Here is a 144,179-nt window from a genome sequence, read left to right on the forward strand (position 1 = left end):
ATTTCATTTCCATATAACTTCGAGCAGCAACAACAACAAGAACACACAAAAATTGAACTTTCCTTTTGGAGCACCACCACACACAGCAACACCACGGGGCTACCGGCTCAAACAACACTTCCTTCTCTCTTTCGCTCGCTAGCTCGCCCCATCCATCTATTCATTGCCCAAAAAACTTGTTATCATCGACGTCATTGGATATTTGCCAAAAAGGAGACAACCAAACCACCACCACCATCATTTTCCATAAAAGGAAACCAAAAAACAACGACACACCAAAAAGCATTAAAACAAGTTTCACTGGTAAAAAGCAACAACAACAACGAAAATATATCCCAGCATCATCTTTGTCCAAACTTTGGTCATTAACAAACCATTGCAGCAGAGTTGTCCTGTTGGTACTTTTTTTTGTTTTTTGTTTGCGGTCACGACCGGCAACGACTTTTAACACTTTACACGAACGTGTTACGAACGACCCCTTCCCTAGTATTAGTTAAATCGCAACACACAAAATATGTCTACCTCAATATTAGCCGCCTTATCATCATCTAATGGCAACAATGGTGGAAATACCACCACCACAAACAATGCCGATAATCCTCATTCGTCCTCATCGGCGGCGGCATCGCTTGGCAGTAGTAATCGTGAATTTGTTGAAGGTTGGACATTGGCCCAGACATTGGGTGAAGGTGCCTATGGAGAGTAAGTAAAAAAAATCGTAAATATTATTTGATAAGAATGTGAATTATATAGAAGAGCTTTCATAGATCTTCTATAAGTAGGAGATTCAATGGATGGAAGATATCTCCCAATTGTCTATATATAGTACAGTTGATATCGGATATAAGAACATCTCATATAAGAAAGATTATCAAAAGCACCGAGCCTTTTTAAAGAAATCCATTATTTTATATGAAATATAGGACTTTTTTAACATGCTTCGGAATGTCCGATGTGGGTCAAATATGCACCATTTTGTTGTATTATTTGTTGCCATTTTAAAGGTAACTTCATAATCCCTCTCTTATAGAAGTCCTGCTCTCTACGATATTTGCAAAAAAAAAAACTCTAGTAGTTGTTTTTCACAGTCCTCCCTAGATACCATTTTTTATCATAAAATTGCAATGCAAGAAAAAGATGACAATCGCTTGCTGCCACGTTCTGACTGTATGGCGTATGCATTAAAAGTTCTCAACCAAGCCCCCGTGTCACTGTAGATGTGTGAGTGGCCTAGCGTTGTCCTGGTGGAACACGACACCTCGATGAATGGCCAATTATGGTCGTTTCTGGTCAATTGCTATCTTCAAACGGTTCAGTTGTTGTCTATAGAGATCAGAATTTAGCGTTTGGTCATATGAAAGCAATTCATAATAAGTAATCCTCTTTCAGTCCCACTAAATGCATAGCAGAACCTTCCTGACCGTTAGCCCTGGTTTGGCCACCGTTTGAGGTGCTTCACCCGCTCTTTGACCTCGATCGTTTTCGCACAGGGTTATCGAATGTGATCCATTTCTCATCTCCAGTCATCATCCGTTTAAGAAATGGGTCTATCTCATTCCGTTTGGCCAAGAATTCTTAGATGGAAATTTGATCCATTATATTTTTACTGTTAATTGGTGTGGAACCCAAACAACGAACTTCTTTTTGAATCCAGCTTTGTGTAAATGGTTTAAAACTGTTTTATGGTCGACTTTCGGTCAACATCGATCATTTCCCCAATTTTTTCGACATTTTCGATGTTCGGCCTAATGGATTTCTTTTTCCCCAACCTAATATATAGATAGACGTATTAAAGAAAGCTTTTAAAGGTCTAGGTCAAAGGTCAATTTAGGGTGCAACAGAAATCTAACTATATATTAAATTTAGTAATATTTATTGGCCTTTGTATTCTTGTAATACTTAGGTTCACCTAAGCCCAAATTTAGTACCAGTTAGTCTACATCAATATAAATGTCCATAACTATATACCTTAACAATCATAATTACGAATTTCCAAAACCTCCCATATACCCCAATCTTAATTCCGATTATTAGGATTCCAGCTCTATCAGTTCATCTAAATCCAAATTGTATCAAATTTAGTACCATTTAGTACATAAAAGTACAAATTTAGTAGATATTTCCAAAACTTCCTGCATACCCCAATCCAACACCCCAACAGTGATACTTACTCCAAATTTTAGGATTCTATTCTATTCTTCGGCTCACTTTACTTTCAAATAGTACCAATTTTAGTACACGTATTTCAAATTTTCAAAACTACACACATACCATTGGATACTACACACTCCAAAAGTAATCTTAATTACAAATGTTGGTTCACCTAAATCCAAATTGTATCAAATTTATTACATTTAGTACCCATAAGTAGAAATTTCCAAAACTGTACCCATACCCCAATCCTACCCTTGAACAGTAATTTTAATTCCAAATTTCAGGATTCCAGCTCGATCGGATTACATAAATCAAAATTGTATCAAATTTAGTACCATTTAGTGCACATAAGTATACATTTCCATTACCACCACATAATACAATCCGATATAAATCTTATTTCCCAATTTCAGGATTCCAGACCTAACGGTTTACCTTAAATCCAAATTGTACCAAATTTAGTACAATTTAGTACACATAAGTACGAATTTCCAAAATGATTTACATACCTCAATTCCACACTCCAACAGTAATATTAATTTCAAATATTTAATATTTCAGCTCTATCGGTTCACTCTAAATCCAAATTGTATCAAATTTAGTACTTTTTGTACACATATGTACAAATTTCCAAAACTACCTACACTCCCAATCCTACACCCTAACAAGAATCCTAACTCTAAATTTCAAGATTCTATTTCTATGGGTTCTCTCAATATACAAATTATACCAAATTTAGTAACAATTATTATTCAATTCTTCACTCCAACAAATTTTTACTATTCCAGCCCTAAATCTAAACTGTATCGAATTTGGTACCCATAAGTATAAATTTCCAAAACTACATCCATATCCCCAATCCCGCACTCCACCAACAATTTTATTTCCAAATTTTATTCTTCCAATACAATATAGAGGATATGATAGAGATCTATACCTAAATCGTAATTGTACCAAATTTAGTACCATTTAGTAAACATTTGTAGGAATTTCGATAACTTCCCCAACAGTGATCCTAACTCCGAATTTCAGCATTCCAGATCTATTTGGTTTACCTAAAATTCAAATTGTAACAAAATTAGTACACATTTCCAAAACTACCAAAAGACCTCAATTACACAATGCAGTTTCTAAATTTCACTGTTCCAACTCTATCGGTTCATCCAATTCCAAACTGTATCAAATATAGTACAATTTAGTACTTTTCGTACTTATAAGTACAAATATCCAAAACTACCTACATATCCCAATCCTATACTCCGACGGTAATATTAATTTCAAATTTCAGGGTTTAAGCTCCATCCGTTTCTCCAAATTCAAATTGTACGAAACTACTTTTCGTATACATAAAAAAACACATCCAAAACCACTTCCTAATTTTCAACCAAATTTTTTTAGCTCTACGAAATTGTAACAAATTTAGTGCATTTTAGTACTTTTCGAATACAGTTCAAATTTCAAAAACCCTTTGGTACATCTATCCCACACTTCATCAATGGCCCTCAATTCAAATTTCAGAGTTCTAGCTGCACCGGTTCGCCAAATACAAATGGTACCACATTTGGTACTTTTCGTGCCGTTCTAGTACGAATTTCGAAAAAATCAGCCTTATCTGACGCCTTTAGACTAAGAGTGACCCTCACCTAAAATTTCAAAATTCTAACTTGACGAAATTCGTACCAAAAGGTACTAAAAACTGTTTTACGCCAGAACAGTTCGAAGTAGAATTCTGAAATTGGGCTTTTATTTTTCAGAAAGAGTGTTCCTTATCTCCCGAATGTAAGGATGTAGCGAAGTCAAATTTTGTCCATATCCTATTTAGGATAATTGTATTAAATCTGCGTACGGAAAATTGTTCTATGATTACGGAAACAATTCGGGGCTCAAAGGGTTAAATTCCTGACCTAAACTCCTTTGAGCATCTCTGAAGAATCATAAACAATAGTACAGACCACAACCTTGGACCAATCTTCACGAAATTTTGCACGAAGGTTCTGATCGAGCCAATGAAACCCGCTATTGCTTTTTGGTAATGACCGTTTAATATTTAGGGGCAATGGACCAAAATGTTTACCCCAGAAGGACATATATCAGATAAGCTGACAGTATATCCAAGAGGAGTGGTTGGCCTTTAAATTGATACCAATTATATTGTTGTATGTACTCGGATTTGGGATAGGTAAATCTTTAAGCGGGTGCACATATTCGGTTATATTTTAGTATTACTTTTACCACAGTATAGGACGGATATGTCCGCAATTTTAAATGATGTTCCTGTTATGGTCAAGGACGCGTCTATAATATTCGTCGACGATTGGATGAATGGACCAACATATTAATTTTTGGCTGGTTGTTAATTCGCCCTATAGATTACAATTATTAGACGAACATCCCAAATTTTACACGGAGAAGGGGTTCTGGCGAACTAATTAGATTGACTGCTTTCATAATGATTGGTCAAAATTCAGTTTGTCAAATCTACCAAGACTACTTTTGTGAAGAATGATAAAATGTGTATTTTAGGGCATAACAGGGTAAGAAATATTGCCCAGGCTCGATATATAGATCCACAGAAAGTTACATTTCCGTGGTTGTTGGGAGTCATATGGTCGACCTCGTCCGACTATACTGCTCCGCTTACAGGTTTTATTTTCGATATATATAAAGCCCGATCATAAATATCCGCAAGAAGAAAAAAACGAGACTGAATTCTCCGATCTTTAATAGTTTTATGTTAGATTTTCGGCCGCAAATTTTTAAATATGCAGTGATGGTAACTTTTAGTCCGAAGCTGTCAGAAAAGGCTGAGGTTTTGGAGACACGAAAAGTACTAAATATTATGACATTTGTATTTGCAGAACCGGTAGAGATATAACTCTTAAATTTAGAATGAGAGTCCCGTAAAGGATCAGCATTTTGGAATCTAATAGATTTTAGCGATGAATTTTAGTTCAATTTAATTTTAGGAATGATGGTACAAATATTGCCCTGCGCCCTCCACTGCAGGAATTAAAACTGTTAAGCATGGGGGCTTATCAGTAATAGTATGGTGAGGTTTTACGACATCCGGCGTTTTAACAATTGTCCAAATATATGGAAAATGGCAATCAGAAAATTCGTACTAAACGTATTTTCAGATGATTTACGGATACCATGGCTGTATATTTACCGATAATCCTAAATATTGTGCCATTTGTATTTGTAGAACCGGTATAGATATAACTCTTAAATTCAGAATGAAGGTCACTGAGGAGTGTAGGATAGTTCTACAAAAGGTTTTTTTTTTGAAATTCGCGCTATAAGTATTCGAAAAGTACTAAAATGTACTTAATTTCAAATTCGAAATTTCTAGGATTGGGCTATGTAGGTATTTTTGTACTTATGGGTACTAACTGGAACTAAATTTGGTACAATTTGAGATGAATTTTGGGTGAACCGATGGAGCTGGAATTCTAAAATTTGCAGTTGGTATCACTTTTGGGGTTTAGGATTGGAGTATGCAGGAAGTTTTGGAATTTTCTATTAATGTGCACTAATTTTGGTACAATTTGGATTTAGAGTGAACCGATAGGAGTATAATTATGAAATTGCGAAATACGATTTCTATTGGATTGCATGATGTAGGAAGTAATGGAAATTTGTACTTATGTGTACTAAATTTAGGTCATCCGATAGAGCTGGAATCCTTAAATTTGGGATTAAGAATGTATACTAAATCGTACAAAATTTTGTACAAATTGCATTTGGATGAACAGATTGGGCTGGAATCCTGGAATTCCTGGTCTGGAATTCAATTGAATTGTTGTTGTGGATACTTATGGAAATTCTAAATGGAACTAAATTTGGTACAATTTGAGGTTAATTTTGGGTGAACCGATGGATCTGGAATCCTAAAATTTGGAGTTAATATCACTTTTGGGATTTAGGATTGGGGTATCCAGGAAGTTTTGGAAATTTCTACTAATTTTGGTACAATTTGGATTTAGAGTGAACCGATAGGAGTATAATTCTCAAATTGGCAAATACAATTTGGATTGCATGATGTAGGCAGTAATGGAAAATTGTATTTATTTGAACTAAATGGTACGTAATTTGTTACAATTTGGATTTAGGTCATCCTGAAATTTGGGATTAAGAATGTATACTAAATCGTACCAAATTTTGTACAAATTGCATTTGGATGAACCGATCGGGCTGGAATCCCTGGTCTGGAATTCAATTGAATTGTTGTTGTGGATACTTATGGAAATTCATAAAAAAGTGGTAAAATAAATTTGGTAAATATTATTTTTTGGCATTCACATTTTAAATTTTCATTTGTAATGTAGCTTGCATTTCATTTAACTAAAACCCGTGAATAGAAAACTATGAATGCAAAACTAAAAAAAACTAAACGAATGCACACAATTGAAAAACAAATGAAAAGTGGGAAAATGCAAAAATATACACACTCTCATACACACACACAAAGCAAGTCAATAAACCGGAAACCTATGAACAACTTCCTTCCGGCATTTTAGCTATTTTTTTGCGTTTGTCAGTTCATCTTTTGTCCACCGTCAGACGGACAAACAAATGATGGTTAGATGGTTAGGATATAGTTGTGGGAGGTTTATCTCAGTGAGCGAATTGAGAGCTCTCATAAACAAACAAAAAATTGTATTTCTCTATCATAGAATAAAAATGCGCAGGTCAGTAGTTTAGTTTGAAGTTGCGATAAAAATACCGGGAGAGAAGAGAGTTACATTAAATTTTTAACAATGAAACCTTAGAGGTGTTTTGGCTTCTGTTGTCGTTGTTTGTTGTTATTTCGGAGAGTACTTGAGAGCAGTAATATTTGGTTGTATTGAACTCTCATCTCCAATGTGTATTGATGATTTGGAGTACAGGGTTACCAAATTTTCCAAATTATGAGGATAAAAATGTGGAACATTTTTAGTAAAATTTTAGTGCCTTGGATTACCTTTCAGGGTTGGCATAGTAACCCTTTCCCGAATATCCTACAGTGTGTTCTTCTTAAAAATATCTCCTCTTTTTTAGGGTCTTTAAAAAATCCACTATTTGAGACGGCCGTGGAAAATATGTTTTAAAAATCCACTCCCTGAGATGGAATTAAAAAAATATGTTTTAAAAAAATAACTGCTTGAGAGGGTCTTAAAAAAAATGTTTCTGAAAATCCAGGAATAGTGCTGTGGACTTGGAAAAAATATTTTTAAAAATTCCCCTCATTAGATAGGGTCCTGGAATTTTTTAAATCCCCATGTTGGAAAAATATGAAATCTCTTTTTAAAAATCTACTCATTGAGAAGGTTTTTTAAAATATGTTTCAGAAAATCCACGACTGAGGACTTAAAACCAAAAAAAATATAATAAAGAATAAATTCCTAGCAGTGAAAAGGGACTTGGGAAAATAAATTTAAAAAAAATTAACCTTTTCAAAAACATTCTTTAAAAATATATATTTTTTAAAAACATATTCTTGAAAGGGCTTCGGAAAAATATTTTTTAAAACTGACCAATTTGAGATGGTCTTGAAAAAATTTGTTTTAAAAATCCCCTCATTGACAGGGCCTTGAAAAAATAATTTTTAATAGTTCCCAACATGAGAGGGTCTTGGAAAAATATATTTAAAAAATTCACTCGTTGACAGGGTATTGTTTTTTGTTTAATCCTCAAGTTGAAAAAAACCCTTTTCAAAAATATTCTTGAAAACAAAACCACGCCTTGTCTGCGGGCTTTTTCAAAAATATTCTTGAAAAAACACCACGCCTTGTCTGCGGGCCTTTTCAAAAATATTCTTGAAAAAAAAACACGCCTTGTCTGCGGCCTTTTCAAAAATATTCTTTACAAATCCACGCCTTGTCTAAGGCCTTTTCAAAAATATTCTTGAAAAAAAACACGCCTTGTCTGGGGCCTTTTCAAAAATATTCTTGAAAAAAAACACGCCTTGTCTGCGGCCTTTTCAAAAATATTCTTTACAAATCCACGCCTTGTCTAAGGCCTTTTCTAAAATATTCTTTAAAAAAAGCCCCGCCTTGTCTAAGGCGGCCTTTTCAAAAATATTCTTTAAAAAAACCACGCCTTGTCTAAGGCGGCCTTTTCAAAAATATTCTTTAAAAAATCCACGCCTTGCCTAAGGCCTTTTTTAAAAATATTCTTTAAAAAATCCACGCCTTGCCTAAGGCCTTTTCAAAAATATTTTTAAACAAAATCCACGCCTTGCCTAAGGCGGCCTTTTCAAAAATATTCTTTAAAAAATCCACGCTTTGTCTGCGGGCCTTTTCAGAAATATTCTTTAAAAAAATCCACGCCTTGTCTAAGGCCTTTTCAAAAATATTCTTTAAAAAATCCACGCCTTGTCTAAGGCGGCCTTTTCAAAAATATTCTTTAAAAAATCCACGCCTTGTCTAAGGCGGCCTTTTCAAAAATATTCTTTAAAAAATCCACGCCTTGTCTAAGGTGCCCTCTTCAAAAGTATTTTTAAAAAAATCGCCTTGAAATATATTATTTTAAAAATCCACATTTGATTTTTTTTTAAATCCACATTTATAGTGGGCTATTTGGCAACTCTGGTTCCTTAAGGATACATCACAACGTGTTTTAGTTTGAGAACGTTTATCTGAACGCCCACGTTTTGTTGAATTGAATTAAATAACCGCCAGAGTTGTAATAATTTGCCGGAGAGAGAAAGACTTTTGTAATATTTTACCTCTCCCAACACTTTGTATCACAAGTTGCGGAACTCTCATTTAAATGTTTTCCTCTCTCTTTCTCATTACAGAGTAAAATTGTTGATTAATCGTCAAACCGGTGAAGCTGTTGCTATGAAAATGGTCGATTTGAAAAAACATTCGGATGCCATCATGTCGGTGCGTAAAGAAATTTGCATACAGAAAATGTTACAGGACCAGCATATCCTTAGATTTTTCGGTAATCGTTCACATGGTCACATTGAATACATATTTTTGGAATATGCAGCCGGTGGAGAGCTATTCGATCGAATAGGTAAGTAAATTTAAATTGAAGATTATTTTGAGTGTGGAAATTTCGGAAAAACTAAAAAGTGGCCGGAAATGTGTTGATTTTATAAAAAAAAAAAATAAAAAATGAGTTCTCTCTAATCGTCATAATTTAAAACCGGTATTTAATAAAAATTTCGTGAGTGTGTGTATATCATTTCTGAAAACCCTTGAAACACAGTCCTATGCTCAATTAGTCCTGACAAACAATTACAATACAAAACCCCAGCATCACACATCCTTCTATCCGTCCTTCCTTCCTCTTCCGCGGCTGTCATGTATCCTGCAATCCGCTAACTAACTCTGAGAGGTATTGATTTCAATTGTTTATTTGTTTGGATTGGATTGATTGATATATTCAGCATTCAACGTCCTCATCATCATCGTCACCGTCATCAATAGCAATCGGCATCATTATAAAAACCCAACTTCAGCCCCCCTCTCTCTCCTTTATATCAGGGGGTTTCAATTGTTTGTTGTATCCCCTCTAAATTCTCCTCTCTCCTCTTCCCAGTCGATGATGATACTCTTAATGATAAATCCACCATCACACAAAGTGGAAATCATTGGAAAATTCATTTGATTTTTCTTTTTTTCTGTCTGTGTGTGTGCGTTTTTTTTTGTGTAATGAGTTTTGTGGTTCATTATCGTATCATCGACGACCCGGCTATTCATTATTATTCCAATTGTTATTGCTGTGAAGTGTAGTTTTTGTTGTTGTAGTTCTGTTGATTTTATAGAATATCAATCGAAATCGCATTAAAAGTTTTTACCATAATTATCTCTAAACACACAAAAACTATGAAAAGTTCGGAAACAAAGAACTTTTTGAAATACATACCGGAAATGTGCATTTGGGGGAAGAGTATAGTTGGAGGGGGATTTTATTGATAATTGAAATGATTTTGTTAAACATATGAACCAGATGGATAATTGATGGCATGGGGAACGTGTAAGGTTAATGAGGAAAAAAGGTCAGCCAGAAGTACCTTCTGGGAATTAATTACTCAAATTAAAAATCCAAGCTTATGGGCTTTTTTAAGTACAATTGTGACTTTGGCAGTCCTTAAAACAATATTTGAAAATTCTCCTGGATCTGATATTCCCTGAGAAAAACCACGTAGAAACTACACATCCACGTTTATATGTCTGATAGTCCTTGATAAAAAAATAAACAAGTAAAAAAAATGTCAATCGAGGGTATATATGTCAAATGAGGGTATAAATCGCGTTGCCGACAGATATGTACCCTTACCCTATGGTTTGCGGAGAAGGTCTTCAGAGTTATACACAGGTTTTATTATTCGTTTTATATAATGAATATGTTTTTATCAAAGATGTTTCAGATTTAATGTTGATCAATTCGGATATTCAAATAAAATTTACAAGATTATATAATACTGACCCTTTTTGGGGGACATACCAGAGGAGAGGGTAGACGGGTCCCAACTTCGGGCTTGACCTAGGCTTTGTAAAAATAATATGTTGTGCAAAGTTTGGTTCAAGTCGGATATTCCATTCGCCTGATATTGGATTTTTAAACATTGAAAATTTTGACCCTTCGTGGGGGAGGTACCAGAAGGAGTGGACCAATGGGTCTCATCTTATAACTTGATCTAGGCTTGGTAAAGATAATAGGTTGTACAAAGTTTAGTTCAAATCGTACATCCATTCGCTTGATATTGTATTCATTAATATTGAAATTTTTGACCCTTCGTGGGGGAGGTACAAGAAGGAGTGGACCAATGGTTCCCATTTTCGGATTTGATCTAGGCTTGGTAAAACAAATAGCTTTTACAGAGTTTAGTTCAAAACGGATAGTCCATTTCCATGATAGTAGAAAATCAATTTTCAGCGAAATTTTGACCATTTTAGGGGGGAGGCATCAAAAAGAGTGGACCGATATTCCCCTTCTTCAACCTTGATTTATGTTTGGATGAAATATGACAATGTGTGAAGATTGGAATAAAATCGGTTACTCTTTTCTTCAGTTCAAAAACGGATTTGGTTCAAAGAAATATGGCTTATTAACGTGTATGATTAGCCATAAGGGTGAGGGTATAACCACGGTTGGAGTCCCCATAAAATATTTTAATATTCACTATGGAAGTTCCATAATAATATATAAAATTCACTCCAATCGCTTCTACTAATCCTTTGAAAAAAATTTTACTTTCGGCTCGGATAATTATGGGAATATTGAAAAATTCCATTTTTCCGACTATGATGGTCCCTGGGTAACACATTTCAAAAAGTCAGATCTTATGACTAGAAAAAAATCAAGCTTCTGTGTCGGATATTTCTTAAAATATTTCATCTGCTCGATTAGGTTTTGCTAACTTCCAGTTGGTGAAGGCGGCGGGCGACCAGTTTAATTTGAGTTCATAGTGAAGATGGTATATGTTAACCATCAATTCGCGTCCAATACCACACTGTTTAATTACTTTTTTAATATATAGGTTATATTTTGTACCACTGGACGTCTCTTTATATCTCTATATCGTGTAGATCCTTCTTGGAATTCATGGCTGCTTCTGTAACACGAAAGTAGATATTGTATCGACATATTGTTGTATTGAACTGTAGAAAAGATATCCGATAAACTTTTGACATGAAGCCTCGGAGTTTCATAGTGGGCCTTGGAAAATATTGGATTTCTAAGGGTATTTTTCAAGGCCCACTAAAAACGTGGATTTTAAAAAAATACATATAACTATAAGCGGCCCGCATATAGCGGGCCTTGAATAATATTCTTTTAAAAATTCACGTTTATAGTTGGCCTTGAAAAATACTCTTCAAAATCCACCCTTATAGTGGGCCTTAAAAATATTCTTTTAAAAATTCAGGGTCCGTCCTCCATATAAGGCGTGGATTTTTTAAAGAATATTTTTTCAGGGTCCTCCATATATGGCGTGAATTTTTTAAAGAATATTTTTTCAGGGTCCTCCATATAAGGCGTGAATTTTTTAAAGAATATATTTTCATGGTCCTCCATATAAGGCGTGAATTTTTTAAAGAATATATTTTCAGGGTCCTCCATATAAGGCGTGAATATTTTAAAGAATATTTTTTCAGGGTCCTCCATATAGGGTGTGAATTTTTTAATGAATATTTTTTAAAAATTCAAATTCAATATAAGGCGTGAATTTTTTAAAGAATATTTTTTCAGGGTCCTCCATATAGGGCGTGAATTTTTTAAAGAATATTTTTTCAGGGTCCTCCATATAAGGCGTGGATTTTTTAAAGAATATTTTTTCAGGGTCCTTCATATAAGGCGTGGATTTTTTAAAGAATATTTTTTCAGGGTCCTTCATATAAGGTGTGGATTTTTTAAAGTATATTTTTTCAGGGTCTTCCATATAAGGCGTGAATATTTTAAAGAATATTTTTTCAGGGTCCCTCCATATAAGGCGCGATTTTTTTAAAGAATATTTTTTCAGGGTCCTCCATATAAGGTGTGAATTTTTTTAAGAATATTTTTTCAGGGTCCTCCGCATAAAGTGGGCTTAAAAATTTCTTTTAAAAATCCACTCTTAAAGTGGGCTATAAAAAACATTCTTTTAAAAATCCACTCTAAAAGTGGGATTTACAAAACATTATTTTAAAAATCCACGCTTAAAGTGGAATTAAAAAATATTCTTTTAAAAATCCACGCTTATGGTGGGTCATGAAAAAATGCACGATTATAGTGAGCCTTGAAAAAATATATTTTTAAAATCCATTGTTGGAACAAAGTGGAGGCGATAGCTTGCCACATACTAGTCTATCCCTTTACAGGTTGTCAATCAGATACCCGCGTATTGTCTGCTAGTGACTTGAGAACTTTGTTCTTTGTCCTGGCTCTATCTCAAATGTGTGCTCCTCATCTTATCTCAGATGGAATGTGACTCCGAGGCAAATTGGGGTCGAAATTATGGACCCACCTACCTGCAAATTTATACGAAAACGCATCTCCGCTATCCACGTAAACTTATATTTTGTAATGGTCCTTTGCAAAGGAATCGGCATGTTTTTGCGTTGTGAAAGGGAAAATTATATTTATTTATTTTCTATTTCCAATAACTTATCTTTTTATATAATCACTGCTTCTAGAAATATTTTGCTATACATGCATTATATCTCTCAAAGTGATATGATTTTTAAGAAGTTTCAAAAAGGTTTTTGGAGGTCTCTGCATAATCCGTCGTCGAAATACCCTAAGCCCTTTTTAGGATCTTCTATATTATCAACGACTTGTAGAAGTATACCTTCTAGATACCATAAAAGCCTAAAGCTAGAATTATTTTCAGATACATTTTCTAAAAAATAGATGAAATTATAGATAGAGTTGCCGTACTTTTTTCTAGTAGCAGTACTTTTTCATCTGTAGACCTTCTTCAATGTATAAGTTATTTTTTTCGACAGAAAACACTATAGAAGCGCGTAATAGCTATTCTATGTTATATAGTTCTGTAAATCACTTATGGTATATTTTTTAGAAATATAAGATTTTTACATGCAATCTGAATATAAGTCTCTTGGATGTACTTTGTACTAACTGAAAAAAGACGTATTTCTAGAATTGTTAAATTTTTCATAAATCGATACTTTGGTCGGAATCCATTTAGATCTCTTTAGACAAAAATATATTTTATTTTTATGTTTTTAAAGACACCTTTGAAACTTAATAAGACCTCAAAACATAACCATATGTAATTCGGCATAAACTCAACAGGGCGCCTTGAACATGGAGCGCGTTTGAACATTATGCAGTTGCGCTAAAAGCCATACTGAATTCTCACATATTTACTTTGAATGACCATGCATATTGGAATTACTTTTTGTGTGGTGTTTGTTTTTGTTTTCTCCTTTCGAAAAGTCCTAAGTATTTAAAACAAATCTGTAAACTTTACACATATTGTTTTGAAAGTTATATTCCGACAACAAACAACATCTAACAGATGTCACATACACCGAAAATATAATATTTCCATTTGCTTATTAACCCATTGTCGACTACGTTGAATAAATTTCGTTAAACGGTCATAATCCAGTCTTGTCTCAATTCAGCCTCTTCGTCCTGGCACAATTTTTATACTTTGGACTAGTCAATGCAGAACTTCGAAATATTTATTCAATGTGTTAACATAGAAACCATAAAAAGGGTCCCGCAACATTTTTGATATATTAAAGACTCTTACGTGTATTCATGTCGAAATGTTTGTAATTAGAGATTTAATTTTCTTAGATTATAAACACCTGCTGACCGAAAATTTCCAATGTGAGTCCATGTTTTAAGATAATAACCCTAATTTAAGTATCATGATCGATGTTAGATACGTTGACAACGCCTGTTGCTGCAATTTGGCATTTTGAGCCTGTGTATTTTGTAGCATAGTTCCAAATTTAGATATGGATAATGCGGGTATATAAACTTCGATACGGCAAAAATATTCCTAATAGAAATATATACAAATAATTTGTTTTTTTATACCCTACACAACTATGTTGTCAGGGTATTATAGCTTTGTGCAGCCCCAAGAGTTTGTAACGCCGCGAAATATTGGTCCTATACCCACCTTTAAGTATACCGATCGTCATATCTCGACTAGCTGAGTCGATCTAGACATGTGTGTCCGTCCGTCTGTCCATTATAATTTGTAAACACGATACAGGCCACAGTTATGGACCAATCTTCACGAAATTTGGCATGTGGATGGGTTCTGACCAATGAAGACCGCTGTTGTTTTTGGTAAAGATCAGTTATATTTAGGGGGTGAAATGGACCAAAAACTTTATTTTTGTCGGTTTTTCTGGTCGCTCCAGAGGCCACAATTATGGCCCAAAGAATTTTTACATGGAGAAGGGAATCGGGCCAAAGAATAGGCATGCCTGCTTTGATAAAGATGGGCCAATATTTAGCGGGTCAAATGGACCCTGACTTTTGTGTGAAAAATTACAAAATTAGCATTTTATAGCGTATAGATTTACCCCTGAAAGACATAGACCCGTGAAGTTTATAGTATATCCAAGAGGAGTGGTTGACCTTTAAATTGGTACCAATTATATTGTCGTATGTACTCGGATGTGGGAGTAACACTTAAATATTTATTAACCAATTACCACACTTGAGGGCGGAAATATAGCGTTGATCGCTTTGAAATTTTCCATGAGGTTCCAGTTATCGTCAAGGACCACGCCTATAATTTTCGGTGATGAGCAGATACAAATTTTGGAATAAAGTGGACCGAAAGCTTAATTTTTTGTGTTTTTTTTTCGAGTCTATCTATAGGCTACAATTAAAAGCCGAACATCACAAAACAACCCACGGTGAAGGGAATCTGGAATCGCGAAATATTGCCCAAGCTCAGGATATAGAACCACAAAAAGGTTGATTTTCGTGGAAGTTGTGTAGGGTATCATATGGTCGGCCCCGTACAACTATACTGCTCCGCTCACTGGTTTCCTATTACAATGTAATGAGAAAATCTGACACAGGGTGTACAGGTTAAAAACCTCACAATTTTTTATTTCAATACAATCTATAAGGAGTGTTTAGACTATGCCTTCAAAATCTACTCAATTTAGTAATCGAGGTACCAAATAGCTTTTATAGACTAGCATTAAAATTATATAATGTTGATTTGTCAGCTGTAATTTGTTTATGCAACTATTTTTAATTGTAACGTGTTTTGTAGCATACTTTAAGAAGAAATCATTATTTTTGGCGCAAAAACAGGGTTGTATTTGTAATTATCTCGATATAGCATAGGATTTCGAACAAATCGCATGTGATTTAATTTTGATAAATCGAGGTAATTTGATCTCGATGTAGCAATGCACTTTTTCACGATAAAAACGCGTCTTTACTTTCGTTCGGTTTTATGCATCATCTTGTTATGTGGTTAAGATCTCCGCTAACATTTTTATAGGTGCAGGGTTTATAGTACACTGAAGATGTCGTTGCTGAATTATACATTATATGTTGTGTGTATTAAAATGGAAAAGGAGATACAAACAGAATGAGGACGATTATCATTAAAATGAGAAATAATAAATTATTACTTCAAAATTTTGAAAATTTGTTAATCCAGAATCAGAATGTCCCATTTAATCCAAATCCAAGCAAATCGTATTTCTTATACCAAACCAAGATCAATTCCGAAAATAGCACACTTTTGATGCCACCACCACAAAGAGTAACCATTTAAAAAAATAAACTTAATTTGAAGCGAATTGAATAACCGATGATTTGTAGGACAACCTCTTCTGGTATCTCCCGGCAGATGGCCAACTCTTTAATAAAAACACACACATTATATAAAGCGAATAATAACTCATGTGTGTGATTTCGCAGAACTCAAGAAACCATATACTAAGGGTATTTAAACCCTCAACATGAAATTCCAACGACGCTATTCGAGGCTCTAGGGTGTACAGTGGTCCCCTTTTTATGGTAACCCATTTTTATCGTAGCTCCAATATAACGGTAGTAGCCGATTTTGCTTATTTTGATTCCTGATGAAGATATCTTATTCAATTTTTAATATCTTTTAACAATCACCTTACGCTCCACAATGGGTTAATGTTACAAATGAAAACACACCATATACAACTTTTACTGTTTACAAAAACGTCAGGATAAAACACCGCTAGGTTTTTTTTATTTATTTTCTACTCCTTTTTCTTTCTTTTAATGCTGACAACTTAAAAGAATAAAACCACGGGGTAAAAATAGAATAAAAACAAAATTAGTCACAACATAAAATACAAAAAGTGCAGATAAGGAGAATCATAGCAAAGACTCCTACTGCTGCTGTGCTGTGGTTCAAAAAGGTGTACACAACCTAATAAGTGGCACACAGCAATCAAGTGATATTTATGAGCCAAACGACGGCGATGACTTTTGATGCACAGCTGTTGTGACTCCAACTACCTCCTCCTCCTCCTCACTTACAGCAGCAACAGGAATAAAGTCACAAGAATGCCACTTTTCTCAATGTTATCGCCGTTGATGATGTTGTTGTTTTGGTTTTTGTGAAATATTATAGCTCTTAACTTTGATAAACCACATTTTTAAGTACACCATGGGGGAGAGAGAGTACTTCATCTTCTACTACTCCAACTTCTATTATGTGTGTGTATGCTTGCTTTACTACATTAAATCCTTTTGGAAAATTAACAAACAACAAGAAGAAAAAATGAAAAAATATGTGTTTACCTTTAAATAAAGCTGGGAGTAGTGAAGGGGTGGGTGTTGTGACTTCTCTAGAAACCACCCGCAACTTGCACCTGTACCTTTTACCCAACCATACCAGCAACAAATGTTTTATGTCATAATGTTACTCATATCTGTCGTGAAGCCCCTCTCTTATCCTTTCTTCTTCTCCTCGCTTTTTTTCTTAACAGGAAATGCATTTCTTTTTGTAGAAAGCCATGATTCATCAACTTTTTCATTGCATATCCCACATCCTAGCATTATTTTTCTCAGGTGTCTTTTTTTGTATCCCTCTCTCTCTCTCTCGTCATTGAGTTGAAGTGGTACTGTGATGGAACAAAAAATGTATATATTTAATGGACATTTTAGTTTCATTTAAAGTTGTCTTTTTTGTCGTCAAGGTGTTGAAAAGGAAGTATCATCAAATTACATTATCATAATGAAATTTCCAAAAAAAAAAAAAGGAAAAATAATAATGGAACTGAGTCAAAGAACTTTATATTTAATTTAAATTTATAAAATGAAATTGGAACAGGGCGTAGCGAAGCAGATAATGAATAAATTAAATGAATACAAACTCAATAATAAAAATCTATGCATTACCAGTAAGATAAGAAATACTGAATTGAGAACCAAGGTTAGATTAAGGGGACCCCCCCCCCCCCCCATTCTCGGGGTCAAAAATTTTGTTGATATAATTCGAATCTACACTAATTATAGAATGTGCCTACAAAATTTCAAATGAAAATCTCAAGAACTCTTGAAGATATAGCCGATTTATTGTGTCAGCATCAAGTGGCGGCTAAAGGGCTTCTCAAACTTTAAACGCGTTTTTCTCTAAACATTTTTTTGCGAATGGCGGGCACGATAACACAAAAACTAATAACCCAATCGATTTCAAATTTTTACACGTTTCTCTGTGAGTGTATAGCTATCGTATGAACTAGGATAAAGCCAATCGGTGAAGATCTTCCTTATTTTTTAACTTGGTTTTTGGTAAAAAATCGGCCATTTTCCAAAAATATAAGGTCCGCCATTTTGTTAATTTTAGAGCGAAGTCAATAATCCTAGTTCATACGAGAGCCAGACATGTACTCTTTCTAACACCGTTGGAAGATTCCGATGTTCCAGTGAGGAATCGTGCCCGCCATCAAAAATAAGGACTTTTCTTTAATTACAAAAAACAACAACAAAACAACAACAAAAATTTTTTGTAAATTATTTTTCTTCAATTTTAAATCTTCAATTATATATGTGTAAAGTTACAAACCTTAACAAGCATTGGTATTGATTTACCAGCTCATTGAAAATCTTGAAAAATTAAAATCGAGAATGGGGGGGTTCCCTTAAGATAAATACAGTAAGTAGCATAAGTCATGGTACCCCATACAAATCAAAAAATATTCAGTAATTCCTCAATATATCATGTATTCAATCCTAATACTACAGCAAATTAAATTAATATTTAATTTATTTATTAAAACAATATATAAAACAAAATCGGCATAGTGCCAAGTCCATATTTTTGCACAGCATATGTCTTGGTACCCCTGGAGAAAAATAATGAATTATTTAATATTACTTAATTTTTACAATTAAATTGACTTACCTAATATTTGGTAGGATATCCTTTGATTTTTAAAACTTCATTCAATCGTTCGGATTGAGTATACAAGTTTTTTAGTGTAGTCCGACGATATTTTATCCCATTCTGTCAGAAGTATTTCTTTGAGTTGGGCCTTATTGGAAATTGTATGATTTCGGATTCGTTTATCTACATGATCTCCCATAGGTGCTCAATCGGATTTAAATCGGGGCTTTGTGGAGGTGTTATCAGCATGTGTGGTGTATTGTATACGATCCAATTTTTAACGTCAATAGCAGTGTGTTTTGGATCATTGTCCTGTTGGAAGTAACAATTATCACGAATGTTGAGTTTTACAGCACTTTGATTCAAATTTTGTTGCAAAATATTCATGTAAACTGTTTTATTCATTATTTTCTCAATGAATACCAAATTGCCAACACCAGTTGGTGACATGCATCCCCATACCATTACTCCACCCCCTCCGTGCTTTACTGTTTTCCGAGTATTCTTTGATTGAGCTCTTCGCCTTTTTCCGCCACACCAAAGAGTGTCCATCCGACCCAAATATGTTAAATTTCGATTCGTCCGAGAAAATTACTTTTTTCCAGAACTCATTTGTCTTGTTTTTATAATCATTTACAAAATCACCACGCTTCTTTCTGTATTTTTGTTTGTTTATTATTTTGCCAATTTCGGAATAGGATTTTCCCATTTCATGGTTACTAATTATTATTTTTCGCTCTTCACACAGGGTGTACATGTCCTACAAAAATTACCATGTCGTTGGGATAAGGTCGAAATTCTCACTAAATGCTTGGTAGTGGTAGGATCTTCTCCTTCTTTTTCTAGTGTTATCACCTTGAAATTTGATGTATGGTTAAGATCTTCGCTAAGATTTTGCACTGAAGATGGCGTTGCCTAAATCGTCCTTACATCTAGTATTTAAGAAAGGTTCATATGTATTAGAATAGAAAAGGTGATGCAAGAGGAGTTTTAGAGATAGACCACGTGACACAGTATTTGTTGGGAATAATTCCATGAAAAACTTACTGAAAAGTTATTACCAACCAGAATAGATTAATAGAGAAATAGCCATATTTTTACCCAAAGATCTTTAGGATACAATAACAGACGTTTCTACAGAAGATTTTGAAATCTTCTACGATCAATAGAAGATCCCGATACTTTCTACTGTATTTAGAAAAAATTCTGAGGACTAGAGAAGAAAATAGAAGATATTTGTCTAACAAATCCTGATATCATCCTGATTACCTACGTATAACCTGGAAATGTTATATTGTCGTCTATTGGCGTTGCCTAATCTTCCTTACATGTAGTGTTTAAGAAAGGTTCATATTACAATAGAAAATGTGATGCAAGGGGAGTGTTAGAGATAGATCATGATACAGTATTTGTTGGAAATCATTCAATGAAAAACTAACCGAAAAGTTATTACCAACCATAATAGATTAATAGAAATTCATTTCTTTGATCAAAAATCTATAACCATCCAACTTCAAGCTCCAAGCTTTTTTAAATTAAAAATATGAGATATAATTAAATATTGCTTCAAAACATACAAATAATTCATTTTCTTCATTACAAAGTAATGACAAAATATAGTACAGGGTGTGCAGTCCTATAAAAAACTTCATATCCAGGAGATAACGTTGAAAACTTCATTATCTTATTTGTATTAATAGGGTCTTCACTTCTTTTTTCTGTTGTGATCATCTTGCAATTTCATGTGCTTGTTCTGTGGTTAAGATCTTTGTTACATTTACTGGTACTGAAGACGTCGTTGCTTGGGAGAATTTTACATTAGAGTGAGATATCAGAAATAAGAATAGTGGGTATAAGCCACGCGACATGGCATTTATGAGGAAGCAAAACACGAAAACCCAATTAAAAACTAAAGCCTTTATCAAAACATTATCAAAAATCTATAACCATCCAAAATATCGTCAAGTAGCTTCTTTTGAATTATAAAGTAATGAGAAAAAGGGTGTGTATGACTTTGGAATAAGAATGGAATCTTCGCTATTTTTTTGTGTTGGTAGAGGGTCTTAATTTCCTTGTAGCAGTTTCCTGTGCTTGTTCTCTGGTTAAGATCTTCGCTAAAAATGCTAAGTTTCGTTGCTCGTTCTGAAGATGTCGTTGCTTGGGAAAAAATTATATTACAATCAAAAGTAATACAGAAACATAATTAAAAACTAACATCAGTAAATAAATTTTTTGATCAAAACTCTATATACACTATATTGTCTCGATGATCAGTGAAATGAGAAATAATAAATGATTCATTGATAGGTTGTTTACATAATTTTTCTAGAGGTATTACCTTACAACTTGTTAAGATCTTGGCTAGAATAGTTTTAGGGATTTTACTATACTGAAGATGTCGTTGCTTAGGAAAAATTTATAGTACAATCAAATATAATAAACAAGTAGATAGGTTAATAATACAAAGGTAAATAAATAGGTTAGGTTAATAAATTCATTTCTTTAATGAATTATTCCTTAAAAAATACAAATAATTTATTTACACAGGGTGTACATGTACTACAAAAACCACATGTCCTTTGAATAATGTTGAAATCCTTACTTCCCTTCTTTTTTATTTGTAGGATCATTACTTCCTTTTTGAGTTATCAACTTGAAATTTCATACATGTGCTAATTATGGGGTTAAAATCTTTGTTGTTTTTTTTAGTTTTAGGTGTTTACAATACTGAAAATTAGTATACAAAATTATTTGTACATTTTAAAAAGGATTTCCTTAAGATAAGGTTGAAACCTTCACTGACATTTTTGTATTGGTAAGGTATTTACTTCCTTTTTCACCCTGCAATTTCATGCACCTGCTTGTTATGTGTTTAAAATCTTCGCTAACTAGAAATAGTTTTAGGGTTTATATTATAACCAAAAGGGAGATTCAGGAAGCTGAACTATTGCGTTATGAATTTTTTTGGTGATCATATAGTTCCTGAAGAATGCGATTTATATATTTGCCTCTATAGTAGGTTATTTTTGAGATGACATGTCTTCAATCAAATCGAATGGGGAATATTTTTGTAAAACATATCCTTGTGCGTATTTTTCGCAGTTATATTCTTGAACCGTAAATTAAATACTAGAAGGCTAGATTTGTTGACCTAATATTCTGCAAAACTGTCACTCATAAAATTTTTGATAGGTTCATTATTTTCATCGTTCTATTTCCAATTTTACGAGATCCCTGTACAGAAAACCTTATATATACGAAAACTAATACATTTCGTATAATTTTTAGATTACTTTCGGAATCGTTTGTAATATTGACCACAATTAGATATTAAAGACGTTAATAATAGTTATTTGAGGGACACAGATCTTAATTCCCAAATTTCAGATATAACCGATTTCTGTACCGGATGTAATCAACCGATTAAACTTTTATGAGCTTTTTCCATCCACCAACATCTTGTTGCATATGGAGTGTAACAAGTTATTTGTGTGATTAACTTCAAATTAGAAATTCTCAGGTTCTGTTCGAACAAGACAAATCGACTTCAATTGCTCTCCTATAATAAAATGTCTTGATATGAAACGAAATGCCGTTAGGATTTGGTTGAGAGCCTTAGTACTTATTGTATGTAGTCGTATAAGATATTTTCTCTTTTTTTCTTGCGGTGTCCATTACCCATTGTTTGCGTGTCTCCGTGATGTGGTTAGTGTCTTTACTAATTATTTATTGAGGTTTCTACTCCCTCTAGATGACGTTGCATATTCTATAAAGTATTTGCGATCGTAATATATAATAAATTTTAAGAAATTAAAATTTTTTTAGGAATTGATGTTCCCTCTAATAGTAATTTAAAATACGGAGTTAAAACAATATTTTTCAAAAATCAATGATAGTACTTTAACAAAAATAATATTTTAATAATATTTAATATTAGAATAAGTTTTTTGCAAGTCGATTGAAGTGTGATATTTCAAGAGTTCTGCAGTAGTCAACTGAATACCTTCCAAGTGGCGATAGAATATCCCAAGGACCTCATTTCTCTACAGAAGATAATGTAAGTCATATTAAACCCAGGGATATTTAGGATAGAATAACAGACTTTTCTATAGACGACTTTAAAATCTTCTGCAATCAATACAAGATCCCGATACTTTCTACTGTATATAGAAAAAATCCGGAGGACTTGAGAAGACAACAGAAGATTTTTGTCTAGCAACTCTTGATATCATCCTAATTATGTATGGATGACCTGGAAATGTTCTATTGTCTATAGAAGGCTTGAAAGTGTGAAGTTAAGAAAGGGATAGAAGTCTTCTATTGCACACAGAAGACCCTGAGGCCTTCTACTTTTTATATAAGTTCCTGAGCACCTCTATCGTCGTCGTTGTTTTATAGAGATAGAATCATGAGGACTTGAGAAGACAACAGAAGATGTCTGTGTAGATCTCATATGTTATCTAAGGAAGGTAATGTTCTATTGCCTACAAAAGACCCAGAGATCTGCTACTTCCACTAAAGACCCTGAGGCCATCCATTTTCTGTAGAAGATCCTGATATTTTCTATTGTCTACAAAAGGCAATAAAAGTCGTTTTATAGGAGACATAGAAATTTAATATAGTATAGAGAAGACTCTGTGATCATTTACGGTCTATAGAGTAACCTGATGTCTTCTTATTACTATAGACGATAGTAGAAGATCATGACTTATTCTATTGTCTATAGACGTCCTGGATTTCGTCTGTCTGTTGCCATTAAATGACCCATATATATCCTATTTCTACGGAAGCCATCGAGGGTAGGGATACGTAGTCGAGTACAAAAGTCGACTTTTAGACTTTTCGATTTTTGCCTCTGACCAAAAAGTCGACCTTTAGACTTTTCGATTTTTGCCTTTGACTAAAAAGTCGACTTTTCGATTTTGTCAAAACTGTTCAAAATCGATTTTCGACTTTTACTGACTTCTGCAAAATCGACTAAAAAATTTGACTTTCTATATCAATTATTTTGAACAGATAATGTAAAGTTCCGGAAAGTGAATTTTTTGGTCAAATTGAGCTATGTGATAAAAAAACTAATATTTTTGAAGAAAATCGGAAGTCGATCTTGAAAAGACGATTTTCTCATAGACCACAAGTCGACTTCGACTTTTCAGTGCAAAAAGTCGATTAATCGATTAGTCGAAAGTCGATTTACTTATCCCTAATCGAGGGTTTTTATCTTTATAGATGACTTTGAGGTCTAGAATTGTCTATAGAAGACCCACTGGTATTTGTAGGAGAACTTTTATTGTTTGTAGAGTATCTGTTATTGAGTTTTCATATTTTGTTGTTGGAAATATTCTCTAAAAAGTGAAGTTTTTTATAATTGTTTACCCAATTCGATTTTACGCAAGTATTTCGAATTCAAATAAGTCAAATATCGTTATCATATATTTTTTGTTCTAGATTTGCTATGAAGTCGGTTTGATTTTGTAACAATCAACCAATTTCCACGGGTTCATTATGTACCATTTAATAAAAATAAGTGCTTGTGATTTTCCTCCGAAATCGATCACATTTTGTATTGTAACAATTACCAAAAACAAATCGACTATACTAATCTCACATGTAGTTTTTCCCTCCCAAAATATTTACACTTAAGTCATCCTGTAATAACTGGAAAAATCCATTAAAATTACAGGTAGTAGGGAATCCTGAAAATAAATACAATTAAAAAACACCAACATCTTGTACAATAAAGACCATAAAACTAACAGCTCTCCCCATGACCAAGAAGATAACCTTAAAATATTGTTTTTTTTTTGCATAGTCACCAAGATAACCTGCAAGAACAAAAACAACAAAAAATCTCTTGTCATGCCAGACCTTTTTTTGGTGGCCTTTACACGAATTATATTTTTAATATCCCACATGGTTTGTTTACGGCTTCAGATTTTTTAGGAGGTTAGGTGCAACTGCTACCTACCTGAATGCGTATGTTACACGCTCACGCAAATGTTACCCCTTACTACCATTCGCCCTCCTGTCAGAATTAGTCACTAATGAAAATTAACAATGACGTAGAAGAAAATACGATTACTAAAATTTGGTTTTATGTAGTAGTTGGTGTTGTTGCTCAATTTGCCGCCTCTCTTATGTGGTCCATGGACAAACAGAATCATCATTTAGCACCACCAAACAGCTAGGCAGCCACTTGTTTGTGTATAATAATATAAATAATTTATTACTGCACCTTTTTAGCCGAATTTTTTCCGTTAATGACTTTCCTGAAAACCAAATGCACAGATTCTTCTCTACACTATCGAATGGGCCTTCAAATGTTATATTTAATACGGAAATTTCCGAAGTATATAATGGACAGAAAAAGGGCCAAATTTCTTATATTGAATAAGAAAGCCTTTTAGATTTCTATTGTTTATGTATGTCTACAGAGGATTTGCATTATCTATAGAAGACCATGAGGTCTTCAGAAAATTCTGAGGCCGATATTGAATACTGAAGATCCTCCAATTTTCTATAGAAGACCCTGAAGAGCTCTATTATCTACAGAAGATAATATAAGTAGTTTTAGAGAAGACACTGAGGTCTATACAATACAGACTTTGGGATCTTCTATGATCTAAACGATCCTGTTAGAAGTTCCTGACGGTTTGAGAAAACAATGGGAGAATCCTCATTTTATATGTTATCTTAGGAAGGCCAGGATAGCCTTTTATTATCCGAGATATATAATACAATAACAGAAGTTTCTATAAACAACATTGAGATCTTCTATTGTCCTGAGTTCTTCTACAGTCTATAGAAGATCATAAGGAATTAAGAAGACAATCGAAGACGTTTGTGTAGAAAATCCTGACTCTTATATTTAAATAAAATTCATCGAGTTTTTACTGGCTCTAGAAGTCACAGGAACGTACATATTTCACATATTGTCCTCTGAAGACCTTCAAATTTTCTATAAAATATCCTGTCTACAAATGATAATAGAAATCTATATTTTCTACAGTCTATACAAAAATCCTAAGGCCTTGAGAGGGTGTTTGTGCAGCAACTCCTGATCTCATATATTATATATGAAAGACCTGGATGTGTTCTATTGTCCTCTATTTTGTATAAAAGAAAACATATATTGTTTACGAATATAATAGAAGTCATTTTTTAGAATACCCTGAGGTCTATAGAATACAATAAGAGACGTTTCAATAAAGAACTTTGAGATCTTTAGAATATCATGAGTTCCAAAGTCTATCGAATATCCTGAGGTCTTGAGGAGGCAGTTGAAGATGTTTGTGTGGAAGATAAAGAGCTCATATATGTTAATGGAAGACCTAGAGAGCACAGAGGCCTTCTGTATTTTATAGAATACCTAAATGTCTAGGAGGCGTTAATTTATTCGATTACCTATAAAATCACCATACTCGTGTATTGAAGCCCCAGAAATTGAAGCAAATAGAAAACCTAGATTCTGATGTCTATATGATTAATAGGAGGACTTCTATTGGATTATAAGATGTACAGGTCATCAATGCTTAATAGGAGATCTAGAGGTAATCTATTATTAGTAGAGGACCAAGAGGACTTCTGCGGATCTATAGTCTATCGAATACCCTGAGATCTTGAGAAGGCAGTTGAAGATGTTTGTGTAGAAGACACAGAGCTTCTTTATTGTATTAGATCTACAGGTCTTCTCTATGGTTAATAGAAGGCCTAGAGTTAGACCAGTAGGTGCTGTATTGCTTTTAAAGTTCCTGGAGATCTTCAATGGTTTATAAAAATACCAGAGGGTTTATAGAAGACCTCGAGATTTTATATTGCTTCTAAACCTAGAAGTTTGCATTTTTTATACAATACCATAGATTCCTACTATGATTAATAGAAGATCTAGACGTCTTCCATGATTAATATAAGATTTAGGAGTCTTCACCGTTTAATAGGTGAAATATTCTATAATAAATTCTGATGTTGTTATTAGCGGATCTACGGTTCGATGTCTATAAAAGTCTTAGAGGTCTTCTATTGTCTGTAGATGGCCTTAACGTTTTCTACGGAGGATATTGCGGGGTTTTACTGGTTGTTGTTTCTACGGATACCCTAGAGGTCTTCTATGGTTATTAGAAGACCTATATGTCTTCTGCGATTAAAAGGTAAATAAAATATCTCATGGTCTTCTATTTTTAATAAATACCCAAGAGGTCCTATACGGCTAAAAAATACCTAGAGGCCTTCTGTTGTCTATTGAAGCCCCTGAAGTTTTCTATTGTTAAGAGGATACGTATAGGTCATCCTAGTCTTCAATTGATTATAGAGGTATTTCGTTGTTTATATAAGTCTTGGAGTTCTTCTAAAGGAGAACTAAATGTCGTTGTGATGTAAATACGACCTGGAAATCATCTGGGGTCTATGGAGTCCTACGCCTTGTATGTTCTCTATACCAGTCGAAAAAGTCCTATGTTGTCTATATAAGACCTAGAGGTCTTTTGTGGTCTATAGAAGACTCAGAGGTCATAGGCGATCTTTTAAAGATCTACCAGACTTCTATCAATTACATAAAGCCCCGAGGTCATCTATTGCACATATTACATCTATAGGCCTACATTGTTTGTAGAAGACCTCTAGGTCTAGAATACTAAACCAAAAGAAATTCTAGTAATTATTGAAAACCTATACGCCCTGTATTTTCTATATAAAACCTATAAATTTGCCATTATCTGTAGAAGACCTGGGTTCTCTATTATCCGCTGAAGACCTAGAGGCATTTTAGTTTTTTAATAATAAAGATTATTTTCTTCCAAAATATAGGCAGATCAAAAAATAATTTTAATACTTTCTAAAGAAAATTTTACAATTTTTCCCGCTCTTAGACTTGTGTTTGATGGCAATTTCCCAAAATACCAATACACATTCAGGTTGCTACTACAACTACAACCAACATACCATTATTATAATTAAGAACATGTTTTCGACATTTGAAAAGAAGATGGACAATTTACCTCAATCTGTCTGCTATCAGCTGGCCCATCTAACTATGTAGGTTGCTGTTGTGTGCATGGGTCTCTCTGAGAATATAACATTGTAGTTGTTGTTGTATTCTATATTATTATTTCTGCTGGTCCATTTTAACCTGTCCAACAATAAACCAAAAAAGAAAAAACACTAAAATATTTTCTTTTAATTTACTGTGAAACAGGTTTTTCAGATTTTGTGTATTTATCCAGGCACACAGGATATCCATAAGATTGTGTGTCCGTGTAGTAGTTGTAGTGTTCGGTGGTGCGGTAGTTGTAGGGGTAGTTGTTCATTGTATAATCATTCTAAATCATCCTTTCATAAGCCGGTTTTTTTCGTTCGTCCTCCTGCTCTTCGTCTTACTTACCTGTTTTATGATCCTTTTTACGACAATGACCTTGTATTCGGTCCTCTTCTTGTTGTTGTTGTTCTTTTTTTGGTTGGTCTGTTCTCCCTTTGGAATTTCGGTCCTCTTCATTTAAGTATTTGAATCACAGCAGCCGATTTAGTTGATTTTCAACGTTCATCTTAAACGGGTTCCTACAGCAGCCAACCAACCATCCAGCCAATTCGTATTTTGTTTAGTGTTGCGGAAATAAATTTAAATTTTAAACAAAAAATAAATAAAATCGAAGAAAGGAATAAAGTGTTAACCTCTTTACAAATAATTTAAATAATTTGTGTTGATAGTTGTGCAAGTTTTAACAGCCGGAAGTTTATTTGTTAACCTTTTTTGACAAATTCTTGGTGTAACATCCTGGGCTATAAAATTGCTGACACTTTTCTGTTGCTGACTTTTTTATTTGATTTATTTAAATAAAAATTAATAAATCTGGAAAGAGAAAACGGGGTTTTGAATTATTTAACAAAACCAGCCTCTCAACATGTTTTTGGTCCTTGCTGGTTCGGTTTTATTTGACATTGTCGTTGATGTTCGACCGACCACCACTCGGTTCTCTGCATGTGACGTACATAATGGCGTTAATAAATTATCCATAAAATGGTTTGTATTTTTTAATTTCAAAATTTTGTTCCTTTTTTATTGCCATTTCAGTTTGTAGTGCCTTCTGTTTGTGATTAGTTGATGAAGGTGGACAGTGAAACCCTTTGCAAGTAGATAATTTTCGAAGAACATAAAAATACACAGGCCTATTTTGGTATATAAAGAAGATGTACTGGGTCTCCAACTGCCTATAAAAGACAACATCTATGTGTATTCTGTTGTCTACAGAAACAATAGAGGTCTTGCATTGCCTATAGAAGGTTCTACAGGTGTTCTAAAGACTAGAAACACCTAGAGGTATTTTTCTGGCCAACAGAACCCATGGAGGTCTACTGAACATTTAGATGCTTTCTACAAGCCACAGAAGACCTAGAGGTAATATTTTGCCTATAAAATGTCTATATGTCTATAGTAGAGGTCTTATTTTGTGTAAAGGCTAACGATAGCTTGTATACTTTACAAAACACCTAGAGGTATTTTCTGGCCATTAAAACCCATGGATGGTTTTGAAGGCCTTGAGGTATTATTTTACCAACACCGCACTTAGATGTCTTCTACTATATAAAACGAACAGAAGGCATAAAGATCTTATATTGCCTAGAGGTGTTATTGCCTAAAAACCTTGTGGTCCATATAAAATCTACAAGTCAACACATTTATTGTCATATTTTGACTATAGCAGACCTAGATATCCATAGTTAGGATATACATATAATCGTTTGTGGTCACCAGACCCATAGACCTCTGGGTATTATAATCTACATAAAATTGAGAGGTCTTATCAAGTCAACAGAACACATGGGCGTCTTCTATATTCTACAGAATACATATAGGTCATATTTTGATTATAGCAGACCTAGATATCCATAGTTAGAGATAGCTTACATAGTCTACAGATATCCTGGAGATCGTTTGTGGTCACCAGACCCATAGACCTCTTGGTATTATAATCTACATAAAATTGAGAGGTTTTTTCAGGACAACAGACTACATGGGCGTCTTCTATATTCTACAGAATACATATAGGTCATATTTTGACTATAGCAGACCTAGATATCCATAGTTAGAGACAGCTTGTCAACACTAGACCAAGAACTCTACTGTCTAAGACGAACTGAAGACCTAGAGATGTTATATTGTCAAGAAGTCTTTTATTGGTCTAGAAAAGTTAGAGGTTTTAATGTCTTAAGACCCAATCCTCTATAATAATATAGGTATTATTTAATATATAAGAACCTAAGGATCTAATATTTCCTATATAAAATCTAGCGGTATATTAAAATATCCACCTAGAGGATGAAGTCTTCAGAAGACCAGGAGTCTTACATTGTCTATAGAATACCAGATACCTTCAGTTATTTCTATTAATTTGTTTCTCTATAGAAGAGAAGATCAGTTAAAATTCAGTTAAAAATTTCTGCAGTTAGCATACCAGTAGTAGTGGCGATTTGGATTTGTATTCTATATTTTGGGGATTTCAGATGTGATTCGTAGTAAAGTTGCACCACCAACCTTGATAGATCGAAATTTAATTGCTTTAGACGTCCTAGAATTCTTCTATTGTGTATTGATGCCCCACATTGCTTACAGAAAACATGAAGATATTTATTGTCAGTCATCTATTTGCTATAAAAGAAATCTGAAGGTCTTGAGGTTTTTTACTCTCTATAGAAGACTTGAAGGTCCTCCACTGTCTATACAGGTATGATAACCTTTGAGGTTTCGAAATTTTTTAATAAGGTCAACCATATTCTTTATTCTTTTTATTAGAGATTTTGGGGATGTCAGATGTGATTCGGAATATAGATCGAAATATAATTGTTTTAGAGCCTAATTTAACATGTTTTGCGTTTTTGATACCAATCATCGGAGAAGACCTAGAACTCTTCTATTGAGTATTGAAAACCTACGTAGGGCCTACGTTGTCTATAGAAAACTTGTCGTCATTTTTTGCTATAGAAGAAATCTGAAGACCTAGAAGCCCTACATTACCTATAGAAATCTTGCAAGTATTTATTGTTGGTCATCTATTGGCTTTATAAAAAATCTCTATAGAAGACTTGAATATCCCCTATTGTCCATAGATGTGTTAAAAAATCGTCCAGTGGTACCAGAAACGTTAGGGTTTCGAAATATCGGAAGTTCCGATGATCAGTATACAATTCTATTTCGATTGAAATCATGATAGAGCTCACAATATTTATAATAGAGATAGATATTTGAAATTATACATAAACATTTCTACTTGTCCTAGGATGTTTGCAATTGGAAATTGGCCCATTTTTTGCTGTAGCCCCCATTTGACAATACCGTTCTATTTTCGGTATTATGATGGCGATAGTCGCATTTTCCTACCGAATTTGGCTGTAATTTGGCATTCCGAGTTTTTGGAAGCTGACATATCACTATGCAGAAAATATTAATTGTCTAAAGAGGACCTATCTATTGTTTTGACATATATAGGAACCGCTAACAAACATATATACAGAAAATTATCAATATAAGTCCATGTTTTGATATAGCCCCCACATAAGGGTTCAAACCCATTTTCGGTATTTTAAATATTTTAGTCACACTTTAATGTAGGTCCGTGTTTTGACATATTGCTCATATATAAGTTCCCGCTTTTTCGAAGGTTTTATAATTTTGGAATTCCAGAATTTTTGGATAATGAAAGGCATAATTGGAGGGGATTATCGATGTAGATTCATGTTTTTAAATATCCCCATATTAAAAAGTACCCGTCTCTTTTTCGATATTTCGAAGTTTTTAATCGCATTTCTTCACCGAAATATCTGTAATGTGGCAATCAGGGTTCATGGAGGATGAAACACATATGTGCAGAAAATGTTCGATATAGGTCCATGATTCGAACATTTGAAGATCTTAGCTGCATTTTCCAACCAAATAGATTGTAATTCGATATTCTAGGTTCCGGGACAAACATTCCTGACAAACATCTATGCATAAAATTGTCTAAATTGTTGGAAGATCCTAGACGTTTTCTTGTCTTTATAAAAGACCTAACGAGCTTTAATTGTCTATAGAAGGCCTAGAGGTCTTCTATACCTTTTTCTATACTAAATATTGAATTCTGCCATTATTTTTATTAGCTATAGAGCTATTTGCTATAGATGACGTATACATAGGCGTCTTATATTCTCTATATTTTATTGACCATCAATGCATTTGATGTCCTCCAAATTGCATCCCATTTATTACCTTTGTGTGCAAAAATTGTGAAATTTGAGACCATTCACCGAATTATTTCAATCTCTGTTCTGTTTTACGTTCTGCTATTTTTAAATTGCTTAATAACGATAAAATAATACCATTTGTTGTTTTCAAAAATAATTAAAAATAACTATTTTTCTCTCTTCTGCCCATGCAAAAAATAAAAAAACACACACATACACACATCTGCTAAAAATGTTATTAGTTAGTTGTTCAGTTTCAGCCATGACCTTCCACATTCGACAAAAATTCTATTTTGTAATAACACGCAGCCAAACAACAAATTAAAAATTATATTAAATTTCGGCAAATTTCATGATGAGTTGGAGGTGGTAGATGCTGGTGGCATCATGTATGTGAATGGATGGTAGGATAGTTTGTTAATATGACTCCATTAGAGATGGCGATTTGGATTTTTATTAGAGATTTTGGGGACTTCAGATGTGATTCAGAAAATATAGTTGTACCACCTTGATAAATCGAAAAGTAATTTAATTGAAGGGCCTTCAGATCTACCCCAAAACATTAGTTTTAAATAGAGTCTCTCTAAGTACCAGAAAATTTTACCCAAAATTGCCCATTTGGAATTTAGAGCAATTTCTACACCTTTTCTGGACTTTTGTATACCGTTGTTAAAACCAATAAGTCGTTATAAAAGGCATATATCTACTGTGTGTTTTAAATTATAACACATGCCCTTCTATTTTAATTTTACGTAATGGTCATCACAAATTTTCGCTTAACCTAACACCATTGTAAGCGTATAATGTGAGACCACACATACCTAGTTCGATGTTATGTTACACAAAGTATGTAGTTTGAAAAACTGTTGGCTATTTGCAGAAAATTACGATTACCACCACCACCAACCGGTTCCCCATGTCGGCGTCCTAGTTGTTATTGCATGGCTTTTATTATTGGCATACAAAAAATTATCCTTTGTTCAAATATGACAACACGCAGGAAAGTAATAAACGTTTTATTGTAGTATTTCACACACACACACTCATACAAAAATTTGATAGTTTTCAATATCCTTTCACTTGTTTGACAATTTTTAAAAATGTGTTCAACACTTAAACCATTTTTAAATTATAATTAAACTGGACAATAATTCGTTTATGAGAAAAGTAAAAAATATCGGCAGAGCATTCAAAATTCCTTTATTAGTTCGGGAGCATTATATGAGGACTAGGACATTATAAATTGTCTGCTAGTAGATTATTATTTATGCTTTGAGAAAATAAAATTCCAAATTACAGACACTCATGTTAGAAAACTGAACAACATACCGGCAATGTTGTTCAAGTTACTATCAACGACCTTCCATTGTGTATTGAAGGCCTAGAGGAGGCCCTACATTGTCTAAAAAAAAAACTTGCAGGTATTTACTGTCGATCATTTTTTTTGCTATAGAAGAAATCTGAAACTCTTGAGATATTCTACTCTCTATAGAAGATTTGGAGTCCTCTACGGTCTATAGATGGGTTAAAAATCTTCTAAAGCTGGAAAGATGTTTGGCAACCTCGAAGAATCTGAAATACAGCTAGAACCTTTCTTGAAAACATATCGAAAATTTAGAGGGACTGATGTATGGTGGCTATTTAAAAATAGAAAATGAGGTCAAAAATGGACCTATGTTCCACAGAGATATTTATCACCCTCTGAAATTTTAGCCCGAAATTTTATATTACAATTTCTTCGATGGTAAAATGCAGCTAAAACCTTAAAAATATGGGATCGATGTTAAAATAACCAATTCGAATTCCCCTGAATGCCAAATTAGGAAGTTTTTCTACCCAATGAGATCCCAAAGTACCAAATTACAGCCAATTCGATGACCAAAATAACGAACATTGGGGTGTGCTGTTATATGGAGGCTATAACAAAACATGGACGGATATATCCCATTCTCAATACCAAATATCCTAGGAATGGTAGCAATTTTGTTCCAAATAACTTTTTTCCTGAAAATTGCGAGTTTAATCGTGCTTCCAAGAGATGAACAGGAACCCATCTATATATAGATTTTATTCAGATTGGAACAATTTTGATAGTTTTTAGTAGGAAGTTTTTCTACCCAATGAGATACCAATGTACCAAATTACAGCCAATTCGCTGACCAAAATAACGAACATTGGGGTGTGCTGTTATGTATATGGACTATAACCAAACATGGACCGATATATCCCATTCCCAATACCACATATCCTAGAAGTAGTAGCAATGTCTGTGCAAAAAAGCATTTTTTCCTGAATATTGCGTGTTTCATCATGATTTCAAACGACGGACAGGACTAAATCTATATCGTTTCCACGACAGAGGGGATTATGATCCGAAACGACCCGAGTCTTAATCGGTCATCGTCTGTCATCTCAGTCCGTTGTGTAAAAGCAATAGGGCTGCTACAACAACAACAACTAAATCTATATAGATTTTATTAAGATCAAGAATATACTTAATGGGGCCTCCGATTAATATTGCCATGAAAGTTTTAATTTGGAGGGTGCAAAAACTATTTTCTTTAATTGTTGATTTTTTACTCATTATTAACATTTTTTTAATATTTTTATTTTCCAATTTTTTGTAAATTTTCAAAAATTAATTTAATCCTTTTTATGTTTCTTTGCAGAACCTGATGTCGGTATGCCACAGCATGAGGCTCAACGCTATTTTACCCAACTCTTATCCGGGGTGCAGTATTTACATCAGCGAGGCATTACACATCGTGATTTGAAACCAGAAAATCTACTACTAGACGAACATGACAATATCAAAATATCCGATTTTGGAATGGCGACCATGTTTAGGTATTTAGGTACACTACAATTTATAACATAAGTGATGAAACGAACATTTCAAAACAAAATCATAATAACAAATAAAGTATATTAAATAAAATTATTGTCGAAAGAAATTGTCGATTACAGTAGAATTAAAATTAATATTGTCACAGGTTGTTGATTCATAATTAAAAATGTTCAATATTTAAAAAAATATATATGATGATTTATTCTGAGAAGTAATTGTACTGAAAAGATGTGGATCGCCTAATTGATAACCAACATAGTCGGTCGCACCATACTTAGTCCTTTTCTTACTGCATTCAGTATCAATGTTCAATATTTTTCCAAAACTAGTCAAAACTATATTTTTTTTAATATCCAATACTTTAATTTAATTGCTGTAATCGATTATTCTTCTTCTTCTAAACACTTAATATTTGAACAAATTTAATCTAATTCCCTCTTCTTCATTTCAGATGCAAAGGCAAAGAACGTCTGTTAGATAAACGATGCGGCACGCTGCCCTATGTGGCCCCTGAGGTCCTGCTAAAACCATATCATGCACAACCCGCAGATATTTGGTCATGTGGTATTATTTTGGTAACAATGTTGGCTGGCGGTATGTGTCTGTCCTTCTTGACATTATCCTCATCAACATCTTCTACGTTAGCTGCTTGCGGCTCATTTTCTGCAACTTAACTTTTCCGTTTTTCATTCATTAACTAACTTCATGTTTTTCTTATACTACTACTTGCACTTCCATCACTTCTCTCCACTCTACACCGATGTTGATTGTTTGGTTGGATGTGGTGGGCATAATATATATAGTTGATTGGTTGCCGTGGCTGTAAGGCTCACTCCTTCCTCCTTCTTGGCTAAACCATCACACCACACCAACTTCAACAATTAACTTTTCTTCAGCATGACATCCTAAAGAAATAATGTGTGTGCGCGTCGTATCATTATCATCATCATCACTACACAGTGCATCGTTCGGTTGTTACTTCATTCAAGAGAGAATATTCAAGTGTTATGTTGTTGTTTTTGATTTATTTTGTTGTTGTTTGAATTTCTCTATATAAAAGTGTTAAATTTTAAAGGAATTTGTATCAATTTTTTTGTTTGTTTTGTTTTTAGTTTTGTAAGAAATAGTTAAAAACATTTTGAGGTTAGAAGTTGTTTCTCAAGTTTTAATTAAATCGCCAATAGAAACCAAAAAAAACATTTTGAAGGAGACTACTTGTTTTTTAGTTTTTATGGCTTAAAATTTCCATAAAAACTAAATAACAAGTATTCTCCTTCAAAATGTTTTTTTTGGTTTCTATTGGCGAAGAAGAAATTATTTAGTTATAGGAACCATTGTGCTTTAACAATAATTAATCTCATACTTTATTATCGAGAATTGTAAATGAATACCCTACACAACTATGTTGTCAGGGTATTATAGCTTTGTGCAGGCCCAAAAGTTGTAACGCCGCGAAATATTGGTCCTAGACCCACCTTTAAGTATACCGATCGTCATATCTCGACTAGCTGAGTCGATCTAGACATGTGTGTGTCCGTCCGTCTGTCCATTATAATTTGTAAACACGATACAGGCCACATTTATGGACCAATCTTCACGAAATGTTGCATGTAGGACGGGTTCTGGCCAATGAAGACCCCTATTGTTTGTGGTAAAGATCGGTTAATATTTAGGGGATGAAATGGACCAAATACTAAATTTTTGTCGAAATTTCTGGTCGCTCCGGAGGCCGCAATTATGATCCAAACATCGTGAAATTTTAAATGGAGAAGGGGATCGGGCCAAAGAATAAGCATGCAGGTTTTGATAAAGATCTGTCAATATTTGGAGGGTCAAATGGACCCTGACTTTTGTATGAAAAATTACAATTTTTTTTATTCTGGGGCGTTTATACTTGCTCCTGAAGGACATATGCCCGAGAAGTTGATAGTATATCCAAGAGGAGTAGTTGACCTTTAAATTGATACCAATTATATTGTCGTATGTACTCGGATGTGGAAGTTACACTTAAATATTTACAGGTGCTTACGTATATCATTTAGAAACACATTGTCACTCTAGAGGGGGGAAATGTAGCGCTGATCGCGTTGAAATTTTCCATGAGGATCCGGGTATGGTTAAGGACAACGACTATACTTTTCGGTGATGATCAGATAACAATTTCGGGATGAAGTGGACCGAAAACTTATTTTTGTTGCGTTTTTTTTTTCGATTCAATCTATAGGCCAAAATTATAAGCCGAACATCACAACACAACCCACGGTGAAGGGAATATGGGCAAGTAATTAGAAGGGCTGTATTGAATATTCGGAAAATAAGTCCGAGTAAGGAAGAGGTGCTGTTGACCTCTAAACGGCAAGAAGGTGAAACTATAACGAAATATTACCAAGGCTCGTAATAAAAATCCGCAGAAAGAAAGAATTCCGTGGTAGTTGCGTAGGGTATCGTATGGTCGGCCCCGTCCGACCATACTGCTCCGCTCACTGGTTTTGTTATATTTTTTATACAAGATTATTAGAAATTAAATTTAATATTTTATAAGACAATTTAGGGCAAATTAAAAATACCAAATTTAAATTATAATAATCTAATTTGAAATTTGTAATAATAATATTCAAGAAACCAAGAAACTGTAGAATACGTATTTCCTACAGAGAAAATTAAAATCTGGCATCACAATGATTTGCATCGTATTACATCGTATCGTATCGTATTACATTTTATAAACGATAACTTTTCATTGGAATAATTCGTTTTTTCTATGAATTCTTTTAAATTAATTAATCTCACATTTTAATATATCGTCTATTAACGATAATTCTAAATATCTCTGTATGAAATTAACATGAATAATGTACAGCTATTTCCATTAGCTTCTAAAGAATTTTTATTATATATTTTATGTACGATTATTAGAAAATAATTTTAATATTTTGTAAGGCATATTAAAAAAAATTATTTAGAAAATATCAAATTCAAATTATAATAACCTTACTTAAAATATATAATGAAAATGATCTAGAAGCCAATAAAAATAGTTCTACTTATTTCTTATAGAGACATTATCCCTCAGATATTTTCCTTTCGATCATTTTTAGGCTATGTTAATCTTCAGCCTAATTTTCGTACTATTTCATGCATTTATTACAATTTCACTTTAATATATCACTTCTTACATCTCAATATTTTCTTTGAAATAATAAACTATTTTTTAAATATAATTTATTTTCAATAATGTTTATTACCAAAGCACCTGCATGTCACGATTTATGTTTAGAATAAAAATATCTCACATAAATGTGTTAAATCAAAAAATGGATAATTAAAAATTTGCACAAAATGTCTTATGAATTAAAATTAAAAAATAATCAATACACCGATTATGTTTTGTCATGCAATCAACAACTTCCTCCGTCTGTCTTGGTGTCTGAAGTCCTATTTGAGTGTTGATATTTAATTTTTGTTTTTTTTTAATATATACGGAAGCCTTGTAAAAACATGGATCTATGTTGAGTATTTTCTTAGAAAAGGGTTTCATGGAGCAGAAGTTTGGAATAAAAATTTACAGCCTCGACAAACTTAAATGGCGAATATAGGGGGGTCTTTCTTTATACATAGGAAACATTGCAACTGATGCTAAATCGTAATTCTTCTGCAAAGATGTTTTGAACCTACGTGAACTCGGAATGCCAAATTACAACCACTTCAGTTGAAAAATGCTGTTAAGACTCCTAAAAAATTCGAAAATTGTGCGGGTCTTTTTATGCCAAAAGGTGGATAATTTTCGGCATAACGTTTCAGAACCCGGAATGCCAAATTAAAGCCACCACTTTGAAAATGCGGCTAAGGCGTACAAAATACCGAAATTGGAACGGAGCCTTCTTATGAGAAAGCTATATCATAACATGGGCTTATTTTGAAAATTTTCTGCATTTTTGTTCAGCCACTTCGGTTGGAAATGCGGCTAAGACCTTTAAAATACCGAAAATGGGTTATGACCTTTATGCGGGAGTTAAATCAAAACATGCTCCTTTATCGAAAATTTTTTGAAGAAAATCCTTTCACAAACCCCTAAAATACCGAGCTATGTCAAAGCATTGACTTATTTCACCATTGAAGAACCCGGAATGCCGAATTACAGAAATTTTGGTTGAAATACTCCAAACACCAAATAATGGGGGGTTATCGTTATATGAAAATCAAATTAGAGCCATTTTGGTTAAAAAACTTGCCCTCAAAATACCAAAGTTTGGGAGGTAACGGTTATGTGGAAGCTTTTAGTAAAAAAATTGTTTACCCAATGATAATCCAAACCAGTGAGCGGAGCAGTATAGTCGGACGGGGCCGACCATATGATACCCTACACAACTACCACGGAACTCTAACTTGTGCGTATGTTTATTTCGAGCCTGATCAATATTTCGTGATATTTGCACACAGCACATCTTCCTTACACTGACATATTTTCGAATATCCCAATATTCTGTACAGCCCTTCTAATTACTTGTCCAGATTCACTTCACGGTGTGTTGTGTTGTGATTTTCGGCTTGTGGCCTATAGATTGACTCGAAAAAATACAAAAAATTTAGTTTTGAGTCCACTTCATCCCAAAACTTTATCTGATCATCACAGGAAATTATAGGCGTTGTCCTTGACCATACCAGGATCCTCAAGGAAAATTTCAAAGCGATGAGCGCTATATTTCCCCCCTTTATTGTGGTAATATGTTACTAAATAATATATGAATACGTAAGCTCCTGAAAATATTTACGTGTAACTCCCACATCCGAGTACATATGACCATATAATTGGTATCAATTTAAAGGTGAACCACTCCTCTTGGATATACTATCAACTTCTTGGGTCTATGTCCTTCAGGAGTAAATATATACGCTATAGTATACAAATTTTGTCATTTTTCACACAAAAGACAGGGTCCATTTGACGCGCTAAATATTGACCGATCTTTATCCAAACAGGCATGCTTATTCTTTGGCCCGATCCCCTTCTCCATGCAAAAATTCGCTATGTTTGGGCCATGATTGCGGCCTCTGGAGCGACCAGAAAAACCGACAAAAATTAAGTATTTGGTCCATTTCATCCCCTAAATATTAACCGATCTTTTCCAAAAAACAATAGGGGTCTTCATTGGGCAGAACCCATCCTACATGCAAAATTTCGTAAAGATTGGTCCATAACTGTGGCCTGTATCGTGTTTACAAATTATAATGGACAGACGGACGGACACACATGTCTAGATCGACTCAGCTAGTCGAGATATGACGATCGGTATACTTAAAGGTGGGTCTAGGACTAATATTTCTTGGGGCTGCAAAAAGCTATAATACCCTGACAACATAGTTGTGGAGGGTATAAATATAAAACCTGCTCAAAGCCCTAAAAATATTAAAATTTGGGAGGTACCGTAATGTGAGTGTGGTAGAAAGTGATAATTTTTTATTGGTAGATTTTATACCCAATGAGAAACCTGCCCAAATTACCGAAATATAAAAGGTTTTATTATATGGGGACTAACCTAAAAATTGGTCAACATGGTGAACATTTTTTATATGAAGATTTGTTTTCCAATTAGACCCCAAAATACAGTCAATTTGTTTAGACAAGTGCCCAAAATACTGAATAATGGGGGTACAGCTATATCTGGCGATTGAAACAAAATTTTATCAAAAGCTCTATGGGGTCTCCAACGACTTTCCGAGGTGTTGAACATTTAGTGACACATTTAATATATCCTCCACAAAATGGTGACTGATAAAAAACCATTATTCAGTTTAAATTTATTTATTTTGTTTTTCAATTGAATCCAAACTCTGCACAAACTGTAATATATTTCTATAGAAAACCTTCTCCAGGACCATCTGAAGATTTTTGTTTCTATCTTCGATAAATATATCCCATTGATAAATGTTTTTAAAAAGGCAATCCCCTGGAGATCTTGAATATTTTAGAGTGGTTCTATATCTTTACATAAGGACTATATCTTATTATAAGGACTACTGGCTAAATTATTCCTAGGAATGATAATCAATTTATCTAATTACATTTATGTTAATAATACCCAAAGATATGCGGCATTTTTATCTAAGAAGATTTATTAAATGTTTGATAAATATTCCAAAAAATCAGAATAAGTCCTAAGGATTCGATTGCTTTTTATAAAAACAGGCGAAGAGGCCTCATGGATTTTTTATAGAATCTTTCGTATAGAAAATTAACTCTTTCATAAAAAATATTAAAAAATCAACAGCGGTGCTTAAGTTTGAATTTTCGTTTGGATTTTTTTTTTTTTTTGGGTCATTTAAAAAAATTAAATCTTTTTATTGAAAAGTTTTAAAAATATAACCAAACTAAGTTTTAGAACAAAAAAATCAATTTAACATTCCCAGAAACTGGACATCATAAAGGATATCTAGCCTTTCCTTTTTTAGTGTCCGATTATTTAAATATATCATTATATCATATATAAGTGTTTATAATTTTCTTTAGTATTAAAAACTTATTTAAACTTGTGTTATTATTTATAAATATTTTCATTATTTTATATATTATCATTGTGTGTGTGTCACTACTGTCATTGTTATTATCACCAATATATGGAATCGCCAGCCAAATCACAAAATAAATAAAATATAAGCAATACAATATAAAACAAAATATAAATTTAAATTAAAGCAAATCACCACCATTACAATTTATGTCTATTTATTATTTTTTTGGTTTTTTTACATTTCAAATTCATTTTTGCTGTTTCTTTGGTATTCTAGCTGTAGATTTTCTTGTTTGGAAAATAATTTTTAAATATCATCTAAAGCTTTTATACCAAAGCTCCAGCTTAAATTGCTTGCCGCCACCACCCAAAAATAAAAAAACTGCACCATTAAAATGAAGCAAAAAAATAACATTATAAATTATAACCACCATGGACGTCATCACCGCCCTGCAATTGCCACATATATAGAATATCGAAACCATTAAAATAATCAATGTTGAGGCTTTTTGTATACATTATTAATATTTTGTTTCCTTTTTCAATTTAGAATTACCCTGGGATGAACCTTCGGTGCAATGCCAAGAATTCATCAATTGGAAGGATAATGATCGTTGGTCCACCCAAACACCCTGGAGTAAATTGGATACATTGGCTATTTCCCTATTGCGCAAAGTGCTGGCCACTAATCCTAGCCATCGTTTGACATTGGAGAAAATTATGGCCCACAAATGGTGTCACATGGAATTTGCTGATAATGGTAAGCAATGGAGATTTTTTTTTTAATTTTTTTATTTAGTGGATTCGAGTGAAAATATCAATGATTGTAATCAGTGGTGATCAATTATCAGTGATTGTGGTTGTTATTTTGCTAAAGCTATTAAACTGAGTTTCGTTACCGTTGTTGTGGGAAAACTTTTGTTCAGGTACTTAGTGACTCTCAATGTTATTTTAAAATATTCTGGGATTCACTTTGTACCTGGCCTAACGTTTTCACAGATTCCGATTTAATTTTGTAGAAAAAAATGTGAATTACTTTTTAATTACTAATCAACAGATATTTGTTTTTAAAAGAAATGCGCATCTTATCATAGCTTTGGCGCTTTAGCTGTATGATAGATTTGATACCTTCATAAAGCTAGATTACCAAAGCATTGAAAATGCGCCAAATCTGCGAAAAAAAAGAAATAAAAATACGATTTTGTGAAAAGTTGTCGGAACATCATTTAATTTAATTCTTATAAATAAAAGATCCAAAAAACCAGTCAGAATAAGAATGAAATTCAATTGTCAGCCATAGACGAAGGATTGTTTTTTACAGAGCTACTTGAATCCTCTTTTTATAGAAAAATTATTCCATTAAAATTCAATTTAAATAAAATATTTTAAAATTTTCAGAAGACAAACTATTTCTATGTTATAAATGTAAGCCTCATAACAAAAAGGCTCAGGATTATTTGAGAATGTTTTAATATAAAATCAATTCACACGGCGAAACGGAAAAAATATTCTGTATAGAAAGAAATTCTTAGAGTCCCTTAAGATTCAATCAACTCTCAAAGACCCTAAGATTTGAGGAATAATTTTGTTATAAAAAAACAAGAATAATCCCGAAGATCACATGTTTAAAAAATCCTTGCATGAACATTTTCATATTGAACAGAAGAAGTCCTCAGAATACTTTGGGTTTATTTTCTTTAAAAAAATTATCCAGATAAATCTACACTTTTTTCTGTGAGGAAAATTAGATCTCAGAAAACTCGGAAGTATTTTTTTTCTCAGGAAAGCCTTTTCAAAAAAATTAATCGCCAAATTTTTTAGGTTATTCTATCAGACCTCAAAAAATGAGGAGATATATTTTTTAATGGAAGATTAGACCTTTGTTTATATTAAAAAATCAATTCGCAGGACCACTAGACGAATTTTTAAATCCTTAGGTTGTTCTATCAGACCTCGGAAAAAGTTGAGTTTTTTTAATAGGAGGTTAGTCGTTGGGAAATCGTTTCTAAAAAATCAATCGCTAAGTTCACCCGGATATTTTTTTTTTTGTTTTGTATAAAAAATCAATCCACAGACTTCATCTATCCTTAGATTGTCCTATAAGAAAAATCGGAGGTATTTTTAATAATTTTAGTCCTCGTTTCTATAAAAATCAATCGCCAAGTTCACTATAGTATTTTTTTCTATAAGAAATTAATCCCCAGTACTGCTGGACGAATTTATCAATATTTAGGTAGTCCTGTCAGTTCACAGGTTTCGATAAAAATCTATCCTTAGACAGACATTGGAAATGTTCAGACCTAAGGACCCTAGAAGAATTTGTGAAACTGTTTATGAAGACCTTCGGAGAATTTTTCTTTAAAAAAAAAAAAAACAATTTTGTCAAAAAATAGTCCTTCAATTCTAAAAAGTATACCCTCAGAACTAACTGATATGTTTTTTTTAACGAGCAGTCCTAATAACCCATGACAGTATTTTTTATAAAAAGGACATTTTTCTTCGAGGAGACATTTTTTTCCTCATCCTCATATCCTCAGAATATGTTTTTCTGTGAATAAGAAATGTGGTATATAGTCCTCACGACCTACGGAAGGATTTTACTTTCTATACAAAATTGATTTTGTTAAAAAATAGTCCTCAGGATCTCCTAGAGATTTTTTTCCATTGAAGACTTTAATTATAAAAAGTGTATCCTCACAACTAACTGATAGGTTTTTTTTAAACGGACAGTCCTCAGAATCCATGACAGTATTTTTTTATAAAACGGACATTAAGGGGACATTTTTCTCCGAGGTCAGTCATAGAAGGCCCCTCGGGGACATATTTTTTCTCAGGATATTTTATTCTGTGAACAGTGAAAACTTGTTTATAGTACTTCAGAAGATTATTCTTTTTATAAAAAATAAATTTGTAAGAAAACATTTACCCTGAGGAAAATTTGTTCTGGAGGATTTTTACTATTGGAAATTTAAATTCTAAAGAATGTATCATCAGCACTAACTGATATGCTTCTTTTAAAAAGAGCAGTCCTCAGAATCCATGACAGTACTTTTTATACATTTTTTATAAAAAGAACATTTTTCTCGGAGGTTTGTTACAAATTTGTAACAAAAAATAGTCCTCAAGGTGATGGAGGATTCTTTTCTATTGGAAAATTAAATTAAAAAATGTATCTTCGGGACGAAATGATACGTTTATTTACAAACGAACAGTCCTCAGAACCCATAACAGTATTTGTTTATAAAAAGGACATTTAGAGGACTTTTTTCACAGAAGTCAGTCATAGGCACCCTCGAAGACACTTTCTTTTTCAATAAAAATTAATTTTGTAAAAAATAGTCCTCTGGATCCTAGAGATTTGTTCTATTGAAAACTTTAATTCTAAAAAGTGTATCCTCAGGACTAACTGATTGCTTATTTTAAACGACGCCTTGAGTGTCGGATTAATAAACGACATTTTTAATGACCTGAAAGTTGCCCCTGTGGACAATCTGCTACCATTATAAAGGATCTGATATATAATATATAAAAAAACACAAAAATCGTCGAACTACTAACCAGAAAGTCGTGTTATAAGCTAATATAATTTTTTTGTTAAAAAATTTGTATTTTAAAGTTCTAATTTAAACTTTAGTTTTTAATTTTGTGTTAAATATGATTTTTATTTTTAATTTTGCTTTTGTGTATGTGTTTATGTGCTTTTATACATTTTGAGTTTGCATATTATTTGATCTTTGGTGATTTTAGCTGTATGGTTGTTTTCGAAAAACTTTAGATTCCATAGAGCTTTATTACCAAAAACCAAATGATTTTTGCGTTTTATGTTCATCATTTTTTATTTAATTTAATTGCCAATTGTGATATTTTGTATTTCAAAAAAAAAAAAATAAATAAATAATCAATAAAAATTCAAAAACAATTTCTAATATTTCTTTTCTCTCCTACAGATCGTGCCCGTGACCTGGTCGATTCCGCCGCTGCCTTAGAGATACGTTCACCGAAAGCCAAACGACCCCGCCAAATGTCCAGCAATCATAGTGGCAGTAACAATCTCGACGACTCAATATCACGCAATTATTGTTCACAACCACTGCCAGTATTCCGTAATGATTTCGAGGCTCCTGCCAATCCACAAGAAGCTGATAATTTACCAGCAGCAGCACGAGAACATCGTCTCGGTTTCTGTTTCTCACAACCGGCAATGTTGGACGATTTGCTGCTGTGTACACAAATGAATCAAACACAATCGGCATCACAGAATCTCTTCCAACGTTTAGTGAGACGTATGACAAGATTCTTTGTGTCCACGCGACATGATGACACCCTAAAGCGACTAGTGGCCACAATCGAAAAACTCGGATATACTTATAAAATATGTGAAGATAATTTGGTAGTTACCATCAGTACGATTGATAAGTCGAAACTGAATTTAGTATTTAAGGCACATCTCATTGAAATGGATGGTAAAATTTTGTTAGATTTCCGTTTGTCGAAAGGTTGTGGTTTAGAATTTAAACGGCGTTTTATACGAATCAAACAGTTGATGGAGGATATTGTGCAAAAGGGACCGGTAACATGGCCCATTGCAATTGCCACTAATTGTGTACCCTAAGAATGGGGAAGATGTTTTTTTTTTTATTTCTGTGTTTAATAATAAGAAGATACTTTTTGATGAAAATGTGTTTTTTTTGTATTTTGTTTTTTCATTTCCTATTTATTTTTAAGATTTTTTTTTTGTCTATTCTTATTCTGTTCCTATGTGAATTGTTAATTTTTTCCCGAAATTTGTTTGATTTATTAGATGTTTCTACAATAAAAATTTAAATTGCAAATAAAATCATAAAAAAAACAAAGATAAAAATGTGGAGCTACTGAAAGGGAATATATGTATGTATTGTCTCTATAGAAGGTTTTAAAGACAAAACCATTATCGATCAGAACGGTGTTGTTTAGCCTCTCAACTTTGTAGATGTCCAGTGGGTTTTGGAACCGATCTTGGCCTTGTGGCTAGGTTCCCATTCGTGAAAAAATAAATTAAAATATACATCATATCCCTGATGATAAAGATTATTTATAGATGACCAGAAATTTAAATGCCACACCAGGGAAGTTGAAGGAAATAAGACGGCATTTTCCTATTAAACCCTCAAAGTCATATTTCTTAGCCTTTAATATCTTTATAAAATAAATACCAAAAATGTTGTATTTTATAGACAAAAAGGAAGATATATCAGTAGTTATAGAAAGAACAAGGTTGTAGTTCTCACAAATGATCACAAGAAACTTAAAAGTCGATCAGACTTTCGCCCATAAAGTATTCCAAAACATCGTCTCCCCATATAATCATAATCGTGGAACTTTAATGGTCCAAAATCCCAATTTATTAACATAATTAAAAGTCGTGAAAATCAAACTAAAATCGTCCTTAATTCATCAAAAAATCAACTCTAACATAACTTTATACATTGTCTGGAATCCGGTTCATTATACTTCGAATCAATTCAGTCGTCATTTTCTTTATATGTGAAATAACTTTGCAAGCTTAAATTTGATTCGTAAATATGCCTACCGCATTTCCTTTTTCAAACTTTTGTTTTCTTTACGATTTCAAATTCCTATTTATCATTACACTGTTCCTACACCACAGTTTTTTCAGCTTTCTTTATAAATATAATTATTATCTTGTATTATGTTTTTAAATACTTTTAAATATTGTCACAAATTTTGTTCTAGTTGTAACTCTTTTAAAATTAAATTTCTATTTTTTTCTTCTTTAAATCCCTTTAGTGTTTATTTCTATTGCTTAAAACGTATAATAAAATTACATTAGGCAATTTTACTTGGGGCAATTGCCAGTTTGTTGGCGAGAGAGGTTAAAGGTTGACATTCTCCTCAACTCTCTCACCTTTAAACTTCGGAATTGAGACATTTAATATTGCCTAATGTAAATGAGGACTTATCTAAACTACAAAAATTGCCTTAAATGTAGACTTGTTGTTTTTTTCTAGTACGAATAAACTGTGAACAAATAAAATTATATATTTTTTATAAATAAAATGAAATCAATTATATATTTAAATTTTCAACGATCTGGCAATTACGATAGGTAAGTAGACTCGAGATAAATATCATGAGTTATTTAAGTATTTGAATATTGTAATATTTTGATCAATATAAAACATAACAAAATCCATCAGCCGCTGATTAGATGAGGTTTTTCTATACTCTTAGCCTCCAAACATTTCGAAGAATGCAATGTGATATTGTTCTATAGCATACGGAAAAAAAGGAAGCCTCAGTTTATTAATCTTACGATGATGATTTTATAAAATAATCTTCCTTAGAAAAATTCTCATAATCCTCATCTTATGAGAATTTTTCTTTTTTATAAACAAATTTCATCGCCATATACTTCATAAAAAGCGAAATAAAATTTTCTATAATTCCATAGACCATAGGCTGAGGATATATATATATATATATATATATATATCAGGCGGCAGCAAAAAAATTTAGCTATTTTTAGTGGGAGATACCAGAAGGAGTGGACTGATATTCCCCATTATCGAGCCTGTTTTAAGTTTGAAAGAAATATTACGATGTGCACAGCTTTGTTGAAATCGGTTACTCCCTTCGTGAATTATCGTGAGCACCAGCCAGACAGATACATAGAAGGGCAGACATTTTTAAATGGACTCCATATTATCTCAGTCGAATTTGATCCAAAGCAACATTGGGTCTAAAACAATATTTCGAGAGCAGCCAGACACACAGGAGGATGGACAAAGGAACGCACATTTAAAAATCTACTCCAAATTATCTGAATCGGATTTGATACAAAGCAACATTGGGTCTAAAACAATATTTCGTTGAGGCACATTTTTGCCATAGCAAGTGTATAGGTATAACCTCATTAGCCATAAGGCTCAGGGTATAAAAACATGGCCGATCAAGAACAAGATACGTCATTCTAAACTCAATTCAATACGCTGTAGAAAATTTCGTGTAAATCAAACCAAGATAGGTTAGAGTCAACTTCGTTAACATTAAAAAAATAGTCGATATTTAAATTATATTAGATTAATGGCATCTTCTATCCCATCTTAAAATTCCTTTGAACCATTTCTGCAAAATTTATGAAAATCTGTTGAGTAGTCCCTGAGTTATTAGCATTTGAATTCAATGCTGCTCCGAAACACCCCCTACTAATCGGTGCTGTGCGCCTGTTACCTGAAAATGAAAAATCACACAAAAATCGGTCAACGAAAAAGGCAGTCGACTGAAACTTTTTTACTTGCTAGATATAAAAAAATATTTTAGATATTGTCACATAAAAATCCAGACTTTTATGTTCGCCTAATACATTAAATTACTGCAGCATCATTATTATTTAAATTAAATGATTTTTTTTAATTGACCAATGATGTTAAAAACTACTATTTTGGCATTTTGACTCCATTACCAGGAAATCGGAAAATGTAACCGTTAGCTTTCTTCTTTTTTTATTTATGTAATAAAATAAAATCATGTTACTAAAACTTACATTGGTATATCGATTCAACAATCTTGCCAACATTTCAAAATCAGCTGAAAAAAATCACAGAATTTGATGTGAAGACCTTTTTCTCTACACCTGATACTTCGTATATTGGGGAAGATGATGAAAGTTATTTGTATAAATGAAACTAGAAGAATAATTGATTAGGCGAACAGAATTATGGGATATATGTTTTCCAAAATGCAAGCGACAAATGTCATTGGAACCAATTTTTATATTTCTGTGTGCCTGTTGCAAAGTACAGTCAAAGGGCAGTCGACTGAAACTTTTTTACTTGTTTTATTTTTGATATTGTCACATAAAAACACAGACTTTATAATTTTTGTTCGCCTAATACAGCTGCATCATTATTGAAACTTCTTAAACTTAGCAGCATGATTTTTTTAAATTAACCGACCCCAATCTCAATTACTAGATTGGTTAATATCAGTTTTCATTACCAGGCAATCAGAAAATGTAACCGATAGTTTTTTTTTTTTGATTTATGTAAAATAACATGTCACTTAAACTTGCATAGGTATATGTGGGTGTTCAATTTCAACAATGTTGCCAACATTTCAAAATCGGCTGAAAAAATCGCAGAATTTGATGTGAGGATTAAAATGCGTGTTTTGTTCGCTGTTTTTCTTTGCACCTGATACCTCTATATAATGGGGATGATCAAAGTGGTTAAAATCTATATCTATCAATGAAACCAGAAGAAGAATTCATTAGGCGAACAGAATTAAGGGACATCTATCCTCCCAAATGCAGGCGACAATTGAATTTAATTTTTCTGTGTGCCTGGTACAAAGTACAAACAGCTGAGATTTTATCCTTCAATTTTTTTTATTTCCAATTTTACCTACATATTGTCATTGACATTTTTGTATATGAAGTACAAGGCGAACAGTAATGATAAGTAGTATGTATATTTCTCTCAGTATCAAAATCATCATCGGCATAGGATTATTATCATCTGATCCCTGATACACTTCTTAAGTAGTTTTTTTGTTTCCCTCATTTCCTTTCTAACCAAGTATTGAAAATAAAAAAATTAAATTGAGGCCTCCCTCCCTGGTAGCAGCCATATCATATATTTTTTAATTGTACCACTGTAATAGGCGCTCAAAACTATTAGATGATATGATTACATGTAAAATAAGATGTTACTAAAATTGCATTGTGGTATATGTAAGTATTCGATATCAACAATGTTGCCAACTTGTAATGTTTCAAAATCAGCTGGCTGTAGTAATCGCAGAATTTGTGCAGGAAAATAGTAGACTTTTTTTATACTTTTTTCTGTGCACCTGATACATGGTATATTGGGAAAGATGAAAGTGATTTTTGTTTTGTTTTAGGCGCTCAGAATTAAGGAAAAATCTATTTCCCAAAGTGCAAGCAACAAATGTTTTTTTCCATTTCTGTGTGGCTGTTACTAACAGCTGAGTCCGTCGGTCAAATGATTTGTTTTGTCCTTCAAGATTTTTTTATTTCCAATTTTGACCACCCCCTGTCTGTATTTAATAGGAAGATCATGGACGACCTTATATACACTTACATCATTCGATCACATCATGTGCCCCTGATACAATTTTTTAGAAAGTTTTTGGATTATTGATATCCCCCGAATTTCCTTGCCAAGTAAGGATGTTTGTTATGTATGCGAAGAGGAATAATATCAGGTACTCATAAAAATAACGGTTTAATAAAAACATAAAAATATTCTGAAAGTAAAACTTAGGGAGTGGAGGGAGGAATTGAATTGCAAAGATAAGCCACAATTGTTTTTCCATTACCAGGCATTCAGAAAATGTAAACCGTAGCTTTTTTGTGATGTTACATGTAAAATAAAAACATGTTATCAAAAATTACATTGGTATATGTGGGTGGTTCGGTTTAAACAATGTTGTCAATATTTGATACTTCAAAATCAGCGAAAAGAATTGTAAATTATAAACTCGTTGCCAGTCTCGGTTTCCAAACATCGATTTTAATTTAATTTGAACCTCTAAGTACTCAAGAATGTCCTTCAAAATTTTAAAAATGTTTGAAAATATAGCCGAACTTTAAAAAAGACTTGCGGGCACGATTACTTACTTACTTGGCTGGCTTGTGACAGAACAGCCAAACTTAAAAAAGATTTCCAAGCGCATCGGTCTTGTGCGCATCTAATCCAATTTGATAGACAATTTTCGGAGATAATCTTTAATATTTTGATCGGCCTCCAGTCTCGGCTTCCAAACATCGATTTTAATTTAATTTGAACCTCTAAGTACTCAAGAATGTCCTTCAACATTTTAAAAATGTTTGAAAATATAGCCAAACTTTAAAAAAGACTTGCGGGCACGATTACTTACTTACTTTACTGGCTTGTGACAGAACAGCCGAACTTAAAAAAGATCTGCAAGCGCGTCGGTCTTGTGCGCATCTAATCCAATTTGATAGACAATTTTCGGAGATAATCTTTTGATCGGCCTCCTGCGTAAGCTAACACTTGGCTCGCTTTTATATGCCTTTTGAGCTGTGGCATCTTCGTTTATTCTCACAACATGGCCTAGCCAACGTAGTCGCTGCAGCTCGTCGATGTCTATGTCGATGTCCGAGAATAGATAATACAATTCATGGTTCATTCGACGGCGATATTCAACGTCGACGTAGATCGGCTCATAGATCTTTCGGAGAATTTTTCTCTGAAACACTCGAGAGCTGCCTCATCTGCTTGCGCAAGTTTGGTCTGGCTAGAGGTGGCCCCTTGCTTTTGAGTATGCTTATTTAGACCATAGTAGTATCTGTTGACCAACACTATTCTCCTCCGGATTTCAAAGTTGATGTTGTAAGTATTGTTTATGGCGGTAACGAGGTATATAAAATCTTCCACTACCTCGAAGCTGCAGTTCTCAAGTTCCACAGTTGATCCGAGTCTTCTGGACATCTTGCGCATTGATACCATCAGCTTGGTCTTCTCGCCATTTACTGCCAATCCCACTTTGGCAGACTCCTTCTCAATTCGTTCAAAGGTGACTGTTACCGCACACAATGTTCGACGATTACTCAAAATCGAATTATTCAATTGGTTCCAAATTTTAACACCTTACTCTCGAGTCTAGGCGTACATAATACTTATATAAAATAGTATAAATGGAATCCAATCTGAGGGAAATTTCGATTTTCAGTAAAAACTCAGGGAAAAAATCTGAATGAACTATATCTGAACTACTTAATAAATGTTGGAATATATATCCTACACTATTAAAATTATCTACAAAAATACAGTCACGCAAAAATAAATAATTTCTGGGTCGGACCGCAATAAAGAAATTATTTGAAATTGTTATGATGTGAAGAATAGAGCTCCTGGACGTCCCGAATTCTTTGAATAAAAAAATCATTTTTAAATATTTTTTCATTGTTTTATTGTTTTTTATATTCTTTCAACGTTTCAGTTATTATTTCAAATGTTCAAATATATATGTATATGCATTTATGTATGTTTAAGACTTTGTTTTATATACGAGATTGTTTATCCATTTGTTTGTTTTTTTTTTTAATATTTAAGTAATGCAGTTTATATATACGTATGTTTTTTATGTATGTATGTATGTTGGTATAGTTTGTAATAACAACTATTTGCTAAATTTCATTGTTTAATTCTTAATATTTAGGCTATATAATTCATTTACACAGTAGATTTGTATATAATAATATAATAGTAATAATGGGTTTTACATATGCATATTCCTATTCATTTTCTTTATAGATTTATACTACAGTGTCTATATGCTGAGATATATAAATAACATTCTTCAGATTTTAGGCAACATAAAAAAACATATTTATAAATATAAATAGTTTTAATGTATAACAAGTTTGAAATAAATTTTTTTAAGCTAAATACTATTGTCCCATGATTTACAAGAAAATATACATAAAAAATATTTATTGAAACTCATATATAACAAAAATTTCAAATGGAATTAAACATATTGATGTAATAAATCAACAACTAGATATTTTTAAAGAAACTTTTATAAAAAATGTCTCGAAGATAAGAATTTGCTAATTATGAACATTAGTGACATTGAGAAAAGGGTGAATATCGTCATGGACGCCACTCAAGTCAAAAATTGGACCTTTTGTGCACCCTAGTGACTTTCCACAAAAACATGACCAATTGTGAAAGCGTACTACTTGGCAACTATTGCACTTCATATAAATTCCCATGGACACATTCTCCATCTCAAGGACTATTTCAATAATTAAACTATGCCAGTACGGGGTGATAATGTTTAATGCAATCCAGTAGATTGAAAACTTGTCTTGAAAGGAGGAATTTTTCGTGGCTCCAAGAAAAGGTACAAAAGATATGATAGACCATCATCTAATATTATACATGATTTATGACTTGCATGTTGTAAGAAACCACACAGAATTTTCTACACAAATATATTGCGAATAAGATTCTTAAGATTTATATCAAGATACAGGTCGCAGCCTTCCATAACTTGGAGTTAGAAGCAGAACTAGATTAAGGAGAGTATGAAGAAATACACAACAGTAAAAGCTGTTACAAACAGCAACAACTGTTTGGTAAATACGATATTGATACTCTAACAGTCTTCTCTAGAATAGATCCCATTAAAATAAATGGCTCTGTCAACAATCTGTCATGGTTTGGCCACAATATCTAATCTCATCTTCTACACTTTGGTTTTTTACTCTCTTCTATCTACTTCATAGAAATACTCAGGATGAAGTGAAAGCTGTTGCTGACTGATTTGTGACTAAAAATCCCATAAATAGGATAACTATAGGCCCATTTTGGTTTCGTCTGCATGTTACAAACATATAACATTGTATTTGGTGGTGTATAAAGAGAATACTACAAAATACATGGACGCTGAAAAAATCTCTTATCGAACAGGTCTTACAAACAACTTATCTACTTTTAGACGGAGTCTATGAAACTTAAAGGGTATATTTGTTTGAAATCTAAAATTGTCAAATGTCTCATTCAGACAGACCACTATTGATTAATCTCCATTAAATATGTCAACCTCGTTACATACGAATAAAAATGGAAATTTCTTATGGGCAGTTATCGAAGACTTCCATAAAATTATAAAAGACTTCTACAGTTACTCAAAGGATCTTCCTACATGAGTTTTCAGAAGTAAAATTATGGAACATTTCTACAGGTTTTCTTATATACAGTTCTTTAAAGGATCTTTTTACAGAAGTCCTCAGAATGAAACTTATTATTAGAAGTGCTTAAACAGTTGTCAGTTTGCAATCGAACAATGTTGATTGTGAATTCACAAAAAATACATAAAAATGTATTTTATACATTTTTATGTATTTTTATTATATCAAAAAAAATAAATAAATAAATATTTTTTTTTTATAAATCATGGACAATAAGTATATTAGAAGTCAGACTAAAATATTGTCACATGAAAACAAACTAGGTTTATAGGCAGATGGAAACTGAAATTAGAAATATTTTAGTCTTTCTTTCCTATCCCAAAAACTCATCTTTTCTTTCATGAAACATTCCTAGTCTGACTTCCAAAATAATTTCATAATAAAATACATCTTTTTTAATGAAGTAGAAGAGAGAAACTTAACAATTTTCATATTAGTTGTTATATGTTATGTTTTGTTATTATGCATGCAATATGTATATGTTTACAGTTTTAAGCAATATATAATTTAAATTGATTTCAGTTTAGATTCATTTTTATTTTTTTCTTCACAATAATAATAATGTTGATATTATATAAATGTTCTTAACTTTATATTTTAATAATGCTGGGCTGTTTTTTTTATTTTGTTATTTCATAATAATAATTATAATAGAAAAAACGACATTTTACGTTAATATATATTTTTTGTCTATATTCTTTGTACAATTTAAGGCATATTACATTGTGATTTTTTTATATTAAAATTTAATGAAAAATTAAAAAAATGGTTAGTTGCTAATAACATTTACATTATATTAGGAATATTAACAACAAAATAAAAAAAATTTATTTTTTAAATATTCTATATATATATATAAATATGATTACTTATTTCATAGATGAAATAACAACAAATTAACTTAAGAAAATAAAAAACAACAATAAAGAAAGATATTGGGTTACTTAATAATTTGATTTGTTTTCTTTTTTCTTGGAAAAATAATGCACACAATGATGATGATGATGTTGTTGTTATTCTATGATGATTTTTTGTATAAAAAATATTGTTAAGAAATAATTAAAACTTTATGACCTCTTTTGTTATATATATATTTGATTTTGAAATCAAGGTACATATATGTTGTAGATGTTTTTTTTAATTCCTCATAATATTTGATTTCTATATTTAGATTTTAATTTTCTTCTTTTTTTTTAATCTTAATGTTACATATATATTGTTTTAGTTTTTTTCATTGTTTATATTAATTTTAGTTAAATATTTATACTAGTAAAAAATTGTATTTTTATGTAAAAAAATTCATAAGAAACAAGATAATGTTGTTTTCATTTCATTCGGTATTCTTTTTGTTTTCAATATTTGCACTTAAGTTTTAGAATATATTTATTTAAAAAAAAAATTCTTGTATTTGGGAAGGAAATAAAGTGGGGGAAGAGCTTAATGAAATTATATGTTAAAATGGGTCAATAAATATCATCAATGATCGTTTATAAAATACAATTTTTTTTCACCTAGGGCAAAATCATGAACGCAAACGATTACAATCAGAAATATTTTGTTAAGGGGATCAAGATTTTTTTGTAATATTAAAAGCTGTAAAACGAGACTAAAATTAATATATAAAAGAATGTGTGTATAAAAGTACAGTCGAAATCGTTTATGACGACATATCGGTTACAACGACTTCCCCAAAGGTCCCGAGTCGTCCTTTATTTGTATCGTTTATAACAACATCCCGCTTATAGCGACCAATTTCGTCGCTAATTAAATAAATTATCCATTATTGAAGTCTTCTATAGATTTTCGCATAGAAATGTATATAATTAATTAATTATGGTTGCATTCAGAAAAAAATGAACAAAATATAATATGAAATATATGATCGAAATACATGGAATATTATTTTTGGTTCATTCCTGGATTTATTGTAAAATAAATTCCGGGGCCTTTGAAACTTTTCAGGGAATTTACTTGTAAAATAATTTGCGACAAAAGTTTCACTAATTTTCTTCATCAAAAATGTTGTCTATGGAAAATTATGGAAGACTTCTACAAAATTTTGAAGGACTTCTTCAGTTCTTCAAAGGACCTTCTTACGGAAGTCCTCAGAAGAAAAATTATGAAACATTTCTACAGGTTTTCTTGTCTTCAAAAGATATTCTTACAGAAGTCCTCAGAAGGAACATTTCTTATTGGAAGTATTTAAACAGTTCTCTTTTGGATAACTAAAAAAATCGGAAATAATAGGACAACATTTCCTGTAATAATAATATAGAACCAATGTTTAACATTTTATTCAAAATTTATTGTAAAATAAATCCAGGGCCATTGCAACCGGTCATTAATTGTTAACAACTAATTTTGTTCATAAACATTTATTCGAGTTTATTTTTTGGGGTATTTGACTTTATAAAGAACTCTAAGCGATTTTTTATTCCTAGCCTGATAAGGTAGAAAGGCCTTCATATAGAGGACCCCTTGAATTCTTCTATAGGATTGTCTAGATTTTAACCACATATCGGTCATTTGCTGCAAGACCGGCATAAAGAAAAAATCGTGATTTTTTAGTTAATTATAAAGAATTGTTCGCCATTTTAGACTGAGAAGCTGTAGTAATTTCTGCTCCTTGTAAGGTGAGTGAATTGAAAACTTAAAACGCCTTTTCTGCAAAATCAATTTTAAATTTTTTAATTAATAATATATTTGTTTAATTTTAATATATATTTTGTTTAATTTATTAATAATATATTTTTTTTAATTTAAGCCGTGCACTTATTCTACCTTTCTTAGAATAAAATAATTTTACAAAGGGTTCTGGAAAATATATATACTTTTTTCAGGCCCACGAATTTTTAAATTATATTCTCTACTTAAAGAAAATATAATTTGTTAATATTTTATAGAAAGATAATCTCTTTTTTGTTTGTTTATTTTTACTCTTAATTGTAGCTTAAAAGTAATATAAACAAAATATCGTGTTGATTAGTTAAGGGTTAGAGATATAGAAAAGTGTGAGATATCAGTCTATTACTCGATTTTTTTATGTAAGAGTTATAGTGATGTCAGAAAATATTCGAGATGAACTAAATACCATAAAAAAGGTCTAGAATCGAGGGGAATACAAATTTCCAAAAGGAACTGTTTCCATTTTCCATTCGTATTAATATCATATTTTTACATACAAAATATAAATTTCAATTTAAATCTTACTTAAAAGAATAAAGAAATAATTTAGATGCAGATAACATTTCATTGTGATTTCATAAAGAAATTCTAGCAAGAAAATAGCCGAACTGATACAAGAAATTGGGATTTGCTAGATTGAATGAAAGCAAATCAAGGGGGTTGCTTGATATATCCCATTTCATTAGTCTCTGTTTGGTCGATTATTTGATGGGTTTGGTAGGGTCTACTTGTAATAAATGAAGTACAGAAACTCCAAAATTGTCTAATGTCGTCGATCAAAATCAATTATTATTATTGGCTAAAAATAGATAATCTTACATCAAAACATGATAATAGGACGATGACTCTTGGTGATCATGCAACAGTTCCAAATATGAGAGTTATAAAATATAATTTTCTATGAAATGTATTCCACAATCATCAACAAATATGCCAAGCTTTTACCTACTCAAATTTAAGAGAGATATTTTCATTTGAATATTATTTCTAAAAATTCATAGTTCTTCTTAAAAAAATTAAAGCTTAAACCTTTAAACTAGAAAAAAATTATAATAACATTTTGTAAATGTTGTATTGCACACCACCACTAAGGTTGAAGCAGTAAATGGAAGTATTTAAATATTCGATATTGTCCGATAATCCAATGAACATTATTACAAATTAAAGTTTAATAAAATGTAGTTAGTAAAACAAATAATTTGTTTTCATCATAGGGATAGGGAAAAAATTCAATACTTGTAAATATATGCATGCCGTAAAAAACACAATAATTAGTTCTGATGTGCTCAATAGTACACGATTGATTTAATAAATGTTTTAACATTCCTTAAAAATTAAAAAAAATTCAAATCAGATATATTTCTTGTTGTTGGTAAAAATGTTCATAACTTCATTATTTCACTCATAAAAAATTAATATTTTTTAAGGAATTTTGATTCGTAAAAAGAGTTCAAAATATAACTACATCAATTTTAAAAATATTTTATAATAATACTTAGTTATAGTCAACAAAATTTAGATTTCTAACGAAGAAGACTTCTGTCTTGAACAATGTAAAAAACATTGCTTAAAACGTTTATTTTTAATAAAATATTGATCTTAATAAACAGATAAAATAGATTCATCATTAAGTGAAGATCAAATTACAAAAACATCTATCTAAATACAAAATATTTTCAATATTACACGAAACCATCCTAAAGAACGTTTTAAAATACTATTTACCTTTAATAAAAACATGTTTAGGTTTTCAATTCTTTCAAAAGTTTTGAAAAAATATATAATTTAAATATAAATAAAAAATAATTTATATAAAATTTATTCTTCATTATGTAGAGATCAAATATAAGCAAGCAATTTAAAATACAATTATTAGTTCCGAATTGCACCATATTAAATTGAACTATTCAATAAAAAAACTATTTTTCTTACATTTTCAAAAGAAAATTACAACTAAACTAGGGCTTCGAAGTAGAGTCTTTATTATTCTTATTGGAATAACAATTTGAATACAGTCCGACTTTCTCAAAAAAGTAGATTTTTTATTACCGGAAAGCGGCAAAATACTCAACACCGAAATACTTGGACAAAATCTGTATTCGAACAGCTGTACAGCACTACAATTGTATATAAAAAATAAATTATATTTCCTTTGAATTGAACGTTTCTTTTGTATATAATCGAAATGAAAGGGTTCGGTTTTATTTTTCAAGCTCGCAGAGACATGGCAACAACCTCACTTTCTAGCTATGGCATATTGTCCAAACATTGTTTTCCCGAGGTGAATATTTAGGCCATAAAATAAAAAAAATTGTCACTTTAGAATTTGGTTGATTTGACCCTTGGAATATTGACCGATCATCATCTAAACTGCCGTTCTAAGTATTTGGTCAGATCGCCTTAACGGTGTAAAATATGTGACGTTCTGCATATAATAATGGTCTCTGGAGCGATTAGAAAATCTGACAAAAATAAAGTTTTCACTTCATTACACCCCCTAAATATAATCTCAACATTACAGAATTTTTCACATAAAAGTCTTGGTCCTTTTGACCCGCTAAATAATGACTGATCTTCTTCAAAACAGTCATGCTTATTCTTTGGCCATCATGGGTCTTCTATGGCCAGAACCCATGCTACATACAAAAGTTCGCGACGATTGGTCCATAAGTGTTGTCTGTCTGGTGTTTACAAATTCTAATGGACAGACACGGAGCTAGTCGAGATATGACGATCGGTCATATATATATATGGCGAGGTCTTGTATAATATTGATGTTTAGTATTCGAAAGAATCAGTTTGGCAATATATATATATATTACCTACACGATTGGTTTAATATTGGGAAGTATATGTATGCCAACAAGAGGATTGTTTCAAATGATTCTCCTAAGGACTTAAGAGAGACATGAAAATATTACATGATCATTGATGATAAGTAAAATAGGGTTTATATTGTGACTTTAACCGTGTCTGCAATCGAATATATTATTGAAACATATCACAAGTGGGTGGTATTGGTATTAAGGGTCGAATATTAAAAATATTGGACTAAATTAGTTTCACTTTGTTTCCAAAAGTTCCAAAACCTTAAAAACGAATTTATTCTTGGAGTTGGCTACAAACGTAGGTGTCAGTCGGATACGAGCCACAAATAGCTGGTTTCCACAGCCCTGGCCTATACTAACTTTATTATTATGTCTGACTGACAATTTGTAAATCAAAACAACGACGTTTAATATTCGGAAGAGTCTGGTTGACAATATGTACACCTAGAGGATAGTTCGTCTAGGGGCTATTGACATATATAGTGATCGGGTTTTCCATAAAGGGTTACTGTCTTTCATCTTGAAAAATATTAAATTTTTCTCTATAGCCCACATAGTCGTTTATTTTTGTTTGAAGGACAATAAAAACATCTAATTCACCTAAAGGCTATTAACTTGAAAAAGTGATCGGAACACTGTCCTTCATCTGAAAAATAAATATGAAGATATTACATAGACACAGAAATTTGTTATTGTAAAGTATCTGTATCCCAACCAAAAAATCCAAATGATAGTCTCAAATAATTTCCCTAAAAGGGCTTGAACAGAGCTCAGCTGGTCTTCCCTTTGTCTTTCATCTGCAAAAATAAATATGTTATTATTACACGATCATTGATGATAAATTTAAAAATATAAAAGGGCAAGATAAGGATAGGCAAGGCAAGGAGGATAAGAATTAAACAAGGGCTACAAAATAATTTTGTGGGGAAAACTAAAAATCAAAATTTTGAAAATGTCATTAATTAATTATCAAATAATAAATCTCTTCGTCGACCACGTCGTCGTCTACCACCGTGAATATACCTACTATGTATAGTAGGTAAATACCCCAAATTCTAGTAACTTATTTTTTTGCGCAGCTTAAGTGACAAACGTTGTTGCTGTTGCTGCTGCTGGTGTTGTTGTTGCTGTTGGTCACGTTCATTGCTGCCGCTGGTGTTGGTAGCCAGCACCGACGAGCTATATTTGCCACGTGGCATATACATACCTTGACTAGTGGGTGTGGGTATACCCGATGTAGATGCCGAAGATGTAGAGGAAGCCGTTGTCGATTCTACCAAATGGCCGGAGGTAGTGTGGCGAAGATAACGGGAACGAAAACTACCACCACCGGTTAGAGTTGAAGTACTACTGGACGTTGATGATGAGCCTGTTGTTGTTGTTATGCTGGCAACAGAAGAGGTAGCAGCTGCTGAGTTGCTGTTGTTGTTGTTGGACGTTGTTTGATTGTTGTTGCTGGTTTTCCTTAATAATTTGTTGTTGTACTCATCACATTTATCCTTTTCGATGCGAGTACTACTCAAGGAACGTTTGTTGCGTTTTATGTTACTGCCGCCGCCGCCACTGGTCACACCACCACCATAAGGACTGCTGCTGCTGCATGAGGGTATGTGCGAAGAAGTTGATGTTGTGCCGGTACCCAATGAAGACCTTTGTGAATTTCGACTAAGACGATTTGTATCTAAATTGGTGAGATGGTGAGTTGGTGAGGAACAACAAGAGGTTGATGATGAGGTTAAATAGGTTATTGATTGTGGTAGGGGGATTGGTGGTGTAGGTGTTGTATTGGAAATGGTCAAGGAAATGTCATTAATGGGCGATGGGGAGGAGGAGGAAGAAATGGTTGGACCGCCGGGAGGAACATCAATGTGAATGATGGTAGAAAAATTAGATGTAGAGAAATTTGTGTTTAGTTGTGTGTTTAGAATAAAATTATTATCAAGGGGGATATTACTGTTGTTGTTGTTGCTATTGTTGTTATTACTGTTCGAATGGCTTGTGAGATTTGAATTGGTATTGTTGTTGTTGGTATTGGTATTATTATTAGTTGTGGACTTAAGGGTTTCTGCATCTGAGGAGGAATTTGAATGATTGGCCGAAACTGAGGTAGCTGTACATGAGGAAGAAGTGGAAGTGGATGATGATATTTGCGGCGATTTTCTGTTGTTATTGGGTATCTGACCAAGGCGTTCTTCTAATTTACTACAACTACTACTAATATTACTAGTGGACTGGGTGTTATTGTTGTTATTATTGTTGTTGTTGCTGCTGTTAATGTTCATATTGCTGCCGCTACTGCTGCCGATGCCCTCTTCCAGCGTGTTAACGGGATTGGAATTGAAATCCAAATTAGCTGATGATGAACGTGTTGTTAGACCACCGCCGACACCGACACCACCTGCAATGCCACTGCCACCACCACCACCACCTAGGCCACCTAAAACCTGAGGCAAAGCTGAAACATCACGATAATAACGAGCAGTGGTTATAGTACAAGGTGGCGGTTGACCACCACTCACACCACCTCCCTCATTATGGCGATGATGATAACGTAAACGTGAGCGGCCACGCAAGGTCATGTGATGCGTGGAACTACCAGCCGCACCAGTTGCGCCACTACTGTGCAACAAACTTGACAAACGATTGGAACTTCTGGATGGTGGTATTGTGGCACAAGAGCCAACCATACCTGCACCGGAGGAAACAGCTGTTCCCACAACCGGATTTAAATCTAATAAAGCTGCTGTGGCTCTGACAATGGGTATTTTACTTTCTACGCCACCACCACCACCACCACTGGACGTTGCTGAACTGATGAGGGTATTTTGATAGGTTTTTGTTTGTTTGCTGAGACTTGTTGTTGTGGTGTTGATGTTATTGTTATTATTATTGTTGTTGTTGACGGCAGTGACATTGTGGGTGATTTGTTGCTGTTCGGCTTTACGTAAATGCATTAGACCCATTCTGTATATGTATATTGAGAAGAAATTGATGTCCACCAAAATGTTGTTGCAGATTAGTAGTTAAACAAGACCACCAAAATGTTGAAATATATATTTTAGATGTTGTAGATACATTCACCATATGTAAAGATTTCGAAAATAATAAATTACAAAAGAGAAAAAGAAGAAGAAAATATTTCATGTGATTGATTTCCATTATCATTCAAAAAATGTATTTGAACAGGGAATAGTTTTGCACAATATCACAACAAAAAGGTGTATAAAGGAAGCATTTTGGATTTTGATTATAAACTATTTTGCGGAAAAGGTATTAAACGATAAACTATAACATGATTGCAAGCAAAGTTTAAATATTTGAACTCATAATTGAATAGAGTTATGTTATAATATTATAGATTAGAATTTATGAGTAGTCAAATTGTGATATATGAGGTGAATCTATATAAGGAATATCGTTGGGTGCCAAGTCGGGACCGCACGGCGGAAGAACCATCAATACCACGTTTTGGCTGCTTAAAACGGCGTTGATTTGGGCCGATATGAAAATAGAGCTCGCATCGTAATGGTGTACACAGATTCGTCTTTCTTGTTCTTTTTTCGAAAATCTACAAAAACTTCTTAAAAAATAACAAATAAAATACTAAATGTTTACAATTTAACATGTACAGACGGGCGGACATGTACAAGTGGACTTATAAAGTGATTCTATGCATATTCTCAAAAGTAACCATAGGTCTATCTCGTTCCCTTTTGCCTGTTACAAACATATGCACAAATACATAATACCCTGTACCACAGTGTGGCGAAGGGTATAATTATCTGCGGGGAAATCTGTTACGCCGCATATAAGTGAAAAAAACATGGACTAATAATTTTTATGTTCAATAGTAATTAATACACACATTTGCAAAGACCTATGTTAAATATTGAGAGCCCCAGATATTGGATGTAACGTTCGGCCGTCTTTTCAAATCGTCCGGACAAGTCACTTCAATTTGCGATACGCTGAGAGGTTTTCATTGGTGAGAAGGAAATCTTGTTGACCTCTTATAAAGCAATAGGTCGATCAGTAGTAAGCTATGCGGTGGCTGTGCGAATGCAAGTCATACACAAATAATATTCCGACCTGCCAGAACCCGGCCTTATTATTGCAACAATGTGTCTCCTCATGACACCAGGTGACCATCGGCACAATCAAATGTTGTCGAAGCAGTACCTCTGCTTGAGTCCGTCCAGGAACATGGATATTCTTAGTTACTACTGGGCACGTATTTATGGCACGTTGCACATTTCCAACTGCCAAACTAATCCTACTCTGCAACCTGTCACTAAATTCTCTTTGGACGTAACCCATACAGGTTGTAACATTCCAGAATTTGTATACATAGAAGCCAGAAACAGACAATACGTCATAAATTCCCTTATTGTATTTCTGTTACTACAAAAACAACAACTAAGACAAAGACGAAGGACTGATCCGACAAAAAACGATACATTTTTGCAACCACTTTATCTTCCTAAGAATTCTCAAGTTCATCCGGAAAGTTTACAAGAAACTTCTGGTATGGTGAACTGAGTGACTTCTTGACTAAAAAATCCTATATCTCATACGCAGATGGCTCATCTTAACTCACTACTGGAGGAGAAGACTGAAAGAAGCCCCAAAATCTGACAAAGAAAATGAAACCAAAGGTCTTCGAGTGAAACTACCACATTAGGTTATAGATCACCTAAAGTCGATTTCGGCCTAAAGAGCTTAACATCGCACGGTCAATAACCAAAAAAGTATACGTAGATCAATAACCGTGGTACATTTGTACTCATCCAAAGATTGCTCTGTAACTAATTAAAAAATTGGATTATCGTGAGGTTTTTTGTTTTAAATTAGTCTATACGGATCTGAGGTTGTCAGACCTTGGTCGGAAAGATGTTTTTTCGAGTCAATGTTGTTGTAAAAGTCAATTTTTTACAAAATGGGCTGATGTAACAGACATTGGCCGAGTAAGACTCGGTTCGTTTCGGATCATAGACCCCTCTGTCGTGGAAACGAATCCGGCACATAGGACCATTTGCTGAGAATTTTTGACTGAATTTTAAATTACTGAATTTGAAATTACTCCCAAGAAATAGAAAATTCCATCCAGTTGCTGATCATCGAAACCGGGATTCCGGGAGCAGCATATTAACACAACACGCCTTCCACACCATTTTCGTGCATATTACGAAATGACTCAATCGGAATAGGGAGTGAGAAAGAAACATTTTGTAGCTCTTTATTTATCAATACATCGAAGGATTGAAGCATAGCTGCACGTGAAATTCAATACCAAGAAGTCAAGACAGGGAGTTCCCTAAGGTAGATTTATATCTCTGGAAACTTTCTGATATTCATATCGATGCAGTTATGGAAGCAATTCAAGAATACAGTTTGAATAAAATCCACCGATAACTACCGATACAATTGATGGCATGGTGAAAAGCATTCTTTTGAAAGTTGGCAATGGTCCAATTGATACGCTACCTATCTTCAATTGACCAACCATACCCAACATTACACACATATTTATTATGGACTCAACCTACACATTTCTGTCCAGATTGGGCAGGGGAAAATGTTCATACACCAGTAAAAGTTTCTACAACAACAACAACATAAAGTATAAGAATGATGAGAAGATGTTAGGCACGTGAAGTTCTCTAACTAGATCCCCCAGTTTGTCGAAATTGAAAACTGTCATGCCTACATCAGTGACCTTTAGATGACGTCTGGAGACACAGGAAGGTATATCTTCACGTACTTTCAAATCAGCCTAAAATATAGGCAACTGTGATGTCTAATTGCGGTATTTTCTTAATATTTCCATTGTCGCACTTGAGGTACTGTTTTGTTGTTTGTTCTTCCACTGAGGTAATGGCTCTAACCGACCTTTATTCCCGTCATAATGGCCTGGATCGGCCTTTATCACCGACATAATAGGTAGCGCTCCTAAACTGCTATTATCTCCGATATAATACTCTTGGCCGATTATTTTCTCCGAAATGTTTGAAGGCCATATTCCCGATACTAACCTATTTTCTTCTTTTCCGCAAAATAGTTTATTTTATAACATTCATTAAAAACAATAACAAAAAATGGAAACAAACACACTCACAATAAATAGGATACAACAAAAATTAACAACAGAAAAAGATATATACAAGAGACACAATACAATCAAACAAAAGGAGAGGGGGAGTGGTAGAAAAATAACACTAAAAATAAGAAACAAATAGAACGAGCAACTTAACCATTAGGATAAATAAATAATACAACAGGTTTTTTTCGGGGTTGGATATTTTTTACATTGGATTGTAAATTTAAAATTTGTTTTTATTGATCATGCACAAAAATATTATAAAAAACTGTATAAAGTGAGTTATATATTAAAAAGAGGAGGGAATTACAGAATTTAGAATATAACTACAAAAATAATAATAAAAGAAAAAAAACAGGAATCGAATAGTGTGTTATGATGTTAAATTTACATAAATTTACTTATATAATTTTTTTACAAACTAATAAAAAATAAAAGAAAATATATATAGTAATTTTTTAATAATTTTACAAAATAAAGAAAATTTTTTGTTGTTTTTTTAATTTATAACAATAATTATTGTAAAAAATATATATAAAATATTTGTGCTTAATATTTTGTATTTCGTCTTTAAAAATTTGTACGTTATTATTTGTATTGTATTTTTTTTCAATTTAGCTGCTTGTTGAGGATTTGATTAAACTTGTTTTGTGGGATTTTAAAAATATTGGTGAAGGGGAGGAGGGTGGTTGGGGTAGTAGTGGTGGTGCTATTATTACAGGTATTATTTTCAACAAACACCAGATTCATCGGGATTTTAAATTTTGCATTAGACTTCGTACAAAGCTTAAGAAAGGAAAAATTTCAATTTTATGTTAAAAAATTATAGAAAAAAGGTTAACTATATAATTTTAAATATTTTTTTTTAATTTACAACAAATCTTTTAATTTTGTTAGTTAAAATCAAGCAACATTTTTTTTTCAAATAAAATATTATATTGCAATGTTATTAGTAAAATGCTAAAAAAATGAAATATTAAAACTTTGCTACAAAACTTGAAACGAAAATTAAAGCTATGGTACAGTGGACTTGATAAGATGTTTTGGTAACGACTTTATTTAAATTGTAATATTAATTGGAAAGTATTCTAAATATATGTGGCATGTGGTAAGTCTACACAGAAGGTCCATAGAAAAACTATGAAAATCCTTTGAGGCATATATTATCTGCTTCTATACGTAGAGAAAATTACCAGACAAGACTAATATATCTGCGATAATGCATCCGACGGGCCCTTATCTTCGAGATAATGCACCTGACAGGCCTTTATCTCCGAGGTAATGGACCTGACCGGCCCTTATCTCCGAGATAATGGACCTGACCGCCCCTTACCTTCGAGAGAATGACCCTGACCGGCCCTTATCTCCGAGATAATGGGCCTGACCGGCCCTTATCTCCAAGATAATGGATATGACCGGCCTTATCTCCGAGATAATGGACCTGACCGGCCCTTATCTCTGAGATAATGGACCTGACCGGCCCTTATCTCCGAGATAATGGACCTGACCGGCCATTATCTCCGAGATAATGGACCTGACCGGCCATTATCTCCGAGATAATGGACCTGACCGGCCATTATCTCCGAGATAATGGACCTGACCGGTCCTTATCATCGAGATAATGGACCAGACCGGCCTTTATCTGTGAGATAATGGACCTGACCGGTCCTTATCCTCGACATAATGGACCTGACCGGCCCTTATCTTCGAGATAATGAACCTGACCGGCTCTTATCTCCGAGATAATGGACATAACGTGTCCTTATCTTCGAGGAAATGAACCTGACCTCCGAGATATCTACATATATTGAATCCACTGCACCAACTGTTATAAGAAATTTGAATACAATTAAAATTTTATATTAAGTAACAAAAAATAGCAATTAAAATAGACGCAGAAACGCAAGAATTGGCAACATGAACAAAAACACTCGCTGAACAACAATTCTACGCAAGTAAGCCTGACCGGCCTTTATCTCTGAGATAATGGACCTGACCGGTCCTTATCATCGAGATAATGGACCTGACCGGCCCTTATCTCCGAGATAATGGACCTGAATATTAAGTAACAAAAAATAGCCATTATTAATAATGGAGACGCAGAGATAAACGACCGGCCTTTATCTGTGAGATAATGGACCTGGTCCTTAACATAATGGACCTGACCGGCCCTTATCTTCGAGATAATGAACCTGACCGGCTCTTATCTCCGAGATAATGGACATAACGTGTCCTTATCTTCGAGAAAATGAACCTGACCGGCCCTTATCTCCGAGATATCTACATATATTGAATCCACTGCACCAACTCTTATAAGAAATTTGAATACAATTAAAATTGTATATTAAGTAACAAAAAATAGCAATTAAAATAGACGCAGAAACGCAAGAATTGGCAACATGAACAAAAACACTCGCTGAACAACAATTCTACGCAAGTAAGCCAATATTGAAAAAATATTCTCAAAATTATTTATATTGCAAATACATCAATAATTAAAAAAGAAAATAGTAAAGACAAAAACAAATTATAATAATAAAAAAGAAGCTAACATACTTTGTTGTTTTCTGACTCAAACGCTTTTGGTGAGCGAAGTATTGAGGTGGAGGAGAAAGTGGTGGAGGTAAACACGTTTTACGTTAAAAACAAAACTTTTCTTGCACATGGTAGACTGGAAGACATTGAACGTTTAAAGCTTTGGCGGGTAACAATTGTTCTAGGGGTACTAGTGATATTTTTGGAGGAGGTGGTTCTAGAGGATCTAAAATAGTTGATAATTATTTGTTGATATTTTTTATGGAAAATAGGAAATACAAAAAGAAAGCAAACATAATTTTTTAAGAATAAAAGAAAACAAATAACAAAAACACAGGGAAGCGAAAAAATCTCTGTTTTCTAAAGATTTCCGTTTTGTAAACATTCGAATTTAAAATAACAACAGTTACAAAGATGTTTTTTCGTGTGTGTGTCTTTTTTGGGGGGCTTTAAAAAGTGTTGGGATTTTTTTGAGGAGGAGGTTGTTTCTGCTGAACTTACCGTTTACTATAAATGGCTAAACTGCGTGCTCTTGTTGTTATGGTCGAATTGTTAATACCCGATGCCGTTGTGGTTGTTGTTGAGGAGGTGGCTGTTGGATTAGTACCACCATTACTGCTAATAATGTTATTATTGTTGTTATTGTTATTATTGCAACTATTGTTATTATTATTAATATTGTTGTTATTATTTAATAAATTATTTGTTGCTGCAGCACATTCATTTGCGGTAGTTTTACCAGCCATGGCCGTATTTGCCAGAAGTTGTCCACCTGTTGCATTATTTGTAGGTAACATATTGACAATGTTGTTGTTATTGCGAAATGGTTGGGATCGGGCCCGTGTGTGGCGTAAAGGATTCTCCGTTTCACTGGAAGAAAAGGAAGGGTAAAAATATTTAAATAAGAGATCAATTGGAGTTCGAATGGGTGCATTATACTAAATAAAGAATACAGGGTCAGGATAATAAACTCAAAGATTCGAGTCCGAAAGGCAATTATTGGGGAGATAAATACCAGTAAGGACCATTATCTCGGAGAAAAGGGTCGATAAGGGCCATTATCTCGGAAATAAGGGCCGGTCAGGATCATTATCTCGCAGATAAGGACCGGTCAGGACCATTATCTCGGAAATGAGGACCGGTTAAGACCATTATCTCGGAGATATCTCGAAGATCAGGACCAATATCTCGGAGATAAGAGTCGATCAGGACCATTATCTCAAGATTGTGGGCGATCGCGATCATAATATCTAGAAATCTTGTGAAGTATCCAGAAATATTTTTCTAATTAAAGCAGATTTCAGACAACCAACTTACACTGTAGCACCACCCGAACGTGAATTATGCTGACGACGCATAGCCTTAATTTGATTAAGTTTATCACCCTGAGTTTGAGCATTTTTCTTTTCAATTGCAGCCTGGGTCATTTTAACTGTTGATGCTATTGTTGGTCGCTGTAGAGCAGCAGCCGGTTCATAGACGGAGGGTTTCTTTAATTTCTTTTCCGAATAAAGTGGAGCACCACTACCACCAGTAGCTGTTGCGGAAGCCCCCGTAGACGAAGAATTATTGCCGATTAATGATGTTTCATTATTATTAATGGGCGGTGTACGACGTATACTCAATATGGCAGCACCAAGTGGTGATTGACCAAATTTAGTCGCCAACGAGGATAGCGAGGCATTTGTTGTTGTTGTGGTGGTGGTGTTGGTAGTCTGTTGTTGTTGCTGCTGTTGTTGTATGCTGGGCGATTTACGTCTACGTGAAACAATAAATGTTGAATTAAGATTTGATGCCGTTGAATCCTCTTCAGTTTCGGTGACATCATTATCATTATCGCTGGCACTTGTTGGTGGTGTTATAGCACCATCTTTACTACTGGTCAGGATACGTGAACGTGGCGTTGTTTTTGCTGTAGTATTCGTAGCCGTTATATTACTCACTGCCGACGGTTTATTACCATTCTCATAGGAATCCAGGGAATCCAATTGATTTGAATCGGTTTGATCTTCATGCAAATGCATGGTATCGACCTTTTGTGATATGCCTTTGACCCGAGTCATTAGAAGTTCGGTATTATTTTCCGTATTGACAAGTAACTGGCCAGCAGTTACAGGACAATTTTTATAGATTAAACTGTAAATGCCGTATTTATGTACGGGGGTTTGTGAGCTGGTACGTTTACGCAAGCGTTCACCTTCGGACCAGAGCCAGGATTGTTTGCTGCGAGGGATAGAGGGGACAAAGAAGAGTGCGTGAATTAAGATATGTGTAAGGATAAAACATTGTATATAGTTACTCACTCTTCCATCCATTGTTGTTGATGTCCGATAACAGATCCAGGACGGCAAAGACGTAACCAAGCAATCGCTTCCAGAGCTGAGAAATTATAGTGTTTCATAATGTAGGCGCCAATCAAGCTTCCAGTGCGACCAAGACCAGCTGAAATGGAAATAATAGATTAATATTTGTCAATTTTCGGAGATAATGGCTGTCAAGATATATCGGATAAAAGGGTGGTTCAGAATGATTATCGCTAAAATTAAGACCATTATCTCGGAGAACAGGGCCGGTCAGCACCATTATCTCGGAGATAAGGGCCAGTCAGGACCATTATCTCGGAGATAAGGGCCTGTCAGAACCATTATCGCGAAGATAAGGACGGGTAAGGACCATTATCCCGAAAATAAGTTCCGTAAAGACCATTATCTCGGAAATAACGGCCGGAAAGGACAATTATCTCAGACATAAGTGCCGGACAGGACCATTATCGCGGAGATAAGGGCCGGTCAGGACCATTATCTCGAAGATAAGGATGGGTAAGGACCATTATCCCGAAAATAAGTTCCGTAAAGACCTTTATCTCGGAAATAACGGCCGGACAGGACGATTATCTCAGACATAAGGGCCCGAAAGGACTATCTCGGATATAATGGTTTTAGGGCCATTATTTCAGAGATAAAGAACAGTTAGGACCATTATTTTCGTGATAAGGCATGTCTGGACCATTATCTCGCATATAAGAACCCGTCAAGACCAATATCTGGGAGAACCGATCAGGTCCATTTTATCTAATATATGCACCGATATAATGGTCGCTATCGGTTCATAGATTAGATATTATGGACCTGATCTGTTCTTAACTCCGTAATATAAGCCTTGACTGGGTCTTATCTCCGAGATAATGCGTTAAGGATCAATATATCGAGAAACATCTAATTTTTTAAATTCCCAACCTAACTCCTTACCTTTACAATGCACTGCAATGGCACCCTTTGTCGTTTCACATATCTGCAAGAATTTCTTCAATATCAAATCACTCGGCGTACTGCCATCAATAAAAAACAGATCCTTATGATCGAAACCGGCATTCTCAAAACTGGAGGCATGATACACCTTGGCATTCAGTCGTATTATTGTTGTTACATTATTACTGCGAAAATATTCGAAATATGTTTCGGGCGAATGGCAAGGATAACCGTTTGGCAGTGTTTTAGATTTTTGATGTGGTCCACAAAATGCTATAAATTTCTGTGGTACAATCCAATTGAAATCACCGTTTTCAACACGTTCATAATATTCATATTCTTCGGCGTCGAAATCTTCAAAATTAAAGAATCCCGCTTTCATGGCCTTCGAAACAGCGTTGAGGCAATCGATAAGGGAGATTTTATAACCACTTGGACCGTACGAGGCATCACAGAATCGAGTATAGGCGGGTATATCGCCTACAACTAGAGGGCGGTAGGCTTCTTCGGGGGTTTTGTTTAGATAGATTATCTGCAGGAGGAAGAAAAGGGGAAATTAATTCGATATTCAAAATATTGAAATTTGAATTTGTATCTTACCGAAAATGCTCCTATCAGATATGCAGCATTTACCCTCTTTGCCGGATTCATGGACGTATAGTGTACAATTTTCTTACTCGCCAGCGTTTTGTTGCTCAATTTGGCATTTAGCTTCTGACAATAGCGATACAGCATACATATATTCAGCGGCCCAAAATCATTGTAAAAATTCTCATAGATAAAATCATCATCGATGCTGAAGTAATGTGTGCTGGGTGTATTTTTCGGCTTGAAATTCTTTTTGAACGCCACAAAATATAAACGATCTGAAAATAACAGAGAATACGAAAAATATTAGAAATTATTTTTTCAAGCGTCTATAGAATTCGTGTATGTTTAAAGGACCTATAGAAGGCGTGGATTTTTTTAAAGAATATTTTTGAAAAGGCCTTAGACAAGGCGTGGATTTTTTAAAGAATATTTTTGAAAAGGCCTTAGGCAAGGCGTGGATTTTTTAAAGAATATTTTTGAAAAGGCCTTAGGCAAGGCGTGGATTTTTTAAAGAATATTTTTGAAAGGGCTTAGACAAGGCGTTGATTTTTTTAAAGAATATTTTTGAAAAGGCCTTAGACAAGGCGTGGATTTTTTTAAAGAATATTTTTGAAAAGGCCTTAGACAAGGCGTGGATTTTTTAAAGAATATTTTTGAAAAGGCCTTAGACAAGGCGTGGATTTTTTAAAGAATATTTTTGAAAAGGCCTTAGACAAGGCGTGGATTTTTTAAAGAATATTTTTGAAAAGACCATAGGCAAGGCGTGGATTTTTTAAAGAATATTTTTGAAAAGACCATAGGCAAGGCGTGGATTTTTTAAAGAATCTTTTTCAAGGCCTTCTATAAGGCCTGAATTTTTAACGAATATTTTTCAAGACCTTCTATAAGGCCTGAATTTTTAAAGAATCTTTTTCAAGGCCTTCTATAAGGCCTGAATTTTTAAAGAATCTTTTTCAAGGCCTTCTATAAGGCCTGGATTTTTAAAGAATCTTTTTCAAAGCCTTCTATAAGGCCTGAATTTTTAAAGAATATTTTTCAAGGCCTTCTATAAGGCCTGGATTTTTAAAGAATCTTTTTCAAAGCCTTCTATAAGGCCTGAATTTTTAAAGAATCTTTTTCAAGGCCTTCTGTAAGACCTGCTTCTATAAGGCGTGGATTTTTAAAGAATATTTTTCCGACGCTTGGATTTTTTAAAAAATATTTTTCCAAGGCTTGGATTTTTTAAAGAATACTTTTTCAAGGCCTTCTATAAGGCCTGGATTTTTAAAGAATCTTTTTCAAGGCCTTTGATAAGGCCTGAATTTTTAAAAAATATTTTTTTTCAAGGCCTATTTATTAACTGATTAATCTAGCCTGCAAAATTTGTCTCACAATTAAAATTTTATTATGACAGTTAGTCGGCAAGTGTGAATGCCATGCATGCAACAAAACAACAACAATTATTCTCATGCATTTCATTCATTCATTTATTCCCTTAGGCGAACCAACCGAAAAAATACAAAACACAAAGACAGTCCAAAAATAAAGAAACGGCATTGGAGGAGAAGACCGAGAATGTGTGGGGAGAGTGGGAGATGGAATTTCAGTTAAACTGATTGCAAAATTTCAACACTGCAACTTTTCAAAAAAAAATAAAGTTAACAAAAATAAATGTGAATACATTATACGAATTGTAGTCGTATGTATAACCAAAGAAATAATAAAAAATAAAAGGCAGCAAACAAAGCACCATCACCAGTCAAATTCGCCCAAAAGAGTTATTTTTTGTGGTATACTTTTAGGGTGGGATGGTACATTTTTAACGCAGTCATTATTATTATTATTTTCGGTAGAAGTAGATTTACTAACGAAGACTAAGAAGAAATGCATGCAGATGGTTGGTTTGGTGTGTAAATATGTATATAAATAAAAATGTATGACCTTTGTCCATGACTGCAAGTAGTCAGGCAATCAGTTAGTTGGTTGGTTTGTTGTATTGCGTGACTAAATGACTGACTGATTTTTAATAATTTAAAACAATAGTTTACTTATCAGAAATAAGAAACTTTGGTAGTTATATTTTGTTTTTTTAAGTAAATAAATTATATGGCCAAAAGGTGGTAAAAGATAAAGGGGAATTGCTAAAAGAAGGCATTTTTCTTTAGTATTTCTTAAGAAATTTGAGATAAACACACATGTTGGAAATGCTATATTAGATTTTAAGGCATACTTTTAGGCTACAAAACAGTTGAAAACTCAAAGTTAAATTATGCACTATATAATTGGATTTTCATATGGTACAAAATTTATATATTTTTTAAATATTAATGTGGAGAATTTAAATTGCCATTATCACAAAATCTGAGGAAATTTTAGATAAACATACGGTAGAGAATGTATTTTCGAAATTTAAGGTATACTTTTAGGCTACAAAACATCTGATATATTTAATATAAGTATTTAAGTAACAAGATGTGTAGTGAAAATTTGTTTTAAGCATTGCAGCATTCGTGGATTTTTAAAAGAAGGTCTTCTATAAGGCTTAAAAATTATTTCCAAGGTCCTAGACCAGGCGTGGATATTTAAAGAATATTTTTCCAAGGCCTTCTATAAGACGTGGATTTTTAAAGAAAGAATATTATACAAGGCCTTAGACAAGTCGTGGATTTTAAAAAAAAATTAGACAAGTCCTTAGACAAGTCGTGGATTTTAAAGAATATTAGACAAGTCCTTAGACAAGGCGTGGATTTTAAGGAATATTCTTCCAAGGTCTTGAATTTTTCGGACTAAATGTGAAATCGTTTTAAGTACTTAAAGTGACGCATTTGCGGATTTTTAGGCTAATGTTTATAATTGTGGCTTATTATGAGATAAACATGGATTTTTAAATGAATTATGTCAAGGGCATAAGCGTGGATTTTTAATGAGATTATTCGACGAACTTGAAAAGCGAAAATAGTGAGATTTTTTTCGGGAATTTTTCAAACGCCTTGAAATGTCATGGGTGTGGATTTCTTTGAAAGAATTATCGAAAGGACTTTTACTGCCCCGATTGTGAATTTTATTAAGGAATTGTGCGCAGGATTTGATGTGTCATGAGTACGGATTTTATGGAATTTTGTATGGATATGGGGGTATTTTAAAGATTTTTCTGAAGGATTATAAGTGAAACAAGCATGGATGTTGTAAGCAAATTTTTGTAGGACATTTTGAAGTGTCAAAAGTGCGTTTTTTTGTGAGGATATGAAGTGCGGATTTAACGCAATTTCCCAAGGTCATTATGAGGATGTTATTTGAAATTTTTTTTCGCAATTTTTCAAAAGACTTGATGAGCCATAAGCCATAATTTGTTTAAGGTCCTGCATTTTAAGAAAGTTTTCGAATTATATTTTTTTGTCAGGCTTGATAGTTTATGAAGTTTTTAGAAGTGAATTTTAAATGAATTTTTCGAAGGACATGAAGAGCAATAGTGTGATAAGTCTCTATTTTTTATGAAACTTTTCGAAGGACTTGTAGCGCCATAAGAGTGTTTTTTTTTTTAAGAAAATTTCAGAAGTGCATTTTAAGAGAATTTTTTTCGAAGGACTTGAAGTATTACAAGTGCGGATATTTTATAGATTTTTTTTCGCCAAACTTGAAATGTCATAAACGTGGTTTGTTTACGAATTTTTCAGAAGTACATCTTAAATGAATTTTTCGAAGGACTTGAAGTGAAAAAGCGTGATTTTGTTAAGGAAATTATTTGAAGTACTTTAAGTGTCAAAAGCGTCTTTTTTAAGAAACATTCAAGAGGATTGAAGAACCATAACAGAAGTTTATTTAAGGAATTTTCAGAGGTGAATTTTAAGGAATTTTTCGAAATACTTAAAGTACCTTTAAATTGGATATTTTTCTGGGAGCTTAAAGGGCCATAATCGTGGATTGTTTGCGAAATTTTCTGAAGTGAATTTTAAGGTAATTTTTTGAAAACCTTAAAGTGCTATAGTCGTAGAGGGAATTTTTCGAAGGACTTGAAGTGAAATAAGTGTGGGTTTATTAAGGATTTTTTGAGTATTTGAAATGTCACTAGCCTCTATATTAAAAAAAAAACTTTTCGAAGGACTTAAAGAACCATAAGCGTGCATTTTTTCGAGGAGCTTAACACGTTGGCTATTTTTATTATTTTTAATTATTAATATCCCAAATTTCGGTATTTTAAGTAATTTAGACATGTTTTTCAGACATTACGCACCATTTCCGGAAGTTCAAGGTTCTAACACAATAATCCAACCTGAGTGTCTTAAGTTTAATGTTTCGTTTTCTCCGGGTATTAATTTTTCAACTTATGCAGGAGAGTATAAAACGCTCGGCCCATCCGAATTTAACGACGTTTTTACTTCTTTATTTTTTTTTTTTAAAGGAATTTCGGTGCAGGACAATTTTTTTTAAGTGAAGAAATATTTTAATTTTCCACCATAATAAGCGTGAGTTTTTAAAGGACTATCACAGCCATAGGCTTGGATTTTTTAAATAACATTTTTCAAGGACTATCCGAGCAAGGAGCGTGTAGTTTTTAAAGGACTATCCGATCCAGAAGCTTGGATTTTTAAAGTTAAACTATTTAAGGACTACAAGCGTTGATTAAAATATAAAAATATTATTCAAGGACTATCAAAGCTGCAAGAGTCGATTGTTTTTTAAATATTATTCAGGGACTGTCGGAGCTACAGACGTGGATTTTTAAATAACATTTCTAAAAGACTCGGAAGCATGGATTTTTTAAATAATATTTTTAAAGGACTCTTGAGCAACAAACGTGGATTTTTAAAGGAATATTTTTCAAGGACCAAGCAAAGCGTGGATTTTAAAGGAATATTTTTCAAGGACTACTCCAGCTACAAGCATGAATTTTTAAAGGAATACTTTTCAAGGACAACAAGTTTTGATTTTCTATGGAACATTTGGACTATTTCAGGAACAAGCGCGGATTTTTTCAAAAGAATATTTATCAAGGACTAATGCAGCTACAAGTCAGAATTTTTAAAGAAATATTCAGCTAAAAGCGTGAATATATTAAAGGAATATTTCGCAAGAACAATTTCAACTACAAGGGTGGATTTTTAAAGGAATATTTTTCAAGTACTATCGGCTACAAACGTGGATTTTTTAAAGGAATATTTTCAAGGGCTATTTCGGCTGCAAACGTGGTTTTTTTAAAGGAATTTTTTCAAGGACTATCCGGGCAAGAAGCGTGTTTTTTTTTAAATATTATTTTTAAAGGACTATCGGAGAAGCAAGCGTAGATTTTTTAAAGGAATATTTTTGAAAGAATATCACGAGCGTGATTTTTAAAGGAATATCAAGAGCAACAAGCGTGAATTGCTTAAATATTATTTTTAAAGGCCAAAGGCATAGTTGTGGATTTTTTAAACAATATTTTTAAGGGATTATCGCAACCATGGGCGTGGATTTTTTAAACAATATTTGCAAGGATCAACATAGCACTTGGCTTTGATTTTTAATGACATTTTTCAAAGACCAACACAGCTTTAGTCGAGAATTTTTTATGCATTTAAAGACCAACACAGCCCTAAAATAAATAGATAAAGGATTATATCAAGTCTAAGCATGGATGTGTAAATCCAACCAAAAAACCCAACAACTGTGAACTGCAATTAAACAACAATATGACATCCAAATCTACAATGGCAATGAATTGTGTGAGGGATGGGTGGAAACTTCGACCCACAATGTTGAACTAGAAAACCCCAACATTGGTTGTACTTATTAAAAACAAAACAAACAAAATCTAAACAAAAAAGCAAAACAACAACTATAACCCAAACCCAAAAACTTGGGAAATTTGAACAAATGTTGTCTATGTAAATTAGACAACCCTCATATATATAAATCTAATGCAATGCGGGGTTAAAAACGGGGCAAACGGGGGGCCTGTACGTAGTACTCTAGTGGTTGTAGTTGGGAGTTTAACAACTGCGTCAGATACTATTTTTGTAATTGCACTTGTAGTGTTCTAGTATCTAAACTCATATTTTCTTGGGTTGTTGCTATTAGTGCTGTTGTTGTTTTTGTTGGCTAAAATTGTTCATTGAAATATTGTGTGTGTTGGTGTCTGCCCGAGTTTGTTTTTTTTTTTTTGTTCTTGGCACATAGAAAATTTATGCAAATTGATAAAAATGAAGTGCTTAATTTTTTATGCAGAACTTATAACCCACTCTCTCTACGAAAAATACAAGCAATAGCAACAACAGCATTATCCAAATTGTGGGAAATTTATTTTATATAAACATCAGTTGCTGCTGGTGTTACACTTTAATTTATATAATTATAATTTAAAATGGAACTATTTTTGTATAGGGGTTTTTAATGGGTAAACAAACTTAGTGGAGGTCTTCTGTAAGGGCAGATCTTTTTTTTCATAATTTGTTTCTAAAACCACTATCACAGTCCTAAGAGTATCACAGCAAAAGAACTTCGCAAATTTCAAGCACGGATTAAAGCGTGAATTTTTAAAATAATTATTTTTCAAGGACCAACGCCACAATAAGCGTGAGCTATCACCGGGCTTACCGTGGATTTTTAAAGAAATATTTTTGAGGACCTACACCTCAACAAATGTGGATTTTGAAAGAATTATCACAGGTCTAATCCCGAATTTTTAAAGGAATATGTTTTCTTGATTTTTTAAGGACTATCACAGGACTGCGCGAGTATTTTTAGAGTAATATTTTTTAAGGATCGATACATAATTTTTGAAGGGCCTATACCTTAATAAAAACCTCAATATTTTTTAAAGATCGATACATCATTTTTGAAAGGCCTATACCTTAATAAAAACCTCAATATTTTTTAAAGATCGATGCATCATTTTTGAAGGACCTATACCTCTGTAAAAAAACCTCAACAAGCGTGAATTTTAAAATGAATATTTTTGGTTATGCCAGAAAAACATTCTTTTAAAAATCTACGCCTTAGGTTATGCCAGTAAAACATTCTTTTAAAAATCTACGCCTTAGGTTATGCCAGTAAAACATTCTTTTAAAAATCTACGCCTTAGGTTATGCCAGTAAAACATTCTTTTAAAAATCTACGCCTTAGGTTATGCCAGAAAAACTTTCTTTTAAAAATCTACGCCTTAGGTTATACCAGAAAAACTTTCTTTTAAAAATCTACCCCTTAGGTTATGTGAGAAGAACATTCTTTTAAAAATCTGCGCCTTAGGTTATGTGAGAAGAACATTCTTTTAAAAATCTACCCCTTAGGTTATGTGAGAAGAACATTCTTTTAAAAATCTGCGCCTTAGGTTATGCCAGAAAAACATTCTTTTAAAAATCTACGCCTTAGGTTATGCCAGAAAAACATTATTTTAAAAATCTACGCCTTAGGTTATGCCAGAAAAACATTCTTTTAAAAATCTATGCCAGAAAAACATTCTTTTAAAAATCTATGCCAGAAAAACATTCTTTTAAAAATCTATGCCAGAAAAACATTCTTTTAAAAATCTATGCCAGAAAAACATTCTTTTAAAAATCTATGCCAGAAAAACATTCTTTTAAAAATCTATGCCAGAAAAACATTCTTTTAAAAATCTATGCCAGTAAAACATTCTTTTAAAAATCTACGCCTTAGGTTATGCCAGTAAAACATTCTTTTAAAAATCTACGCCTTAGGTTATGCCAGTAAAACATTCTTTAAAAAATCTACGCCTTAGGTTATGAGGCCTTAGGTTATGCCAGTAAAACATTCTTTTAAAAATCTACGCCTTAGGTTATGCCAGTAAAACATTCTTTTAAAAATCTACGCCTTAGGTTATGCCAGTAAAACATTCTTTTAAAAATCTACGCCTTAGGTTATGCCAGTAAAACATTCTTTTAAAAATCTACGCCTTAGGTTATGCCAGTAAAACATTATTTTACAAATCTACGCCTTAGGTTATGTCAGAAAAACATTCTTTTAAAAATCTACGCCTTAGGTTAGCCAGAAAAAAATTATTTTAAAAATCTACGCCTTAGGTTATGCCAGAAAAAAATTATTTTAAAAATCTACGCCTTAGGTTATGCCAGTAAAACATTCTTTTAAAAATCTACGCCTTGGGTTATGCCAGAAAAAAAAAATTCTTTTAAAAATCTACGCCTTAGGTTATGCCAGAAAAACATTATTTTAAAAATCTACGCCTTAGGTTATGCCAGAAAAAAATCTTTTAAAAATCTATCAAGAACTATCACAGATCTAAGCGTGGATTTTTTAAGAATATTTTTTCAAGGACTATCACAGATCTAAGCGTGGATTTTTTAAAGAAAAAATTTTCAAGGACTATCACAGATCTAAGCGAGGATTTTTTAAAGAATATTTTTTCAAGGACTATCACAGATCTAAGCGTGGATTTTTTAAAGAATATTTTTCAAGGACTATCACAGATCTAAGCGTGGATTTTTTAAAGAATATTTTTCAAGGACTATCACAGATCTAAGCGTGGATTTTTTAAAGAATATTTTTCAAGGACTATCACAGATCTAAGCGTGGATTTTTTAAAGAATATTTTTCAAGGACTATCACAGTTCTAAGCGTGGATTTTTTAAAGAATATTTTTCAAGGACTATTACAGATCTAAGCGTGGATTTTTTAAAGAATATTTTTCAAGGACTATCACAGATCTAAGCGTGGATTTTTTAAAAAATATTTTTCAAGGACTATTACAGATCTAAGCGTGTATTTTTTAAAGAATATTTTTCAAGGACTATCACAGATCTAAGCGTGGATTTTTTAAAGAATATTTTTCAAGGACTATCACAGATCTAAGCGTGGATTTTTTAAAGAATATTTATATCAAGGACTGTCACAGATCTATGCGTGGATTTTTTAAAGAATATTTTTCAAGGACTATCACAGATCTAAGCGTGGATTTTTTAAAGAATATTTTTCAAGGACTATCACAGATCTAAGCGTGATCTTTTTAAAGAATATTTTTCAAGGACTATTACAGTCCTAAACAAAGATATTTTAAAGCATAAACTATTTCTGAACATTTCAGATTTTTTGTTTATTCTATTTATAGAATGACTACAAAACACAGCCAACATTCTGTCTGGTTTCCACGGTGGAAAAACAAAAAAGGAAAAAAAAACTCATGTTACTAAATTACGCTAGGATAATATTTCATTTTGGTTGTTAGTGTGATTAAATTATGACTGTGGCGTTAATTGTGTTTGTCGGTCGTGAATGTTGAACAACCATCAATCATAAGTTGTACACTTTGTATAATGGGCTTTAGAGCTTGTTATGGCTTTTTAGATTAGGCACAACATAGTTATTTGAAAATCCACAATGTAATTGAATTACAAAATTTATTATAAAACAAGAAAAAAGAATGACTTACAATTTATGTTATAGTTTATGTATCACTAAGGGGACGTCGATTTTTTATAGAACATTTTTTTGGAACCACTAGAGGCGTGACACTAGAGGCTTTTATTTGGATTTAGAAGTCACTAGAGGCTTGGATTCAGATTTAGGAGCCACTAGAGGCATGCCTTTTTTAAAGAGCCACTACCTCTTTTAAAATCCAATTTTAAATATTAAATTGTTTTCGTGTGAGAGGATTACCTTCATACAGAGAAATGGTGACCTATGTTCTATTGACTTATTCTCACATATACCTGTGTGAATAACTGTGAAATACTTTCTTATTATTTAGTTCTACTACTCTTGTCGACTTTAATACAAATAAATATATTTTGTTCATATTTGTGTTGTTATATTCTTTTTTAGTTTTTCGATTTACTCTTCTCGTCCGTCGGACTACATTCATGGTTTTATTTTCTGGTAGGTAGTCAACTGTTTACAATGCTGTCAGAACTTTTAACACAGTTTTGTTCAGTTTTGTTGTTGACTTTAGTTTTGTAGTTATTTTATGGTCGGTCAATAGATAAGCTTCAAAGGTGACATGTCCGGACAAATTTTAAACCTTCTTTATACCAGAAATTTGTAGAAAATGTAAAACAAAAATCGATTTCAGATATTTCCTCCAATAAAAAATTTAAAAAATTATAAAAACCAGTGAGCGGAGAACTATAGTCGGACGGGGCCGACCCTATGATACCCTACACAACTACCACGGAAAGCAAACTTTCGGCGGTTCTATATTCTGAGCCTGGGGAATATTTCGTGATATTTTCACCCTTTTTACCGATTATAGACCAACAACTCACCTTTCTAAGTCTTGCATATTTTCCAAAATGTTTTTCTTGAAGCGAATTTTTACGCCATAAAATAAAAAATTGGTCAATTTAGGTTTTGATTGATTTGACCCTCGGAAAATTGACCGATCATCATCTAAACAGCCGCTCTAAATATTTGGTCAGACCCCCTTCACCTTGAAAAATATGTGATGTTCTGCATATAATAATTGCCTCTAGAGCGACTAGAAAATCTGACAAAATTAAAGTCTTCGGTTCATTGCACCCCCTGAATGAAATCTCAACTTCACCGAAAAGCGATCAGCGCGACATTACCTCTAATGTCCTCTAATGGAGTAATAGTAATACTATGCACATAGTCACCTTTACCTAATTACGTATAACTCCCACATCAGAGTACATACAGCCATATAATTAGTATCAATTTGAAGGTCAACAACTCCTCTTGGATATACTATCAACTTATCGGGTATATGTCCTTGAGGAGCAAGTATATACACCCCAGAATAAAAATTTTGTAATTTTTCACACAAAAGTCAGAGCCACTAAAGGACCCACTAAATATTTACCAATCTTTATCAAAACAGGCATGCTTATTCATAAGCCCGATCCCCTTCTCCATGTAGAATTTCGCGATGTTCGGGTCATAATTGCGGCCTCTGTAGCGACCAGAAAATCCGACAAAAATTTAGTTTTTGGTCCGATATTTACCAAAAAACAATAGGGGTCTTCATTGATGGACAGACAGACGGACGGACACACATATCTAGATCGACTCAGCTAGTCGAGATATGACGATCGGTATACTTAAAGGTGGGTCTAGGACCAATATTTCGCGGCGTTGCAAACTTTTGGGGCTGCACAAAGCTATAATACCCTTATATACTTTGAGGAGGATAGTATTTGGAAATTAAGGGACAATTTCGTTGAATCCCCAATTTGGTCTTCTTCTCCCCCCCACCCAGTCTAGGTTTCAAAAAAATTAATTTGGTTTTTTTTTATTAATTCAAACCGGCACTAACTCAAGAATGTCCCTTTAAAAGTTCAAGAGAAATTTTAACAACTCTTAAAGACATAGCCGATTTATAGTTTTAGTATTAAGCGATGGCAAAAGTCCCTTAAACTATTTATAAATAAATTTTCGTTGTATCCAACGATATCCCAGTTCTCCTATATGTAGACAGGTTCACCATCTCCGTTATCTCCCCACACACAACGTCACAATTTTGAAAAAATTTTAAATTTAATAAAAAAACGACTGAACACTTCTTGACTTGTTTTTTCTAAATTGACATTTTATACAAATGTTGTAAATGTCACAAAAATATAAATAACCTGCATATGTGACATACCATCTCTACTATTTATAACATTTAGTCTACACACTAAGCTTTGTATTTTGTCGATTGTTTCATTCGTCCTCCTCCTCCTCCTCCAGAACCACCACATCAAAAAGGCGAGGGGCTAATAGTTTGTTTGATATACTATTTGCTTGTTGGTGTTGCTGCTGCCACACACGCTTATTGGAAACCTAATAACTAACAGCAAAAGACCCCCTCATCACACCACCACCCTGCCACACCACACCTCCTCCGCAACGACGACATTGCATTCACGTGCTGCTCGATACACTTCTTGAATAACCAACAACTATCACCTTTTTCCTATATGTGTTCTTGGTACACACACACATCAACCAATAGTATGTCTTTGAAGAGATGTATATATATGTGTGTGTCTGAGAAATACATGCATGTAGTTAAATCTAATAAAATTTATTGGAAAAATATATACATTACGGGGTATATGCAAAAAATTGGATAACAACGACTTTACCACCTCCACACATGGCAAGGAATCAACATCACCACCACGACGACAAGAAGTTCAAAAGGAGTATTTTCATTTTTATTTTGCATATAAATCATTTTGAAAAGAAGTATATAATTTTTAGCCAAGGAAGTAGACGAAGAAGAAAAGGTATCAAGGAAATACTTAAAAAAACAAATAGGATTAGAGATTGAACCAAGGACCGAACAAGGATACAACACTTTTTTCAATTATTCTGTATATTCCTGATTGGAGTTATAGAAAGAGTAGGTCTTCTAAACCAGATATTCTTCTTTAATCAGGAAATCGTGTAGATATTTAGAAACATGTATCTAGAAGATGTTAGGAGGACAGACCCTCATCTATGTGGAATTTATATGGGATATCGTTTAATGTCCTCTGTAGACAATTTTTTGTAGATGAAATACATTTTATGGGTTTCCCATAGCTATAATCAGATTCGCTACATTAATATAGCTTATCATCATATTAAAAAAAAAACCTTTGAAGATACTCAAGAGCTTCAGTTGGTGTTTCTATACGACTCTCATTTATAAAAGACCTTCAGTAAGTTCTCTACACAAAGCAGACCTTCCAGAAACAGAATACCTTCCAGAGATATTTTACAGAATAGCAAGGCTTTCCACAGATCTTCTATGGTTGGAAATCAATGTATTTTTACATATTGAACATGTCTGTTTAGAAATCTCAATTTATAGAAAAAGTGGACTTATTGCCTTTTCACTTAAAGTCATCGAAATGTACTTTTATAGGATTTTAATTGGATTTAAAGAACAGTAAAGTCGTTGACAGGTCTACTTCAGGTGGAATATTTTATACGGATTTATAAGAAGTCTCAAATGGATAATATATCTGATAGAACGATATGATATCCCTCAAAGGTCTCTTGAAGGTCCATAAAACCTTTAAGGTTTTCTATATCTATTCTATTGATGAAATGCCGACTATAAGTCTTCTATGGATAAACGAATGAATACATACACAGCCTACCAACAACAGATTAGCCTAGAAGACCTTCCATAAGTCTATAAAAAGATTACATAGATAGTACCTTCCAAATGCCTCCTTTAGGCTAAAGATCTTTTTTTTTTTTTAAATATGTTCCATAATCGGAAGTTTTTCTGAAGGCCTTGAAGAAAAAAATCTTTTGAAATATACACAATTTCTTAGCCTGGGGATTTTTTTTAGAGCTTAAATTTAACAATCAAAGCGTATGACGTAGGGTTCCTTTAAAAATCCGAACTTAGGCTCCTGTAAACAGCCAATCTTAGGGCTGAAATTTTAAAAATTCCAACGTATGGCTCTTTTAAAAAGCCAAACTTAGGGCTACATTAAAAATCCAACCATAGGTCTTAACTTAAAATCTTAGCATTGGACTCCTTTAAAATCCGAGTTAAGGGCTCTTTTAAAACCGGATCTTATGGCTGATTAATAATCCGAGCTTAAGGTTTGTGTTTATTTTTAAAGGAAATTTTAAAGGAATTTTGAAATGTGTTCTATAGTCGGAAGTTTTTCTGAAGGTCCTGATTCGTGAAAAATATTCTTTGAAATATCCACACTTTCAAAGCCTGGGAAAATATTTTTAGAAAACCCAAGCTTTGGGACTTGAAAAATCTACTTTGTACTGGAAAAATCTACTTCTGAAAAACCCTATCTGTCTACTCAAAACTAAATATCCACGCATAGGTTTGGAAAAATATTCATTTATCATCCCACGTTTTTTAGGGAACTTTTTTTTTTGGATTTGGAAAACTTGGAGCTCCTTTAAAAAACTCTGCTTAGGGTTACATTGAAAATCTGGGCTTAAGAATCCGAACTTAGAGCTCCTTTGAAAATCTGAGCTTAAGACAACTTTACATCTTCGAAATTGGAACTCTTTAAAAAGCTGAGATTAGGTCACCTTTAAAAAACTGAGATTATGGCTCCTTGGAAAAAATCATGCTTATGACATTTGAAGAATTTGAGCTTGTATCTCCTGTAAAAACTAGCTCTTTTAAAGATCCTATCTTAGGACTACATCCAAAATCCAAATTTGGGTTCTTTTTTTGGATTTATTACAAAGTCGAGCCCTTTAAAAATCCGATCTTTTTTTAAAATTCACGCCTATGACTTGAAAAATATTCTTCAAAACCCCTCAAGGATGTATTGTTACTGGAATATGTTCATTTAAACAAGTGAAGAAGTGTTAGTCGGTGTTGCCGCCCGATATATACCCTCTGCTATGATTTGCGGAGGACTTCGAAATTACACACAAGTTTTTTTATTCGCTTAGATTTTTATTTTTCTACTCCCAAATTAAATTTACAAGCTTATAAAATATAGACCCTTAGTGGGGGAGGTACCAGAAGGGGAGGGTCGACGGGCCCCACCTTCAGATTTGATATTGGCTTGGTAAAGATAATAGGATGTTCAAAGTTTGATTCAAATCGGACATTCCATTGGCCTGACATTGGATTTATAAACACTGAAAATTTTGACCATTTGTGGGGAGTTATCAGAAGAAATGGACCAATGGATTCCATCTTCGGACTTGATCTAGGCTAGGTAGAGATAATAGGTTGTGCAAAATTTGGTGCCAACCGGGCATTCTATTCGCCTGATATTGGATTTATACATATTGCAAATTTTGGCCATTTGAGGTGGAGGTAGCAGAAGAAGTGTACCAATGGATTCTACATTCGGACTTAATCTCGGCTAGGTAGAGACAAAAGTCAAGGCTAGGTAGATAATAATAGGGAGATACCACAAGTATTGAACCGATATCCTCATCTTCGAACTTAATCTAAGTTTGGAAGAACTATTGGATGAAATCGGTTAATCCAACGTACCTGTCGGACAAACAGATAGACAGACGGACATTTGTTAATCGACTCCAAATTGTCTGAAACGGATTTGGTCCAAAGAAGCATGCAAATTTTCGCAGTACCCTTTATTAGCCATAATGCTGATGGTATAAAATCTTTTAAAACATTGGAATTTCACTTCTAAATAGAAGTTATTCTACATGAAGTCATTATCATAATGTATGCATTTAAGACATTACATAGATAATTGGATTTCCTATGTTCTCCTAAAGTCACAAGCACTGGAAAAGTGTTCCTACAATCTAGAAGATTTTCCAAGGATCCATAAGACTTACCACAAGTCTTCCATTTACAGAAGATTTTCAGAATATTTTCTGAGATTTAAGACCATTTAAAATCCATTTATAGTCACAAGATCCTCTAATGGACCTCTCGGAGAATCAAATCAAAACGTATTTTATACATAGAAGATCTTCCTAAGGAATCTGAAGTCAGAAGACCTACAAATACCTTTTTACAAAATCCTAAAATGGGCCAGGGCTTTTATATGGGGGCTATGTCGATAAATGAACCTATATTGGGAATGGGAAAACCAAGCATTTACAATGCAGAAAATGGTGCGTTGCCGTTTTATGGGGACTAAGCGATATGTGATCCTATATTAAACAAGCAGTGGAGAAATCCAGTTCCAACTCGCAAAATATCGAAAATTGGGAAGGTCTTGATGTTTCAAATCATGGATCAATTGTGACAATTTTCTGCAAAGGTGTTTAATAATTTCCACAAAATCTTCTCGGAAAAAATCAATGATTATGATCCTTGAAAAGGATTTTATTAAAAAAATCCACGTTTATGGACCTTAAAACATATTTCTTTAAATATCTACGCTTATGGCCCATGAAAAATATTCCTTTAAAGAATCAACGCTTTTGTTCCTTGAAAAATATTTCTTTAAAAATTCACACTGTAAAATCAACCTTAAAACTCCTTTAAAAATACGAGCTCCTTTAAAAGTCCGAATTTAGGGCGCTTTAAAAACCCTAGCTTAGCACACTTTTCACAATCGGAGGATCCCTAAACTCGGATTTGGAAAGGATCCCTAAACTTTCCAAATCCGAGTTTAGGGATCCTCATTGAAAAATCTACGCTTAGGACTCGAAATATATTCCTATAAAAGCCCTACTATCATGAGGGCTTATTAGTCCTTATTTTGGGGGAATTTGGTCTTTGTTCCTGAATGAACGCGCTTCCTAGAAGGGTTGTACTCCAAAACATGAGTCGAAAAAACCTATCCCATTTTGTCGTTTGAAAATAAACACCGATGACTCAAAATAAAAAAATATAAAAAAAAACGAAAAAGAATTCGTCACAAAGAAAATAAATTCAAACGCCCGCAACACAATTTCAATTTTCATTCATGTTTTCCGACACAACAAACAAATAACAACACGAAAATAATCAATGACCTATTCGTTCGCCACGTCTATTTTAGTGGAGGGGATTTTTTGCCGTTTCGAAAAAAATGATTTTATGTTTTTTGTTTTGTTTTACTTACTGCGTTGTATTTCTGAAGCCGAAGCCAACAAATCATTGTTGTCATCATCCAACATGTTGCTGACTGGTTGTTTGGTTCGTTGGAACTGCTGTTGGTCGTCGTTTAAATGTAAAGTTTGCACTGAAGCTCTAACGGCTGCGATTTAATCAATTGTGAGAGTAGTCAGTGCCTCCAAAGTCCCGACGACTATTTTTGCCACAGGCCACAATTTGTTGTTTTGTAAATAAGAAGAAATGTGGCAATGGGACACGCAATTCGAAGCTGGCTGTGTTAGTAGGCATGCAACACAAGAAGTTCAGCAACAATCCAGACACTTGTTATGTGTGAAGTGGTGGCCGGTGGATGGGGAAAAAGATCTGTGATTTTGGTTTTTTACTGCAAATTTTTTTGTTAAGTACTTTGAATTTGTTGATTCAATTTGGAGATTTTACAGCATCAACGTCGTTTTCTTCTTTGGAATTAATATCATTTGTCTAGCTCTCCGCCACACAATGTAATTTGGTAAGGACTAAATGTGTCATGTACTTGTAATTTAGATCTTCTTATCGTCATTCGTATTTCAGGATTCACATGAGCTTAACAATTTTCACTGGAAATAGAAAAAATAAAGAATTTGATTAGAAAATTAAAGAAAAAGATAAATGAGGATTTGAACAAAAAATATTTTTATAGGTCTACAATATTCTTTAAAAAATCCACGCCTTGTCTAAGGCCTTTTCAAAAATATTTTTAAAAAAAATCCACGCCTTGTCTAAGACGGCCTTTTCAAAAATATTCTATAAAAAATCCACGCCTTGGTTAAGGCCTTTTTAAAAATATTCTATAAAAAAATCCACGCCTTGTCTAATGCCTTTTCAAAAATATTCTTTAAAATATCCACGCCTTGTCTAAGGCCTTTTCAAAAATATTCTATAAAAAATCCACGCCTTGGTTAAGGCATTTTAAAAAATCCACGCCTTGTCTAATGCCTTTTCAAAAATATTCTTTAAAAAATCCACGCCTTGTCTAAGGCCTTTTCAAAAATATTCTTTAAAAAATCCACGCCTTGTCTAAGGCCTTTTCAAAAATATTCTTTTAAAAATCCACGCCTTGTCTAAGGCCTTTTCCAAAAAATTCCTTAAAAAATCCACGCCTTGTCTAAGCCCTTTTCATAAATATTCTTTAAAAATTCACGCCTTGTCTAAGGCCTTTTCGAAAATATTCTTTAAAAATTCACGCCTTGTCTAAGGCCTTTTCAAAAATATTCTTTAAAAAATCCACGCCTTGTCTAAGACGGCCTTTTCAAAAATATTCTTTAAAAAATCCACGCCTTGTCTAAGACGGCCTTTTCAAAAATATTCTTTAAAAAATCCACGCCTTGTCTAAGACGGCCTTTTCAAAAATATTCTTTAAAAAATCCACTCCTTGTCTAAGACGGCCTTTTCAAAAATATTCTTTAAAAAATCCATGCCTTGTCTAAGACGGCCTTTTCAAAAATATTCTTTAAAAAATCCACGCCTTGTCTAAGGCCTTTTCAAAAAGATTCTTTATAAAATCCACGCCTTGTCTAAGGCCTTTTCAAAAATATTCTTTAAAAAATCCACGCCTTGTCTAAGACGGCCTTTTCAAAAATATTCTTTAAAAAATCCACGCCTTGTCTAAGGCCTTTTCAAAAATATTCTTTAAAAAATCCACGCCTTGTCTAAGGCCTTTTCAAAAATATTCTTTAAAAAATCCACGCCTTGTCTAAGGCCTTTTCAAAAATATTCTTTAAAAAATCCACGCCTTGTCTAAGGCCTTTTCAAAAATATTCTTTAAAAAATCCACGCCTTGTCTAAGGCCTTTTCAAAAATATTCTTTAAAAAATCCACGCCTTGTCTAAGGCCTTTTCAAAAATATTCTTTAAAAAATCCACGCCTTGTCTAAGGCCTTTTCAAAAATATTCTTTAAAAAATCCACGCCTTGTCTAAGGCCTTTTCAAAAATATTCTTTAAAAAATCCACGCCTTGTCTAAGGCCTTTTCAAAAATATTCTTTAAAAAATCCACGCCTTGTCTAAGGCCTTTTCAAAAATATTCTTTAAAAAATCCACGCCTTGTCTAAGGCCTTTTCAAAAATATTCTTTAAAAAATCCACGCCTTGTCTAAGGCCTTTTCAAAAATATTCTTTAAAAAATCCACGCCTTGTCTAAGGCCTTTTCAAAAATATTCTTTAAAAAATCCACGCCTTGTCTAAGGCCTTTTCAAAAATATTCTTTAAAAAATCCACGCCTTGTCTAAGGCCTTTTCAAAAATATTCTTTAAAAAATCCACGCCTTGTCTAAGGCCTTTTCAAAAATATTCTTTAAAAAATCCACGCCTTGTCTAAGGCCTTTTCAAAAATATTCTTTAAAAAATCCACGCCTTGTCTAAGGCCTTTTCAAAAATATTCTTTAAAAAATCCACGCCTTGTCTAAGGCCTTTTCAAAAATATTCTTTAAAAAATCTACGCCTTGTCTAAGGCCTTGAAAAAATACTTTTTAAAAAATTCACACTTTTTGTAGGCCCTCAAAAAATATTTAAAAAAATCCACGCCTCGGTTGGCCTTTTCAAAAATATTCTTTAAAAAATCCACGCCTTGTCTAAGGCCTTTTAGAAAATATTCTTTAAAAAATCCCCGCCTTGTGTAGGTCCCCAAAAATATTTTTTAAAAAATCCTGACATTGGATTATTATTCGAATTAGTATCTATATTTGGTATTGGTCATATTTGAAAAAGCTATTAGCTGATTTGAATTAAAGTTGAGCAGCTAATGATCCGATTTTTGTTGTTGTTATTGATTGAATAGATTATTGCCTTTTCGGTGGATTTGCCTAAACTGTCTATGTGGGTGGAAAATGCTATGATGAGCGATAAAATGTTAATCATTGCTGAGGTGTGAAGGTATGAAGGAGGGAGGTGTGAAGGGGTAGGTGAATGAAACACCTTTGCATGCTAGTATGGCTATGACCATAGTTGGTTTCAAGTACACAACAGCAATAGCTAACACGAGTATGGAGCGGAATGATGCATCTATTTTCGATTGTACGAGCGAGGGTGGTTGAACTTGAAAATTAGAAGCAATGATTTTGAATTGAAAAGGGGGAACGAGAAATGGCAGAATTCATTTTTATTGAAATAGAAATAAATGCATTCATGTTCGTGCTCCCACATCCACAACGAAGTTCGACTGAGTCTGAAATGCAGTGTAACTGCATTACAATTCTGAGAATTAGTTTTTCATTCTTAGAAAAAACTTAGAATTTTTTGTTTTAGAAAAAAAAATTTTTATGTAATTCAGACTTTGTTATTGTGGCACAATTATCACCGATTGAAAATTACGGCGGAACAGAAAAACTAGAATCCATGAATCAATCAATTACCAGCCAACAAGCTAACCACAACCTAGTTTAATCACTTTTTAAGAGAAACTAATCGATTGAGGAAAAGCGAGATCTAATAATCGGCAACAATTTGTTGGGGAAGCGAATAAAAACGGAATGACATTAAATAATTATAACAGAGGACAGTGGTCTTAGGGGAATTTTTCAGAATATTCTTTATTGCCGTAGACAAGGCGTGGATTTTTTAAAGATTTTTTTTTGAAAAGACCTTAGGCAAGGCGTGGATTTTTTAAAGAATATTTTTGGAAAGGCCTTAGGCAAGGCGTGGATTTTTTAAAGAATATTTTTGGAAAGGCCTTAGGCAAGGCGTGGATTATTTAAAGAATATTTTTGGAAAGGCCTTAGGCAAGGCGTGGATTATTTAAAGAATATTTTTGGAAAGGCCTTAGGCAAGGCGTGGATTATTTAAAGAATATTTTTGGAAAGGCCTTAGGCAAGGCGTGGATTATTTAAAGAATATTTTTGGAAAGGCCTTAGGCAAGGCGTGGATTATTTAAAGAATATTTTTCCAGGGCCCAATACATTTGTTCATCCAAACCACTGTTTCTGATTTAATTATTTTGTTGTTGTTCTATAGAAAATTAAAAACCCCAACAAACAAAAAAGCATACCCCAAGAACAACAACAAAGCAATTGTGTTTTGTAAAGAATAAAAAATTGCAGAGACACAGCGTCGAGAAGAAGGAAACACACACACACAACAATCAATCGATTCAATTTTTATTTGTTTGCAAATCAATAGAGGGGGCGGACGAAAGGGAGGTTGGTTTAGTCCGTCAACCATCATTGGACTAACACTAATGGTGAATAGAGCTTGAATGTAGGGAGGCTGGAAAAATGGAACGTAACAAAAACAATGGGAAGAAAAAAAAAACGTCGTATTGAAAATTAATTGCAAAGTGTGTTGATTATTTTGTCGTAACGACAGTCAGCTGATGAGGGGGTCTGAGGGTCTACGGCTATTATGACAACTTTTAATCCGTAATTATATTTGAATTGAAGCAAGAAATAAACAGAATGTGGTTTTAATCAATGAATGGAAGGTCAGAAATGGATCTACATTGAAGACAAACATATTGGGTCCAAAGACTCAAAGACTCTTTCTACAGAAGATCTAGAAAAGCCTTCTTATAGAAGATTTAGGAAGATCCCAAAAGATCTATGGAAGATCCAAAATGAGTTTTCTTACAGTAGAGCCAAAAGGTCTTCCTACAGAAGACCGGGCGATATTCTTAAAGTTGGGTATAAGTTCTTCCAATTACAGATCCAAACGTGAACCAGAGTGTCTTATTTTGGAAGACCAAAAACTACCCTCTTATAAAAGATCCAACATATCTTCTTATAGAAGATCTAAAAGACCTTATCACAGAATACCCTCTTACAGCAGACATCAAAGGTATTCCAATAGAAGAGAGCCAAAGGTCTTGTAATGATGACGAACCAGGTTTTCTTATAGTAGACAAAAATGCCTTCTTATAGAGGACCCAGGAGGTCTTACTTTAGAAGACGCAAAAGTATTCTTATGATGAACAGAGACGGTAATTTTATATAGAAGACCAATAAGTCCCGAATGTCTTCTTATGGAAGACCCGAAATGCACCTCTACGAAGAAATCAACGTTAAAGACCCGTTTCCGAATTCATAAATTCTGATATACCACCACTCCAAAATACGAAAACCTACCCACCTCTTTCTTATGTTATTTACCAGCTTCGCTATTAGCAAAACAACCACACGGAAGCTTTTTGTTCTGGTTTTAGCTTGTCAGGGGTATAACCACCACCATAACATTGACGTTAGGTGTAGGTTTTTTAACGACTCTTTCTTTCTTTTTTGTAGTAAAATAATTACTCAGAAGAACATCAGAACATTTGGAAAAAAAACATAAAAGACATTCATCGTCGTCGTACACCCATCATCATCAACAGCATCCATTTGTGTTGTTTTTTTGTATCTCCATATAAGAGTCAGTTCGCCATTGGTTCTAACAACCTTTGAAAAATCGCATCGAAACGAAACCAGCTACGACAACCAAAAATGATAGTTAGATAGGTGTGTGGGCTGCTGCTAGCTATTATTTCTTTTTAAGTTCTCTATCGCCATGACAGACAAACCGCCGACTGCTGGCTGTCATATTCATTCAGTCATTCATTCATAGATTCGCTGAGCCGTGTGTATGTGGGAATGACAAGTAAATGTGGAATTGTTGAAATATCCATATTAAAAAACCGAAAATAAAACAAAAAAATTATAAAAATAAAAACATCAAAGAAGTTAGCTGTCACTTTTTCTGCTATTGTTCAGATATTTTGGAATATTAAAAAAAATAGATAAAGAATAACTGGAAAACTAAGAGTGTTTAAGATTCTTAGACTATTAAAAAAAAATTTTCAAGAACTAAAAACGGTGTAAGTTTAAAAAAATATTTTTTAAGAACGAGAATTTAATAAATACCAGTAAGGAAAGTAGTAAAGTCGGATTGGGCCGACTATATGACACCCTTCACCACTTTGGGTATATTCAGCATATGTATCCTAAAGTCGAAATTATATATGGAAGCTATGCTATATCTATATCTGAACCGATTTCAAGGAAACTTATCAGATATTAATTTATATTAACTTCAGTACGTTGTGTAATGGCAACATTTACTTAAAATCGGACGGAAACATATATACAGGTGTATGTAAATCTGAACCGATTTTCAAGAAACTTTGCACACATCATTCTAGATTTAATTCAGTACGCTATTCCAAAATCGAAAGATATATGGGGACTTTGGTGCACTATTTACATATAATCGGACGAAAATATATATGGGAGCTATATCTAAATCTGAACCGATTTTTCACGAAACTTAGCACACATCATTCTAGACTAAATTCAGTGCGCTATGCCAAAATTCGTGCAAATCGAAAGATTTTAAGGGCCTTTGGTGTACCATTTACCAAAAATCGGACGAAACTATATATAAGAGCAATATCTAAATCTGAACCGATTTTCATAAAACTTAGCACACGTCTGTCTAGGCTTAATTTAGTACGCTGGGCCAAAATTCGTCAAAATCGAAAGATTTTCAGGGACTTTAGTGCACACTTTTACCTGAAATCGGGCGAAACTATATATGGGAGCTATATCTAAAAATCTGAACCGATTTTCGCGAATCTTAGCACACATCATTCTAGACTTAATGTAGTACGCTATGCCAAAATTCGTGCAAATCGAATGATTTGCAGGGACTAAAGTCCGTAAATCGGACAAAAATATATATGGCAGCTATATCTAAATCTAAACCGATTTTTCCCAATTTCAATAGGGTTCGTCCTTGGGCCAAATAAATGAGCTGTACCAAATTTCTTGTTTTTTGAGGTTGATTTATTGTGTTATATACGAACCGTTCTGTTCTATAACTTTCTTCCATCTCTCAGGAAGCCGTATTATGCCCTCTTTCCAAAATTTTTGAGGAGTGGTAAGGCAGGGAAGACTATAGTTTCGGATCTCGCCACTGATCCACATCAGTTCCCTTAGCTATTTATCCCTTCTTTACAAAAAAAAAAAAAAAAAACCTTTCATACCCAAATGTGCCTTGTAAAAAAAAACGAAGTATTTACGTTACCAGTGATACCACCTTAATGAGAAGTTCGTTGGTGTCTGACTTCGTGCTTAGCAAGGCATTTGCAGAACAACTGCAATACATTTTCCACTGCTATGTGTCGTCACTTTGCGACGAATGCATATAACGTTGTTGTTGGTGTTGCTAGTTAAAACAATTAATCAAACAGACCGTGTCTGCGTCTACAACTTCAGTAGTGTTGGCGGTTTATTTGGGATACCATTTGTATTTTGTTTTTTTTCAAAATAGTCAGGCTGAATCCCAGAGTTTGTTGTTTTTATAAACAACAACTATTTATTAGTGGGGAATGTATCGTATTGTCCGCCGAGGGGTAAGCCAGGGAAGACTATAGTTTTGGATCTCGCCACTGATCCTCATCAGTTCCCTTAGCCTTTTTGTTAGGATATTCTCCCCAGAAGATATTTATTGTTTCTTTATAAAAAATCTTTCATACCTAAATGTCTCTTGTAACAAATCGAAGTACTAACGTTACCAGCGATAGCACCTCAATGAGAAGTTCGTTGGTGCTTGACTTCGACTGACATTTCCCACTGCTATGTGTCGTCACTTGGCGACGAATGTACATAACGTTGTTGTTGGTATTGCTAGTTAAAGCAATAAACTATACAGTTTAACCGTGCCAGCGGTTAATTTTTGTTTATAGGGACATCCTCCCCCAATTTTATTCAAATTGAACGTACTCTATTTCAAGAATGTCCTTATAAAATTTCAAGTGCAAATCTTAACTCTTGAAGGTATATTCGATTCATTGTGTCAGCATCAAGCGATGCCAGAAGTGCTTCTCAAACTTTAAACGCATTTTTCTCGAAATTGTGTCTTTACAAATGGCGGACAGTATAACTCAAAAACGTACAATCCAATCCGTACCAAATTTTAACACCTTATTCTGTACGTGCATAGCTTTAAGTTCAATTGTTCATGACCCCTCTTTTTATTTTAAACCTTGGTTTTTTGTAAAAAATAAAGAATTTTCCAAAAATCAATATTCATAGGTACTTCCTCTTGTAAATTTTTGTGCGATGTTAAAAATGCAAGTTCATACCAGATCCAGTAATGTACTCTTTCGAAATACGAAAGAACTTTAAACATACGGAAAGTGAGGTGCCATTTTTATACCCTACACAACTATGTTGTCAGGGTATTATAGCATTGTGCAGCCCCAAAAGTTTGTAACGCTGCGAAACATTGGTCCTAGACCCACGTTTAAGTATACCGATCGTCATATCTCGACTAGCTGAGTCGATCTAGACACGTGTGTCCGTCCGTCCGTCTGTCCATTATAATTTGTAAACACGATACAGGCCACAGTTATGGACCAATCTTCACCAAATTTTGCATGTAGAATGGGTTCTGGCTAATGAAGACCTATTGTTTTTGGTAAAGATCGGTTAATATTTAGGGGATGAAATGGACAAAATACTAAATTTTTGTCGGTTTTTCTGGTCGCTCCAGAGGCCGCAATTATGACGTTCGGGTCATAATTGCGGCCTCTGGAGCGAAATTTTGCATGGAGAAGGGGATCGGGCCAAAGAATAAGCATGCATGTTTTGATAAAGATCGGTCAATACTTAGCGGTTCAAATGGACCCTGACTTTTGTGTGAAAAATGACAAAATTTGTATTCTATAGCGTATATATTTGTCCCTGATGGACATAGACCCGAGAAATTTTATATCCAAGAGGAGTGATTGACCTTTAAATTAATATCAATTATATTGTTGTATGTGCTCGGATATGGGAGTTACATCCAAATATTTACAGGTATCTCCGTATACGTATATTATTTAGTAACCCATTAACATACTGGAGGGCGGAAATATAGCGCTGATCGCTTTGAAATGTTCCATGAGGTTCCAGTTATGGTCAAAGACAACGCCGTGAAGTGGACCGAAAACTTATTTTTTGTGTTATTTTCGAGTCGATCTATAGACCACAAATGAAAGCCGAAGGAATCTGGAATCTGGACAATAGCTGTATTGAATACTCGAAATATTCGGAAAATATGTCACTGTGAGGTGCTGTTTACCTCTAATCGGGCAAGAGGGGGAAAATATCACGAAATATTGCCCAGGCTCGGAATAAACATCCGCAAAAAATTTGAGTTCCGTGGTAGTTGTGTAGGGTATCGTATGGTCGGCCCCGTCCGACTATACTGCTCCGCTCACTGGTTATATGAAAGCTATGTCAAAACATAGACCCATAGATGTTTTTCACACTCCAAGAATTATAAAGTAAAACTACAGCCATTTCGCTGGAGAAAGTCGATATATTGGGCGGGACATTAATATTAGAGCTATGTCAAAACGTGGACCCATATCAAAAGTTTTATGAAAAGAAAGTTTTCTATTTACCACAAATCTGGAATGCCAGATTACAATCACTTCAGTGGCAAAATACCAGGGGCAGGTCCTTCATATCGAATATTTCTTAAGGACAAAGTTATTTTATTCGCCACAAATACAGAACGTCACATTACAACCACATCGGTGGAAAAGTGTCAATCCCAAAAAATTTGAATTGATAATTGATTTTCTGTTAAGATATTACCTTTCAAGAACCGAAATGTCAATATTACAGCCACTTCCGTTGGAAAATTTAGTGAAAACTTTTGGAATATAGACAGATTTATCGAGAAGTTCTTAGCCCTCTAAGAACTCAGAATGCCAAATTGCAGACATTGAGTTTGGAAAATATCGCTAAAACATTCAAAATATCGAAGATGGGGCGAAAAGCTCTATCTTCATTATTGCGATCTGGCTATACCTAAATTCGGAATTTTAATCCGATCACGAATATATATTTTTTATGGGGTAAAAGGAATGACAAATGTTTGCAATTTTTTTAGCATCTGGTGGCGGATTTTGATTTATTTTTGGAAATAAAAATATTACCATGTTTCGATGAAATCGGTTACTCCATTTGAGAGTTATCTTCGCACCATCTAGATAGACAGACGAACGAACGCAGATTTTTAAATCGGCTACAAATTGTCTGAAACGGATTTGGTCCAAAGAAAGTTGGGATCTAGAACCATATTACGATGGGTACATTGTTAGGAAAGTGTGTAAATAGCCTCATTAACCATAAAGCTGAGGGTATATCTCATCGACTGGTGATACGATGAGATATACCCTCACCTTTAAGAGCTAGGAATCTCAACATATATATAAACAGCAATCATAATCCTCCAGATTGTGCCAAGTTTTAGCAATATGTTCAGATTTTTTCCAATCACCCAGCATATTCTATTTTTAAAGAACATTATTTCGTTTTTATTTTTCATGATTGACACCCATTCACACATTAGAACCCTCAAATAAATATTTCATACAAATCTATAGTTGGATGTTAAATTATTCATATTTTCGATGACACAAGAGAGAATAGAATACATTGATTTATTTATGTATTTTATTTTATTTATTTTTTGCTTTGCTTATTTTTTTGATGATTCTTCAATTGATTTCTTTGTTTAACCTTTCATGACATGCAAATATGCTAAACATTTATTATTTTGTTTCGCTTCGTTTTTTTGTTTGTGTGATATTTTTTGTAGATATTTTTTTTTATTTGGCGCGGAATTTCTAGTTTTATTTTCAGCTTGAATGAATGTGACGTTAAATTTTATTCGTGTTGGCGTTAGAGGAGGCACATTTGAATGGGAGAGCGTTGGTTTCTTTTGTGTTTTACATTTCACTCTAGAGAAACAAAAAATAGTTGATTTAAGTTCAGAAATAAAATACACAACATTACAAACTACTATATCGTTGATTTTTTTCGACAAAATATTGAACAGAACAGGAGAAGGTTTTTCACAACCCTAGACTTATGGCTAAAGTACACTATTTTGTTAACAATAATTGACCCCTACAAAGGGTTAACATTTTTAAGTCTCATATAAGGCTAGGGAATGGTCGAATTTCATCCAAAATGTGCTTTCGTAACATATTTTTTCAAAACTTAAATCCAATTTGTAACAGGCCCCACGTTGGGCGCCAATGTAACTGGCTACGTTGGAAGTGTGCTAAATGGTCTTGCTTCGATTTACAAAAATAACGAGGGTTTTATTACTACACTGCTCAATCTTATCAGATGGATACTATGTATCGTGTTTGAATGGAGATTGCGGAATGAGCGACTTCTTATTTCTATTTCATTACAAAATTGCCATTCATCTCGCAACTTAAGCAATGCTATAGGCGGCAGGTGTTTTCTTCTAAGGATGGCGGAAGTTCCTCGTTGTACACCAGGAATTGGTCCAATATAATTTTCTTCACATGTTGGTTCCTTTCCAGAAAGTTGAGCGCATTCCTCATCATGCAAACATCGATCCGGTTGAAATCGATGACATTGTAGACGTTCTGGTTAGGCGGGTGTCTGTAAATTCCGTTCATCTTCTTTTCCTTCGACAGCACATAATCCACGTGGCGGCAGAAGTCAAAGCGGTCGTGAAGGATGATTCCGAGATACTTCATCCTGTCAGAAACTCCGATTACTCCATTACTGACTTACATAGCTGGCTTGTTACAGAATGGTTGTTCCATAAGCCGAGCTTAAAAAAGATTTCCAAGCGCGTCGGTCTTGTGCGCAAGTCCACCAATTTGGAAGACCACGTTCCAAGATGTTGTTTTCTACTTGGTCTTTCCATCTAGTTCGTAGCCTTCCCCTTCTACGGGAACCATCAGTAGGCTCATTTTTATATGCCTTTTGAGCTGGGGCATTTTCATTCATCCGCACAACATGGCCTAGCCACCGTAGTCGCTGCAGCTCAATACGACTGACTATGTCGATGTCCGCGTATAAATTGTAAAGCTCGTGGTTCATTCGACGCCGATATTTACCGTCGACGCAGATCGGCCCGTAGTTCTATCGGAGAATTTTTCTCTCAAACACCCCAAGAGCTGCCTCATCTGCTTGCACAAGTACCCATGCTTCTGATCCATATAATAGCACGGGTAGTATCAGCGTCTTGTAAAGTGTGTGTTTGATCTGGCGGGAGGTGGCCTTGTTTCTAAACTGCTTACTTAGACCATAGTAGCATCTGTTGGCCATCACAATCCTTCTCCGAATTTCAAAACTGATGTCATTCATTTTATTTATGGCGGTACCAAGGTATATAAAGTCTTTAACTACCTCGAAGCTGTAGTTCTCAAGTTCCACAGTTGATCCGAGTCTACTGGACGTCTTGCGCGTTGATACCATCAGCTTGGTCTTCTCGCCGTTTACTGCCAGACCCACTTTGTAGACTCCTTTTCAATTTGTTCAAAGGTGGCTGTTACCGCTCGCAATGTTCGACCCATTATATCAATGTCATCGGCGTATGCGAGTAACATGTGTTGTTTGGTGTACAGAGTGCCATTACTGTTCACCTTTGCGTCTCGTATGACCTTTTCCAGTAGGATGTTAAAAAGATCACACGACAAACTGTCACCTTGTTTGAATCCTCGTTCGGTATTGAAGGGCTACGATAGGTCCTTTCCTACTTTAACTGCTGACCTTGTGCCACTTAAAGTTGTCCTTCATAGCCGTATTAATTTTGCAGGATTGCCGAACGCAGACATGGCTTTAAACTCCTCTGAACGGATAGGGCTATCGAATGCGGCTTTATAATCGACAAATAGGTGGTATGTGTCGATGTGTTTTTCGTGTGTCTTTTCCAGGATTTGGCGCAGAGTGAAAATCTGGTCAATGGTGGATTTACCAGGTCTGAAGCCGCATTGGTATGGTCCGATGATGTCATTCATTAACCATTGGCTTCAATCGTTCACACAGCATCGTTCACTCTATAGTTGGCACATATCGTCTTGTCTCATTTTTTATGCACGGGACACAAGATGCTGAGGTTCCGATCATTGGGCATGCATTCATCTAGCCAAATTGTGCTAATCAGCTGGTGCATGCTCCTGACCAGCATCTGACCACCAGTCTTGAATAGTTCGGCTGGTAACCCATCGGCTCCTGCTGCTTTGTTGTTCTTGAGCCGATTAATTGCTTTTATGACCTCATCTTGGCTAGGTGGTATACACTCTATACCATCATCTCTTATTGGTTCTGGGGTATCTTCTTCATCACCACTATTTGATAATATTACTCCATTACCATCTTTAATAGTTAAAGACCACAGATACACATTTTCCAACATTGAGATTGAGACCCCACGTACACGTTCAGTCTTCTTTCCACGATGCTTCCAAAGCGTCCTTGCGAGGACGCTGTTCAGACAGCTTGTCCTCGACTGGTTCACGAAAGACTTGATCATTAAGGAAACTTGACACTACACGGCAAGTTTGTAGATCGAAGCCAAAGCTTTTTTTGCCATACTGTATCGAAGGTTTTGGCAAAGTCCAAGTCAACAGCTATGGTTCCCTTTTTTAGCTTGAATCCTTCTGTGACAAATGTTCAGAACGCAGCAAAATCCTGTGTTTTTGAGTGCTTTGACCGAAATCCAAACTGACAGTCTCTATGTATCCCCCCTCACCAATAACCCGGTTGATGCGGCGTAGCAAGAAGTGCTCAAACAATTTCCCAAAGGGCGATAACAGGAAATTGGTCTGTAGCGTCCACGCAGGCTAGCATCGAAGCCAAACAATTCCAATTTGTATAAAATGTCATGTTGCCATACTGTATCGAACGTTTTGGCAAAGTCCAAGCCATCAGCTATGGTTCCCTTTTTTTAGCTTGAATCCATCTGTGACAAATGTTGGGAACGCGGCAAGATCATGTGTCGTTGAGTGCTTTGGCCGAAACCCAAAGTGGAAGTCTCTAATTATCCTCCTTTCACCAATAGCCCGGTTGATGCGGCATAGCAGGACTTTCTGCTATGCCGCAATTTCCCAAAGGTCGATAACAGGAAAATTGGTCTGTAGCTTCCACGCAGGTTGTTGGGAAGTAGCCGATATTGAGGTATTGGTTCAATAGTACCATTAGGAAAAGCATTATGACTTCTTCAGCTTTCTTAAAAGCGATGTCGATGCCGTAGGATTTTTTCGATGCTCGCCGGTCTATGGCTGATCCGTTGGATAAATCAAGTTGGATAAATAAAATAAATGAGGGGACCTAGTCGATGCCGTAGGATTTTTTCGGTGTTCGCCGGGCTATGACTGATCCGGCCATTCCGTTTTCTACCCATTGAGCTTCATTGCTGAGTGCAGTCGCATCCGCTTTGAGTTCTCTGTTAAAGATGACAATTGGTGTGTGATTGCCCATACCTTCTACTGCCGTTTTGAAGAGTTTGCGGAATGGGGTATCCTTTGTGCTTTCTGTTTGATGAATATCCGCCATGTGGTCAGCTGGTATCTCCGTGTGTTGTCCACTACTATTCTTCCATTCAGGTCTTGAATGCCTTTGATGATCTGCCTAAATGATAGGCCAGCAGCTCTCCTTACTTTCCCGTATGTTTTGGAGTTAACTTCAATACTCTCCAAGTAGCCTTTAAAGCGGTCCTTCTCATGCATGATAATAACTAGCTTTATTATAACGCTAAGGTTCGTGATAGCGAGATCTTGTATTTTCTTCGATTTTTTATACCTTGTTCTGGGTTACAAATTGGATAAATAAAATAATTAAAAATAGTGGATTGCTTAAGTTCGAAAAAGGGGAATATCGGTCGACTTCTTTTGGTACCTCAGTCACAAAACTGTCAAGCGAATAGAGTGTTTGATTTGACCCAAAGTTTACGTTTCGTAGTAGTACCTCTACACAAAAGATCAACATTTTGAAAATTTGTAAATTCAATATCCCGCTATTGTATCGATTATAAAAAAAATAGATTTCATATATATTTTCTCGCTTTTTGTCCCATCTAAGTGTCTTTCAAACGCCTTCTACTCCCTCTCTCTCTCTCTTCCTCTCTTAAGATTTTAATTATTTTTAATTACCCAGAAATTAATTTTAAAATTAAAAAACCGGCCCCCGTGCTTGGATTCTTTTTGAGTGCGAGCAACGCCATTTCTTAACCAAATGAGATTTATTTTTCTTGTATCCTCCCTCAGTGTTTCTCCTAATGAAAGTCCCTAGCTAGATTTCTCATTTTTTTTTCGTTCTACGTTTCTTTTTCCTACCTTCAAACATCTGTCATTAGCAAATTAAAGGTGTTTAGAGCTTTAAGACATTCATCCATGCATCCAACAAACACTCAGAGCAGCAGCAACAACAAAACCGACGATGACGACGACAACGGCAGCTAAACACACAAAAAATCGATTTTCATTTAAAAGTCTTTCATTCTTGACGCGCAGAGCTCTGCTCTGTCCGACAGTCAGTCACGTTTTGAAACTTGTAGTAGAATTCGTGTTTGAGGGACGGGGTGGGGGTGGAGAACACCCACCCACTTGTATTTTTGTATATTACATTACGTTACACTATCACGTTATTTTAAAACCCAAACAAATGTGTTTTCTGAAAATTGTTTTATGGGTTATCATTTGGGGTCGTTAGTTGGTTGGTTCGTGGGCTTCTAGTCCCTCGATACAACTAATGACTATGTTGATGTTAGAGGGAAGTGTTGGGTATTAATGTTATATAAATCTGTTATTAATTAATTAAAAATCTAATAAATGATCGAATAATCAAATGCTTAGATGTGTCAAATTTTAATAAAGTAGACCGGTAAATGTCTTCTGTAAATGACCAGCAAGAGGGTCATGGAAATTTATTTTTGAAAAACTGCCATGGAAAATTATGTTTTGAAAAAAAATTGAATATAAAAAATTATTCTTAACAAGTAAAGTTGGTTTTGCCAACAGATATATACCCTCAGGGAATTACACATAGGTTTTATTATTCACTTTATATAGGGTATTAAAGAAAGCTCCTTGGGTTTCAATGAGACTGGCCCCACGTTGGGCGCCAATAAAGAAACTCGAAACAACAAGAGTTACAATAATGATGGCTACTCCTTGTTTAGGAACTACTTCCCGCTTATGATCTAGTCCATCAACTTGGGCAAGCGTGGGTAATGATCTTAAGCCTTCAGTGTCCGCTAAACGAATTAGAGCCGGGTGGTCCAGGACTCGGAGTGAAGCGATTTTATTGAAATTTGATTGAGCTTAGGTACTAATTATGAGAAGCAAGATTCTTATCTAGTATTGGTTGTGTAAAAAGGTAGTGATATCAGTGATGTAATTTTTGGTACTATTTACAAAATATTTACATAGTTAACCGTTAATTTCAAATGTTTAAAACAGAGTTGCATTTAAATATGGAAATCATAAGATCAATAAAACGTGTTTACACTATTGTAATTAAAATTGAATAAAAATAAAGTTGATCCGCTTCAGTATATGTTTTTATCAAAGAGGTTTCGGATTTTATGTAGATCAAAATCGGACATTCCATTCGCCTGATATTGGATTTAAAAATATTGCAAATTTTGACCATATTGGGGGAAGGTATCATAAGAAGGGGACCAACAAGTACCATCTTTTTATGGGGGAGGAGCCAGAAGTTGTGGACCAATATTCCCCATCTTTGAACTTGAGCAAAGATGGGAAGATATATTAGTTTGGGAAAAAAGAAATCAATTTTTTTATATCAACTATAGGTCTTTATTTAACATGCTTCCGAATGTCCGATTTGGGCCTAATATGCACCGTTTTGTTGTATGATTAGTTGTCATTTTAAAGGCATATTTACATAACATTTCCGATTTTATCGACATTTTCGACGACCGGCCTACCTATGCGAGGTGCATCTTTAAAATCAAAAATTCCTGAACGGAATCTATGAAACCAAAATGTCAACCTTCCAACGAGCAAAATCAGAAATTGTTTGATCGATACTTTACGAGAAATCTATCAGTACAGCCATCTGCCGAAGAAAAAAATAGATTTCTTTTTCCCCAACCTAATATTACGATGGACAAAGTTTGAATGACGGGCGGACATTTGTAAATTGACTCCAAATTCTCTGAAACGGATTTGGTCCATAGAAACATGGGGTCCAACACCAATATTTCGATGAGGCACATTTTTGCATTATCAAATGTAACCTAACCAGCCATAAGGCTGAGGGTATAAATAGTGTACTTTGTGGGTGAGGTACGAGAAAGGGTGGATGGACGAATCCCACTTTCGTCTTGATCTAGAAATATGAGAATTTGTATTTGACGGATATCGGATTAAAAATGTTGACATTTTGAAGGAGAGGTAAAAAGTAGGTAAGTTTTTTTACGGTTTACAAAGTCTGTATAAAGTCCGAACTCAATTTAATAGACATATGTTAAAATGTTGACACTTTAGAGGGGGCGAAGTATCCGAAAGGACTGAATAACTTTATTTAGGTATATTATTACAATATGTAAAATTTGGATGAAATTATGTATTCCGTCCGCATCTAAAGGACTAAACATCTCAAGGCGTATAATTTTTAAAGAATATTTTCTCAAGTATAAATCTTCTCAACAATAACTCGTTGGTTTTCTGAGTACCAAATGCGAAAGTATTCCTCGTGGACGTAACCTCAAAGACCGAAGTGAGCCTCATCAGCCAGGTGATGATACGATCGCATTCCGTATCATTTGAATGCATTTCAAGTCTTGTGTTTTTGTGTTAACTGAACTTTAAAAGTCTAGGTCCCCAGCCTTTATATAAAATTCGCTATAATGAAGATTGTGGAATGTCCGACTAGTAATGAACAAACCTGGATTCAAAACCACAACACCAATAGTCTCAGTTAAAAAAAAAAAACATCGTATATTATATGAATAATGTTCACAAAATGTTGCCAATAAAAATAATTCGTATATTATGTGAATAGTGTTCACAAAGTGTTGCCAATTTTGGGATTTGGGTTGGGATAGTTTTTCGTATCAACACTTGTCCGATATATTGTATTTAGTATTTATATCGAAATAATTTGGAAAATACATATGCGAATTTGGTAACACCAATGAAATGCAAAACTAGTCACAATCGAGTGAGTGGAAAGTCGGTGGTTGTTAACAACAGAAACATTAGTCAAATAAACGTTTGCAAAAACAACAACCACCAATGAATGGTGGTGTTTTCATTTCATGGTGGGAATACATTTGTATTTGTTAAAAAGAGAGATATATAGAGAGGAAAAATGAGCGCAAATAGTATTAATTTTTCTTTTTTGTGAAAAAAATATTGATTATAAGACAAACACAAGCAGGTTAACAAGTCTAGTTGTGATTTGCAATATTTTTACCTTTTAATCAATTGTTTAAAACCGCTACAAAAATCTGGTTTAACATCTAAAATCCGATTCAAGAAATTGGGATTCTGATTTGTTACATAAAAATATTTCATTCATATATAATATGATCATAATATAGCAGACGAATCAGACAGTTTTTTAATAATATTGATGTAGATAGGTTTCCTGAGAAAGGATTGGAATGAAAAGATCGACCGAAACATACGAATGTAAATTTTTTATAAAACAAATTTATGAGCGACATTATTTTGATAATATTTGTAGGACAAAAAATAATATCTTGCGGTATTCAGTTTAGGGTTTAAAAAAATAAGAACGGATATGTATTAGAAAAATTGTATAGACTGAGTTAGGATTATTCTTAATTAACTATATGTGGTCGTAAATGGTTTTCGATATTTAGAATACAGAATATTGGACTCTTGTGGTATTCTGTCTTCTATGGGAATGACAGATCAGTGGAAGATTAGTAGGTTTCATTATAAAGGGTGATTTTTTGAGGTTAGAATTTTCATGCATTAGTAATTGACAGATCACGTGGGATTTCAGACATGGTGTCAAAGAGAAAGATGCTCAGTATGCTTTGACATTTCATCATGAATAGACTTACTAACGAGCAACGCTTGCAAATCATTGAATTTTATTACCAAAATCAGTGTTCGGTTCGAAATGTGTTTCGCGCTTTACGTCCGATTTATGGTCTACATAATCGACCAAGTGAGCAAACAATTAATGCGATTGTGACCAAGTTTCGCACTCATTTTACTTTATTGGACATTAAACCAACCACACGAATGCGTACAGAAGAGAATATTGCGTCTGTTTCTGAGAGTGTTGCTGAAGACCGTGAAATGTCGATTCGTCGCCGTTCGCAGCAATTGGGTTTGTGTTATTCGACCACATGGAAGATTTTACGCAAAAATCTTGGTGTAAAACCGTATAAAATACAGCTCGTGCAAGAACTGAAGCCGAACGATCTGCCACAACGTCGAATTTTCAGTGAATGGGCCCTAGAAAAGTTGGCAGAAAATCCGCTTTTTTATCGACAAATTTTGTTCAGCGATGAGGCTCATTTCTGGTTGAATGGCTACGTAAATAAGCAAAATTGCCGCATTTGGAGTGAGGAGCAACCAGAAGCCGTTCAAGAACTGCCCATGCATCCCGAAAAATGCACTGCTTGGTGTGGTTTGTACGCTGGTGGAATCATTGGACCGTATTTTTTCAAAGATGCTGTTGGACGCAACGTTACGGTGAATGGCGACCGCTATCGTTCGATGCTAACAAACTTTTTGTTGCCAAAAATGGAAGAACTGAACTTGGTTGACATGTGGTTTCAACAAGATGGCGCTACATGCCACACAGCTCGCGATTCTATGGCCATTTTGAGGGAAAACTTCGGAGAACAATTCATCTCAAGAAATGGACCGGTAAGTTGGTCACCAAGATCATGCGATTTGACGCCTTTAGACTATTTTTTGTGGGGCTACGTCAAGTCTAAAGTCCACAGAAATAAGCCAGCAACTATTCCAGCTTTGGAAGACAACATTTCCGAAGAAATTCGGGCTATTCCGGCCGAAATGCTCGAAAAAGTTGCCCAAAATTGGACTTTCCGAATGGACCACCTAAGACGCAGCCGCGGTCAACATTTAAATGAAATTATCTTCAAAAAGTAAATGTCATGGACCAACCTAACGTTTCAAATAAAGAACCGATGAGATTTTGCAAATTTTATGCGTTTTTTTAAAAAAAAGTTATCAAGCTCTTAACAAATCACTCTTTAGGAAGCCAGGACAACATCTCCTCATTGAAGACGAATGGTTCCTTCCTAGAAAGCAATGGATATATTACAGAAGTACAGCGATATTTTTATAGATGATCAGGAGGATTTTTTTTAAATATACCAGACCAGAAGGTTGCCTTACAGAAGGTTCAAGACCATGAGGTATTCTTATAGAAGACCAAGAGGTCTTATAAAGGAAGACAGCTAGGTTGTTACTTAATCAACTGTTTGTAGTACTAAACGGTCTTCAATGAAGATAATATATCGCTCATTTGCTGCAAGACCAACACAAAGGACTCACCCTTTACTTGGAACAGAGGAACTTCTATAGCTTCCGACTTTCGCTGGCTTTTGATTTTTGCCCTAATCGCAAAATCGTTTCAATAAAGTTTTAATATCGACATTTTATTTTCCTCAGAAATACTTGGCTTGGCTTAGTACAAAGCCTTAATGCCCAAAAAATTGCATATTCCAAAACATTATTTTAACTGTTGACAGCAATTCATATGAAAATTTTAATTCTTAATCGATTTTGCATTAGTCGCTAAAGATTGAAAATCAATTTTAAATAGGTTTGATAAATTCGAAAAGTGGGCTTTTGGTCAGAGGCAAAAATCAAAAAGATTTAAAGTCTACTTTTGCCCTTGTATACGTATCCCTAGTGTGTATGAGATATTGATCTGATTTTTACACATCATGATGCCTGATATAGCAAACAATTCTGCATCATTAACTCCGTAAATGATTTATGCCGGTCATGCAGTAAATGAGCGATATGTCCTTCAGATATTTAGAAGTTATTCAATCTATAAATACTTTCTATTGAACTTTTACCTGTAGATTCCAAATATGAAACAATTTTCAACATACTTACAGCTAATATTTCACAATATATTCGTAACTTACCTAAAAAGAAGAAGAAAAGAGAAAATCGGTTTAATGCTTTTGTATTTAGAAATTGTCGTCGGTTTATAAATAAAAATAAATTAAATAAATTGATTTCACAAAGAGCTTTAATTCTTGAGATGCTTTTCAAAATCCATTGAATGAAGTTTTTCATTTAGATTTCTCTTCTTAAAAATCAATGTCATTGCAAATCTTAGATATTTGCTAGATATGTTTCGATGTGCAAGGTGTGTTCGAGAGATGTTTTTAAAGATTCGTGGCATTTCAATACTCAATGTAGAAACAATAGATAAACAGTGAAACAATTTTTGAAAATTCCGAAAATTATTAAAGTAATGAACCTAAACTATCCAAATCACCACTATACCACAAAGAAACATATACCCCGCAGTACCAAAATTCTGTTCTATTAATTGAAAAACGTATATGACCGTCTCAACCTCCATATAAGCCCACCTAAGTGTCTAAAATCTAACATTTCTGAGCTTGAGATGGAAAATACCTCCTTGCGGAACATTTTCAATAAAAATCTATGCTTTGCAATAGTCTCCAAAAAAACGGAATCGCCCCATCTCTATTATTTTGAAACATTTCCAACTGAAGGGGGTACAATTGGGATAATCATGATACCTCTCAGGCAAATTTTAACATAGGATTCTTTGCAAACATATGTCTTATATTTATATTCCGAAAACATACATTTCGATATTTTTTGTTCCTCATCTTATAAGAGTCAGAAAGTTCGGTCCGATATTTAAAAATATACCATTACATTTCCGATATCACTTTATGTGGTAATCGAAGACATTAGACTATCTGATAAAATTTCCCATCACCTTGCCACACTGTGCGAGAACTGTATATTTTCTGCAGCGGATGTTTAACATTTCTGACCTTGGAAATACAAAACTAACAGCTACAAAACACAATGCCCCAATAGCGGCAACAGCAGCAGCAAACCCCGACAAACGGCAATAGAGAGCCATCAACAACAACAGCACGACACCAGCAGCAACAATAGAAATGAAATTACCCCCCCTCCTCAAACGACTGTGGAAACAAAATCAATTGGAAATGGGTAAATTTGGCGCAACAACTAACGAACAGCAAAAACAATTAACAACAACAACCATAATAGAATAAATCAGAAAACAAATTGTTTTAACACAATAACAACATAATTACATTTTTTCGGAATGCCGTATAAGGAAAAAATTAGAGAATCGGCGAGATTTATATTCATGGAGTAGATTAAGGGGTCTTTTTCTTAAAGAAAGAAGAGGATTTCTCATAGAGGACCAACACGTTTTCTTTCCAGAAGACCACTGGGCCTTCTAATTGAAGTTCAATAAACTTCTTACATAAACCAGGAAGTCTTCATCTGAAAGTCCTGTATGTACTCTTATATAGGGTCAATAGGTAGGTATCCTTAGATTTATTTATAGAAGATCAAAAGGAAAACATGAAGTATTCTTATAGAAGACGAAGAAGACCTCTTATAGAAGCCAAGGTGGAGTTTTTATAAGAAATCAGAAAACCAAAAGGTCTTCTCATAGAAAACTATATAAGATCAGAAGGTCTTTTTACAACAGATGGCCAGTAGGTCTCCTCATAAAAGACCAAGAGGTTTATCATAAAAGACCAAGAGATCTTGCCATAAAAGACTAAAAGGTCTTCATACAGAAGACAAGAATGTATATTATAGAGGATCAGTAGGACCAAGAAGTCTTATTATAGAGAACAAGGAGGTTTTATATTAGAGAACCTATTTTAATAGATGACAAGGAGGTCTTCTTAAAGTCTTCTTAGTGATGACCTGACGATTCAGAAAATTCTTATAGAAGACCAGGAGAACCTCTTAAAGAAGAGCATACCGTTTATACCAATTTATTAAGATCAGCCGGTGTTACGTTCCGGAAAACTTCTTATAGAACCCCAGGAGAACATCTTATAGAAGACCAGGAAGTCAAGAGGCGTTCCCATAGAAAACCGGATTGTGTGCTGATGGTACACTAGGAGGTTTTCTTAGAGAAAGCCCAGAGGTATTCTCATAAAAGGCCAGGATGTCGTCTCATGGAAGACTAGGATATCTTCACACAGCAGACCAGGAGATAATCTTAGTGAAGGGGACTAGGAAGTATTTTTAGAAGATTTGAAGGAAGTCTTACAGAATTTCGGGGGGACTTATAACGATTTCATATAGAAGAGGTCTCTTTTTGGAAGATCAGAATGTCGTCTTATAGAATAGCAGAATTTCTACTTATAGAAGTCCAAGAGACTTCTTAGCAAATACCAAAAGATATTTTTATAGAATGCCAGAAGTTATTCTTATAGAAGGTCGTATTAAGGAATATCAGAAGACGAGAAGATCTTCTTATAGAAGGCCAGAAGGTATTCCAGAAGATTTTTTTACGAAAGACCAGAAGGTTTTCCTATAAAAGTCCAGGAAGATTTCTTAGAAAAGACCAGTAGGTCTGCCAGAAGCATTTTCTATAGAAGGACAGAAGATCATCCTATAGAAGACGAGAAGGACTTCCTATAGAAGGCCTTTTTGCAGAAGACCAGAAAGTCCTTCATTTAGCAGTCCAGAAGTTCTTTCTATAGAGTTCCAGGAGGAGGACCATTAGGTCTTCTTGTAGAAGGCCAGGAGGTTTTCTTACGAAAGACCAGAAGGTTTTCCTATAAAAGTCCAGGAAGATTTCTTAGAAAGGACCAGTAGGTCTGTCTTAAGCTATTTCTATAGAAGGCCAGAAGATCATCCTATAGAAGACCAGAAGGACTTCCTATAGAAGGCCTTCTTACAGAAGACCAGAAAGGCCTTCATATAGCAGTCCAGAAGTTTTTTTCTATAGAATTCCAGGAGGAGGACCATTAGGTCTTCTTATAGAAGGCCAGAAGTTATTCCAGAAGATTTTATTACGAAAGACCAGAAGGTTTTCCTATAAAAGTCCAGGAAGATTTCTTAGAAAAGAGCAGTAGGGCTGTCAGAAGCTTTTTCTATAGAAGGACAGAAAATCATCCTATAGAAGACCAGAAGGACTTCCTATAGGAGGACATCTATAGGAAGACCAGAAAGGCCTTCCTATAGAAGTCCAGAAGTTCTTTCTATAGAATTCCAGGAAGATTTCTTAGAGAAGACCATTAGATCTACTTACAGAAGGACTTCGTATAGAAGACCAAAAGATCCCCTTTTAGAAGACCTGAAGGTCTTCATATAGAAGGAAGATTTCTTAGAGAAGACCAGAAGGTTTTCTTATAAAAAACCAGAAAGTCTTCTTATAGAACCCAGGAGGACTTCTAATAGAAAACCAAAAGGTATTTTTATAGATGATCAAAAAGTATTCTTATAGAATACCAGAAGTTCTTTCTATAGAATTCCAGAAGGATTTCTTAGAGAAAACCATTAGGTCTTCTTATAGAAGGCCCAAACGACTTCTTTCAGAAGGACTTCGTATAGAAGACCAAAAGATCCTCTTATAGAAGACCTGAAGGTCTTCATATAGAAGGAAGATTTCTTAGAGAAGACCAGAATGTTTTCTTATAGAAAACCAGAAAGTCTTCTTATAGTAGATCAAAAGCCAGGATGACTTCTAATAGAAAACCAAAAGGTATTCTTATAGATGATCAAAAAGTCTTCTTATAGAATATCAGAAGGTCTATAGAATACCATAAGGCCTTCCAATAGAGAACCAGAAAATATTTTTATAGAAGGTCTTAATATAGAAGACCAAAAGGTATTCATATGGAAGACGAAAGGGTATTCATATGGAAGACCAAAGGGTCTTTATATGGAAGACCACAAAGTCTTCTTATAGAAGATCACAATGTATTCTTATAGAAAAAAGTTATTCTTATAGAAAATAGGTCCTCTTATAGCGGACCTACTGGTCTTCTTATAATAGGCCAGAATGTATTTTTTAGAAGTCCAGGAGGATTTTTTAGAGAAAACCAGTAGGTCTTCTTAAAGAAAACCGAAAGTTTCTCCTATAGAATACCAAAAGGCTATTTTTATAGAAGACCAAAAGGTGTTCTTATAGAGGAACTGAAAGTCTTCTTATAGAAGACCAAACGGTTTTTTTATGGAAGAAGTCTTTTGTAACACCAGAAGGTCCTCTTATAGAATACAAGAAGGACAAGGACGATGTCATAGAAAAGATCAGTAGGCCTTCTTATAGAAGAAAAGGAGATCTTCCTATAAGAGGGTTTCTTATAGAAGACCAGAAGGTCTTTGTTCAGATTAATAGGTCTATCTTTAGAGGCCGGATATTAACCTCAGAGGCGGCGAAGAATCATTTCTTAAATTTCCCGAGTTGGAGAGTCCTATTGGTCCTTACTCGAACGATGGGAAATTCATTTCTCAAGATTTAAAAAAATCAAATGAGGGCAATCAAAAATAACCGGATATTCAGATAATAAAACCGATAATAGTCCGGTTCAACAAATTTAGCCCGTTTGTTTATTAGTTTTCTATGCATATAAAGTATTAAACGCGGTTTTAGTATCTGAATATCCGGTTAAAAATTTAAAAAAACGGTTCTTTCTTCCTCGAAGTGGGCTTGTTGGCTTACTTGGTCCAATTGTATATGTTTTTACCAGAATAACTAGAGACCTCGTTATGAAATATTTCTCCATTATTCTACAGATCCAAAAAGGTTACAATTAATCATATCCACCCCGGTGATAAATCCTTCGCTAATTCATCATTTGCCATTTCCTTCCCATTTTTTAAATTATTTTCCTTCGTTCATTCATTTAAACAAAAACGGACAACAATGAAAAAATGTTTCCATATTTATTTAAAGGGTCTACCCTTAACAATATCATGGGTGCCTAAGTATGTGTGTGCGTGTGTAATTGTATGCATGTGTGATGTACATTGCAGATTATATTCTTTTCTTTTGTTTCACTGCTTAGCTTAAGACAATAGCAGTTGTGCTGTGTATTTTTTATGTTCTCTTGTGCAGGTTATTATTTTATTAGGTCAAGGTATTATCGTCGTACTACTATATAGTCATATATATACGCGATATATTTGTTTGCCATCATTTTGAAAAGACGTCGGAAGAACCACTCCTCAACCACAATGCTTCAACGCCCATAGTCTTTTTGGCTTAACTAGGTGTGAGAGGCCGCGACCAACACTCCTCATTATCCTTATTATCGTCATCGTCGTAATCATTCTCCTCATCATCACCGTATTCATTCTAAGACGTCCACACCAACAACAACCCTTTCAAAATGCCAAACTGTAGCGTGACAGGTTATGGAGCGGATACACTCAGAAAAATAATAGATTAAATTTTTAGAATGTGTAAGAGGTACCTTTGTGAAATTTGTCGATATTTGATGATGATCTCTTACAAGGGGACCTTTTTAAAAAGGTTCGAACTTAACCCCCATACATGTTGTTTAAAAAAACAGAAGGGTTTCTTATAGAAGGCCAAAAGTTCTCATAGAAGGCCAGAAGGTTTTTATAGAATACCATAAGGTCTTATAATAGATGATCAAAAGGTCTTCTTGTAGAAAGCCAGTCATCCTTACAGAAGACACCGGAAGGTATTCCTATAGAAGTCCAAGAGGATTTCTTAGAGAAGGCCAGAGTCTTCCCAGTCCAGAAGACCAGAAGGTCTTCCTATAGAAGCCAGAAGATTTTCTTACAGAAGGCCTCTTTATAAGATGCTAGAAGGTATTCCTATATAACTCCAGGAGCATTTCTTAGATAAGACCAGAAGATCTTCCTAGAGAAGGCCACAAGGTCTTCTTATAGAAAACGACACAAATATTTACCTGCAATTAAATTATGCCCCATTTGCTTTGGGGTAATTAGGGTAATATTTCAAAAAATCTGAATCTAAACCCTAACTAGATGTAGTGTTTATTAATCTAATGACCTGAAATGATCTACAAATCGTCCGGAAAAACCAATAGTCCACAAAAATGTGTTCCAGCACTGCACTCAGACAAACCTACATTCCCTGAAAATTACTCAAAATTCCAAAGTTTTAAAATAGTCATTGCTTTTAATCACTTTTGTCTGCCCAGGAAAATTCCACAAACGTCCGCAGTTTTCAAATTGCCTCACGTTTTTCTTTGAGTGTAAGCCCTTAAACTCTTTTGCACTCGTTACGCCATGCATTACATGCAACCCTAAGTGTTTTCTACTTTTCATGTCCACATGTTGTAGTGGATTGTAAGTTTGTACTTTTTTCCGTTCCGTTATCCATATTAGGATATACAACGAATGACGGAACAAACGAAGTGAAAAGAAACGAAGTAAATATATATCGGCACAGTGGGTTTTAAGATACCCTCACAGAAATTAACAAGTGGTCTTTTCATAGAAAACCAATTAATCATCCCAAAGACCAAAGGGTTTTCTTCTTGAAGAACAATATGACTTCTTATAAAAAACCAAGACGGCTTCTTATAGACGACAACTAGGTCTTCCAATTTTATAGGTGACCAATAAATTTTTTATACAATACCAAGAGGTGTTCTCACATAAGAAGCATACCTTCTTGTCGAAGATCCGTAGGTTTTTTGTAGAGGCCCAACAGGGACTTCTTATAGAAGAGCATTAGGTCATCTTACAAAAGTCCAGTAGATTTTATTGGAAAAGACCACGAGATCTTCAATGGGACAAGAATACCATTTAACCGAGATACTCTACAGACGGGGTAGCTTCTCTACATAGGAGGTCTTTAGGAGGTCATCACAGAAGAGAACTGTAGGTATGATGTTATAATAGGCCGTAATGTGTAAGACCAATCGAACAATCGATCCAATATATCTTCATTTTGAAGACCATGAGGAGTTCATATACGGCACCATGAGGTGATATTATAAAGAATCAATCTTTCATATTATGGTTTTGTTACAGACGATCTGAAGACCAATGAAACTTCGTACAGGAGTCTAATCATATAGAAGACCACGAAGTCTACTTATTGTTTTTATTTATTCCTCAGTTTCGGGAGAAGGAAGTTCAAAACACAGAAAATCAATCTCAGAAGACTGAGAAGACACTGATGAATTATCAATTATCAGAATGTTAAGGATTCCGTTTTAAAGGGTGCGGAATCAATTTGAATTAATTGAACCCCACCCATTCTCGATTTTAATATTTCAAGATTTTCAATGGGCTGGTAAATCAATACCAATGCTTGTTAAGGTTTGTAACTTTACACATATATAATTGAAGATTTGAAAAATAATTTACAAAACAATTTTGTTATTGTTTTGTTGTTGTTTTTTGTAATTAAAGAAAACTTATTTTAATATCTTTGGAACAGGAATCCGAAAATTCCATCGGTGTTGAGAGGCTGGCTCTCGTATGAACTAGGATTATTGACTTCGTTTTAAAATTAACAAAAAGGTGGACCTTTGAAAAAATATTTTTGGAAATTCCACTTAGGTGGGAGAATCGATGATCATAGCCTGAAAAATCTATCTCAGAAGTCGGAGAATCATTTCTCAGATACTGGAGATTTCATTATCGAAGGCTGTGGAATAATTGCTCCGGTGCTGAGAAGGCTCGATATTCAACTCTCAACTATCTCTCCGTGGTGGAAGAAATCTAAAAGTCAATTCAATTTGTTCACGATGTGGGGACTGGGCTGAGGGTTAAATGCTCGGTGGTTAGGGAGTCATCGGTCAGATGCTGGTAATCAATTCTTAGAAGCGATATTCCGTGAGGAGAGACTGAGAAATAAATAATCAGAGTTTTAGAATAAACGATGAAGATAAAACATAAAAGCTCTGAGGAATAATTTCTAAGATGCTGAATAATCAATTTCCAATGCAAATGAATTTGCAAAGACGTAGAATCATTTTTTCTGCGGATTTAATTCTAATAGTTTTTGGAATTATTGCTTAGATGTTGGGAAATTAATCCCTAGACGAGGTGGGTACATTGACTCATCAACACCTACAGACTTGGGCACCTATATTCAGATGCCGGATATTTACCTCCGAGAGGCTAAACAATCAATTCTCAAATTTTCCCGAGGTAGGAGGATCGAATCTATCTCAGAAGACAGAAAATCATTCCTCAGAGGCTGAGGATTTAATTAAAGGTTGGGGAATCATTGCTCAGTAGAAGAAGAAAAATGTTCCATGCAATCAAACCCCAAGGTTGGACCAACCTATTTTCAGACGCCTTTTGTTTAACTCTATGAGGTTGAAAAATTAATTCTCTATGAGGTTAAAATTAATCCTCTGTGACCATGGGATTAATATTCGATCCTCAGTAAGCGAGCAAGAACCATCAGAGGGTGTGAAATCCTCATCTCTGAGATTTTAATTATTTTACTTGCGAAGTGAATAATGTTCAGAGACGAATAGGAACAGGTACATGAGAGGTTATTTAAAGACCATTAGATATTATATATAGAATTTTTATAGGAGACATATATGTTATTAGAAAGAATCGTTTTATGGATTAGGAGATTTTTTTTCATAGAAGACCAGAAGAGTTTCTTATAGACGAGCAGGATGTATTCTCACCGTAAGTCTTCTTTTCTAAGACCATGAGGCCTTATCTAAGAACTGGAGGCTTTCTAGACGACTAAGAGGTCATCTTATAGAAGACACAGAGGCCTTCTTGTAGAAGAGATAGATTTTCTCATAAAAAATCAAGCGAAATTTTCATAGAAAAGCGAGAACTCTTCTTATTCAAGGCCGGATGATTTTATTATAGATAAGATTTTATTAAAGAAGACCAGAGAGGCAGCTTATAGAAGGCTATAGGGTCCTTTTATAGAAGAGCAGAAGTTGTTTTTCTTGTAGAAGATTAAGATGGCCAAGGGGTCTTGTCATAGAAGTGCAAAATGTCTTCCTTTAGAATGACTTTTTATAGAATATTATAGGGTATTCTCATAGGATACCAGTAGGTCTTCTTATAAAAGGCTATGCGGACATCTAATAGAAATTTTTCTTATAGAAGATCAAAAAGTCTAGTAGAAGAAAACGACCAAGTAGTACTTCTAATAGAAGACAAAGATGTTTTTTTCTAGAAAACCAAAAAATCTTTTTCTAGACGACCAAGAAGCATTTTTCTCCTATGAGACCAAGAAGTATTCTCCTACAAGACCAAGAGGTATTTTTCTTAAGAAGATCCGAAGGTCTTCTTGAGATGATTATAAGGAATTCTTAGAGAAGAACCTCTCCTTGCAGACCAAGAAGTATTTTCCTAGAATACGAATAAATCTTCTCTTGAAGACCCAGAAGTTTTTCCCAGAAGACCAAGGAGCCTTCTCCCAGAAGATAAAGGTACGTACTCCTAGAAGACCAAGAAATCCTCTCCTAGAAGAACAAGAAGTCTTCTCCTAGAAGCTGTCTTTTCATAGACGACCAAGAAGTCTTCTGCTAGAAGACAAAGAAGTCCTTTCCTTGAGGACCAAGAAGTCTTCTCCTAGAAGACCAAGGTACATACTCCTAAAGGAACAAAAAGTTTTCTCCTCTCCTAGACGACCAAGCTGTCTTCCCCTAGAAGAACAAAAAAATCTCTCCTAGAAGACCAAGAACTATTGCTCTAAAAGACTTAGAAGTCTTCTTCTTGAAGCTCGAGACTTCTTGAGCTTCTAGAAGGCCAAGAAATTTTCCACTAGAAGACCAAGACATTTTCCCCTAGAAGAAGATGTCTTCTCCTATAAGATCAAGCAGTCTTCGCCTAGAAGACCAAGAAGTCTTTTCTTAGAAGTCCACGGAGTCTTCTAGAAGACCAAGAGGTCTTCCTACTCGTATAGACGACCAACCGGCATTTCCCTAGAAGTCCACGAAGTATATTCCTAGAAGAACAAGATAAGACCTCTTGTTCCTTTGTGGAAAGATCTGAAGGAAAGATTCTAAAAGATTTTCTTATGGTTCTTCTATAAAACACATCTTGCTTTTCTTATAGGTCTTCTATAAGAATATTATCGGTGATTTCGAATATAAAATCCATAGAACTTCTTTAGAAGTCCAATTTAAAAACATTGAGAGGACACCAATTACACTGTGCTCAGATGATACGAAAGCGTTTCCAATGTTGAGTTTCTTTTTTATTTGTGCAAAAAATTAGCATGTTCAGCAAAAATAGTTTTTAATATGAATTTGAGACGTTTTCGACGTCATGGCAAAGTTGCTGCTAAACACTTGGCCTCCTGTTGACTGACTAGCCTTCCACAAATGATACGTTCGTGTCGAACACCAAACAGTCAGCCAGGCCACCACCTATCCAGTCAACCAACCATCCATCCGAATATTCATTGCAGCCCACTAAAAAGTGGTTTGACGGTGGCGGCTAGCATTCACACAATTTTGTGAAGCAAGTCAAATGCTATAAGGATTCCGCTATTCGGGTTTTTTTGCTCCTGCACCCTTAGCTATTTTCTTTTTTTTATTTTGTTCTCAAAGCTTCCTGTTGCAAAAAGCAGTTTCAACAAGAGCAACAAAAAAGTGTAATAATAATTTCCCCTCTATGAGAACACGTTAGGCGGCCGGCAGCCAAAGGAATTTCGAATACGTGTTAGGTGGTTGGTTCTCCGCTGCTAACTATTACATTGCTCTTCAAGAGGTTTAAAGTTGGTAAGCGAATTTTTTGTTGCATTTCTTGCTAATTTCTGCATGACTTTAAAAATGAAAACTGAATGTAAGTGAAGAATTTCCGTTTAGAAAAAATATAGCTTTGCCTTCCTGTGAAAGAACTATTTTATTATAGTTTTTTTTTTTTCAGTAAAAATAATACCAACCCCCTTCGCAGGTTTGCGTTTTCATTTTTTCTACATTTAAAAAATTAGCATTTTTCGTTTTGTAATTTATGTATGACACAGTTTTTCCCATGTTCGCATGTTTCTCTTCATTTTGCGGTGGCTATTTTTGCGTTTCGGTTTCTTCTGCTGCTTTAAAAACCCTAGAAACGATTTCCGTTTAAAAACAGAACGAGCACACACACACTTTTGTTGTGCTAAAACGGGGCCAAAGGTTTAAAAGTCAAGGGTTCAGCGCAAAATTAAGGTAAATGTCAATAGAAATTACACCATGAGTGGTGAAAGCTGGGGAAAGGACTGTTCGGAACAAAGCAAAAAAAAAAATAAATGGCAATTATCATCAAGCTGACCAAAGAAAGGTCTGGGTGAACTTTAAAATTCGACAAGTAATATTAATTGATTCATAAAAGAAGAACTTATAATGGAATTAATAGTCTATAAGTCAACTTATTGGACTTATATAAAAAGTAAACCCATTAGAAGACCGATTGGTCCTCTGTAAGAACAAGGTCTTCTATAAGACGACTGCTTTTATATAAGAAACCCCACCGAGCTTATTTAAGGCTTATTTGATTTATCTTCTATAAGAAAACCTATTGGTCTTCAATAATAAGAGGTAATATACTTCTATAAATAGGTCTCTTGTCGCTTTTCATACCTATATGACCACCTGGTCTTATATAACAATGCCTCTTCTTCAAGGCCCTTTGGTCTTCAAAAGAAAACATTATAGTTCAATAAGACATAAGGCCTTCTATAAAAAGGTAGTACAGTTTCCTCATCGTTTTTAAAGGGGACCTATTGGTCTTCTATGCGAAGATCTTCTGGCTTCCTGGATTTATATAAAGAGTCCTTTTAAACTTTTGTAAGAAAATCTACTGGTCTTCTATGGTAGACGCACTGGCCTTCTATACCAACATGTTCTGTCTTTTACAAAAAAAAAAAAAAAAAAAAAAACTGCTAAACTTCTGAAGAAGACCAACATGTCGATATAAGAACTCCCACAGGTCTCCTACAAGAGGACCTACTGGTATTCTGTAAGTCCCATTGACCTTCCATAGGAAAATATTGTGATGTTGTATAGAGACCTACTGGACTTCTATAAGATGTTCTACTTTTCCACATTCCATAAGGAGACCTGTTAGTATTACAAAGGAGACCTATTAGTCTTCCAAAGAAGACCTGTTAGTCTTCCAAAAAAGACCTGTTAGTCTTCCAAAGGAGACCTGCTATTCTCCTACTCGAAGTCTTGCTAGTATTTTGTATGAAGTTTTGTATGAGAAGTGCCACTTGAAGACCTACTACTGATCTTTCATAAAAATACCATCTGGTCTTCTAGAAGAAAATAAATTTTGGCTTTCTACAAGAATACCTAATATCACCTTCAAGGAGTCATACAGGCCTCCTATAAGATCTGTTGGTGTCTTTTTTGACATTCTATAAAAATATATATTCTGGTTATGTATGGATACATTCGGATCTTCTAAAAAAAATCCTATTTAGCAGTTCTATAAGGATACCTTCTGGTCTTCTATAAAAAGGATCTACTGATCTGCAAGAAGTCCTCCTGCTGTTCTATAAGATACCAATTCGCTCATTTAAATATCTATAAGAAGAAGCCCCGTATGAGAAGAGCTATTAATTTTCTATAAAAAAATAACTATAGGTCTTCTATAAAAGCTCGGGATATTCTGTAAGAAGAGACTTACTTACTTAGCTGGCTTGTGACAGAACATTTGTTCCATAAGCCGAGCATAAAAAAGATTTCCAAGCAAGTTGGTCTTTTCTCCAGCTCTTCCAATTTGAGAGACCATGTTAGGAAATGTCTTCCACTTGATCATTCCATCGGATTCGTGGCCTTTCGTGCAATCATAGTTTGTTCGACGGTGATATTCACCGTCAAAGTAGATCGGCCCCATTAGATCTTTTGGAAAATGTTTCCCTCGCATCTGCCTTCTAAAATTGAAGTCATTATTTTTATTTATGGCGGTATCGAGGTATATAAAATCTCTGACTACCTCGAAGCTATAGTTTTTAAGTTCCACATTTGGTCCGAGTCTACCGGAAGTCTTGCGCGTTGATACCATCAGCTTGGTCTTCTCTCCATGATGATAAAAATTTCACCTTGTCTAAATTCTCGTTTGGAGTTCGGGTTCCGAGAGGTCCTAGCGCTGTGTGAAAATGTGGTCTATGGTGGATTTGCCAGATCTGAAGCCGCGCATTGATAAGATCCAATAATATCTTCACACAGCACGCTGGATAGCACTTTATATGCGATGGGAAGGAGACTAATTCCTCTTGTCTCCTTTTTTGTGCACGGGGCACAGTATACTGAGGTTCCAATCATTGGACATGTATTCCTCTAGCCAATTTGTACTAATCAGTTGGTGCATGCTCCTGATCAGCGCCTGACCACCGGCCTTGAATAGTTCGGCTGGTACCTGTGCTGCTTTATTATTCTTCAGCTGACTAATTGCTATTCTGACCTCATCATGGCTAGGTCGTTGCTACTTAATACCAGAAGCTTTGTAAAATGCTCCTTCCTTCTTCATCCATACAGGAGGATGTGCCCGCGTCAAAGCCGTCGGTTTGGCGTTTTACTCGTTGTTAAAATCTTGGTATTCAGAAGCAAGCTCCGGGTCTTCTAATGGACCTCCAGGTTTTCTATAAGAAAACCTACATGTGTCCCTTATAAGAAGGTCTACATTAGATCTTCTGGTCTATAGTCTAGTCTATAAGTAAATGTACTGACCTTCTTTAAGAAGACCTATTGGAGGTCTATTGAATAAAAATCTTCCTCTTGGTATATTATAGAAGTAAACTCTCCTGATTTTTCTATAAGACCTACATGCTGGGCTTCTATACGAAAACCTCTGGCCCTTCAATAAGAAGCCCAGCTAGTTCACCCCTTTTTGGTATTGATCTTCTATATGAATAAGTTATTCGGGTCTTAACCGTTGATAATCGATTCCTCCGCTTCCGAAACATAAAGTTTTATCTTAATCTTGTAGGATCAAAACAAATAAGGTTCGAGTACCTGATTCCTAGGAAAAATCCGATTCCGCTACATCTGATTCCGCTGAATATTTAATTCTTAGTCTCTCAGAATTGTTTCCGAAATTTCTTTCTTTAGTCTCTGATCAACTTTAGGACTAATTGCAATGCCTCTAAAAAATTATATAACAATATCTGACGATTGGGGATCCCATGGCCTTCTGTACTAGGATATTTTGGGGTTTCATCCAAATGTCTAGAATATCTGGTCGTCTATGAAAATATTATGAAATGCTTATGATACCGCCAGGTTTCAAATACCTCGAGAAAGTTGTTCCCCAGTCTCAGAACAATGTTTGAAAACTCAATGCGATGGTTATATCTTCCGCCTGTAAACTTTGTTCTCAGATTCAATATTCCACGCAGTTAAAATATTGATTCTGCAGATTCTCTCAGCCTCTAAATTTTTTTATTAGACTGTCAGAAATTAACCTCAGCTTCAGAAGAGGAATCGATATTCCTTGATGACTTATCGCGTTCTTTATTTCTCTATTTTCCAATACAGCAGCAAATGAGAATCGATTACTCATTGCCAGAGGATCCAGAGATCACCGAATTGATTCTCAGAATTGATTCTCAGAATTGATTCTCAGAGTTGATTCTTGGACATCTAATCATTGATTTTTCAGCATCAAAAAATTATTCCTCAAACCCTAAGATTTGTTTAGTACTCATGAGGGACCAATGTTAAGATCCAATTCACAGAACCAGAGAATTGATTCCACCGACTTTGCGCATTGGTTACTAAAGCCTGCTTCAGCATTGTTTCCTCTGACACTGCCTATTCCTTATACTGATGATTGAGTTATTCCCATGTGTCCACTGACAAAAAGATTATTGATTCCAAAGAATCTGAACATTAATACATAAACTCTGAGATTTGATTTCCGAGAATTTTAACATTATTTCCTCAGTTACTGTCAATTCCTTATACTGAGTATTACATTTTGTCTCTGATTATACCCATATTTGCATTGAGAATAAATTCTTAGGTACCTGAACATTGATGAACAGGATCTGAGAATGCATTACTGTGGTTTTGAGGATTCATACATCAGCCTCTGAGAATTGATTCATCAGTGTCTGAGATTTGATTTCCGGGCATATGAACATTAATTTCCGATTGTTTTTTATGGCCCTGATTATTCTCATATTAGCAGTGAAAATAGATTCTTAGATATCTGAACTTTCGTTTCCTCAGCATCTCAGAATCGATTCCTCAGGCTTGAGAATTGGTTCCTCAGACTCTGAGAACTTATGTCTTACTTCCGACAGGTAGAAACACTTGCTTTCCGTAGATGACGTTTCTTCTATGGACGATATAAGTACTTCGAGATATTTTACAAAAAGTACCTTTTGAGGTCTCTTAAAATATGATTGGTTTGAGGTTTCTTAAGACCCTAGGATTCAATTGTTTAATTCAGGTATTCCTCTTTTTAAAATTCACGTGGATTTTGCTAAAACGAATAGGTTAAAGTTACATGATTATGTTTTGATATCCAGTTTTCCAACCATTTTTTATTTTACAACAAATAAATAATATAACAAAAATAAAAACAAATTTTGTAAACTTTTTCTTCCATGTCGTTGTGTTGATGTGGTTCTGGTAGTTAGAGCAATTTTTTTATGTTTCTGATAAGTTTTGGGTTTCATGGCTGTAACCGTAAACCTCCGAAAGGCAAACAATGAAAAATAAATGTATGTAAGTTCCTCGAGCTGTAGCAGCAACCCAACTCTTAGAAGGACTTAGTGCAGAAATTTTTTTTATATTTTTCGTTGAAATTTGATAAGTTTCTGGTGAAATAATTTTCCATGAAAAGGACACGGGAGGAAAGCAAGAGACAGAGAGGTAGAAGGGGACATGAGAGCAGGAGAGTGGTAGCTAGATCGGACCATAGTTTGCCAAGTTGTACTTTTTTATTGCAATTAAAACAGTTTTCAATTTTTTGTTCTGCAATAAGCTTTAAAACTAAATACAATTTCTTATCACACGCATACATAGACAAGACTAACATGCTTACATTCATACCATGTAATGGTATTAGTTTTAACAGGTCAGAGACCAAATACTAAAGGTATTGTTTGTTGTGGAAAAAAGTTTAATTAAAAAAGAAATAAATTTGCATAAATGGGTTTAATTAAATTTACATGAAAAACAACAACAATAAGAGGAAGGAGGGAGTGTGGATAATGAGGCATACAATTAGCCTCAAACCCTAAGGACATATGCGCAAGAATCATAGCCGGCTGAAAAATAATTTCCGAGAATCTATGAATTCATTCCATAGACTCCGGGGCAACCGAACCTCGTTGATCCGAAGTAGTAATTCTTCAGACACTTGTCGTTGATTATTTTGCTTCTGAGAATTTATTCCTTAGCTTGACAGAATTCATTACATAGGAATCATCTAAAAATTAATTCATTAGACGCAGATAATTGATTCTTTAGCATAAGCGAATTCATTTCTTAGACTCTAAATATTGATTCTGAGGATACATTACATTTCGGTAATTGATTTCTTTTGCATCTCAAAATATATTCCTCACAGAATTGATTTCTCAGATACTGCCGATTCCTTAAGTGTCTGAGTATTCCCATTGGTCCCTTAGTCTCTGTGAATTGATTATTCATCATTGGAGCATTGATTCCTCAGACACTGAAAACAGATTCTTAGACATCTGTTCATTGATTCCAGAGTTTATTCCATTGGACTGATCATTGATTCCTCAGTCCTGAGAATTGATTCCTCAGACTTGGGGTATTGGGTACCCAGCCTTTGGGAATTGGACATCTGAACATTTACTCCTCAGGTTTTCCTCTGATTATTCCATTGTGAGCACTTATAATAGATCCACGGTTCCTATGAATACGACCATTGATTCCATAGACTCCTAGAATTGATTCCTCACATTCTGAGAATAGACATTTCCTCACTTATTCTTCAGACTCTAGAATTTCTGAGAATTGCTCTCTGATTCTTCCATATCTTACAATTTATTCCTCACACTTTCAGAATTGATTCATGAGATACTGCCGACTCCTTAAATCTTTCAAAACATCTCTTCATAATTTGAGCATTGATCCATTATCTGCAGAGGATTAAATTCCTTTTACTTCTGCGAATAAATTGTAGAGAATTGAATTCTTCAGCCTGATAACGTTAATTCCTTAAGGTTTGAGTATTTGGAGGACTACTTCTGAACTACTGACTAGTTCAATAGTAATTCAACTTCTGACCAATATTTTCGTAACATATAACCGATTCTTCAGGCTTTAATGGTTGTTACTCAACCTCTTAAGATTGGATTCCAAATACTGCATTTATGATTGTTGTCCTCAGATCCCGTGTATACAACCTTCAGTCTCTGAGGACCAGTCTCTGTTCGAAGCCTCATAGAGTCTCTAAGTACCAGTATCAATTAAAATTATTTTAAAGTAGTTTTGATTAAATGCAGCCGATGCCCCCTGACATTCTAATAAAAAAAATCGGCATCAACATATGATGGTAACACAAAATAGGAATTAGATAACGTCACCCTGCGGAATATGGCAACACTGAATAACCAAGGATCTCTACCACTGCAAAAGATTCAAGAAGTCGTACTTTCTAGGCAACGATAGATGGCAGCCATATCCATAAGGGCTACAGCAGATCAATCATCTACTAACCTAAAATAAAACACAATGATAATAAAATTCATTCCTCAGAATGTGAATAAGAATTATTTTCCCGATAACTTTTTTCATGTTCTTAGAGTCGATTACAGGGAAGGGAAATGTATTTCTCAGGTAATGACTAATAACCAGTTCAGAAGTGATCCTCTAAGTTCAGAGCAATATTTTATTAACCTATGACTGATTGCTCAGGCATAATTGAGTGTTTCTTCAGCACCTATTGATCGATTCCTCATATCGATCAATGATTAGTACACCAGTCGCTGATGCGAGCATTTTCGCTTCCCTAGGTTTTAAAAAATTGTCGTCTGCTGAGAATTTATTACTCAGACTTTGTTGATTAAATGTCCGGCTAAAAAGGATGATTGGTGCGTTCAGATCCCCAAAATTAAACCTTGGATTTCTGATGTCAACATGCTGTTTGTTTATTAATTGGAAGCTCTAGTAGGCTCTCTGAGGACAAGTATCGGATAAATTACATACAATATGAATGACAGGAGAACGCGCCACCCAGAGGAATATGACAACATTAAATAGGCAACGACCTCAACTCCTGCACAAAATTCAAGAAGGCCTAGTTTCTAGGCAACGATAGATGCCTGCCTCCCATAAAGAGCAGGCTGCCCAGATCAATCATTAACTCATTCATTACCAGGATGTTGAGGATTAATTGCTGGCCTCAGATACCGTGTATTCAAATTTGAGTCTCTGAGGGCCAGTAATTAATCCCAGGCCTCTTATATTTATCATTCATGGAGTTACTGGGAATATATTACTGTTGAGTGATTGGTCGCCACACCATTTCTCAACCGCAGGAAATTGTGTCACCCACAGGAATATGACAACACTAAATAAGCAAAGGCTCCAACCATTGCCCAAAATTCAAAGGGGAGTAGTTTCTAGGCAACGATAGATGGCAGCCACCACAAAAAAGGCAGCCTGGATCAAATCAATCATCAGCTCTTAAAATTCATTATTAGGATGTTGGTGATTAATTGCAGACCTCTCAGACATTGAGGAGTCACTGAGAATTGATAACTGCTGAGTAATTGGTCGCCACACCATTTCTAACCCCAAGAGATAGCGACACCGAGAGGAATACGGCAACATAAAATAAGCTAGGAATGCAACCACTGCAAATATGAAACGAGGTATAGTTTCTAGGGAATGATAGATGACAGCACCATTAACAAGGGTAGGCCCCATCAGACCAATTGAATCATAAATTTAAAGATAAATTCTCAGAAGTATGGCGTTGATAGTTGGTTATCGGATTCAGTGGATGACTGATTTTTCCCCCTCGTAATTGAATCACAATCTCTCAAGATTAGTCCCTCTTAATGCTTTCTGTATTGATTCTTCACAATTGATATTTTGATCTCTGAGAGAATTAATGCTGTCGGTTTTGATAAATTATTCCTGGGAACCCTGAGAATGATTCGTAGGTTCCCAGTTTCTATGGATTCGGCGTTTCGTCTATGAGGATTGTACAGTGTGAATCAATTATTCGCTCTTCAGTGTCTGCGAATTTATACCTCACCACCTGAAAAGTGATTTCCCGGTGTCTGCGAATTGATGTCCCCGTGACTGAATATTCCTCAGGTTTCGAAGTTACATTTTTAAGGAAACAAATCATTTATTGTTTCTCCTAAAAGAATCGACCAATATATATAATTTCTCAAATTTTTGTGGGCCATAATACCTCGAATATTGATTACTTCCTGAAGAATTCGTTCAAAGATTCGCGGTGCGCTTTCAGTCTTTGAGGTCAAATCTGTCCTAAAGAGATGAGCCTCAAAGAATAAATTCTCCCGCCATTGCGAATTGATTCCTCAAGCATTGATGATTAATTCCTGGCCTCCTAAGGATGATTAGCATTTCCCTAGCTTCCTAGCTTAGAGTAGATTCTTCGACCTCTACGAATTGTTTCAATGGTTTTTAGAGGTTGGTTGTTTGGCATCTCAAATGTTATTCCTCATAACCTGCGGGAAAGGGTTCCCTGAGTATTTATAACTCTCTAAACGATTCGTTCAGTGTCAAATCTCTCACTTCCTAAATAGTATTTTTAGGTTACAGACAATCTGGGCTAAAAAAGCGCAACATTAAATCTTCAAAAATGTATTTAAAGCATTTCCGATTATTGCCATCCATTTTTGTTTCGTTGTGGTTTTTAATTAGACCACAACATCAGCAGCAACAGTCAATAACCCATACAAAAAAGGAAAAACACACATGCAACACGAAAAAGGTTGAGGCCAGACGGACGAATTCGAAGACGGACGAGAAAACTGACACCGCACAATGTTAATTTTTGGCAGCCACAACACACAATGCCAATGCATGCAACTTGAGTTCTGCATTGGCTCACGGTGAAATGGTGTTTGCAATAATTCCAAACCCGAACAAAAGCCAATTCTTATCTAAAAGCTATTTTATGGCCTCAGCTAGGGAGCTAGCATGGCCGAGGAACCGTGGCAGCAAAGGTATAATACTTCAAACGTACAAAAAAGAGACTATTGAATCGATTATTTGACAAGCGAAAAGAGGAGCAGGCAAACAAACAAAAAAGAAATACCTCAAAACTTTGGGGAAATTGAAATGGCGGCGGCATGGTTCAGGCGCAGGTGTCGGTGGCCCAACAATAAATGTAAATTTACATTTATCGCCCTCCTTTCCCCCAAACGAAGAGGTAACTCAATGTGGTTCACAGCAATTGCACCAAAAATTGAGCTGCCAAATATTGTTGAAAATCCAGCAACAATCATTTATTGTGTGGAGGGTGATTGGTGGCGGGTGTCAGCAACTCCTCTTCAGTGCTAACTGAGAAAAGAGAGCTCATAAATTTCAAGACGAAATGGGAAAATTTCTTTTGGCGAGCAAGTAAAAAAAAACATTTTAACGAAAAAGAAATGCGATGGTAATAAAACGTTTGAACAAAGTTCAATTGAATTGGCCTATCGGGGCCAGATGTGGTTGGTGTTGCTGGCGGTACTGAAAGCAATAAGAATACGCAAAGGCAATATGTTACCATATTTTGGTAAGTGTAATCAAAAAATTTAAAGGAATTTATATTTCGAAGGGGGATTTAAGACAATCATTGAAGAATGAAATGAATTTCAAAAGAAATTGTGGTTCCGCCTGGAAAATAATTCCACATTTTATGATATATTTCCATCAACGGAGCATTGGTTCCTTAGGCTCTAAATTGTCATTCTCCGATGATAAATTCCTACTTAATTTATCCATCTGAGAAGTGATGCCTCAGAGTACATCATCTTTAGCCAGATAGTTTTGTACGATTTTATCCGCATCATCTGCGACGCATAATCTGCACCTAAAGGTTCAGAGAGAGGGATGTCCTGATGGATGACAGCCGAAGATTCCTAGCAAAGGCAGGCCAGCTCCATCTAGAGGAAAATGGCAATCGTGAATAAGCAAAGGTACTCACCAATGTATTGTTTCTAGGCAACGATAGATGACATCCCTATCAGCTAGGACATACCCTAATGCTCGATTCCCCAAAAATAAATTATTAATTTATCCGGCTGAGAATTATGTCTCAGCAGCCTCCAAGTACAACGTCGTCAGCCATATAGAATAGATTCCACAGTTTTTTGGACGGATTTGTCCGCATCATCTGCGATAAACTGTCATTAGAGTTTGAACAGTAATTCCTTAGTCTTTTTAATATTCATCCTCAGATCCTAAAGATAAATTTATATGTCCTTAACGTTCGGAAGGGCAATGTCCAGATGAAATTCAATCGATGTGCACTGTCCAGTCTATAACCATCCTCGGTATCAGCATATGAGGATAACACAAATTAGTAGTGGCAGAGGATAGCGCCATCTAGAGAAATATGGAAATTCTAAATAAGCAAGGAACCCAACCTCGGGACAAAATTCAAGGAGGTGTTGTTTCTGGGCAACGAAATATGGCAGGACCATCAGTAAGGGCAAGCCCCAATGAATCCACAGACATCAATGATTAATTTATCCGTCGAAGAAATAGCAGAGGATAGCGTCACCAAGAGAAATATGACAACACTAAATAAGTAAGGATTCCAACCACTGCACAAAATTCAAGGAGGCTTTGTTTCTAGGCAACTACAGATGACAGTCCTATCATCCCAATAATTCCACAGACATCAATCATTAATTTATCCTTCTGAGAAATTATGTCTCTGCAGCCTCCGAGTACATCATCGTCAGCCGGATACAATAGATTCCACAGTTTTGGACGTATTTATCCGTATCTTCTACGATTAACTGTCATCAGATTTTGAACATTAATTCCTCAGTTCCTGACGAGTATTTAATATGCACTCAAGGATTCAGAGAGATAGATGGCCAAAGGAATGACTGCCGAAGCCTCCTGTCATTCAGCATATGAGAATAACTAAAAATAGCAAAGACAATGAATAGCGCCACCCAGAGGAATATGGCAACACTATATAATCAAGGATCCCAACCACTGCACACAAATAATGAGGCGTTGTTTTTAGGCAACTACAGATGACAGACCCATCACCAAGGGAAGGCTCAAAGATTGATTCCTCAGACATTAACAATTAATTTATCCATCGGAGAAATTATGCCTCAGCAGCCTACGAGTACTTCATTAGTAGCCAGGTAGAATTTATTCCATAGTTTTGGGAGGTTGATCCGCGCGGCTGAGAAATTATGTCTCAGCAGCCTCCGAGTACTTCATCGTCAGCAAGATAGAATCGATTCCAAAGTTGTTGATGGATTGATAAAGATTTAGGGAGAGGGATGCCCAGAGGAATGGAAGCCGAAGCCTCCTGTCAACTTCGGAACCAGCATTTGAGGGTAACAGAAAATAGCAATGGCAGGGTATGGCGCCACCCAGAGAAGCGTGACAATACTAACTAAGCAAAGATACCAAGAAAAATTCAAGGAGGTAACTATAGATGACATGCCCATCAGAAAGGGTAAGCTCCAATGATTTCACAGACATCTATGATTAATCGAATAATGATTAATTGAAATCGGAAAGGATAGTACCACCCAGAGAAATATGACAACACTAAATAAGCAAGGATTCCAACCACTGCACATAATGAAGGAGGCTTTTTTTTCTAGGCAACTATAGATGGCAGTCCCATCAGCAAGGGCAGGACCTTATCTTATCCGTCGGAGAAATTATGCCTCAGCAGCCTCAGAGGCGTTGGATGGTTTGATCTTCTGATTATGAAGATTGATTCCTCAGCCTTTCATTTCCTGGCCTCTGAATATTTATTACTAAGTTACTGTTGGACCACTCTTCTGTACTTTCCATCTTCAGAGAATCTTTAACTTCTTAGAATAAATTTTCTTAAGGTTTGATTATTGAGGAGATTTATTGCTTATTCAGCTTTTGAACATTGATTCCTCTGTTCCTCATGAGCGATTCATTTGTCCCTAAGCATTCAGAAACTGCGTATTTTGAGTATTGATTCATTAGTATCTGAAAATTGAATCTCCACCCAGAAGAATATGGCAGTACTAAATAAGATGGGATCCTAGACAATTATAGATGACATCCCCATTAACATGGACAGGCCCAAATGGTTGAATGTCCGACATCAGTGATTATCCGTCGGGGAAATCATAATCTGCCCGGCAGAATGCTCTGCAATTTATTCCTCAGAGTTTGAAGATTGATTCCTCAGCTTTTCATTTCCTCAGTCACTGTTTGACCACACTACTGCACTTCTCATCTTCAGAGAATCGATTCTTAGAATTAACTCCCTAGGGGTTTGCTTATTGTTTTCGCGACACCTGAGGAGGATGGTTGACTAAGTATTAGAAGATTGATTCCGTTTGAAGATTGATTCAGCCTTTGAACATTGATTCCTGATTTATCCTGATGACTGCGGAACTTGAGTATAAATTTTTTAAAAATTGACAATTGATTTTCTGTCTTCTTTATTATTGTTTTCCCAGTCCTTGCTGCTTAAAAGGAATCGATCATCAAAAACAGACACTAAACATCGATTCCTTAGGATGTGGATTCAAATTCCTTAGATTCATCTCAGACTCTGAGGAGATGTTCCTAGTCTTTCTAAAACTAAAATCCATGTTATTGTGGATTATATCTTCAATCTCGGAGGATTAGGCGCTGTCAGTCGAGTTTTTAGCCATTCGGCCATGATTCCTCAGGAGTTATTTCTCAATGTCAAAGTAAAACTAAAAGCCATGTTATTGTGGATTATATCTCCAATCTCGGAGGCACTGTGAAACGATCATTTAGCCATTCGGCAATGATTCCTCAGCATCTGAGAAGTCATTTCTCAATCTCTAGGTATTGATTCATCGATTCCTCAGGCCCAGGGAATTTATTATTCATCCTCTGTTAATTCTAATTCTTCGGCATCACCCTCAACTTTAGAGAATCGATTCTCCAGCCACTGAGAAGTTATTTTTATCCTCTTATGATGATTGATATTCCCTACCGAATGTTCAAAGGTTTTCCCTATCCAACCTCTAAGAATGAACTTCTGTGAATTGATTCCACATATTCTTAGAATAAATTTATCAACTTATGAGGTATTAAATCCTGGTTTTTAGTCTTCAGGATTTGTTTATTTATTCTTCAGCCCCTCTGAAGGGATTCTCAGGCTTCTCATAAATATTTTCCTCACCCCTGAGGATTAATTTTCCGACATCTGAGGAATTATTTCTACGAGTCTACGGATTCATTGCTCATACTCCAATGAATACTTTGAGATCAGTGGCCCTTGATAATTAATCTCCAGGCGTCTTCTATAAATTTTTATTCTACAAACTATTCGCTTGTGATTTCTTTCCCCATATCAATTACCCTACACATTTTCGGTCTGGATCGACCACCTTTGCATTTTAATGATGGATGGACTACTCACAAAAAGTTCCCTAATATAAGAACGCAATAACCAATTCCCTTTTGGGGTATAAAATTAAAACAAACATCATATCGAAAATGATTATATTACAGAAAATATTACGACTTTTTATTATGCCTTATGAAGGTCACAAAGAAAAACAAATCTCCAAAGAATATCTCTTTATGAAAATAAATAAATAATAAAAACAAAAATATCCATAAATAATATTTAATCAATGTCGTCACAACAATATAACAACAACCACAGCAACAACAAATACAGGCCAGCAGGGAGATATCTTATCCCATTGATTGTTGCGTAAACAGAAACATCCACATCCATTATTAAGTGAAGTGAAAATGTAATAAAATATACTCTCCTTACTGTTTTTTATCCCTAATGAATAAAAATAATATTGCAGAGGCAATATTGAATGAAGAATTCAATTATGTGACTGAAAGTACACGCAGCATAAAGCCTGAGCGGAGGAGGACACGTAAATGCGTAGCACTTAAAGATTAAGAAGACAAATTATGCTGAAGGTCAGGTGCGGTGGAAATGGAAATCAGAGGATGTAGCACGTGTGGTGCATCGAAAAAAAATTCTTAGGGAAGATCAGTAGAAGAAGACTCTGAGGTAGTGATGAAATACCTGAGCAAAATGATTCACTTTTCTTTGAGAGTTGCGTCTTCAGCATTAACATTTCCTCAGATCTGAGCAATGATTCTTAGTTCTCGCACATTTCATTAGGAAAACTTTAGGTATACTTTTTAAGAGGTATTTACAATGACATTTATAGTCTCCTTAGTATTGGTCTCTTGTATCGACTCAGCATCAGTTCATAGACAACATTATTGAGTGTCTCTGAGGTTTAATTCCTCGTTGGGTTCTGTTATGGTAACTACTCCTTTCCAATCAAGGGTAGACTCTCAGAAGACACTGGGGATTATTTCGTCAACATCTTCACAATTAGGATTCCCTCAGTTTTGGGCAATGTTTCTTAGATTCCCAGTAATTTTTTTGGGAACAAGTTAGTTACACATTTTTGGGAGGTATATATAAGTCACCTGTATAGTGTCCTGAGTATTGATCTCTCGTATCGACTCAGCATGAGTTCATAGACAACTTTACTTTACACTTTTTGGGGGCTATATACAATGGCATGTATAGTCTCCTAAGTATTGTTCTCTTGTATCGACTCAACATTAGTTCATAGACAACTTTACTGAGGGTCTCTGAAATTGAATTCCTCTTTGGGTTCTGTTATGGTAGCTAATCCTTTTCATTCAATTTAACATATATTATCTGTGTTTTAATTACTTTTACTTTTGAAACCATGAAGTGATTTCTTAGCTGCTTAGGAATGATAAATAGACAATCGAACTCAAAGGCGAAGAATCAGTCATCAGAGGCTAAGAAACGAATACTCAGTGACGGGGAGATCAGAAACCGGAGGATTGAGTCCTAAAAAACTGTGATATTACAACTGAGAAGCTGTGCAATAAATTCTAAGAGCCTGATAAATCAATTTATATTGTGTTATGTTCAGAGTCTAATGGTTCCACAATCCACAGATAGTGTGGGTAAACCCAATCATCTGCAGGAGCCGAGAAATTAATATTTAGTGACCGGGAAAATAATTTTCAAAGACGCAGAAATCTAATCTAAGAGTATGACAACGGGAAAATTCTCAATCTCCCAATCAACCGCAGGAGCCGAGGAATCAATAAAAAGTGACCGGGGAAATCAATTTTCAAAGGCGGAGATTATTAATTGTACGAGCATGAAAAATAAATTACCGTGGATTCAATTCTCAGCCGCAGTCTGAGGAATCTATTCTCCATAATCATTTTTTTACTCCAGCTGTAAACAGCCTTTGATGATGGCCCTGCCCTCTATTGTTGTCTAGAAACAATGCGTCTCTTAATTTTGTTGTGTGTAAAGCCAATCATACGCAAAAGCCGATAAATCAATAATAAGTGACCAATAAATCAATTTTCAAAGGCAGAAATATATGTTCTAATAGCTTGAAAAATATGTTAACGGGGAAATTTTCAGTCTCATGCCGAGGAAAAAATTATCGATAACCATTTGCTGCAGCGAAGTAAATGAATGGTTTACTGTAGCCTGTCCTTGCTGATCTACCTGTCACATGCTAAGGAATCAATTCTCGATGGTTGGTCTGCTGTAGCCAGCCTTTTGATGATGGGTGCTGCCATCTATTGTTTTATAGACACAATTCCTCCATTATTTTTGTTGTGGGTAAACCCAGGATGACCGAGGAAATCAATTTTCAAATGCGGATAAATTAATTCTAAGAGCATGAAAAATAAGTTAACGGGGAAATTCTCAACTACATTTTTAGGAATATATTCTCGATAATCATTTGATTTTTATTCCAGCGAAGTAAATGTTTGGTTTGCTGTAGTCTGACCTTACTAGTCTGGCTGCCATTGTTGCCTAGAACCAACGCCTCCATGAATTTTGTGCCTCCTTGCTTATTTAGTGTTGCCATCTTCCGCTGGGTGGCGTTATCCCCTGTCATTTCTATTTTGTGTTATTCTCATATGTTAATTTTGATGGCGAAGTTTGTTATTATATAGATCTAAGCTATGAGGGTAAGAAATCAAGGATTGAATATGAAATTAATTCCCAGAGGTTCAACTGCTGAGAATTCCATCCTGAACTTCCCAGGAAGAAAAACATACATAAACTGTGTGCAATCGCCTTCCGAATATGAGAATAATTCGGAAACTTCGAAAATAGTTTGTTTGAATTCTTTAGAGTTTGGGAATAAGTTCCCAGACGACAAATAAAATCAATTTCAAAGAAGCCACAAAGTCTGATGAGCCGCATAACTAACGGCAAAACGCGTCGCTTAATGGTGGATGGCTGTTCCTTTTCACTTCAAAACTTCGACCATTAAGCCGACTCGAAAAGAAAAAACTGATTTAAAATCATGATAAAATGATCAGCGCCCTAACAGCCAAAAATTTAAATAAATAAAAAGTATTCCAGCTGAGCAATACAGAGGTTAGGTGAAGACACTTCCGAAAGTTTCACCAAAACATGTTATACTAGGGGGAGCAATTTTAGGTTTGTGGATTAATTATCCATCGTTATAACAAAAATCTGTTTTGAAAAGGATTTTATGAATTTAATTTAACCTCCTACGTTTGTAAGAATTTATTGCTACGATTTTAGGACACAGAAAAATGTATTATATGAATAGTGTTCAGAAAGTGTTGTTAATCGAAATCATTTGGAAAATACATATGCGAATTATGTAAGACCAACTCAGAGGTCGGTAAGAGTGTCTGAAATAAAGAAGCAATGGAATGCAAAATTGTGGTAGTGGTGGAGTTGTTCTCTTGGGAGGAATTCATTTGTTTTTGTCAGAAGAAGAGAGAGAGAGAGGAAAACAGAGAGCAAATAGTTATAAAATAGAGCAAAGTAGGAAAAAGTTATGATATTAATGAAATGTTTACATTTTTGGTGGGAAAAATAGTCGTTTTCTCGTAATTATAAGAATTTTTGCTTGCATCCAAAGCGAGGTACAATTAACTATGAATGAAATTGTGAAAATATTCATTAAATATTTTTTAATTGTAATTTCCTCATATAATATTCTGTCCAGTTATATGCATTTTATTGTTCTGCCAATCAAATGTTCCTCTCGCTCATAGAAAAACCATCATAGAAGTAGTATAGGTTTTCCTAAGACCCATAAATATTCTTATTAACTACCAGCATCAAACATTAACCACAGCACCTCATTAAAACCCCTTTCATTCACATAGATTTAATTTTGGGTTCCGTTTCAAATTGCCTTTCAACAGCGACAAGAAAAACATCAGCAGCAGACATTGCCTTCTTTGATATCCTTTGCAGATACCACCTCCTTTTGAACTAACTACTCTGCCGTACCCACATACTTAAGAAAAGGAAACCCAAGCTCGACGACGTGACCTTGCTGCTTAATGTGCAATTATATTATTGAAGAGGATGGATGCGGATGAATATATGGTCTTGACACACACAAAGTAACGAATAGTATTATCAGCAAATAAGAAAAAAAAAAACAATTAATGAATAGCACAAACAAAAAGTAATAACAACTATTTTTGTAATAGAAAAACTAAATTATGCCATAAAGTGAACAACAACAAAATTCCAAAAAGTACGAAGTAAGATTTCAGACCCATTGTGTTTTAATCCTCTTTGAAGTGCCATTGTTAATGGCCCTTAAGGTGGTTGGAGGTACTCTTAGTTATATTTGGAATTAATTTCATGTAGTGATTTAGTAAAACTTACCATAACAATTGGAGCGATGTGGAGAAGTGGTTCTGTTTAATCTGAAATGACAAATCGCAATAAGAAATTAAATTCTCAAAATAAATACGACGTAAAATTAATAAAAGAAGGGTCTACTAAGGCGTGGATTTTTAAAAGAATATTTTTTCAGGGACTACCAAAGGCGTGGATTTTTAAAAGAATATTTTTTCAGGGACTACCAAAGGCGTGGATTTTTAAAAGAATATTTTTTCAGGGACTACCAAAGGCGTGGATTTTTAAAAGAATATTTTTTCAGGGACTACCAAAGGCGTGGATTTTTAAAAGAATGTTTTTTCAGGGACTACCAAAGGCGTGGATTTTTAAAAGAATATTTTTTCAGGGACTACCAAAGGCGTGGATTTTTAAAAGAATATTTTTTCAGGGACTACCAAAGGCGTGGATTTTTAAAAGAATATTTTTTCAGGGACTACCAAAGGCGTGGATTTTTAAAAAAATATTTTTTCAGGGACTACCAATGGCGTGGATTTTTAAAAGAATATTTTTTCAGGGACTACCAAAGGCTTGGATTTTTAAAAGAATATTTTTTTGGCGCACTAGGGAGAAGATTTAAATAATTTAATACATTTTCAACATATTTAAAGAATCTTGCATTCCAATGCTCTATTATAAGAACGTCTTTTCCTTTGAATACCCTCATCTCTGCCCATTTTCCCTTACAATAAATTCCCCATTTGTTTTTAAAGACTTTCAATCAATTTCAATTTATTTTTATATGGCCAAATCAATTCGAATCTAATGTTTTACTATTTTTAGTCGATGACAGAAAAAGAAGAATCAGCAGAGCAAAACATTTTTTTCGGTAGACCTTGAAAATTTGCGCACATTGACAAATTTTTATGTTAACCATATATGGCAAAAAAAAAGAAAGAAGAAATGAGAATGAATCAAAACCTATTGACTCGTGGAATTTATGGGCCATTAACACCAGAGAAAAGTTTGTCATGATGGCATTGTTTACATTGGCGGCCCACAAACACGTATCCGTTGCTCGTCACATTACTTCACTCCGACCACAGCAGCAGCAACATTTTGTTATCATTAACATGTTTCTGTCATTACATCAATTTTGTCAATGATTTTTTTTTTTCAATTTTTTGTGACGTGTTTTCAATTTTCCAGAGAAAGGAAAATGTTCTACTACCCATTGATTAATGAATGGATGAAAAGCCCGTTGCTTGTGTTGAATACGCCATTGGGAATAAAGACCTATTTGATATCCTAGAAAAAATATTATTTTAAAAAGCCAGGCCTATTTGGACCTTGAAAAACTATTCTTTTAAAAAGCCAGGCCTATTTGGGCCTTGAAAAACTATTCATATAAAAAGCCAGGCCTATTTGGGCCTTGAAAAACTATTCTTTTAAAAAGCCACGCCTTTCAGAGCCTTGGAGAAAATATTCTTTAAAAAATCCACGCCTTTTAGAGCCTTGGAGAAGATATTCTTTAAAAAATCCACGCCTTTTAGAGCCTTGGAGAAGATATTCTTTAAAAAATCCACGCCTTTTAGAGCCTTGGAGAAAATATTCTTTAAAAAATCCACGTCTTTTAGAGCCTTGGAAAAAATCTTCTTTAAAAAATCCACGCCTCGATGGGCCTTGGAAAAAATCTTCATTAAAAATCCACGCCTCGATGGGCCTTGGAAAAATCGTCTTTAATAAATCCACGCCTATTTGGACCTTGAAAAAAATCGTCTTTAATAAATCCACGCCTCGATGGGCCTTGGAAAAAATCTTCTTTAATAAATCCACGCCTCGATGGGCCTTGGAAAAAATTTTCTTTAAAAAAACCACGCCTCGATGGGCCTTAGAAAAGTATTATCAATTGCTGTGTGCGTGTGTCATATTTTTGTGTTTTGTGTGCGAAGTGGGTGTGTGCGGAGATTTTTTTTCTTTTCAATGTGACTGACATGGGCGACAATGCTGATGATGTGGCGAAAAACTTTCTTTTCATTCACATAATGGAGAAAAATGAAAAACTGACAAATAACAGATTTTGACATGACGTAATTTTCCGGAATTTTTATAGCAATCATCAAAATGCCTGTCTACCATTATGTCTGCCTGACGACCTGACTGACTGACTATGTATTTTGTTAGGTTATTTTCTGTTAGCTTGTCAATGTTTTTTTTCCTACCCAATTTTCCATGTCGTGGTGCTGGTATTTTTGTTATGAAAACCTCCAGTTATACATTGTTAGTATCCAGAGATTCATAGGCGGGTTAGTCAGTAGTGAGTCAGTCAGTTATTCAGTCATTGTGTCTATGGGTTGTGGTTTGAAGCTATGTGACTACATACATATTAGTGTGGGGAACAGTGGGGAAAGATTTTTAACAAGGGACAAAATATGGTCCTTGGAACAAAATTATGGGTCCACCACATGGGTAAAAATCACCAACCATAATCTTCAGGATTTATTCATCCTTTTAGTTTCAACTTTCCCTGAGAAAGTATACCCCACTGTGCCTGAACTTCTCCTCGTTATCATCGCATTACAAATAAGTGATGAAAATTGTATTTTATTACAAATGGAAAACATTAGTTTTTCTTGTTGTTGTTGTTGCCGTATAGAGAATACAAGCTCGTCGGAATAATAAAATACAAAAAGGCAAAACATGTGAAAAAGAAGAGGAATAATAAAAACATTATTTCAGTTATAAAACAGCTCGAAGCAGCAGCAGCATCCACGGGATGAATATACCTCCTCGTTTATGGCAAAAAAGAAAAAAAAACAGTAAAATAATGTTATTCGTAAATCTGATACGTGATAATGCGGCTGATGATGATGTTCCGCCGACTGTGACGAAAATTATCCTGTCAAAGCCGATGATTAACAAACAACAGCAACAACATTGTTGACACAAAGGTAGGTCACGAACAGGAGAACACGTAGCAAAAATATTCTTTAATCCAAGAATATTTTCCAAGGCCCAGAAGGCGTGGATTTATTAAAGATGAATTTCTCCAAGATCCAGAAGGCGTGGTTTCTACTAAAGAATAATTTTTCCAAGGCCCACAAGGCGTGGTTTCTATTAAAGAATAATTTTTCTAAGGCCCACAAGGCGTGGTTTCTATTAAAGAATAATTTTTCCAAGGCCCACAAGGCGTGGTTTCTATTAAAGAATAATTTTTCCAAGGCCCACAAGGCGTGGTTTCTATTAAAGAATAATTTTTCCAAGGCCCACAAGGCGTGGTTTCTATTAAAGAATAATTTTTCCAAGGCCCAAAAGGCGTGGTTTCTATTAAAGAATAATTTTTCCAAGGCCCACAAGGTGTGGTTTCTATTAAAGAATAATTTTTCCAAGGCCCACAAGGCGTGGTTTCTATTAAAGAATAATTTTTCCAAGGCCCAGAAGGCGTGGTTTCTCTTAAAGAATAATTTTTCCAAGGCCCAGAAGGCGTGGTTTCTATTAAAGAATAATTTTTCCAAGGCCCAAAAGGCGTGGTTTCTATTAAAGAATAATTTTTCCAAGGCCCACAAGGTGTGGTTTCTATTAAAGAATAATTTTTCACAAGGCCCAGAAGGCGTGGTTTCTATTAAAGAATAATTTTTCCAAGGCCCAGAAGGCGTGGTTTCTATTAAGGATAATTTTTCCAAGGCCCAGAAGGCGTGGTTTCTATTAAAGAATAATTTTTCCAAGGCCCAAAAGGCGTGGTTTCTATTAAAGAATAATTTTTCCAAGGCCCAGAAGGCGTGGTTTCTCTTAAAGAATAATTTTTCACAAGGCCCAGAAGGCGTGGTTTCTGTTAAAGAATAATTTTTCCAAGGCCCACAAGGCGTGGTTTCTATTAAAGAATATTTTTTTATAAGGCCCAGAAGGCGTGGTTTCTATTAAAGAATAATTTTTCCAAGGCCCACAAGGCGTGGTTTCTATTAAAGAATATTTTTTTATAAGGCCCAGAAGGCGTGGTTTCTATTAAAGAATAATTTTTCCAAGGCCCAACTAGGCGTGGTTTCTATTAAAGAATAATTTTTCCAAGGCCCAGAGGCGTGGTTTGTATTAAAGAATAATTTTTCACAAGGCCCAGAAGGCGTGGTTTCTGTTAAAGAATAATTTTTCACAAGGCCCAGAAGGCGTGGTTTCTATTAAAGAATAATTTTTCACAAGGCCCAGAAGGCGTGGTTTCTATTAAAGATGAATTTTTCCAAGGCCCAGAGGCGTGGTTTCTATTAAAGATTAATTTTTCCAAGGCCCAGAGGCGTGGTTTCTATTAAAGATTAATTTTTCCAAGGCCCTAACTACCAAGACGTGGAATATGAAGGATATATTTTACTCACCAATTTTTTCGACTTATTTCACATACCTGGAAAAAAATAAGAAAAATTATTTATAGCATTCAAAAAAATAATATTAAAAATTTCAAATAAATTTCCTCATATTTCTATCTATGAAAAGTCATTAATGTCGTGCGAATCTCAGCATGACAAAATGTTAATCTCTTCCTCCGTTTCTGTTCCGTTTTCCCAAATGCCTGTATACTTTGACTCAGCATTAATCAAAATTGTAAGAATCATTTTTTTTTCTTTCAATTTACAGGTAAAAAGTCAAATCCGTTACTTGCATTGACATCCATCCTTTTCTTGCGATACCAAAACACCAAGGAAAAAAATATGAATGGAAATTCAAATAAAAAAGGCAACAAAAAAACCGAATCAAAAAAAATATCAAGATGTTTGAAAAAGTAATTTTGTGCAACGTCATATTCTCGAGTCGAGTCCGCATAATGCTGCTTAGAGGAATGCTGCTCACCTTAGCTGCAGATTTGAATCGAAATTAGGCATCACCTTATACACCCACCCATCCTCAAAGCGAGTGCAGCGAACGAGAACACATGTTTATCATGCTCATCAGACGTCTAATTGAAAATGAAAAGCAAGAAATATACCAAAAATTTTCCTAAGAAGGTGAACGAGGGGTTATAGGCAGGAGGATGCAGCATGCATCAGCTGCATAATGTAATGCAAAAGAATCTTTCGACAAGTCATTGACCCTGGTTATATCATGAACATGCGATATGAAGAAGAGGAAAAAATCAACAATGAAAAACAATGGCAAGGAAAGTCTCAAGGGAAAATTAGCAGCTGTAAAATTGAATAAATTCAAGGGAAATCGAGCAGAAAATAAGAAGGAAGAACAAAAAGAAGGTAAGGATTTTTTTAGAGAATATTTTTTCAAGGCCTATAGAAGGCGTGGATTTTTAAAGAATATTTTTGAAAGGCCTTAGACAAGGCGTGGATTTTTTAAGGAATAGTTTTTCAAGGCCTATAGAAGTCATGGATTTTTTAAGGATAGTTTTTCAAGGCCTATAGAAGGCGTGGATTTTTTAAAGAATATTTTTTCAAGACCTATAGAAGGCGTGGATTTTTTAAAGAATATTTTTTCAAGGCCTATAGAAGGCGTAGATTTTTTAAAGAATATTTTTCAAGGCCTATAGAAGGCGTGGATTTTTTAAAGAATATTTTTTCAAGGCCTATAGAAGGCGTGGATTTTTTAAAGAATATTTTTTCAAGGCCTATAGAAGGCGTGGATTTTTTAAAGAATATTTTTTCAAGGCCTATAGAAGGCGTGGATTTTTTAAAGAATATTTTTTCAAGGCCTATAGAAGGCGTGGATTTTTTAAAGAATATTTTTTCAAGGCCTATAGAAGGCGTGGATTTTTTAAAGAATATTTTTTCAAGGCCTATAGAAGGCGTGGATTATTTAAGGAATAGTTTTTCAAGGCCTATAGAAGGCGTGGATTATTTAAGGAATAGTTTTTCAAGGCCTATAGAAGGCGTGGATTATTTAAGGAATAGTTTTTCAAGGCCTATAGAAGGCGTGGATTATTTAAGGAATAGTTTTTCAAGGCCTATAGAAGGCGTGGATTATTTAAGGAAGGCGTGGATTATTTAAGGAATAGTTTTTCAAGGCCTATAGAAGGCGTGGATTATTTAAGGAAGGCGTGGA

General features: G+C 34.4%; 2 protein-coding genes across 2 annotated transcripts; one reads left to right on the top strand and one right to left on the bottom strand.

The window, feature by feature from the left end:
- Positions 1–28,945: 28,945 nt before the first annotated feature.
- Positions 28,946–46,145, top strand: LOC133328384 (serine/threonine-protein kinase grp). Its single transcript, XM_061536954.1, has 5 exons — positions 28,946–28,973; positions 34,840–35,017; positions 35,470–35,612; positions 42,078–42,287; positions 45,475–46,145. The coding sequence occupies exons 2-5, from the start codon at positions 34,854–34,856 to the stop codon at positions 46,137–46,139; spliced, it is 1,182 nt and encodes a 393-aa protein (XP_061392938.1). The 5' UTR covers positions 28,946–28,973; positions 34,840–34,853; the 3' UTR covers positions 46,140–46,145.
- Positions 46,146–60,840: 14,695 nt separating this feature from the next.
- Positions 60,841–88,697, bottom strand: LOC133328383 (putative uncharacterized protein DDB_G0277255). The gene is made up of 8 exons (XM_061536953.1): positions 88,642–88,697; positions 72,266–72,531; positions 71,666–72,197; positions 70,721–70,859; positions 70,174–70,640; positions 69,735–69,954; positions 68,919–69,287; positions 60,841–62,749 (listed from the first exon to the last, which is right to left on the bottom strand). The coding sequence occupies exons 1-8, from the start codon at positions 88,694–88,696 to the stop codon at positions 60,841–60,843; spliced, it is 3,957 nt and encodes a 1,318-aa protein (XP_061392937.1). The 5' UTR covers position 88,697.
- Between the last annotated feature and the right edge of the window lie 55,482 nt (positions 88,698–144,179).

This window comes from Musca vetustissima, unplaced genomic scaffold (assembly GCF_032173495.1).
Source record: "Musca vetustissima isolate MV318-11 ecotype Yass unplaced genomic scaffold, APGP_CSIRO_Mvet_v1 utg18572, whole genome shotgun sequence".
Classification (NCBI taxonomy): Eukaryota; Metazoa; Arthropoda; class Insecta; order Diptera; family Muscidae; genus Musca; species Musca vetustissima.

Coding starts and splice junctions, on each gene's coding strand:
- LOC133328384 (XM_061536954.1), top strand. CDS start 34,854: ATGCCACAGCATGAGGCTCAACGCTATTTTACCCAACTCTTATCCGGG. Junction 35,018..35,469: donor GGAATGGCGACCATGTTTAG/GTATTTAGGTAC, acceptor TCTTCATTTCAG/ATGCAAAGGCAAAGAACGTC. Junction 42,288..45,474: donor CATGGAATTTGCTGATAATG/GTAAGCAATGGA, acceptor TCTCTCCTACAG/ATCGTGCCCGTGACCTGGTC.
- LOC133328383 (XM_061536953.1), bottom strand. CDS start 88,696: ATGTTGGATGATGACAACAATGATTTGTTGGCTTCGGCTTCAGAAATA. Junction 70,860..71,665: donor CATTGCAGTGCATTGTAAAG/GTAAGGAGTTAG, acceptor TTTCCATTTCAG/CTGGTCTTGGTCGCACTGGA. Junction 70,641..70,720: donor CAACAACAATGGATGGAAGA/GTGAGTAACTAT, acceptor TATCCCTCGCAG/CAAACAATCCTGGCTCTGGT.